The 144,179-nt window shown below is 49.2% G+C and overlaps 4 protein-coding genes, 1 long non-coding RNA gene and 1 pseudogene across 5 annotated transcripts; 5 read left to right on the plus strand and 1 right to left on the minus strand.

The window, feature by feature from the left end:
* Positions 1 to 8,812: 8,812 nt before the first annotated feature.
* LOC144952724 (E3 ubiquitin/ISG15 ligase TRIM25-like) lies at positions 8,813 to 29,082 on the plus strand. The gene is made up of 7 exons (XM_078883213.1): positions 8,813 to 8,885; positions 11,809 to 12,446; positions 16,916 to 17,011; positions 18,961 to 19,194; positions 19,510 to 19,532; positions 23,430 to 23,524; positions 24,650 to 29,082. The coding sequence occupies exons 2-7, from the start codon at positions 11,886 to 11,888 to the stop codon at positions 25,198 to 25,200; spliced, it is 1,560 nt and encodes a 519-aa protein (XP_078739339.1). The 5' UTR covers positions 8,813 to 8,885; positions 11,809 to 11,885; the 3' UTR covers positions 25,201 to 29,082.
* Positions 29,083 to 36,395: 7,313 nt separating this feature from the next.
* LOC144952671 (E3 ubiquitin/ISG15 ligase TRIM25-like) lies at positions 36,396 to 52,950 on the plus strand. The gene is made up of 7 exons (XM_078883146.1): positions 36,396 to 36,400; positions 36,618 to 37,275; positions 44,789 to 44,884; positions 45,709 to 45,942; positions 47,088 to 47,110; positions 47,473 to 47,567; positions 48,463 to 52,950. The coding sequence occupies exons 1-7, from the start codon at positions 36,396 to 36,398 to the stop codon at positions 49,011 to 49,013; spliced, it is 1,662 nt and encodes a 553-aa protein (XP_078739272.1). The 3' UTR covers positions 49,014 to 52,950.
* Positions 52,951 to 65,305: 12,355 nt separating this feature from the next.
* On the plus strand, positions 65,306 to 96,541 carry LOC144952630 (E3 ubiquitin-protein ligase TRIM62-like). Its single transcript, XM_078883112.1, has 6 exons — positions 65,306 to 65,866; positions 66,890 to 66,985; positions 68,277 to 68,510; positions 68,809 to 68,831; positions 69,140 to 69,234; positions 95,991 to 96,541. Exons 1-6 carry the CDS (start codon positions 65,306 to 65,308, stop codon positions 96,539 to 96,541), a joined length of 1,560 nt encoding a protein of 519 aa, XP_078739238.1.
* Positions 77,781 to 94,416, plus strand: LOC144952631 (uncharacterized). The gene is made up of 3 exons (XR_013640657.1): positions 77,781 to 77,892; positions 93,803 to 93,825; positions 94,354 to 94,416. It is a non-coding gene; the product is annotated as an uncharacterized LOC144952631 (long non-coding RNA).
* Positions 96,542 to 105,870: 9,329 nt separating the features above from the next.
* LOC144952655 (E3 ubiquitin/ISG15 ligase TRIM25-like) lies at positions 105,871 to 118,657 on the minus strand (annotated as a pseudogene).
* Positions 118,658 to 127,559: 8,902 nt separating this feature from the next.
* On the plus strand, positions 127,560 to 136,169 carry LOC144952637 (E3 ubiquitin/ISG15 ligase TRIM25-like). Its single transcript, XM_078883115.1, has 6 exons — positions 127,560 to 128,120; positions 130,955 to 131,050; positions 132,534 to 132,767; positions 133,901 to 133,923; positions 134,337 to 134,431; positions 135,619 to 136,169. Exons 1-6 carry the CDS (start codon positions 127,560 to 127,562, stop codon positions 136,167 to 136,169), a joined length of 1,560 nt encoding a protein of 519 aa, XP_078739241.1.
* The last annotated feature ends 8,010 nt before the right edge of the window (positions 136,170 to 144,179 follow it).

Here is a 144,179-nt window from a genome sequence, read left to right on the forward strand (position 1 = left end):
ACCTCGTGAGAGAGCTGTGTGGACCCGACATCACATAGCATGGAGTCGAGAATGCGTCGAGCAATCCCGATCATGCGTTCCCAGGCTCCACCCATATGCGAAGAGTGGGGAGGATTGAAGATCCATGTGCAGCTTTGGTCACTAAGGTATTTCCTGACAGAATCATCTTCGACATTCTCCGTATTGATCTTAAGCTCTTTACATGCTCCTATGAAATTGGTTCCACAATCAGAACGGAGTTGCTTGGCTGGCCCTCTGATGGCGAAGAATCTCCGGAGTGCATTTATAAAGCTCGAAGAGTCCATTGACTCGATGACTTCGATGTGCACTGCTCGTGTACTCATACAGGTGAACAGCACTGCCCAACGTTTGCTGTTCGTGAGCCCTCCTCTGGTGCGGCGTGAGATGACTGTCCATGGTCCGAACACGTCGATCCCTACAGAGGTGAAGGGAGGTTCCACACTGAGTCGATCGGCTGGGAGGTCTGCCATTTTCTGTTCTTCCTGTTTTCCACGTAGCTTACGACACCGAATACACTTGTGGATTGTGCTGGCGATGTACCTCTTTGCTCCAACGATCCACAGCCCTGCAGATCGGATTGCTCCTTCTGTGAAGTGCCGACCTTGGTGCCTGACCTTCTCGTGGTAGTGGCGCACGAGTAAGATTGCGATGTGGCTCTTACTTGGGATTATGAGGGGGTTTCGTTCATTCTCATCTAATTTTGCATTCCCTAGCAGACCACCGATCCTGAGCAAGTCGTCTTTGTCCATCCTGGGGTTTAGCTTCCTGAGGGTGCTGACCCTAGGAAGGTTTTCTCCCTTGTTGATGGCCTTGATATCACTTGCATAAGCTGCCTGTTGCACATAGCGGAAGATTGATTTCCTTGCTCTGGAAAGCTCATCTTCAGTGCGTGGCACTGTGCAGTGATGCCATCCATTGCAGCTACCAGTGGTGCCTCTCATCGGGCGATGAAAGCAGTCTGCGATATGCGTTAAATGTGCTATCGCTCGCACGAGTGTCGTCCATTTCGAGAAATGTTCAAAATGGTGTGGACTCAGTGGACTTCTTGGTCGCACATTTGTTACGAAAGTTGTCACTTGAGGACGAATCTCCTTGTTTGACTCGGGCTCTATGAGTCCAAAGGTCTCTTTGGTAGTACATGGGCCACCGTCACGTCGGAAAAGGAACGCTGGACCCGTCAGCCAGATAGTTTGCTTCAGCAGAGATGCAGGGACGGACCTAGTTGCGAGATCTGCTGGATTCTGGTCAGTTGGAACGTAAATCCATTGCTCTGGCTGCGTCGATCTCCTGATGCGCTCCACCCGGTTGCTGATGTAGGTGTAGAACCTTCTCGTTTGGTTGTTTATGTAGCCTAGTACGACCTTACTGTCCGTGTAGAACTTGACCACGTCCAGTTTGACGTCAAATTCGTCTAAGATCAGTTCCGCCACCTCTGTAGCAAGAACCGCTCCACACAGCTCAAGCCTTGGGATGGTATGGTCCGGTTGTGGGGCCTTGCCGTGGAACTCCTTCCAGGATTCCCACTCGGATGACAGCTCCGGGTCTAGGAACGAAGAGGCCACGGCCGCAGCAACCACCGCCATGACCACCAGCAGAGCGACGAGCAGCGGCTTCGTCTTTGGCTTCCTCTTGTCAGTGAGGACTGGATTGGAGAAATGTGGAGGAACAAAATCCAGCGAAGATGGTGGATGTACGTGCGAAGTTGTGGTCAGCATGGTGGTTTCTTTGTAAGTCTGCACGGCACAGCCTTCACTTCTGTCTCCGAGCTTTTCTTTCAGCGTGAAGTGGTTGGGGCACGGTTTGAAGAGCGACGTGTGTCCATTCACGAGCACACTCGTTCTGAATGTGCTAATGTGGTCTGGTTTGTGTGTTCCATCGAGACAAACGTCACCTACGATGACCCATCCTAGGTCGAGTCTCTGGGCGTAGGGAGCGTCGTGAGGTCCATTGCGTTGATTGCGAACCTTATGGACTCTCAGCATGTCCTTGCCGAGCAGAAGTAAAATCTGTGCCGCGTGATCCAATGGCGCGATGAACTCTGCTATGGGTTTCAGGTGTGGGTGGTGGCGTGCAACTTCGGGCGTGGGAATCTCACTCCTGTCGTCCGGTATCTCATTGCACTCTGTCACCGTAGGAAGGGCTAGCTTTATGGTGCTATCTATGGTTCCCACCATGAGGCCGCTCGCTCTTTTTCCCGCTGTCTCCATCAGTCCTGAGCATGTTCTGAGCGTGTATGGAAAGGAATTCCCACCTACGCTTAGCTGATCAAAGAACTCTGACCTTGCCAAAGACCTGTTGCTCTGGTCGTCCATTATGGCGTACATCCTTACTGCCCTTTCAGGATGTCCTTTGGGATAGACTCGGATGAGGCATATCTTTGAGCAAGATCTTCCTTTGAAGCCTTCTCCACAGACTTCTGTGCATTTGGTTGTGATTGGCGAAGTGAGTGCGGCGGTCTCGACTTGCTCCCCGCCGCGCTCTGCTTCGGGATCGGAAGCCTTAGTGCCACTGGGTTTCGAGTAAAATGTGTGCAGAGCAGTTGCGTGTTTGTCGCTGCCACATTCCTCGCACTTGATATCTGCCTTGCAATTCCTTGCAAGGTGGTTTGTAGAAGCACAGCATTTGAAGCACACTCCAAATTATTTCAGCATGTTCTTCCGCTCTTCCAATGGCTTCCTCCTGAACACGGCATTTCTGGAGGGAGTGAGGTTTATCATGCAATGGGCATTGCTTCTCTGGATCCTCTATCTTTTTCTTTGTGGTGGTTGCCTGGACGGAGTTTGCGAATGTCGCAGGAGAGACCTCAGTCTTGTGTACGGAAATTGGCACTCTCGCTGTTCCTCGTTTCGCCATTGCTCTTTCCATTTTTGGGAGATCTGGACTGGTAATCCCCGTGGTGCCAAACATGAAACTCGGGTCATTTCTAGTCTCAGCCAGGTTGCGGATAAACATTGAGAAAAAAGAGAATGGGGGGAATGCAACCTGATGCTCTGACTTGTATCTTGAACCCGCTGTTCTCCATTTTTTCTGCACGTCAAATGGCAATTTCTCTACGATGGGGTTCACGCCATGGTAGGTATTAAAGAAAATGAGACCTGGTAAGTAGGGGTCAGCCTGGGCTGATTCGAGCTCCATAAAAAGATCTCCAAGCTCCCGTAACCTTTTATTGTCTCGACCAGAGATTTTTGGAAAGTTCTGCAACTTCTTGAAGAGAGCCTTCTCAATGGTTTCTGGGCTACCATAGCACTCCTCGAGCCTCTCCCACACCACATGCAGGCTTGAGGTGGGGTCGTCAATGTTTACTGACCGGATCCTCTTTGCGTACTCTGCAGATTCATTTCCTAACCATTTCACCAACAGGTCCAGTTCTTCACTTGCAGAGATGTCTGCATTTCGGATTGCATTCTTGAAGGTAGATCTCCAGGCTCGATAGTTCGCAGAGTGGTCATCAAACTTAACGAGTCCTGTGTTGATTAGTTCGCGGTGAGCCAGGTACCTAGCAAAGTCCCCTAGTCCTGCTGATCCAGGGTGTGTCCATACTGACGCTTGTGAGGTGGCATTATTGTCTGTATTGCCTTGCATGCCGTCATTTGCGATGGCGTTGGACTGTGGGCCCAAAGGGTTTCGATCACGTTGGCTGGATCCCCTTATGTGACTGTCTGGAATGTGGGTCTGACTTGGTGCATCCACGTCTGACCCCACGTGCGCAACGCTGAGTTGGCGACTAACTGCCAGGGCAGGATATACATTTCCCCCCTTCCTGTAGACAGCATTCATGTTCATTCGGTGTGGAAATGGCGATGCCTGAACGTCCACCCTTTGTTCAGTATCGTTTGGTGGAGGAGCATTGATGCATTGTTCAGACCAGTCCAAAATATTTTTTCTGGTGAGTTGATCACGGTCCTTGACAGGTAACTGAGTGCCAAACTCACTCCAATTCTCTTCCTTATCCAGGTTGGCTGCTGCCTCGAGCACCTCTGCCTGGGCCCTTGCAGCAGCTGCTTCCTTTTTGAGTTGTAGGGTACTTAACTGAGCATCCAGCTCAATTTTCTTCCGCGTAGCGGTAGCCACTAATATACTCTCTTGCTCTTCAAGCTCTGCTTTCTTCCATGCGGCAGCAGCCGCTAATGTACTCTCTTGCTCTTCAAGCTCTGCTTTCCTCCGTGCGGCAGCAATTGCTATGCTTGTTTCTTCCTGCTCTGCTTTCCTCCGTGCGGCAGCAGTTGCTATGGTTGCTTCTTCTTGTATGCGAGCCTTTTCAATTAGCATGGCTTGCTCTTCAGCCATGTAGGCAATACGGGCGCTTGCTGCTTCTGCTGCTGCGTGTGCCTGAGCTGCTGCCATACCAGTAGATGATGTCTGTGAGTGCGCTGAGCCTTTAGATCTTGTGGTGGACCTGAATGAGACAGAGTGCTGAGATCGTGTCTCTCTTAAGCCCTCCACAACGTCCATTGCCTCTTGTATCACTGCCTGCACATTATCATCGAGCAGTTCAAGGAAGTGCTCTTGCATACGCACTCCCTCAATGCCCTCATCTGTTTTCACCTTCATCAGGAGGGAGATGTATTTATTTGCCAGGAGCTTGTAGCTTAAGCTGCTCACCTTCACTCGCTGGATGGCCCGCTGAATTGAAGCCACTGTGTCTGAGGCATTTGAAGCTTCAGATAAATCTGCTTCAACCCGGTTCCATGCCCGTTGTATCCTGGCATCAAGGTCCTGTTTCTCAGCCTCATAGCTTTCCAAGGCCCGTTGTGTCAACCTGACCTCTCTTTGGGGCCTTGAACTCCCTTGGTCCTCTTGAGGCAGGATGGGAGGTCTTGAATTGCTTAAATCACCTTCTTCAGTATCTCTCCCTGCTGAACTGTGGCTTTCCATGCTGCGATGCTTGCAGCACGATTTTAATGTAGACTCGTTGCAGAGTTCCTTGCTTGCTGCAGGCTGACTGCTTGAGAGCTGGTTGCTTGCTGCAGGCTGACTACTTGAGAGCTCCTTGCTTGCTGCAGGCTGACTGCTTGAGAGCGGGTTGCTTGCTGCAGGCTGACTGCTTGAGAGCTATTTTCTTGCTGCAGGCTGACTGCTTGAGAGCTCCAAGAAGAGTATATTTTTACTTGGCTGCAGAGAGCTGGCTGCAGCACTGGTTGGGAGCTTCAAGAAGACTGTCTTTTAACTGCTGTAGGGCTGGCTGCAGCACTTCTTGTGAGCTTCAAGAAGACTGTATTTTTACTATCTCGGCCTCGCTGTGCCCTGCGTTGCACCGCTAGTCGAGTAGACAACCTTGCGTTCAATAAACCCTCGGAGCCAGGATGAACGTCCGACTCCAATCGTCATTTATTGATTGTAACAAGGTAAAACTGGTGAGAAAACACAGATACAGCATCTGTTATAATCCGGAAACACCAACACAATGAACACCACAGCATCAGAACATTGTCTTAGATAACAATAGATTTTGGAAGGACCAGGCCCCCACATTACCACTGAACAGCTAGACAAGAGCACAAGCCAGTGCGTTGCATACAGGCACATCGTGTATTCATCCCACTGCACCCCAAATGTACAGCATTACACATACCACTAAACTGTGGATGAGATACTTCGTCATCTTTACTCTCAGGATCGCAACATAGGCACAAGTCTGACTCGACTTACTAAATCACAAGTAACATCCACAATAAGGAAAGTCGCAGGCTTCGTTATTAACTAGGCCTCGTATTTACTACAACATCTTAATGGCACCATAAAGGCATTTACATCACTATAACGGTCATTCCAACATTACAACAGCATTTCCAATATTATAGGAATATAAACAAACTTACAGATAATGCTTTTTAAGCTCCCACAATGGACAAGTGCGGCTGTGGTCTCACTGAGATGCGATGCATGCCGCCATCTTGACTTATCTGTGTAATGGCCGATGCCCGCGTGGTACAGTGGAAACCTAACATCGTCACTTCCTGGTCACGTGACCAAAATTAGCATTAAAAAACAGGAACTTTCTGTGAACGCACGCTCCACATCTGCCGTGAGGCAAGACAAAAACAAAGCAATTTACAGTACCGTACCGTATAAACTATATACTGTATGTATTTATTAATTACAATACTGTATTGCACAGTAAAATGTAAAGGAAAAAAAACAAGGTAATTTCTTAGCCTACCTATATGAACTGCAATTTAATGGAAAGTTTTTTTCTGGAAACAATCCTATAAACACGCTAACACCGAGACAACTTAACTCCGTCGACCGCTGGTGAGAGTGAGGCATCACACAAGGTGGGAGATGCGTACATCCCGGTAGCGTCCCAACGTACAGTATCGTACCTCGTACGCTGCTGCGTTTGCCTGCCGCGCGAAATTTAAAATAATTTACAATTTTGTCGTATCGCTATCGCCATCGTAAGATCGAAATATCGTTAGTCGGACCATTGTAACTCGGGGACTATCTGTATAAGAGGGGCCCAGGGAGGGGACCTCGGGGCTGTCGTTTGGAGTGGGATCTCGTCAGCTGCTGGAGTCTTCACCATCGTCTCCGTCTTCACCATCTCGGCATCGCCAGTCAGGCAGTCTACCAGCTGTCCTGACTGGGAACCGTAGTTACCAAGTGTGAACTGTTATGTCCGTGTTAATAAAGTGCCTCCTACTCTTAGTGTTTCTGAGTCAGTCACTGCACATAAACCCACAGATGACGATTCCTCTGTATAGTCCACAACAGACTATGAGTACCTAACTTCACACACACTCATTTTCACACGTACTCCCCACCACCTCACACAGCACCACCACCACCACACACACTACAATATAACACACTACTACACTATACACTACACCACTATACACTACAGTGTGATACTTTGGTTCTTGCCTACTTCTCCAGGCTCACCTGTATCGCGGCCACTATATTTTTGGTAAGCCAAGTGACGCCCGTGTATAGTGTGGGTCGAGTCTAGCGAGAGATCAATTGATACCAAAACTTTGAGGCGATTCGAGAGGGTTGATTTGTCTTTAATTATAACACTGGTCAACACACTTTTTCTGGCATAAGGTATTCCAACGATTTTGATGTAATTTTGGGGTGCTGATTCCAAATCTGGCATCAGTTTTTGTCTATGGCATCAGGTTTTTGAGATATCAAATATTGCATTTTCAATAAAAACTGCAGAAGAAAAATATTAAATAAATGCGGATATCTACATAAAATGATATTATAAACACAGTATCCAAAAAATACAGCACCATATTTTAACACTAAAGCAGTCAATAACTCGCAACAACTTCCTATCATAAGTGACAGAGTTAATTTCGGGTAAAATCAATGAAAATGGAGTATGCCGATAGCATAACAATGAGATGTGATAGAGCAAATCTGAGATCAGATTTGGAATCAGCACCCTGAAATTAGTCTAACACAGGTGCAAAAGTCCAGGCCAGAAAAAGAAATGTGTTCTTTTTTGTTGACCAGTGTTAGTAGCCCAGCCACCCTGCCGACTTTCACGCCATAGAAGATCTCTGGGCAAACGCGGTGCGCTCACGATACACAGGATGACCCCTTCATCCCGACACTCACATCTGAGCCTACGCTCACACACCCTTAAGGCACTTTGAGGCTCAGATGGCGTTTACCATCTGATTTGGGCTACATTCACAAGCAACCCGACGTCAGGGTGAAGCTCGACGCCATGCGTCGTGCACCACCGCCAGCCTGACACCATCGTCATCAGAGGAGAGGAAACGAGCCGGCCCCTGCTGGCTCCTTTCTGCCATAGGGAGGTGTCAGAGGCAGCCTCCTTGTGCTCCTCTGCCCCTTCCCTGCTCCCCACCGGGTGTCCAAGCTGGAAGCGTGACCGATTTCTGGGTACCGCTCTCGTCCCCTGCTAGCTGGAGCTCAAGAGACGGAATGGCCTGGGGTCGTCCTCCATTCACCCTCTAGTCTCTGGTGGTGACTGACACTTTGTTTGCTGCAGGTGTTTCTAATTTTCGATCACCCGCTTTCCCTATGCAGGTGGACCCCACCCTCCATTGTATTTTCGTTTGCCACTTATTTGTACCATGTGACACAATGACACTCCACTACTATACACTACTCGACACTACACTACTCTAGACTACTATACTGCACTATTATACACTACTATACTGTACACTACTATAGACTCCTATACACTATAGTATTATACACTCCAATATACACTGGTATACACTATGCAATACACTTCACTGAATACTACACAATACTCTACAATACACGACACTACTATACACTACACAGCACACTACTATACACTACACAATACACTACAATAGACTACACTATGCATTACTATAAACGACACTATACACTACACAATACTATACACTACTATACACTACACTACACCATACACTATAGGAAACACTACTATACACGACACTATACATTACACTATACATAACTATACACTACAATATACACTACTGTACACTACCCTATACACTATATTATACACTACACTACTATACACTACACTATACACTGCACACTACACCATACACTACAGTGACACAGTAACTTGCTGACCCCGTGACCCCGACTGGACTCCTGCAATCGCAATAAATATTCTGAATGTAATTGGTGGATCGATCCACTAATATTTGAACCACGACTCGGATCGTGTTTGCAGTGTATTCAACTTAACTGGAAATCGAATCGCGATGTAAAATGATGTCGGAATTCTAGAACGACCCCCCTCCCAACTCAACGATGTCGCTAGAGGAATTGGAATCGATGCCTCAACTGCGTTATAACTACTAATCGATTCGGATCGAGTTCTCCGTTCCCCGTTGTTGACCGAGTCGCCTGGAGTCCTGCAACGCCTCATCACCGTGAGTCCCCCCCCTCACCCCCCCTCCCAGCCGTCTTTGTTTCCCCCCCCTCCCGAGAGAGAGCGACAGACAAAGAAGCCCCCCCCCCCCGTAAAAAGGCCGAGGCGTTTAAACCACCCCTCTGAGGCGATGCCGCGAGAGACACCGTCCCTCGGATAGAATCCGTACCGGCCGAGACGCGAGGTGCTCGGTAGGCCGGCCTAGGCCGATGCTGGTCACGCTCGGTCGGCGGCGGTGGGGAGGGAAATTAAAAAACAACTTTAATAACGTTTCAATTAATATCTACTCCTATTTATATTTGTGTCTTTAAGTCGCGACGTTGAGTTGGTGGTGGTAGGGTGGAGGTGTTTAAGCGACTGGCGACTGACGGTGTGGTGAGAGTGACGCGCTGTGTGCGAGTGATCCACACGCGTGCACTGCTGCTCTCTATACACACACAGCTTGCTGCTGTTTGTAGACAATCTGTTGAGTGATTTGTTTACTTCTCCTGTACGCTGCCCCTCCCGTCGTGTCTTGTGCGCGCGTTGTGTGTTTGTTATTGTAACGTTCTGACCCCAGTGGCCCCCGACTGGACACCTGTGTGGAAAGAGTTTCAGAGCTTTTCGGATTCCTCCTGCAGTATAAATGCAGATTCTGGTGCTTAGAGACCCATACATAGACACATACAGAGACCCATACTCGGTCCCATAGATACCCACATATCCATACATAGACCCGCAGAGTCCCATAGAGACCCCTATTCAGAGACCCATACATATGTAGTGCTCGAACCGACACGACAGTTTCTTGTCTTTCCTCGTTACTTTATTCCGCGTACATTGTTCCACATCTCTCCCGTCAACGCCGCTCAATGTTCCTCCGCTCACACCGACCCACAACTCTTCTCCCCACTCGCTCGCCGCGTTCCGTTGGCCTCGCTCGCTCCCCTCTACTCCTCCGTCGACTCTCCTCTCTCTCTCTCTCCAACTCGGCTGCTCTTTATCAGCTCCGCCGTCCCACTCAGTCGTAACTACACCAGTTCTTCCATGCTCCAGCCGCTTCCTACTCTCCGTCGTCTCTCTGTTGCTCTACGCTTCTCCACTGCTACCCTACACTTCTCCACTGCTACCCAACACTTCTCCACTGCTACCCTACACTTCTCCACTGCTACCCTACGCTATACTCACTCTGCCGCTCCGTCTCTCCATCTGTCTCTCCTCCCAGGCACGAACTCCCGTCTCACTCCACAACCCCTCACTTTATCACTAAACCAATTAACTCCTAATTAATCAGGCGACGCCACTCGCCCCCAGCCCCCACTCGCCCCCAGCCCCCGCTGCCACGTGGCGTTGTTTTTCCAGACACACCGGCGCCTCTCTCCGACAACAGCGCACTGCACCCTTAATTACCACCTGCTAGCACCCTTAACCATCACGCCACCTTAATTTGGACAACAACAACGACCAGCCAATCAGCGCCCTGTGTCCTCACTGTCCGCCGCGTGCGCGCACACCGACCCAGCGCGTGACGCGTATCTCAAGCACTACGCATATGTAGTGTGGTATTTATTCACACGGGCAATTTCGTCTTTTTCTCCTGTGTCACTTTATTTGCAGCATCCCACACGGATGCTCCTCACGTTCACACCACGTACTCCTGTCGCAATCTCTTCCTCTCTTCCTCTCTTCCTCCGCTAGCCTGCTACTTCGAGCTTATTCTCTCTCGCTCCGCTAGCCTGTTACTCCCCACTTTTCTAAGCTGTCATGGACTCTCGCTCGCGCTGTATCTCCACTAGCTTCTTACCCCACTAGCCTATCACACTCAGACTAAAGATTACGCTCGCCTCTCCACTAGCCTGTCTACACCCGCACCTCCAACACAGGGGAGCTTTGTCTCTGCACGACACAGAGCAGTGAGCCGCAGCCACATGACTGAGTTGAAGGCGAGCAACTTCACAGGCGTCTCACAGCTCGAGAACTAGACACCCGACACATTGTTTAATTGTCTATGGTTCTTTCAATAAAGTCACGTAGATCAAAGAAAAAATAATAACAATAAAATAATGAAAATAAAGTGAATAAATCTTGATTTAAAGCTTTCGTGACAGCAGGAATCCCATACTCTTTGGTTCTTTAGGTAAAGTCACTACTAGAAAAAAAACAATAAAATTATAATATTTTTTTTTCACTTTACTCTTTGGTTATTTCGGTATTGTCACTAAAGTCACTATGTGACTTCACCGAAAGAACCATATAATTTGAATTCATTCAGTCACGAAAGTTTTAAGTCAAATCTTAATTGTTTAATTAAGTAGTTTAACGATTTAAATAAGCAAGAAAAGTGAAGCTGAAATATAAAATATCGTGGAGCAGAGAGGGTAGAGGCAACCGAATGAGAACAAGTATTCATACTGGTGGAATCCGATGAGCTATAAAGCTCTTTTTTACATGTCCAGTCGGGGCAGGTCAGAACGTTATAACAACAAGCAATACAACAACACGACAGGAGTGCAAAGTGTAGGAAACGTAGACAAATCAGTTAGAGACATTTATAAAAACAAACTACAAATATTTTGTTGTATCATACGAGATAAGACCCCACTGAACTATTAGATATTTTTTCAGACGCAACCTGGCCACAAATGATTGCTCAACGAGTTTACGAGCAGCGCTCCCCTCCAAGTTCAGTTTAGGTGAGTTGAGGAGATATTGAGGTGAGTTCAGATGAGGTGAGATGAGGTGAGGTGTGTGAGGATGAGGATTTGAGACGAGGCGACGTCACCGGAGTCTTTATTCAGCCACCCCTGGAGCAGAGGACTCTTACTGGTTTGTCTGTCAGCACAATCCAGGGCGTATCACGTGATATGGAAATAAAACCAGAAGTGTTTGTACTTCCCTCCTTCACAGTCAGAAGGCTTGTTCCTGTGTTTTCGTCTCATACACAGCTAGCCACTGCCTGAGCTACAGTCAGAGACTGCCTGAGCTCCAACCAGCGTCCATCTCTGAGTGAAGCCACGGGGCCATGGCGAGTGCAGCTTCCAGCGGTATCGATGCCCCAGGGGAGTTGACCTGCACCATCTGCCTGGACGCCTTCCGCTGCCCCTGCACGCTCAGCTGCGGCCACTCGTTCTGCCTCAAGTGCGTAGAGGGCGCCTGGGATGCGGCAGAGTCCTTCTCCTGCCCGCAGTGCCGAGTGACCTTCCCTCAGAGGCCCAAGCTGAACAAGAGCGTGACGCTCGCCAACCTGGTGGAGCAGCGCAGTGCCGCAGATGAATTGGCCACCGTGGTCTTGTGTGACTTTTGCAACGATGGCACGACTGCTGCCTCCAACACCTGCCTCAAGTGTGATATATCCTACTGTGCGACTCATGTAAAGCCTCATCAGGAGAACGCAAAGTTAAGTAGCCACATTCTGGTGGATCCAGGTACGAATCCTGAAGAACGCAAATGCAAGAAACACAGAAAGAAGATCAAGTTTTACTGCCGACAGGACAAGAGCTTGGTCTGCACAACCTGCACCATTGCAGGAGACCACAAGGGTCACGATGTGGCTACGCTAGAGGATGAGCACAAGACACGGGAGGTGAGACGGTCTGCGTGTGTGAGCTGGAACCTCTCTTGTGTGAAGTCATTATTTTCAAGTACTAACTGAACAATAATATCCAACTAAATATTATATTATTCCTCTCTCAGCCTCCCATTGTTTCTTCAAATTTTAACAACCTTGATTTAATATAAAGTATGCTGAGGTTGTTATAGTGCAGAAATAATACGAAAACATGTTCTTTCTAGATTTGAAGCTTTCGTGACTGCAAGGATTCATACTCTTAGGTTTTTTCGGTAAAGTCACGTAGGTAAAAAATGAAATAACAATTAATAAAAGTACAATTTAAATCACGACGCTTGCAAGCGTGCTGTGACGCTTGCAAGCGTGCTGTGACGGTTCCACCTGAAGACGGAAGCTTGTGTTGCCTCCGAAACGTCGTGATTTTTATTTTACTTTTATAAATTTTTAGTTAATTTTTTACCTACGTGACTTTACCGAAAAAACCTAAGAGTACGAAAACATGTTATTATCAATCCTGTTATCTGACAAATTTATAAATGTGCTCTTAGTATATTTTATAAAACTGAAGGACTTTAATGGATACAATATTTTCTCAAAATGACGTGAGTGCATAGACCGTGGTTTGTATACAAAAAAGTGGTTTGTGGAATAGAGGAGCATTCCCCAAAATGTGAACGAAATGTAAAACGACTGGGACTGCGTGAGTCGCAGTGCTCACCGCTTGGAAGCCTCGTGCCGGTCTGTCCCAGTTTAGCGCCGCACTCTACAGCAGCTACCGGGTCACTGGACTTGACAGACCAAGTATTTCGTGACCGTATTTATATTTTCATCAAGATTCTCTTCACCGAATTTCTCCAACACTCAACTGAGACATGGCAGTCCCTCCTTGTACCATGTAAAACGTAACTAAAACTATTTTTTTTTTATTTTACCAGGTGAAGCTCACAGTGCTATGTAGCTCTTTTTCAGACGCAAACCTGGCCACAAATGACAGCTCCAAGAAGTGGCTTATGACGTCGAAATTCATAGCAGCCAAATACTCTAAACCAGGGGTCCTCAAACTTTTTAAACAGGGGGCCAGTTCACTGTCCCTCAGACCATTGGAGGGCCGGACTATAGTTAAAAAAAACTATGAACAAATTCCTATGCACACTGCATATATCTTATTTTGAAGTGAAGAAACAAAACGAGAACAAATACAATATTTAAAATGAAGAACAAGTAAAGTTAAATCAACAAACTTGCCAGTATTTCAATGGGAAATATGGGCCTGCTTTTGGCTAATGAGATGGTCAATGTCCGGTTCCATATTTGTCACTGCTAGTCGTAACAAGTGATGCAAGTGTGCATCCGTTAGTCTAGATCTGGTTGGAGATTTCAAATGTTTCATTCTGGAAAAAGTCTGTTCACAGATATCAGTGCTGCCAAAGGTGGTTGCCATTTTGAGTGCATGGTTCCTGAGATGAGGATATGTCTCAGAGGGGAGAGATTCATAGAAATTATGAAGGCTGCTTGACTTGAATGCGTCTTTCAGAGAGTCACAATTCTGCAGTTCAGCCAGTTCCATTTGGTAAATTGTATCCACATTTTCAATGTCAATAGAAAATGGGTTACAGAAAAGCTGTATGTCCTGTTCATGGAGATGAAGCTCTTTAAATCTAAATTGTAACTCCTTTTGCAATTTTTCCAGTGAATCCACATGTTTTGTTTGGGAATGCAACCAATGGTTTTTCCGCTAACAGATTTTGAGTTGTGGGGAGATGGCAGAAGTTTTCCTCCTTCACTTGTTTGATGAGAATGCCTATTTTTACTTCAAATGCTTTGACATGTGATTGCATATCACAGATGAGCTTCCCCTTTCCTTGAAGTTGCACATTGAAACTGTTGAGTAGCTCTGTTACATCTGTCAGAAAGGCAAGGTGCCATTTCCATTCTGCATCATTGAGCTCTGGTACTTCTTTGTTTTTTGAAAGCAGAAAAGCTGTAATCTGTGGAAGTAAGTCATAGAAACGTTTTAAAACTCTCCCTCGACTCAGCCAACGGACTTCTGTGTAGTACAGAACATCTTCATAGTCAACATTTAGCTCAGACAGAAATTCCTGAAATTGTCTGTGGTTTAGGGCTTGAGCTCTAATGAAGTTAACACAAGATACCACAATTTTCATAACAGAGTCCCACTTCAGTGATTTACTACACAGCGCTTGTTGGTGGATGAGGCAGTGTATGGCTATTGGATGAGAATGGTTATGTTTGTCCATCTCTTGGTTAATGCGAGCAATTACTTCTTTCTTAGACCCCACCATGCTAGGAGCACCATCAGTTGTCACACTGGCTAGTTGAGCCCAGTTCAGCTCCAAACCATGCACAGTTTTGCAAACCTTTTCATAGATATCCTCTCCTGTAGTTGTTCCTTTGATGCTTTGCAGTGCAGCAAGCTCTTCTGTGACTTCGAAATCGTCATTCGTCCCACGAATAAAAATTAGAAGTTGTGCAGAATCACGAACATCATTGCTTTCGTCGAGTGCCAAGGAAAAATAGGAAAGTTTTTTTGTGGAGTTTTGCAAATGCTGATGCAAATTGTCTTCCATTTCTTCAATCCTCCGTGTAATTGTAGGTCCTGAAAGACTCACTGTACTAAATAAATCGGCCTTCTCTGGACACATCTCTTTGGCAACAGAAAGAAGGCATTCTTTAACAAATTCTCCCTCCACGAATGGTCTGCCAGTGCACGCTATTAGCTTGGCAACTTGAAAACTTGCTCGCAGTGATGAAATATTTAGCTGCTTCTGCTTCACAAAAGTATTTTGCCGAGTTGTTAATGTATTTTTCAGTTTTAATATTTTATCTTTTCTCACTTCTCCGACCAAACAATCATATTTATCTTTATGTTGAGTTTCATAGTGTCGGCGTAAATTGTATTCTTTGAACACAGACACTATATTCTGGCATATCAGACACACAGCTCTTTCCTTGTACTGCATGAAAAAGTAATCATAAGTCCACTGTTCTTTGAATATCCTACACTCCGAGTCAATTTTTCTCTTTCTTGACATCATTGTTTCCTAGGGAGTCAAAATTGTTATTAGTAAAATACCTATATATATACAGCGCTACAAAAACAATATACCAGCAATAACTTTGCCCACACAGAGACATACAGACTGCACTGCCCATCAATGCAGTCTGATTGGGGGAACTCCGCTTTTACCCCAGGCTCACACTGGTGCGGGTGCCATTAAAAAGTTAATTACACCTGCAGTTTTGTTCACAGATCGCAGTGCGGTGGGCACAATGAGTGCCCACCACCGCAGCTCAATCAGTGCTCGCCACCGCAGCCCAATGAGTGCTCACCAGCGCAGCCCAATGAGTGCTCACCAGCGCAGCCCAATTAGTGCTCACAAGCGCAGCCCAATTAGTGACCATGGGCCGGATAAATGTCCTCGGCGGGCCGCATGTGGCCCGCGGGCCGTAGTTTGAGGACCCCTGCTCTAAACGCACGTTTCTAAATGTAAAGGAAAAACTGGAGGACCTGGACAAAAATCCATGCGACCATGGGAAGAACAAATTCCAAATATACAGGTGTCAGGGTCAGGATCGAAACCACGACCTCCTGTATACGTGGCAACGCAGATTAACATTTCGCGGTGCCTTTTCCACCAATTACTCAGAGCCCTACTCACTACTCAGAGCCCCACCCACTGCTCAGGTAGCCCCGCCCACGACTCAGGTACCAGTGGAGAGTGATTGGGTCCACAGGCTTAGGCTCCTGCGCGTGTTATGTGAGCCCAGCAATAATCAGAATCAGAAAGGGTTTTATTCGCCATGAAAGTTTGCACAGACAAGGAATTTACTATGGCAGGAAGGCGCATACATTCAACATGTAGGAATCTTAAAACTTAAATAAGTGGTATACAGTCTAACTATACTAAAATGACAAAGTCTAACTAATACTAAGGGGCTAAAGTATGTAAAAAATGTAATAAGTATACAATATAAAATGTAAACTAGCCGTAATATACAATCTTAAAATACAAATAGGGTAACATGTTGTAAATATGGCAAGGTGTAATTTTGTAGATAAAATGTTAAAGTAAGTGTAAAAGTCATTTTAAACCCTTGGCCTTGCTGAAGAGGCCAACAGCGGATGGGAAGAAACTGTTTTTATGACGTAAGGTTTTGGTCCTGATGGACCGCAGCCTTCTGCCGGAGGGAAGTAGCTGGAACAGAGAGTGCACCAAACATAGCCAACCGTGCTTATCGGAGGTGCGGGGGAATGACAACTAAACACAAAATGCTCCAGCAGTCGTGTGAGCTCCTCGTGAAATCGGTTTCCTGCAGTGCTCGCTCCCCCAGCCTCCATTGCTGCACAGGGGTCGCTGCAGCCTGGAGATGGAACCGTCACTGTGGAGGGGTCCGTGTGGAGCGGGGGTGAGAGGGGGCGCTCAGAGAGTGAGTGTAATCTTCCCTGGTGACGTCTCTCACAGAAACAAGTGGGAGAGGAGACGCGGGCGGTGGAGGAGAAGAGGAGGGAGGCGGAGGAGTCCATAAAGCAGATGGAGGCCGCTCACAGGGACGTGCAGGTACCGCATCTGGAACGGACCCTGTGACCCTCGTAACTCCACCCTGAGTAGGGTTTGTGATGGAGGACAACTCCATTCATTCACGTGGACTTCCATTGGCTCTGAAAAACATCGTGGGACTAAAGACACAACGGTCAATGCGCCTCAATACCCAGGACAAGCAAATAAGTGGTTCTCATCTGCAATGAGGAACTGAATCAGTCGTGGAAATTCCACATTCTTAGGATGGGAGCCTGATATCACCATGTGAACTGCCACTTCATCTTCTGTTATATATCTATTCTGGCCAGATGAGGTGGCACATACCTGTTATCCAGTACATTGGTGGCAGGGTTCACATTATATATATGTTTACAATATGTATCGCATTGTGCTATGAACTCAAGTCACCTGAGATCAACTCCCAGCGATGACAAACATCAGTAATGAGTAATATCTGTAAAGCCACAACCGCGCAATACACTGAATGCACGCAGTGTGCTTTATACGATGTGCATATTCACGTAACCTATTCACGTAGTACACTCCCATTCAGTATATTGAAATTGGCTATGTGATTGTAATAAATGGACTCGACCACAGTATCTGGTCTGGTGTCCTTTATTCGGGTTCGTTCTTCTCTTCCCACACGGCTGTCTCACTCTCAGACCCTCCGCTCGGCGCCGACGCTGCTGCCGCACCCGTCGCCGCCAATAGCCTCTTTGCTGGTCTCCTCGTGTCGCTCCTGTAGCCTCTAGCAGCCTTGCTGCTGTTCCCCCACACGCAGCCCCTCCGGCTGCTGTCGCTCCCGTAGCCCTCTTGCTCTGCAGCTCCAGGCTGGCTGCTGTAGCCCCTAGCAGCCTCGCTGCTGTCTCTCACACGCAGCCTCTCCGGCTGCCCTCGCTGCTCCCAGCTTTCGCCCTCCTTGGCCTCACCCTCGTCCAGTCTCCATTCTTTCCTTGCCCGACTGCCCCGATCTCTTCCTGTCTCACCGCTATACCATCTCCCTCTCACGTGACCCTGACTCCTCCCCCACATGACGTCACATCCGCCAAGCCCTTTACGCCCGCATTACATGAGCATTAAAGTTCATTTTAATTTAAAAGGCGTATTCGACAGCACAGAGACACTTCGAGGTACGGTTACCAAATTGCATGTCCAGTTCTCACCGGTGCACCGATCTTATCACTGCCCAGTCACGAAACCCAGCTCTCGTGTCTAGTCCCAGCTGGGCTTGTTTTGTGGTAGGAATACAGCTTGGAGGCGTTGCTGATCAGGCAGCTTTAATTATGACCTTTTGCTTTGCAACTCTGCTCGCATTACACACACCTTGCGCAACTCTCCGAAAAGGTGGGGTTCATATTTAATTATTATTTAAATTCCTTATTTTTCTCAGAATTGTGATGTAATTTTTGCGATTGAGTCCTGTGTAATTTGCAGGGTTATGATAGGTGACAATTGAATTGTTAATTGGCTACTGAGGTCGTGATGCACAGGTCACCGGGGTTACAGGTCAAAACGTCTCCCATAGTGTGGGTTGCATACCCACAGTGGCACGAGTGTGGATTGACGTTAATGCATCTCAATGGGTCTCGGTGTATCTCTGAGTGTCGCCATGGGTTTAGTATACATCCATAGTTTGGGTTGTATGACCACAGTCACACTGCCCTATATTGACTCAAATATTTGAGCCTATATGCATCTCTATTTGTCTTCATGTGTCTCTGTGTTTCTCTACGGGTCTCTATATCTGAGTCTTTATGTATCTCTATGGATCGCGAGGTATATCTATGGGTCTCTATAAGTTTACTTTATTGCCAATAGTTTGCATTGTGTGGCCACAGTTGTTTTTCCATTTATGATTCAGGAAAGAGTGGTGTCAACGCCACCTCCATAAGACATAGATCAACCATTGCGAGATGAACTCCTTCGTGAATTAGTTAATAAAAACATATCACACGCCCTGGCAGGGATCGATGACCGGGGTGAGACAGCGAATCAAAGTCGAGTTCGCCCGCATGAGAGCAGCTCTGGACGAGGACGAGAAGGCGGCTCTGGCTCGTGCGTCCAAGAAGCAGCGCGAGCTGCTGACCCAGATCGAGAAGAACATCGCTCACTACAAGCGCGAGATCGGCGAGCTCCAGGCAGCAGCCGCTCGTCTGGAGGGCCTAGCGCAGGAGAGAGACTCGCTCGCCTTCCTGCAGGTGAGCGATGAGTCTCTGGTGTCGCTATTTGCACAGAGCCCTCGGCAGCGTCAGAGTTGAGGATCGTGAATGAGGTTTTCACATCGACTGTGCTTTGTCACGCACGGCCGGAAATTTTGCTCGGTCCTTGCGTGCTGTCATCCCCACTCACGACGATGTTTGCAATGTAAGTCAGTGTTGATGCTCATGAGGTCATAAGCCAAGACTTTGTGGTGTAAATTCCACCCGCGGTGTTGGAGTGGGAAATCCGCTGATCCCATGGGAATCGAGGCAGAGTCACAGTCATGCACCTCTCCCTCTCTCTCTCTCCCATAGGGGCACCTGGAGGAGACGTGCAGGTAAAAGACCACTATCACTCGCAACACGACAACATGGGACTGATTGCGAGGCACGGGCAGTGAGACACTGGCTGTGTGTGGGGATGCTGTGTGATGATGCTGTCAGTGGTGAAACTGTGAGTGGTTGTGTTGATTGTGATGATGCTGCGAGTGATCATGCTGTATGTGTACTCTTAGGTTTTTTCCGTAAAGTCACGTAGGAAAAAATAATAAAATAAAATAATAATAATAATAATAAATGAAAATAAATCAATTAAATCACGACGTTTCGGAGGCAACACAAGCTTCCGTCTTCAGGTGGAACCGTCCCAGCACGATTGCTGTATCAAGTAAAGAAAATTCCAAGAGACCCGACCTTGTATATATACTGGTTGAGGGGGGAGGAGCCAGGATGGGCCGCGGGAGAGACTGCGGCTGCTGCTGCTGGGACTAAGCCTTTGTTATGTAAACTGGTTGAGCGGGGAGGAGCCAGGGTGGGCAGCGGGAGAGGCTGCGGCGACTGCTGCTGGGACTGTGCCTTTGTTATGTAGATGGCAGAAGCAGAAAAGCATTTCAGGACAAAGCAACCCCCTGCTATGTTGCTGGGTGGGTAAAACTTAAAGCAGGAAACCAGCGTGTAAAAAATAAGGTAAAACATGATACAAAACCAAACTGGCTGTCTATCAGTAAACTGTACGTTAACTAAAGAATAGTGCCTGTTAAATAATATGGTTTAAATGTGTAGTTAAATCTTTTTTTGTATGGTTAATTACATCTTTCCAATGATTACTCAGTTTGTACCCATTATCACGGTTGAAGTTATGTCTGTGTTTGTATATCTGGATGGCTTCGTGTACAAACCTTTGATAGTAGCCAGGAGGTTTGCAGAGCTCCTTGGTCTCGGAAAAGACAATCTCATGAGAGCCCACAGCGTTGTAGTAATGATCGGCAATGACGGATGACTCAATTTAGCCGTATTTCAGATCTGACTTGTGCTCGCGGACACGATCAGAGATATGACATTTAGTTTCTCCATTGTAACAATCACCACAGCTGCAACTCAGTTTGTAGACTCCAGGGTATTGTAATTCAGGAATGACATCTTTCACAGATGGAATTAGATCACGGATTTTATGTACTGTACTGAATCGGACTTGGATCTTATGTTTGTTTAGAATTTTAGACATCTTTTTGGTCACGCCTGCTATGTATGGCAACGTGATAGTTTTGATCGGAGTTTCAAGTGGCTGTTTCTGTATGGTGGGAGAAACAGCCTGGCGGATGGTGCGGTCAGAGTCTCCGTTCATCCTGAGGGCCCGATGTACATGTCTTAATTCACTGGCCAGGTGGTGTTGGTCAGAAATGCCATGAGCTCTGTGGTATAGTGTTTTGATGAGAGAATTATTCTGAGACGGGTGGTGGTGGGAATCAGGTTTCAAGCAGGCATCTGTGTGGGTGACTTTCTTGTAGAAAGAATGTCCCAAGGATCCGTCAGGTCTCCTCTCAAACAGAATATCTAAGAATGGTAGTTTGCCATCTTTCTCCACTTCCATGGTAAATCTAATGGATGGGTGTCGGAATTTATGTGGTCCAAAAAGTGGTTCAATGCTGGGAGGCCATGTGGCCAAATGACGAAAGTATCATCCACATACCTCTTCCACAGGGAAGGACGCAAGGTGGACGTCTGGATGGCGTCTGATTCAAACTTTTCCATGAACACATTGGCTATTACTGGTGACAAGGGGGAGCCCATAGGGGTACCCTCATTCTGTTTGTAGAAGGAGCCATACCAGGTAAAATAAGTGTTGGTGAGGCAATGCCTAACCAACGCAGGTACATCCGAATTCAATCCATGTTGACCAAGTCTTCAATAATTGTTAAGGTGTCAGGCACTGGAACTTTGGTAAACAGAGATACAACATTAAAACTGACGAGGATATCGTCAGGAGACAGTACCATGTCCTTGACCATAGAGACCAATTGGGTTGAGTTAAGTACTGCTGAAGCGGTCTTGCCAGTGAAGGGGAGTAGAGTATCTGATAGAAAACGGTCTAGTTTGTAGGTAGGAGAGTTGATAGTGGACACTATGGGACGTAGTGGGGTGCCTTATTTATGGATCTTGGGAAGACCATATAATCTGGGAGGTCTAGCAGCCGAGGGTTTTAAGGAGGGACGTTTGGTTGGTTCGATTAGGGAAGTCGACCAAACGTCGGATGTACCTGCGTTGGTTAGGCATTGCCTCACCAACACTTATTTTACCTGGAATGGCTCCTTCTACAAACATAATGAGGGTACCCCTATGGGCTCCCCCTTGTCACCAGTAATAGCCAATGTGTTCATGGAAAAGTTTGAATCAGACGCCATCCAGACGTCCACCTTGCGTCCTTCCCTGTGGAAGAGGTATGTGGATGATACTTTCGTCATTTGGCCACATGGCCTCCCAGCATTGAACCACTTTTTGGACCACATCAATTCCGACACCCATCCATTAGATTTTACCATGGAAGTGGAGAAAGAATGCAAACTACCATTCTTAGATATTCTGTTTGAGAGGAGACCTGACGGATCCTTGGGACATTCTGTCTACAGGAAAGTCACCCACACAGATTCCTACTTGAAACCTGATTCCCACCACCACCCGTCTCAAAATAATTCTCTCATCAAAACACTATACCACAGAGCTCATGGCATTTCTGACCAACACCACCTGGCCAGTGAATTAAGACATGTACATCGGGCCCTCAGGATGAACGGAGACTCTGACCGCACCATACGCCAGGCTGTTTCTCCGACCATACAGAAACAGCCACTTGAAACTCCGATCAAAACTATCACGTTGCCATACATAGCAGGTGTGACCAAAAAGATCTCTAAAATTCTAAACAAACATAAGATCCAAGTCCGATTCAGTACAGTACATAAAATCCGTGATCTAATTCCATCTGTGAAAGATGTCATTCCTGAATTACAATACCCTGGAGTCTACAAACTGAGTTGCAGCTGTGGTGATTGTTACATTGGAGAAACGAAACGTCATATCTCTGATCGTGTCCGCGAGCACAAGTCAGATCTGAAACACGGCAAAATTGAGTCATCCGCCGTTGCCGATCATTGCTACAACGCTGTGGGCTCTCATGAGATTGTCTTTTCCGAGACCAAGGTGCTCTGCAAACCTCCTGGCTACCATCAAAGGTTTGTACACGAAGCCATCCAGATATACAAACACCGTGATGATGGGTACAAACTGAGTAATCATTGGAAAGATGTCATTCCCCATACAAAAAAAGATTTAATTACACATATTTGAACCATCTTATTTAACAGGCACTATTCTTTAGTTAACGTACAGTTTACTGATAGACAGCCAGTTTTGTTTTTTTATCATGTTTTACCTTATTTTTTCACACACTGGTTTCCTACTTTAAGTTTTACCCACCCAGCAACATAGCAGGGGGTTGCTTTGTCCTGAAATGCTTTCCTGCTTCTGCCATCTACATAACAAAGGCACAGTCCCAGCAGCAGTCGCCGCAGCCTCTCCCGCTGCCCACCCTGGCTCCTCCCCCCTCAACAAGTATATATACAAGGTCGGGTCTCTTGGAATTTTCTTTACTTGATACAGCAATCGTGCTGTGACGGTTCCACCTGAAGACGGAAGCTTGTGTTGCCTCCGAAACGTCGTGATTTAATTGATTTATTTTCATTTATTATTTTATTATTTTTACCTACGTGACTTTACCGACAAAACCTAAGAGTATGAATCCTTGCAGTCACGAAAGCTTCAAATCTAGAATTAATGCTGTATGTGGTGATGCTGTGAATGATTGTGATGTGAGTCGTGATGCTTTGTGTGATGTGTGTCTATGTGATGGAACTGTGATGATCCTGTGAGTGATGGCCGTGTCTGATCTGCTTTCACAGGATAGGGCGGCCTAGAGAAGCTCCACCCTCAGCTCCCAACCAAGAGGACATTGCTTCGCTTAAAGGCACCGAGGGAACTGTGGCCAAACTCCTGTGTGAGTTCTTCAGTGTGAAACATGGGTGATGGGGCCATCTTCCCAATAAATTATCACCGTGTGTGTGTGCACGAGGTCGATTCAGCCTCAAATAATTACCTAGTTTTGTGTAAACATCACCACTAGGGAGACAAAGGTGGTCGGGTGTGGTTCTGGCCACCCACCTCCTCGTGTGCCTTGCCGGTCTTCATAGACACTCGCTAGCAGCACTTGCCCCAATGGTCTGTTGAGGCTACACAGAGGATCTTTGTTTTTGTTCACAGCCCATTCCAGGACCCTACTGAACACAGCCATGAGACTAAGTGTGGTGTTCTTGGGTAAATAATCAGCATTACGAGTCAGGGGTAATTGTGATGTTGAGATGCAGTTTGTGCCTGTGAATGTATATGCATGTGTGTGTGGGGGGGAGCGGTGGTTTAGTGGTTAGCACACTGCACTACGAACCCAGTTACCTGGGTTTGATTACCCGCCATGGCTAACATCAGTGGCAGGTGATATCTTATCAAGTCCTGGGTCTCTACTAGGCAGTTTCAACCTCAAATGAGTTCCTGATGCTGATAATGGTCATAATGATGGTGATAGTCGTCATGATGATGGTGGTGGTAATGATGCTGTTAGTGATAATGTGAGTTATGGGAATGGTGATGGCAGTGATGGTCGTGGTGATTATAAAGAAGGTGACATTGGTGATGGTTGTGATGGTTTTGCTGATGGTATTGGTTATGGTGATCATGGTAGTGATGGTGATGATGATTTTGATGGTCGTTGTGATGGTCATGATGCTGGTCGTGTTGGTGATATTGGTGATAGTGATGAAGATGGTGATGGGGATAGTGGTGATGGTCGTGGTGATGGTAGTGATGGTGCTAGTGGTGGTGATAATGATGGTGGTACTGTTGCTTAATGCGATAATGATGTTGATGTTCATAGTGTTGATGATGGTGGTAATGGTGATGTTTATGTTGTTGTCATTGATATTCATGGCGAGGATGGCTGGTGATGTTTTTGATGTTTGTGATGTTTTTGTTGATGGTGAAAATGATGGTTGGTGATGTTGATGGTGGTGATGGGGGATGATGGTGATGATGCTGTTCTGTAGTGATGTTGTCATCGCTGTTGTCACAGACCGACGCTCACCGACTCTGGACACAAACTCGGCTAATAACCAACTCCAGATCTCCTCGGATCTCAGGACGATGATGTGGACCGGTGACTCCCAGGGTCGCCCCGATCACCCACACCGGTTTGATTGCTGTGCACAAGCCCTGTGCTGTGAGAGCTTCTCGTCGGGCCTCCACTACTGGGAGGTGGACGTGGGGGACGCGCGGTGGTGGCGAGTTGGAGTCGCGTACGGGACGATCCCGCGGAAAGGGAGTGGTGAGGCACAGCAGCTGGGAGGGAGCGACGCGTCTTGGTGTTTAGAGAAATGTAACAACAACTTATCAGTGGTTCATGGTGGAGTGAAGACTGCACTGTCGGTGAAGGGGGCCCCCTCCCCCCGCAGAATCGGCCTTCACCTGCACTTGGAGGGTGAACTCCTGGCGTTTTACCGCGCCGACTCCATGGAGGTGATCCACGAGGTTCGGCGGAGATTCTTGCAGCCTCTCTACCCTGTGATGTGGATGGGGTGTTTGAAAGAACCATTGAAGATCGTGGATCTGAGTCGTGCATCCTGAGGATGAGGAGAGATAGAAACTCAAGAAACCAAGACAGAACCCAAGAAACAGAGGAGAGGGTGGATGGTGAGTAGAGGGTGAAGTGACGGTTAGGGGAAGGTGGAACAGAGGGTGAGGTACGGTGATGGTGAGGGCAGAATGGAGGGTAAGGTGACGGAGAGGATGAGGAGTGGGTGAGGAGAGGATGTGAAGGAGGGGGTAGAGAGAGGGTGAGGTGATGGGAGGGTGAGGTGAAATTGAGGAAAGGGTGAGGTGAGGTGAGCATGGAGGGGTAGCATGAGGGGAGAGGGTGAGGTTCAGGTTGGCGTGCGTGAGCGATGTCGCCGGTGCAGCACAAATCGGAGGTTCGTGTGGTCGCTCCTTCGCCTGCAGTGTGCACTCGCGTCACCACGCCTCCTCATCCCTACGATTCACCATCATTACCATCATCATCACCCCATCATCATCACTGTAATCATCACCATCATCTCCTCATCATCACTACCATCACCACCATCACCACCATCATCACACCATCATCATCATCATCACCACTGTCATTATCACCATCATCATCATCATCACCACCAACATCATCACCACCATCATCATCAGCATCACTATCAACCACAATCACCACCATTATTACTATTATCACTATCACCCCATCATCATCATAATCATTACTTAACATCACCACTATCATCACCATCATTATGACCATCATCACCACCATCAACATAATCACCACCGTCAAAACTACCATCAGCGTCATCACCACCAACATCAAGCTCATCACCATCAATACCACGACTAACACCACTACTATCATCACTACCGTCATCATTATCACCACCATGATCACCACCATCATTATCATCATCACTATCAGCACCCACATCACCATGCTTACCATCACAATCATCACCATCATGAACATCAAACACCACAAAAACTGCCATAATCATCACCATTATCACATCCACCATCACGACCATCATCACCACCATCATCATCACTATCCTCACCGTGAAAACCACCATCACCATCATTCCCACCATTACCCTCATCACGACCATTACCACCATCTCCCTCATCACCATCATTACCACCACCACTGTCATCATCACCACCACCACCATGATCACCATCATCATCAGCAGCAGCAGCAGCATCATCATTACCGCCTACATAACCACCACGATTATCACCATTCTTACTATCATCACAACCATCACCACCATCATCATCACCATCACTACCATCATTACTACCATGATCAACAACACCACCATCATCATCACCACCATTACCAACACTACCACCATCACCATGGTAATGTCTTTGTAACGTCTTTGTAGTTCGGGCTGTTATTTTTGTTCATTGTGTTTAACCGGGGCGAGAACTCAAGACACCAGTATAGAAGACTCATTTGTAAGAGTGAGTGGCATGGGGAGTGAGTGCTTAGGTGAGTGAGTAGATGAGTAAGGAGATAAGTGACAGAGATGGTGGGTGATTGAATGATTGAGTGAGTGCATGGTTGATTGGGTGAGATGGTGGGCGAGTGAGTGCATGGGTGAGTGAGATGGTGTGTGAGTGAATGGCTGAGTGCATCAGTGGTTAAGTTAGTGAGCTAGAGGGTAGGTGAGTGGGTAAATGATTGAGTGAGTGAGTTCAAGTGTATAGTCTGTAACCGGGTGTAGAACTCGAGAGACCGGGACAGGAGTCTCATTTGCAAGAGTGACCTGGTGCTGGGGGATCTCCAAAATAATAAAAACGACAACGTGAGCACAGGGAACAATAACGAAGCGAAGATAAATTACCAAAATAAAACAACAACGTACTTTGGACACACGGAGAGGGCGAGCTCTGCTAATCAGTGGAGGATCGATGTGGCCTTGCCATGCTCGCAGACGCTGCTCTGAGCCAACTATCATGTACTCTGTCTTGCCCAGGTTTAGCTGCAGTCAGATTTGCTTTGTTCAAACAGCGACTTCAGACAAGCATTCTGAAATAATTCTGATATAGCGGCATCTGGATCTGACGGAGATTGAAAACTAATTTCTTTAGAACTGATTGTTGTGTATAAGTTGTTGTCCTCACCCCGCACCTCTGAATAGCACGGTTGATATCTACGGTGCGAAATAAGTTCAACATACATACAGTGAGGGAAAAAAGTATTTGATCCCCTGCTGATTTTGTATGTTTGCCCACTGACAAAGAAATGATCAGTCTATAATTTTAATGGTAGGTTTATTTGAACAGTAAGAGACAGAATAACAACATCAAAATCCAGAAAAACGCATGTAAAAAAGGCTATACATTGATTTGCATTTTAATGAGGGAATAAGTATTTGACCCCTCTGCAAAACATGACTTAGTGCTTGGTGGCAAAACCCTTGTTGGAAATCACAGAGGTCAGACGTTTCTTGTAGTTGGTCACCAGGTTTGCACACTTCTCAGGAGGGATTTTGTCCCACTCCTCTTTGCAGATCTTCTCCAAGTCATTAAGGTTTCGAGGCTGACGTTTGGCAACTCGAACCTTCATCTCCCTCCACAGATTTTCTATGGGATTAAGGTCTGGAGACTGGCTAGGCCACTCCAGGACCTTAATGTGGTTCTTCTTGAGCCACTCCTTTGTTGCCTTGGCCGTGTGTTTTGGGTCATTGTCATGCTGGAAAACCCATCCACGACCCATTTTCAATGCCCTGGCTGAGGGAAGGACGGTCTCACCCAAGATTTGATGGTACATGGCCCCGTCCATCGTCCCTTTGATGCGGTAAAGTTGTCCTGTCCCCTTAGCAGAAAAACACACCCAAAGCATAATGTTTCCACCTCCATGTTTGACGGTGAAGATGGTGTTCTTGCGGTCATAGGCAGCATTCCTCCTCCTCCAAACACGGCGAGTTGAGTTGATGCCAAAGAGCTCCATTTTGGTCTCATCTGACTACAACACTTTCACCCAGTTGTCCTCTGAATCATTCAGATGTTCATTGGCAAACTTCAAACGGGCATGTATTTGTGCTTTCTTGAGCAGGGGGACCTTGCGGGTGCTGCAGGATTTCAGTCCTTCACGGCGTAGTGTGTTACCAACTGTTTTCTTGGTGACTATGGTCCCAGCTGCCTTGAGATCATTGACAAGATCCTCCCGTGTAGTTCTGGGCTGATTCCTCACCGTTCTCATGATCATTGCAACTCCACGAGGTGAGATCTTGCATGGAGCCCCAGGCCGTGGGAGATTGACAGTTCTTTTGTGTTCTTCCATTTGCGAATAATCGCACCAACTGTTGTCACCTTCTCACCAAGCTGCTTGGCAATGGTCTTGTGGTCCATTCCAGCCTTGTGTAGGTCTACAATCTTGTCCCTGACATCCTGGGAGAGCTCTTTGGTCTTGGCCATGCTGGAGAGTTTGGAATCTGATTGATTGATTGCTTATGTGAACAGGTGTCTTTTATGCAGGTAACACGCTGAGATTAGGAGCACTCCCTTTAAGAGTGTGCTCCTAATCTCAGCTCGTTACCTGTGTAGAGGAGTAAAATGGGGAGGTGACGTCAGGTGTGCCGTTCAGTGCGATGACATCACGTCTCCTAGGGTACTTAAGGGAGACCCCGTGACGTAAGCGGGGTCACTGTGGGAACGGATAGAGTAAGAAGGGTGAAGAGGGAACCAGGGTTAGAGAGGGATTGAACAGTGAGTCTGGGGAGAAGCCGGTGGTAGCCGTAGAGGTGCTTCTCTCTCCGTTCGGTGGAGTCGGCAGAGTCCACGATCCGAAACGAGAGAGAGAGACCGGAGCTAGCCGGCAGGGATCCGGACTCAGAGTAGGATCCTTAGCCCCTGGGAGTTGTGTACCCTTGTGTGTTATTGTTAAGCTTTAATAAACCCTCGGCGAAAGCCCTTAACTTACCTCCGTCTCCGAGTGCTTCCGTGGGAACGTCTCTACAACTGGTGTCAGAGTGTCTGCACTGCCGCCATCATGTTTACATCGGGAGCGGAGCGCAAGAACACCTGGGAGCCAGAACACTTTCTGATTGAGAGGGGGTCAAATACTTATTTCAATCATTAAAATGCAAATCAATTTATAACATTTTTTACATGCGTTTTTCTGGATGTTGTTGTTATTCTATCTCTCACTGTTCAAATAACCCTACCATTAAAATGATAGACTGATAATTTCTTTGTCAGTGGGCAAACGTACAAAATCAGCAGGGAATCAAATACTGTTTTCCCTCACTGTACATATAATCTGAATCAGCATCTTCATTTAATGAGTTATGAAGCTCTTTCTCGAGATGTCCAGAAAGTTACAATAACAAAAAGTACAAACAACCGATCAGAGGGTAAAATATAGGAAAGGTATGCAAATCACTGAAACTTGATAATGACTAATTAAAAAAGTATATAACTACAAATTGCAATTGTTTTTTTATTACCGATTTTTTCAACACTAAATGCAAACGTGGGCAAGGCAGTAACACAACAACAGTCCCAGATCACACCAAGACAACACGGCAGTCCCTGGACACAACTGCACATGAATATTGAACTATCAATACATGGGTATGGATCAACGTTCCAATCACATTTGCAAATGAGGCTGTGTACAGCATGAATCTTCTGCTTCAGACATTTATTGAAGGAAGATTTATGATGTTAAGGGAGGAAACAAGGTTGTTCCAAAACGTCGGTGCTGCGATGGCTAAGGCTTTGTTACCCATTCCAATTCTCATTATTGGGATAGTTCACAGGCAATTATATGTACGTCTTAGGTTTGTTTGGTTTAACTGTGGGGTTTATGATTTAGCTAATTAAAGCACAGATTTGCCTATAATGGTTTTATGGATGAACAGGGACAAATGTAGATTTCGTTTTGCATCAAGTTATGTGAGATTGGACTTGAAGTCGAGGTCACATTAGTGGGTGCTGTATCGTACATCCAATATAAATCGAAGATCAGAATGATAAATGGGATTTAGTATTTTTCGATTTAAAGCTTTCGTGACTGCAGGGATTCATCTTCTTGGTTCTTTCGGTAAAGTCACATAGAAGGGAAATAATAAAATAATAAAAATAAAACATAATAAAATACAATTCTCACGACGTTTCGGCCACAACGCAAGCAGCCGTCCTCAAGTGAAGAACAGGTCTGTCAGAAAGACAGCGTCTGAAGACGCGTTGTGGCCGAAACGTCGTGAGAATTGTATTTTATTATGTTTTATTTTTATTATTTTATTATTTCCCTTCTACGTGACTTTACCGAAAGAACCAAGAAGGGGTTTAGTATGTTAAGTGTTAGATTAGTAGCTGATTTATATGCAGCATCACAGTAGCCACCGCACCTTGTGGAACGCCATTTGTTATTTGAAAATTTGTGGACGAGATGGTATCACGATGGACCTTTTTGATAATGGTCTAAGATGTATCTCTGAAACCGTTTTATCGTACTGTGACAATTCTAGTTGACTGCGTCTTGTGAGTAAAATATCATGGCCAAGAGTTTCAAAATGCTTTAGACGAGGCAAGGAATAGTCCACAGCAGTAGTGGCCTTCATGCAGGTTACTGAAAAACATTTAAATACATCCATAATAGCTGTGGTGGCGCAGTAATCCTCATGGAAACCAGACTGTTTACTGTGCGGGAGATTGTGAGTTTTAGGTCGACGTCTATTCGTGATTAAAGTTTTTTTTTCAAATGTTTTAGTAACTGTTTACAGAATAACGATTGGTCTATACTCATTCTTACAACGTCCACCCTAACAAAACTGCCCACATCCAGTGAAGCAGTAGCTGTGCAGGGTGCAACGGTCACATTCTAAAGGTGTTCATAAATGTTACCTTATGGCATGCAGTCCCGTATTCTTAGTCTAGCAAACAGCCTATTATCTCCGAAGTATAATAAAGCATTTCCCCACTTTTAAAAAATTGCACTTTATTGGTGCCGAGTAACCTATTTTTGCGTAAAAAATGCAACTGGCTGTTACTAAAAAGTTAACATAACATCCGACTTTTCACATATCCACCAATGATTCAGTCCCTAGTTAGTCAGACACGTGACGGTGTACCATAAACATTTCAATAAAAATCCTCATTCTGTCCCAACTTTGTGTTGCCTTACCAATCCTTAAGCGGAGAGGTAATTCTTCAAATCCTTACCCACGCCACACGACCGTCCTATTTCGATACCCTGAAACGTAGTCAAATAATCCCCACAACCCCCACAGCGTGTGGCGGTCTTCATCCCGAAATGGATTAACAAAAGGGCTGTACACGGACAGCGTATTGCATTGTGGTTAGGATACAGGATCAATAATTCACGAACGTGTGTTCAACTTGTTTCGCACCGAACATAGCCAACTGTCCAAATCGATACGAATTGTGCTCTGTGGAAAAAAAAATACTTGACGTAAGTTAAGTTGCGTCGACACCCGAGCAATCAGTTGCGTGTAACTTGGCAACTCGGGTGTATGCAACTGAATCGCTTCTACATGGACGTCTGCAACATGTTGCTCGCATTGTAACGAGACTACTTTCAAGCATCTCCTTAGCGAATCATAGCAACGTATCGCATCATCACACGCTGCACAGTTCTGAATTGTGATAAACAATTACAATCCAAATGCAGGTGAGGAGTCGTGTAACCAGAACAGGGGGCAGCCATTTTAGTCACTGAGACTTGTCTTATGTTGTGCAACTACTTGCACAGATTTTGGCAAAATAAACTGCAGGTTACTAGATCGCACAATTTCTAGTGATTTGGTTGCGCAACTCATCTCTAATTTTGATTAAGTAAATGTGAGACAATCAGTTTGGTCATTTTCCAAATTGTATCATTCAATCCGTGTCCATAATCATCAGCATCGTCCTTACCACTGAAACATGTAGGACCAGTAACACGTTACCTTGATGATACAATACCACGGTAGACGCAGTAAATGCTTATACAGTATGTGGTTAATTTAAGAGACAGCTGATTGTGGTGTACCTCGAGACATCTTTCACTTATACCTTACAGTACATCCCCTGCTCAAAGCAGACAAACTTAACTCACGATTGATGAATGCACTTAACAATAACGCTGGCATGCGCTCACATACAGCAGGATTGATACGATATGGAGGTGTCAAGAGGGAAATACTCCACATATTCAAGGGCCTCTCAATCAAAATTGATAGTTGGGGGATGTTTGGCTGTTCCAATCATGGTTCTTATCTTAATGACATTTATATAGCACCTTTACGAAAGCACTTTACATCATCTTCTTGGTTCTTTCGGTAAAGTCACGTAGAAGGGAAGTAATAAAATAATAAAAATAAAACATGATAAAATAATCCTCACGACGTTTCGGCCACAACGCAAGCAGCCGTCCTCAGGTGAAGAATGAAACACCACCAAGCTTGGAGCGTATATTTAAGCTGGGTTGGCGGGGGGGAGGTGGGAAGAAGAGCGCCTTGACAAAAAATTTGCATATCAAGAGGAATTTAGCATATGGAAAATGCGTAGGAGGTGGGCGGGGGGGTTTCAAATTAATATTATGCCCGTGCATTATGCAGGATTAGCAGCATCAAAGGGAGGGGGAAGGGGGGTAGCATTAACAAAGGAAAGGAATGTTAATAGTATGTAGCTGCAGTTACTAAACAACCACGTAGAAAACTAAAGTATAAACTACATAGCATCATCAGTATACTTACTATACTCTACAATAAGCTGAGTTACTAACAGTAAGTAATACATTACAATTCTACGTCGTAACAATTATATAATATGCTTCCATCTAAAATTTATTCTCTTACATCACACGAGTCTACACCGTACTATATAATGCCATAGACAAACCCAACATTAAATTATATACTGTATTGCTATAAACCACCCTATACCTTATACATTTTAATATAACACTGTATTATTCTACCCACCCTAATGTGTATCACACTGCTATATGTTTACTATACAATTACGATACTATATATTACTTTGTACATTGTATTAAGCATATAAATGTTATACTATTTGTTATTATACACTGTACCATTGACCGTCGTGTCAATGGGTGAGTCGTGGCGGGAAAACTTGCAGCGGAGCAAAGAATCCATTCCCTGCGGAGAATACAGTGCCAGTGAGTGGAACGCGGTCTGAAAGTCACCGTAAACGTGAACACAATCAGTTAAGATCTGAAATTGTTTATTACGTCCTTCCAATGATTGCTAAGCCAGAATCCATCTTCTCGGTAGAAATTATCTCTGTGTTTGTATATGTGGATCGCCTCATGAACGAATCTCTCATGATAGCCAGATGGCTTGCAGAGAACCTCTGTCTTGGAGAAGTCAATGTCATGTGAACCCACTGAGTTGTAACAGTGATCTGCCACGGCTGAGGTGTTTGTCCTACCGTGATTCAGGTCTGCTTTAAGTTCACGGAAGCGGTCCGAGACATGTCGTTTGGTTTCTCCAATGTAACTGCTACCACAGAGGCAACTTAATTTGTAGACGCCAGGGTACTGTATGTCTGGAACCACATCTTTTACAGACGGGACCAGATCACGGATTTGATGTACTGTGTTTAATCAGGATTTTGGAGATCTTTTTTGTGACCCCAGCAATGTGGGGTAAGGTGATGGTCTTGAAAGGCTCCTTAACAGGATCCTTCTTGATGGTTGGAGTGATGGCTTTGCGGATTGTGTAGTCGGAGTAACCATTAGCCTTAAGAGCTTGGCGTACGTGTTTGAGTTCACTGGCAATGTGTTCCTGGTCGGAGATGCATTGGGCTCTATGGTATAGAGTCTTGATGAGGGAATTTTTCTGGGATGGATGGTGGTGGGAATCCGGTTTTAGGTAAGCATCCGTATGGGTGGCTTTCCTGTAGACAGAGTGGCTCATTGAACCATCAGGTCTCCTTTTAATTAGGACATCCAAAAAGGGTAGCTTGCCATCTTTTTCGACTTCCATGGTGAATCTGATGGCTGGGTATATGGAATTGATGTGGTCGAGAAATTGGTCTAGAGCAGGCCGGCCATGTGGCCAGATGACAAAAGTGTCGTCTACGTACCTCTTCCATAAGGTCGGGCGTAGAGTGGCAGTCTGGATGGCGTCAGTCTCAAATTTCTCCATGAAGATGTTGGCTACAACCGGAGATAGGGGGGAGCCCATTGGGGTGCCCTCAATTTGCTTGTAGAAAGTTCCATTCCAGGTGAAGTATGTATTGGTTAAGCAGTGTCTCACCAGGGGGGGGGTACCCCAGCATTCAGTCCTTGATGAACCAAGTCTTCAATGATTGCGATGGTGTCAGGTACAGGAACTTTGGTGAATAAGGAAACCACATCAAAACTGACAAGCAGGTCGTCTGGGGACAGGGCAATCCCCTTGATTGTCGATACCAGGTCAGTAGAGTTTAGTACCGCTGAGGTGGTTTTTCCAGTGAAAGGCCGTAGGATTTCAGACAAAAAACGAGCCAATATATAGGTGGGGGAGTTGATAGTAGAGACAATGGGACGAAGAGGTGTATCTTCTTTATGTATCTTTGGCAAACCGTATAATCTTGGTGGCCTGGCTGCAGAAGGTTTCAACGAGAACTGTTTGGTCTGATCAATTAATGCGGTTGAATCAGAAATTATTTGCTTTGTTTTAGAGACGAGGCTGTTGGTGGGGTCTCTTTTTATTTTTGTATAGCTGCCATCGTTGAGTAGTTCTTGGATTTTGTTGTTGTATTCTGTTTTGTCCATGATGACAGTGGCATTGCCTTTGTCGGCTGAGAGGATGACAATGTCATCCCTCTTTTTTAATTGAGCTAATTCAAAACGCTCATCTTTGCTGATGTTGCTAGCTGGCATCTTATCGTTTTTGAGGGTTGCAGAGATTTGAGATCTTGCTACGTCTGCAGCGATGTGACTCAGGTCCTTGAGAGCTACATCTACTCTAGCAATTATATCATTAACTGGTATGTGTCTAGGTGTGACTGAAAAGTTTAGTCCTTTAGCTAAAACGGATTTCAGACCTTCAGAAATAGACCTGTTACTGCGATTAATTACGACTTTGTTAACATCTAGCTTTTCAATGTGTGGGTCCGGTTTCTTGTTTGAGAGGCGGTTGAATTTGGAAATCAAGTTGTCCTTACATTTGGTCGACATAGCGGCAGCTGAAGAGGCAGTCATTTTATCTACATGTTCCCAATCCGATGTGGATATTGTTGCACTCAAAGATAAGTGTGATTCGTAGAGTGTATTTTCTAACTGATCTAGTTCGGTGTGCGTAAGTCTGATTTTCTCTGCGATAAGAGCTAAGCTAGTTCTAGACAGAATTCTTTCGCATTATAAGAAATTACAGCAGCAGATGTTAGTGTAAATGCGTTTGGTATTACCTTAGAGTCGCGGCATCTCTTCAGAAAGGTGAGAGACTCGATTAGCTGAGCCTTCTTATACAATTGTATACAGCATAATAAATGAAATGAAGAATTGGGTTATTTTAAGGGCCCATTGTGATTTATAAAATGCGGGCTATCCCATGCTTGTGGGACGACTTTTCAAATAGAATGCCCTCAGAAATTGACGGAGTAGAAGTGTAAGGGATTCCGTCAGGGCAGCGGTTATTTTTTATGGATCCTTTTGGAGGGGAGGCGGGTGCAATGTCGAGATTCAGGCATTGGTGAGGGAATCGGTAGAGATCCCGCAGGGCATACAGATGTCGGTTCCCTTACGGTACCTTAAGCAGTTGCATTCGATCGACCCAGATGTGGCGATTCTCCTGAAACCATCCAACAGTGTGACACACAAGCTTACGCTGACTCATTAACCCCCCCCCCCCGCCCACTTTGTGCAAGAGCGCAGAAGTGTGGTCACCACATCTACGCCTCTAAATAAGGAGCGAAACAGACTTCTCTACAAATCTGGCTGTCGCCTAATGAAGCTAGTTGTAATTACTGGCGGGTAACGGTGCCGGGTTCAGCAAAGGGCCTCGCCCGGTGGTTTGTGGCTCAACAAACTGGACCCTGAGCCACAGCCACGTGACCGAGTTAAACACGGCAACTCCCACCGGTGTCTCACAGCTCGACTACTGGAACGCGACTTTGAGACAGTAACAAATTATTTTCATGCAGTAGTTTAAAGTGTTAAACTTAAAATAAAAAAGGTGAAGCTGAAAGACGAAGATAACAACAACAATCCCGTGGTGTAGAACGGCATGGAGCAACGAGTTTACTAGCAGAGTTCCCCTGCCAGTTCAGTTGAGATGAGGTGAGTTGAAGTGAGTTGTGATGAGGTGAGTAGATGTGAGGATGAGGATTTGAGACGAGGTGATCCGAGTCTTCGTTTTTAAGCCACCCATGGAGTGGAGACGTCTGTACTCTCTTACACGTCAACACATTCCAGTGCAGATCTATTGATATGCAAATCAAACTGAAAGACTTCCTACTTCCTTGTCACCTATTTACGTGGCTTGTTCCTCGTTTAGCGTCTCAGACGCAGCCAGCGACTGCCTGAGCTACAGCCAGAGATTGCCTGAGCAGCAGCCAGCGCCCGTCTTTGAGTGGAGCCACAGGGCCATGGCGAGTGTGGCTCCCAGTGGTAGCGAGGCTCCAGGAGAGTTGACCTGTCCCATCTGCCTGGACACCTTCTGCTGCCCCTGCACGCTCAGCTGCGGCCACTCGTTCTGCCTCAAGTGCCTGGAGGACAACTGGGATCCAGCGGAGTCCTTCTCCTGCCCGCAGTGCCGGGTGACTTTCCTTCGGAGGCCCAAGCTGAACAAAAGCGTGACGCTCACCAACCTCATCAAGCAGCTGCGAGTGGCTGAGCCCATGGCTGCCGATGCTGCTGCTTCTACTGTTTACTGCGATCATTGCAGGAAGCCCGCAGTGAAGACTTGCCCCAATTGTGAGATGTCGTTCTGTATGACCCACGTCGCACCCTACCCACAGTTGGAAACGGTTAGTGACCACGTCCTGGTGTCGCCCGGTGTGAACCTGGAGACTCGACGGTGCGCGGAGCACGGAGACGAGTACCGCTTCTACTGCGTTAACGACGGAAGCCTCGTCTGCAGGGACTGCACCGTCACTGTGGATCATCGAGGGCACAAGCTTGTCACTCTGAAGGTGGAGCACGACAAACGAAAGGTGAGGAGGAGGTTCTCATGGTCACTGAGTAGTACCCACGATATCGCAGCATCAGCTGATGAACTCTGTCATTGGCTCTCAACAGCAACATCTAATAATAATGAAACCACAGTCAGTGGCTCAGACAAATTTTAAAGTCATACTCTATTATTTAATTTATTTTATTTCTACGTGACTTTACCGAAAAAACCAAAGAGTAATTCTTGCAGTCACAAAAGCTTCAAATCAAGTTTGGATTTTATATTTTACATGCCCGTCAATTTATTTTTCAAACGAGTGTTTGAAGGGTAGATTCATAGTACATGGACAACATTCCACATAAATGCAGTGTCCCCACGTGTCTCCCTGAGTCTCAGTGTCTCCATGTGTGCCCATGTGTCCTTCTGAGTTTCAGTGTCTCAATCTGTGCCGATGTGTCCCTCTGAGTCTCAGTGTCTCCATGTGTCCCCACGTGTCCCTCTGAGACTCAGTGTCTCCATGTATCCCCACGTGTCTCCCTGAGTCTCAGTGTCTCCATGTGTCCCCACGTGCCTCCCTGAGTCTCAGTGTCTCCATGTGTGTCCATGCGTCACTCTGAGTCTCAGTGTCCCCCTGTTCATGAGTTATCCCCATGTCCTATGATGTGTCAAGAGCAGGTGCGCTTTACAGTACCTCCATGAGCTTAATCCAATAATTTTTATGTTCGAGTTGAAGTCGCGTTACTTGTATATATTATTTAAAAAAAAACGTTGTTTATATCTTACTAGAAGGAAGTACCCAGCTTTGCCCGGGGGAAAATATATATTTCAAAACTTGTCTTATCTTAAAAAACACAACATTTACATAGGCAAATACTAAGCTATTGTGAAATCCCGGCGTTCCGTTTGTCTGTCCATTTGTCCATCAACAAAATTATAAGAAGCTTGCAGGTGTGCTGAATCAAGAAGAAATAGTATGTGGGGGATGAATAGTTGATCTAAAAGGTTTCCGAAAATTGTCGCCTCCCCCTACAAAAATATTTTAACCCCCCCCCCCAGCCAATTTTTAATATAGTAGGCATATAAACCTACACACCCTCATACAATAGAGTCAGCAGTATCTAGTGCCTCTATAGCAGTACCAACTGACTCGAAAGTAGCATCTAGTGATTCTATAGTAGTGTAGTGACTTAACTTGGAGACGCTAAGACGTGGAGGCACTTATTTTAGTACACGCTTTTACAGTATTTAACTCAAGTTGCGCGAAAATTATTGCTTGGGTTTCAACGTACTTAACTTACGTGAAGTTTTATTTTACACGCTTTTATTTAACTCACTCTGTCTGTCGTTGTTGTATCCTCAAATCTTGTAACTCAATTTTAACCCACTTCCCAATGTGGTATCGACTAATAACTTGGTATATTTATGTCATACTGATAACAATACTATATTCTGTCATAAAAAAATATATATACTTTTTTAAACATTCTTTTTTATAAGAGATGTTTCGGCTTGGGACTTATTGTCCATGGTCAACTATCGTTGGCTGTAATTGCCCATGGTCCCTTACATTATGGCAAGCTTCGGGGCCACTTCCTGGAGTCGTGGAGTTCTTCCATTACTACAGTACATTCATGTTTATGATCATTTCATAAAAGCGTGTTTAAAAAAAAGTAGTTTTAAACATATATTTTTAACCGAGCATCCTTTGCACAATAAACACCCAACGCTGGTGTTGCTAGCCTATACACAACAATTGCCGTCTTACACTGACGGCGCTGAACAGAGACAGCCAACTGCCATCTAGCAGCGCAATATCGAGTGAAGACGACAGCGACAAGACGACAGCGACGATGGCGACGATCTTCAACAGCACGACGGGGATCCCACTCCATATGACAGCCCCGAGCTCTCCCTCATGGCCCCCTTTTATGCTCCCAGCGTGGCCTCACACTGCCCCAGCCACGACCTCTCTCTAGAACCTACCAGCAGTTTCTCGGGGCATCCTCCGTGCCCCTTCTTTAAACTTTCCCCCAGATGTTCCCTATGGTGTATCACCTGGCCTGCAGATGTCAGGGCTGCTATAAGCTGCAGATCCCCTTCCCTGCCAGCAGCCAGCGCTATGCTGCTACACTGCTTATTCTATGTCAGTACAGTAGTATCTAGTGACTCGACAGTAGTATGAACTGACTCTACAGTAATATATATATTGGCGCTACAGTAGTATATAGCTCTACAGTTGTATCTACTGACTCTATAGTAGTATCTGCTGACTCTACAGTAGTATTTACTGACATTAGTAGTATCTACTGACTGTATAGCAGTATCCACTGACTATAATAGTGTAGTGTGGTGTTTATTCACGCGGACAACTTTGTCTTTTTCTACTGTGTCACTTTATTTGCAGCATCCCACACGGATGCTACTCAAGTTCATCACCATGTACTTCTGTCGCAAACTCTTCCTCTCTTCCTCCGCTAGCCTGCTACTTAGAACTTACTCTTTCTTGCTGTGCTAGCCTGTTACTCGCCTTTCTACTAGCCTGTCACGGACTCTCTCTCCGTATATTCCGTTAGCTTCTCACTCCGCTAGTCTATCACACTCAGACTCAAGATTCTGCTAGCCTCTCCTCCGCTAGCCTGTCTACTCCCGCACCTCCAACCTCGCCCGTGCCCCCAGCAGGGGATCAGCCATCACCGCTGGGGAGGACGTGGTGTGGAGGGCGAGGTCCCGGACTTGTCTTGAATACTGCTCACTGCTTCATCACCAACTAACTCGCTCCTATGCTTCACATGTTCCCCTTACATCCCCCTTCTCATTAAGTGCCCTCAGATGACCCTCATTAAGCCAGCGTCCTTCCAGCATCTCTTGCACGTCTTCTCCCCCTTATCACCTCTATCTCTTGCCTCTGTGGTGCCTACGCCATGTTTTAATTTGCAGCCAACCAATCACTGCCTCTTTTCCTGATTGCTGGCGTCTCTCTGTCTGCTGTCTCCGAGGCCAAACGCTCGCACCTGCTTGTCCTGACATGATCTCACTGTTTGCAACCCCATACATGAATGCAACTGCTGTTTGCAAACCCTGCACGCATTATGCCACTACACTAGTAACTACTCACTCTATAGTAGTACCTTCTGACTCTATAGCACTATCTGCTGACTCTATAGAAGTACTGACTCTAGAGTCGTATCTACCGACTGTATGGTATTATTTACTGACTCCATAGTAGTAACTACTAACTATAGTAGTATCTGCTGACGTTATAGCAGTGTCTGCTAACTCTAAATCAGTATCTCCTGACTCTATAGTCGCAGCATTGTAATGCGAGCATAAACAGGGTGGTTACAGGCCCCTGCGCCAATCACACGGAGCGTGTGGGAGGAGCCACTGCTCACCTCGGCTCCAATGGGAGACGAGGTGAACGGGGGGCGGAGACGGGGGCAGTACGGGAAGGAGGAGTCAGGGTCACGTGATGGGAAGGATATAGGGAGAGAGCCGGAAGAAATCGGGAGTGGGAACGGAGCGAGAATAGGGGAAGCCATGCCGGGCAGTGGGGGAGATGGCGCCATCTGCCACGTGGTGGAGCGGCGCCATCTGCCACGTGGGGTGCGTGGGGTAGACGGGGCTAGCAGAGTGTGAGGGCTAGCAGGGTGTGCGGGGCACACGTGGCTAGTGAGTGACTAGCCGAGTGTGCGGGGCACACGTGGCTAGTGAGTGACTAGCAGAGTGTGCGGGGCACACGTGGCTAGTGAGTGACTAGCGGACTGTGTGGGGCACACGGAGCGAGCGGTGTGGCTGGCGGCGTGTGCGGGGCACACGGAGAGAGCGGAGCGGCCACACGGAGCGTGCGCGGGGCGCACGTGGAGTCTGTGCAGGTCCGGCCGAGGACCAGCGGGGTGCGATACAAAGAACCTAAATAAACGACACAGCAGAGACCAAAAAAGCCTGACTGAGTCGTTTATTACAGTATATACTGGCTTTAGTGGTATCTACTGACTGTAGTAGTATGTACCGATCCTTTAGTAGCATCGCCGACTCTACTGACACTACAGTCGAATCTACTGAATGTATAGTAGTATCTACTGACTAATCTTGATTTGAAGCTTTCGTAACTGCAGGAATCCATACTCTTTGGTTCTTTCAGTAAAGTCACGTAGGTAGAAAAATAAAAAAAAGAATGATATATTACCACCTTTCGATAGCAGTGAAACTGCTGAACCAGCGAGAGAGCTGTTCCAACAAGGGGTTAAATGTAGTGAAGCGCAAGTAGGCGGGATCTGAGCTGGAAAGGAATTCCAACCCCGGACGAAATGAGATACCCTCGCCGCATAAGTGTATCGCCTCTGCATATGCGCATTACAGCAGTGTTAATGGGAGATTAGCACTATGTTTATGGGAGAGAATAAGCAGAGAAATTAGGGGGATTAGCAAGTTAATATCATGTCTATGTGTAACTCAAGCTGCGGTGCTGCCAACTGTGCTGTGAGAGGCAAGTGCATCCATGCAAGAGAACCACCGCAATGGTGTTCGCGCCAGTTAGTATTAGTTAGTATTAGCCATCCCAGCTAATACTAACTCCGTGGTCCATCCTTGGAAAGGCAGCCTTTGCCAGCGCCAAAATTGCGCTAAGGAAGGCAAGGGGCGTCTCGGTTTTCCCTATCTTGTAAGTAGTGAACTTGTGGTGCACGTTGGATGGCGGCTCGTAAATGGCTGGCATCTGGTCGAAGGCTTGCGTCAACATGGCTCTCTCCGACGGCGGGATGATGAGGAACGCTGCCAGGGCGTCGTCATCAAGGGCAGCGCTCTCAGAGCCTCCGCCTCTATCCAGCCCGCCAAGTCGGCGTTCGTCAGGAACCGCCGCTTGAAGACCACCCAGTCACTCCCGGTGGCTGTAAATTATTTTATGAAGGGAAGTCGACATTAGAGAAATATGAACGTCCACCGGCGATTTCGACGCAACTTCGGATTTGGCGGGTCCCGCGCTCCACTCCTCTGAGGAGATGATGGCTGCTAGCGCGAGCTGCGCCGTGGAGCTCTGTGAGGATGGACACCGCGGCATGGAGGAGCTCTGTGAGGCGACCATGTGCAGCTTGGAGCATCTTTTTCATCGGCATGGAGCAGTCGCATAGACGGTTGGTGCTCTGCTCCATGGGCAACATTTCACCTCGCTCCTCCGGGGCTGTTTACGGGGATGAGATCTTCGTCTTCAATCGTCCAACGTCCTAATATGTAGTCTGCTGCACGTAGACATAGTCTACAGCTAGCTAAGTAAAGCAAATTTAGAGTACAGCCACTTCCGACACCAGTTGAAGTGGATTCAACTGAGTCGCAGACGTATTTCTTGGAGGAAAAACATATTTATTAATACCAAAACATAACACAAAGGGATTACTGCCCCTTCACCAGATAAGCTATGGTGGTGGACCACCAGGCTAACTATGCTACTATGCTAGTTACTCAGAGTAGCTATAACGGACAGCACCCGAGCTGGAGTCCTCATCCACGTGTTGCCGACTTCATTGAATGTAGATCGTAGATCTTCAGATGACAGCAGCAACGCTGAACCCCGGTTCCCTGTGTGGACCCGGTTTATATGCTGCTGGGTCGTGGCTGGCCCGCCCTTGGCCACGACCACCTTCGAGAAGCCTTGGGTCATGTCTCGACCCTTCCCATAGAATTTCACCCTGACACGTGACCACCCCGAAGCCCCCTCCTGGCGCCCTTGTGTAGATCTTACTGGTCACGTGCCTTCCAGGGCCAACCAGAGTGCCATGGCCTAGGGTAACCTTATCCCATGGCTGACACTCCCACACTCCCTCCTGTAGGAGTCAGCACTGCACGCCACGCGTGGTGCCACTGCGCTATCCCAGCGCTCACCGAGCTCACACGAGGGCTGGTACTACACCCACCTACAATGCATCCGCGATGACAATGCATCACCCACCGTGCCTCGATAGAGCTGGTATTACACAGTTACATACACGATGTCGCTAAATATGTGATGTCCGCGATGTGAGTACTAACTGTATAACGGTAGCCAATGACTATAGTAGTAACTACTAACTCTATAGTAGTATCTGCTGACTGTGTAGCAGTAACTGCTGACTCTATAGCAGTATCTATTGACTCTATAGTCGTATCTACTGACTCTGCAGTAGCATATACTGACTGCAGTGGTATCTACTGACTGTAGTAGTATTTAATTACTTAATAGTAGTACTTTTAGTTTTTCGGTAAAGTCACGTAGGTAAAAAAATAATAAAATAAAAAATTTCATTTTTTACCTACGTGACTTTACCGAAAAAACTAAGAGTATGAATCCTTGCAGTCACGAAAGCTTCAAATCTAGAATTAATAGTAGTAACTACCAACTCTATAGTAGTATCAACCGACTCTATAGTAGTAACTACTGACTACAGTAGTATTTAATGACTATAGTTGTATCTACTGAATATATAGTAGTATCTTTTGACTCTATAGTAGTATCCACTGACTATAGTAGTAACTGCTAACTCAATGGCAGTATCTGTTGACTCTATAGCAGTATCTACTGACTCGATAGTCGTATCTACTGACTCTACGGTAGTATCCACCGACTCTATAGTATAACTATTGAATCTACAGTGATATATAATGACTATAGTAGTACCTGCTGAATCTATAGTGGTATCTATTGACTCTATAGTAGTAACTACTGACTGGACAGTAGAAACTACCGACTCTACAGCAGTCACTCTTGACTCTACAATAGTATCTATTGACTCTATGGTAGTATCTACTGAGTCTACAGTGGTATCTACAGACTCTACATTATTATTTGCTGACTAAAAGTAGTATCTATTGACTCTGCAGTAGTAGCTACTGAAATTACAGTAATAACTACTGACTGCAGTAGTTATTACTACTGACTGCAGTAGTTATTACTGAGGTCCTTGTATATCCAACCTCCTGACGTTTTGACAAACGAGCATTCAGGGCTACGTTGTAGGGAATGCTGCAGGAGATATTTAGTGCTTGGACCCTGAGTGAATCTTAATCCATTGGGAACTTGCAGAAGGAGTTGCTGTAAAACGATGACGTGGGTGTAAGTTTATGGTAAAACAATATCCATGATGGATACAGAGTGGATATACTCTATCCAGCAGTGGATTGACATAAAGGCTGGATTTTCATTTATTTCAACAAGAAATATATTTAAATCACATACGATCTTAAAATGTAATCTTCACTAAGAATATGCACATTGTATCAGCAAGTCTACCATGTCAAATTATGGGGGGAACAATACCAGTACCATGACAGTGAATCTCCAATGGTAGTGAATGTACGTGAAGTGAACCTCTGGAGAGTGAGTGGGTCCTGGACTCAAGCTCCATGATCTCTGAGCCCAGTTCCAGGAGGCATTTGAGCTCTTCGTGATATCAGTTCCGTACAGCGCTCGCTCCCCCGGCCTCCATGACTGCACGGGGCCGCTTCTGCCTGGAGCTGGGACCGGCACTGTGGAGGGGTCCAAGTGGAGTGAGGGTGAGAGTCTCCCCTGGTGACGTCTCTCACAGAAACAAGTGGGAGAAGAGACGCGGGCGGTCGTGGAGAAGAGGAGGAAGGCGGAGGAGTTCGTGAGGCAGATGGAGGTCGCTCGTAGGGACGTGCAGGTACCGCGTCAGGGCTGGACCCTGTCACTCCACCCTGAGTAGGGTTTGTAATGGAGGACAACTCCATTCATTAACGTGGACTTCCATTGGCTTTGAACACACCGTGGGACTAATAACACAACGGTCAATGCGCCTCAATGCTCACATCTCCAATAAGGAACTGATTCAGGGGTTCGTTAGCAATATTGGTCAGATGAGGTAGTAAATACCTCTTATCCAGTACTCTGGTGGCCGATTTGATGGATCACACATAGACTGTTGTACACCATACTAGTGAACCAGTTTGGAATTGGGTTGGCCAGGTGAAAGTTTAGCAAGTGGGTTCATGATCCCCTCTTTTAATTTATACATCTGTGGTGGGTTTGTTCTCACATTCAAAACACAAATTTAATGAGGAATTTGCCTATCGCCCCAATTCAATATTTTATTGAAAAGAGACTCATTGAGGATTTATTTGATGAAGGGAAATTACAGATTTCCCTTCATCAAATAAATTAAATATTTCCCTTTGCTTAATGCGAAGGTAAACAAAGCGTAATCATCATTGCCTTGCGCAATGAGAATGGCACAGATGCTAAATGTACTCACGATGGTCTTTGATTTCAATGCCTCACAGCCCCCACCCGTTATGGCGAATTGTGTTGTAGTGAAAATGCACAGCGGCATTATCGGAGGCAGAGGAAGAAGGAGGCTTCAGTGCTGCAGACTCGTATCACTGTCTGCACACCTTCACAGTTGCACTTGGGTCACACCGACCTGAATGTCATTTCACTAAGAACCAGACATATTTAATGAACAGAGGTGGCATTTCTTTCTTTTTGCAGGGGTTCATGACAGATGAAAAGGCCTTAATCTCGGTCAGATTCGCCCGCACGAGAGCAGCGTTAGATGCGGAGGAGAAGGCGGCTTTAGAGCAAGCGGAGCAAAAAGGGCGCGACCTGCTGTCCCAGATCGAGAAGAAGATCGCTCACTACCAGAGCGAGATCAGCGAGCTCCAGGCAGCAGCCACTCGCCTGCAGGCTCTAGAGCAGGAGAGGGACTCGCTCGCATTCCTGCAGGTGAGCGATGAGTCTCCAGTGTCGCTATTGGCACAGAGCCCTCTCACCAGCAGCAGCAGAGGGAGGCTCCTGAATAAGAGCTTGCATCCACTGGGCTTGAGAACTCAGCTCCACTCATGGATTTGTATCACACCTCCAGTGGCTTCCATTTGGAAGGCCAGCTCGAATTTTCTCAGTTAAATTAATTCTCTCTCCCGTCCTTTAACAGATTCTCATTAAGTGTGTTTCATTGTGAATATAAACTAAATGTTATTGGAATTGCACTTTTTAAATAAACCATACAACAATGTACACGGTAGTCATGATTATCATCAGCCATAATCTATCCACTTATTGATGAAGGCTTCCCCAAGCCGTTGCCACATCTCATGATGACGCGATGCAACAATCTACCTGCTCACGAGCTGATTTCATCTCAGCTTCTTACTTCGTGTACCTCCACTTGGATGCGCTACCTTCATTGTTCATATTAGGGATGCTAAAATAAATACGGTCTCACACTCATTAATGATATCATTGTGTCTTGAACATCACTTCTACAAGACCTGCACCATGTGTATTGGTAACACCAGAAATTGCCAGTCCTTAGTTAATCTCAACACAGATCAATATCAACCGGTCTCACTCTGAAATAGTTGCCCTGCAAATCAGTGTTGGTCCTCATGGGGGCGGTGAGATGTTAACTACTTCGCCTGTTATACCGGAGGTCGTAGATTTAATCCCAACCCTGACTTCCTTATATATTTGGAGTTTTAATGTCTCCCTCCATGTTCACGTGGATTTTTTATCCAGATCCTCCAGTTTTTCACTCCACATTTGAAAACGTGCGTTTAGAGTATTGGGCTGCTATACATTTCCACGTGATTAACCACTTCGTTGAGCTATCATGTGTGGCCAGGTCGCTTCTGAAAAAAGGGCTACAAAGCTCCCGAGGCCTTACCTTGAAAAATATAAATAGTAGTTTTTAGTTGACTATCAAGTGGTCTCACTCTGAAAGCTTTGCCCCGTTTTGTTGGTGGTGATCATAGGGTCATAAGCAAAGACTTTGGGGTTTATATTCCACACACGGTGTTGCAGTGGGAACTCCACTGATCACAAAGGATTGGAGGTAGAGCCACAGTAACGCATCTATCTCTCTCCGACAGGGGCATCTGGCGGAGAAGCGCAGGTAAAAGACGACGATCACTCACGACTCAACACACGACAACATGGGACTGAGTGCGAGGCGCGGGCAGAGACACTGGCTGTGTGGTGATGCTGTGTGATGATGCTGGGTGTGGTAATAGTAATGCTGTGTGGTGATGCTGTGTGGTGATGATGCTGTGTGTGGTGATGCTGTGTGTGGTAATAGTAATTCTGTGTGATGCTGTAATTCTGAGATGAGTGATGATGCTTTGTTTGATGAGTGCCTGTGAGATGGAGCTGTGACGATCCCACGTGTGATGATGATGTGATGAGTGTCTATGTGATGGAGCTGTGAGTGACGATGCTCTATGTGAAACAGCAGCCATGTCTGTTCTGCTTTCACAGGACAAGGAGGGCTCCAGATGCTCCACCCTCAGCTCCCAGCCAAGAGGACATTGCCTCGCTTCAAGTCATGGTGACACCTGTAGTCAAAATCCTGTGTGAGTTCTTCAGTGTGAATCATGGGTGATGGGGCCATCTTGACAATAAATGATCCCCGTGTGTGTGCACGAGGTCGACTTAGCCTCAAATTATTACCTGGAGTTTTATAAACATTACCACTAGGGAGACAAAGGCGGCCAGGCGTCGTGCTGGCCACCCACCTCGTGTGCCATGCTAGCCTTCATCGACACTCATGAACAGCACTTGTCCCAATAGTCTGTGAAGGCCTCATAGGGGATCTTAATCTTTGTTCACATCCCATTCCTGGACCCTACTGAACAGAGACTCAATGTGGTGTTATTGGGTAAATAATCAGCATTACGAGTCAGAGGTAATTGTGATGTTGAGATGCAGTTTTTGCCTGTGAATGTGTCTGCATTTGTGCGTGGGGGGAGCGGTGGCATAGTGGTTAGCACACTGCACTACGAACCCAGTTACCTGGGTTTGATTACCAGCCATGGCTAACATCAGTGGCAGGTGATATCCGATCCAGTCCTGGGCATCTGCTAGGCAGTTTCCTCCTCAAATGAGTTCCTGATGCTGGTAATGGTCAAATTATGATAGTGGTCGTGATAAGAATCGTGCTAATGATGCTGATGTTAGTTATAATGTGATGGTGGTGGTGATTGTTTGTGATGGTGCTAGTTGTGGTGATGATGGTTTTGATGTTGCTTATTGCGAAAGTGATGTTGATGTTCGTAGTGTTGATGATGGTGGTGATGGTGATGTTTATGTTGTCATTGATGATATTGATGGTGAGGATGTTTGGTGATGGTGATGGTGGTGATGTTAATGTTGATGGTAAAGATGATGGTTGGTGATGGTGATGTTGATGATGGTGGATGATGGTGATGATGGTGTTCTGTAGTGGTGTTGTCATCGCTGTTGTCACAGACGGACGCTCACCGACTCTCGACACAAACTCAGCTCATAACCAACTCCAGATCTCTGCGGATCTCAGGATGATGACGCGGAACCGTGACTCCCAGGGTCGCCCCGATCACCCACACCGGTTTGATGGCTGTGCACAAGCACTGTGCTGTGAGAGCTTCTCGTCGGGCCACCACTACTGGGAGGTGGACGTGGGGGACGCGCAGCTGTGTCGGGTTGGAGTCGCGCATGGGACGATCCCACGGAAAGGGAGTGGTGATGCACAGCAGCTGGGAGGGAGCGACGCGTCCTGGTGTTTAGAGAAATGTAACAACAACTTATCAGTGGTTCATGGTGGAGTTAAGACTGCACTGTGGGTGAGGGGGACCTCCTCCCCCCGCAGAATCGGCCTTCACCTGCACTGGGAGGGGGGGCTCCTGGCGTTTTACTGCGCCGACTCTATGGAGGTGATCCACGAGGTTCGGCAGAGATTCTTGCAGCCTCTCTACCCTGGGATGTGGATGGGGTGTTTGAAAGAACCATTGAAGATTGTGGATCTGAGTCGTGCATCCTGAGGATGAGGAGATATAGAAACCCAAGAAACCAAGACAGAACCCAAGAAACAGAGGAGAGGGTGGATGGTGAGGAGAGGGTGAAGTGACGGTGAGGGGAAGGTGGAACAGAGGGTGAGGTACGGTGATGGTGAGGGCAGAATGGAGGGTAAGGTGACGGAGAGGGTGGGGAGTGGGTAAGGAGAGGATGTGAAGGAGGGGGTAGAGAGAGGGTGAGGTGATGGGAGGGTGAGGTGAAAATTGAGGAAAGGGTGAGGTGAGGTGAGCATGGAGGGGTAGGGTGAGGGGAGAGGGTGAGGTTCAGGTTGGCGTGCGTGAGCGATGTCGCCGGTGCAGCACAAATCGGAGGTTCGTGTGGCCGCTCCTTCGCCTGCAGTGTGCACTCGCGTCACCACGCCTCCTCATCCCTACGATTCACCATCATTACCATCATCATCACCCCATCATCATCACTGTAATCATCACCATCATCTCCTCATCATCACTACCATCACCACCATCACCACCATCATCACACCATCATCATCATCACCACTGTCATTATCACCACCATCATCATAATCACCATAATCATCACTACCACCATCATCGCCATCATCATGATTACCAACAGCACCACCAACATCATCACCACCATCATCATCAGCATCACTATCAACCACAATCACCACCATTATTAATATTATCACTATCACCCCATCATCATCATAATCATTACTTAACATCACCACTATCATCACCATCATTATGACCATCATCACCACCATCAACATAATCACCACCGTCAAAACTACCATCTGCGTCATCAGCACCAACATCAAGCTTATCACCATCAATACCACGACTAACACCACTACTATCATCACTACCGTCATCATTATCACCACCATGATCACCACCATCATTATCATCATCACTATCAGCACCCACATCACCATGCTTACCATCACAATCATCACCATCATGAACATCAAACACCACAAAAACTGCCATAATCATCACCATTATCACATCCACCATCACGACCATCATCACCACCATCATCATCACTATCCTCACCGTGAAAACCACCATCACCATCATTCCCACCATTACCCTCATCACGACCATTACCACCATCTCCCTCATCACCATCATTACCACCACCACTGTCATCATCACCACCACCACCATGATCACCATCATCATCAGCAGCAGCAGCATCATCATTACCGCCTACATAACCACCACGATTATCACCATCACCATTCTTACTATCATCACAACCATCACCACAATCATCATCACCACCATCACTACCATCATTACTACCATGATCAAAAACACCACCATCATCATCACCACCATTACCAACACTACCACCATCACCATGGTAATGTCTTTGTAACGTCTTTGTAGTTCGGGCTGTTATTTTTGTTCATTGTGTTTAACCGGGGCGAGAACTCAAGACACCAGTATAGAAGACGCATTTGTAAGAGTGAGTGGCATGGGGAGTGAGTGCTTAGGTGAGTGAGTAGATGAGTAAGGAGATAAGTGACAGAGATGGTGGGTGATTAAATGATTGAGTGAGTGCATGGTTGATTGGGTGAGATGGTGGGCGAGTGAGTGCATGGGTGAGTGAGATGGTGTGTGAGTGAATGGCTGAGTGCATCAGTGGTTAAGTTAGTGAGCTAGAGGGTAGGTGAGTGGGTAAATGATTGAGTGAGTGAGTTCAAGTGTATCGTCTGTAACCGGGTGTAGAACTCGAGAGACCGGGACAGGAGTCTCATTTGCAAGAGTGACCTGGTGCTGGGGGATCTCCAAAATAATAAAAACGACAACGTGAGCACAGGGAACAATAACGAAGCGAAGATAAATTACCAAAATAAAACAACAACGTACTTTGGACACACGGAGAGGGCGAGCTCTGCTAATCAGTGGAGGATCGATGTGGCCTTGCCATGCTCGCAGACGCTGCTCTGAGCCAACTATCATGTACTCTGTCTTGCCCAGGTTTAGCTGCAGTCAGATTTGCTTTGTTCAAACAGCGACTTCAGACAAGCATTCTGAAATAATTCTGATATAGCGGCATCTGGATCTGACGGAGATTGAAAACTAATTTCTTTAGAACTGATTGTTGTGTATAAGTTGTTGTCCTCACCCCGCACCTCCGAATAGCACGGTTGATATCTACGGTGCGAAATAAGTTCAACATACATACAGTGAGGGAAAAAAGTATTTGATCCCCTGCTGATTTTGTATGTTTGCCCACTGACAAAGAAATGATCAGTCTATAATTTTAATGGTAGGTTTATTGAACAGTAAGAGACAGAATAACAACATCAAAATCCAGAAAAACGCATGTAAAAAAGTCTATACATTGATTTGCATTTTAATGAGGGAATAAGTATTTGACCCCTCTGCAAAACATGACTTAGTGCTTGGTGGCAAAACCCTTGTTGGAAATCACAGAGGTCAGACGTTTCTTGTAGTTGGTCACCAGGTTTGCACACATCTCAGGAGGGATTTTGTCCCACTCCTCTTTGCAGATCTTCTCCAAGTCATTAAGGTTTCGAGGCTGACGTTTTGCAACTCGAACCTTCAGCTCCCTCCACAGATTTTCTATGGGATTAAGGTCTGGAGACTGGCTAGGCCACTCCAGGACCTTAATGTGGTTCTTCTTGAGCCACTCCTTTGTTGCCTTGGCCGTGTGTTTTGGGTAATTGTCATGCTGGAAAACCCATCCACGACCCATTTTCAATGCCCTGGCTGAGGGAAGGACGGTCTCACCCAATATTTGACGGTACATGGCCCCGTCCATCGTCCCTTTGATGCGGTAAAGTTGTCCTGTCCCCTTAGCAGAAAAACACCCCCAAAGCATAATGTTTCCACCTCCATGTTTGACGGTGAAGATGGTGTTCTTGGAGTCATAGGAAGCATTCCTCCTCCTCCAAACACGGCGAGTTGAGTTGATGCCAAAGAGCTCCATTTTGGTCTCATCTGACTACAACACTTTCACCCAGTTGTCCTCTGAATCATTCAGATGTTCATTGGCAAACTTCAGACGGGCATGTATTTGTGCTTTCTTGAGCAGGGGGACCTTGCGGGTACTGCAGGATTTCAGTCCTTCACGGCGTAGTGTGTTACCAACTGTTTTCTTGGTGACTATGGTCCCAGCTGCCTTGAGACCATTGACAAGATCCTCCCGTGTAGTTCTGGGCAGATTCCTCACCGTTCTCATGATCATTGCAACCCCACGAGGTGAGATCTTGCATGGAGCCCCAGGCCGTGGGAGATTGACAGTTCTTTTGTGTTTCTTCCATTTGCGAATAATCGCACCAACTGTTGTCACCTTCTCACCAAGCTGCTTGGCGATGGTCTTGTGGCCCATTCCAGCCTTGTGCAGGTCTACAATCTTGTCCCTGACATCCTTGGAGAGCTCTTTGGTCTTGGCCATGGTGGAGAGTTTGGAATCTGATTGATTGATTGCTTATGTGAACAGGTGTCTTTTATGCAGGTAACACGCTGAGATTAGGAGCACTCCCTTTAAGAGTGTGCTCCTAATCTCAGCTCGTTACCTGTGTAGAGGAGTAAAATGGGGAGGTGACGTCAGGTGTGCCGTTCAGTGCGATGACATCACGTCTCCTAGGGTACTTAAGGGAGACTCCGTGACGTAAGCGGGGTCACTGTGTGAACAGATAGAGTAAGAAGGGTGAAGAGGGAACCAGGGTTAGAGAGGGATTGAATAGTGAGTCTGGGGAGAAGCCGGTGGTAGCCGTAGAGGTGCTTCTCTCTCCGTTCGGTGGAGTCGGCAGAGTCCACGATCCGACACGAGAGAGAGAGACCGGAGCTAGCCGGCAGGGATCCGGACTCAGAGTAGGATCCTTAGCCCCTGGGAGTTGTGTACCCTTGTGTGTTATTGTTAAGCTTTAATAAACCCTCGGCGAAAGCCCTTAACTTACCTCCGTCTCCGAGTGCGTCCGTGGGAACGTCTCTACAACTGGTGTCAGAGTGTCTGTGTAGTGGTGGTATTGACGTGCGCCGACTGTGACAGTGATGGATCACGGGGCGGCGCGGGGTGCGGGGTTGGGCACGCGTTGTGGGCGTGGTGTGGACGCGCGCGCCGTGAGTGAGAGATGACGGGGCGGCGCGGCGTGGGTGGTGAGGCACGATGAGATGTGGGAAAAGAGGATCGTAGCCAGCGCCCGGCGATTGGTCGAATAAGTGGGTGCTCGCAGCGACGTCCGCAGGTGGGGTATAAAGGGGGACGCGCGAGAGCACTCGGGGAGAGTTACCCAGTTGAAGACCCGAAGACGGAGCTGAAGACCTAGTGCCACGAGACCCCTAGTCCCGCCGTCCTTGTGGGGACCGGGGCCCTGTGTGGCTCGGAGGCGAGGCTGTGGGACCCGGGGTCCGACGCCCCCGTGGGTCGGGCTGGGGACCCACAGTCGAGACGGATACCCCGGGCAGGGAGTGTCCCGAGTAGCTCAGTGGCGTTAGTCGCCGAGTAGCTAAGTGGATGTTGGTCATCCGAGTAGCTCAGTGGCGTTAGTCGCCGAGTAGCTAAGTGGATGTTGGTCATCCGAGTAGCTCAGTGGGCGTTAGTCGCCAAGTAGCTAAGTGGGTGTTTGTCACCCGAGATACTAAGTGGGTGTTTGTCACCCGAGGTACTAAGTGGGTGTTGTCACCCGAGATACAAAGTAGGTGTTAGTCACCTGTGAACGAGTTTGATAAAATAAAGAGTGTGTTACCCGTGAAGTCGTCTCCCGCCGAGTTACTACATTACAACTGGCGTCAGAAGTAAACCTGTCTTCAAGAAGTATGGACACAAGGAAGACTACCCGTACCCACGAGCGAGGTCGGGATGACGACGGCGTACCGGGGACACCGACCTCGGGAGTAGAGGACGAGGAGTTGCCGCCGATGCAGCACTTCGCGGTGATGGCCGACGCTCCGCTTGCCTCCGACACCAGCCTCCAGGACGCGCACTCCCGGTTGGCGGAGTTGCTACTCGCCGCCGCCGCTGTCTTGGCCGACATCTCCGTTCCGGCGAGCGGAAAAACGGCTGCGGGGGTCGTGGAGGAAGCGACGTTGGAGGATTCCCGCCAAAAGGCGCTTCGCGCCAAAAGTCTGGAAGTTGCCGCCGTTTTTGGGGGGCCGCCACCGATTGGCGGGAAAGACGGACGCCACGTGGCCGGACACCTCCGCGCAGCGCAGCCCACGTCATCAGCGCGCGCCGGAGCCCTCCATTTTGCGCCTGACAACCGAGCCGACATTTTACACAACTCCAGCGGAGCGCGGGAAAATCTCTCCGACGTCGACGACGATCGGGTCCTCCAGCAAAGATTGCCCGCGCTGTCGGCGTTCAAGGCGGATGGGGGCGACTGGGGAGCCTTCCAACGAAGGTTCCTCGCTCATCAGGAGATGTCGGGGTGGTCCGACACCACTGCCCTGCGTGCGTTGCCAGCGATGCTTGACGACGACGCGCTTGCAGCCTTCACATCTGCTGCAAGGTCGTCCCGCTCTACGCTCCAGGCCGCACTACACCTGATGGCGAAGGTGTTCGGCCCGCCCTCCACGTGTCGCCACCAGTTCTACGATCGGCGGAAGGTGGCTGGAGAAACGACGCTAGCCTACCGCACGGCACTACTCGCCTTGGCGGACGCAGCTTTTCCCCGCATGGATAAGGAGGGGAAGGACGCCATGGTGACGGAGCAGCTGCTGGTGTTGGCCCACGAGTTGGGGGTCCCCATCAACGTGGCGGACGAGATGGATATCTGCTCCCTGGCGATCGCCACGAGCATTCACGCGTACGAGGTCCTCAAACGCAAGCCGGGGGTCGTCTGCAAATGGGCGGGGAACGCGGCACTGGCCGCCACGATCGCCGAACCTCAGCCAGCTGCGGTGCAGGAGCAGGCCTTCGCTGCATCGCGTCCGGGGGAGTGGAGAACGGGAGGTCGTTCGCCCACACGTTCGCCCCGCAAGCTGGAGCAACCGAAACCTACGACGTCCGTCGTCTGCTACAACTGCGGCCTTCGGGGTCACGTCGCAGCCGGGTGCCGGGCCCCGCGTCAGCGCGCCACAGGACCACGTCGGGACGACGACCAGGGCCACAAGTCATCCCAACAAAACCCGGCAAGTCGCGGCACCTCACACGTTCGGTCCACAAACACGGCACATTCGGGTCGCCGCTTCGCGGTGGGGGGTTCGCGGCTGGGTGCCGGGGGTTCAATTCGGCGAGGGGGGTCCGTACGCGGCCCGCAAGCAGTCGAGTGGTCCGAATTGGCCCACAGGATCGTGGCTGCGTCGGCCGGGTCGTCCGTGGTAACGGGGTTCATTGACGGGGTTGAGGTCCGGCTGCTTGTTGACATGGGTGCGTCGGCCACCATCATCTCGGACCTTATTTATAACATTCTTCCCGTCCAAAGTAGACCCCTTCTGCCAGTAGACGTGCCATTTTATGCGGCGAATGGGGGATCCCTGGGGATCATCGGCCAGATTCGGGCGACTATTTGCATTGGTGACATTAAATTAGCGGGCCCTATTTTTGTATCATCATCGCTGGCCGTTCCCTGTTTGCTAGGTACGGACTTTTTGTCCAAAATGCCCATCAAAATTCTTATAGATCAGGCCTGCATAGAGCTTCCGTCAGGTCGGCGGGTTGCGTTCTTGTCGAGCCCTACCAAAGTGCGCACGGTTTGTGCGACGGTGCAGGCGCTGGCGACTCACACTGTACGGGTGCCCCCGGGATCGCAAATGTTAGTACCCCTTCGGTTCAGGAAGCCACTCGAGGTGGGTGCGGAGGCACAGGGGGTGCTGTTGGGGCCGTCAAACAGAGCCAGTAAGGGCCTCGACTTAGCGGTTGCTCAAACCATGGTGAGAGGGGACAGTGAGCCGTTCGTAATGGTCCTGAATACGGGGTCTCGGCCGGCCGTAATTGCGCAGGGAACGGTGCTGGCTCACGCCGCGCCGCTACCCGTTGAGGAACGGCTCGTGGCTCAAGCAGATTTCACTGTCAAGTCGCATCCTCAAAGTGATGAGGGGACTGAGTGGTTGGACTCGCTGTGTGCCGGTTCTGCTAACTTGTCCGGGGTGCAATTGGGAGCATTGAGGGGTTTGCTAATCGAGTTTGCTGACGTGTTCAGCAAACATAAGTACGATATCGGCTGCACTGACCTGTTGCGCCACCACATAGCTACAGGGGACGCGGCCCCTATTCGTCAGAATCCCTTCCGGCTCAGCCCAGCCGAGAAGGAACATGTGCAATCGGCGGTTAATGATATGTTGGCGGCCGATATCATTTCGCCCTCTTCTAGTCCGTGGGGTGCTCCTATTGTCCTAGTAAAGAAACAGGACGGGTCCTTGCGGTTTTGTGTCGATTTCCGCCGCTTAAACAAAATCTCGATGGCGGATGCGTATCCGCTCCCCAGGATGGATGAGTCGCTGGATGCCTTGGCGGGAGCGCAGTTTTTTTCCACACTCGATCTGCTTTCTGGATTTTGGCAATTGCCACTCGATAACGAGTCTAAACCTAAAACTGCTTTCCGGACACCTGGGGGCCTATTTGAATTCAACCGTTTGCCCATGGGCTTACATTCCGCTCCCGCCACGTTCCAGAGACTCATGGAATTGGTTTTGTCGGGCCTCCAATGGGATACCTGTTTGATTTATCTTGACGATATCATCGTCTTTAGTCGGACTTTCGAGGAGCACCTCCAGCGACTGAGAGCGGTGTTCCTCAGGATGCGTTCCGCTAAGCTTAAATTTAAACCGGCTAAATGTTTTCTGCTTCGGGAATCGGTCAGGTATTTGGGCCATATCGTGAGTCGTTCAGGGATCTCGACGGACCCTGCTAAGACGCATTGCGTCAGCTCATGGCCAACGCCAACCTCGGTCACGGAGGTTCGTAGTTTCATTGGTTTTGCCTCCTATTACCGTCGTTTTGTCAAGCAATTTGCCACCATAGCCAAGCCCCTGCACGCTTTGACGGCTAAGGGTGTGAGGTTTCACTGGGGGGCGGAAGAGGAGGCTGTGTTCTGCTCCCTCCGTGACGCCTTGGTGCGGGCTCCCCCCTTGTGTTACCCCGATTTCACACAACCGTTTTTGCTTGACACGGACGCCAGCAATACGGGTATCGGGGGGGTGCTCTCACAGGTGGTCGGGGGGGTTGAACGGGTGGTCGCCTACGGTAGTAGGGTTCTTTCCCCCGCAGAACAACGCTATTGCGTAACTCGTCGTGAATTGTTAGCCATTGTGTTTTTTACACAGCAATTCAGGCCGTATCTTTACGGCCGTCATTTTACGGTCCGGACGGACCATGCGGCTCTACAATACGCTATGCGCGTGGCACAGCCATCGGGCCAATTGTCCCGATGGTTGGAGGTCCTTCAAGACTACCAATTCACGACGATTTACCGCAAGGGGTTGCGACACTCAAACGCGGACGCCTTGTCGCGGTTGCCGCCGTGCACGGACTGCACATGTTTGTTGGGATCGGCGCGGTGCAAACCCCCGGTCGCCGGCACCCCGGGAGTTGCGCTCGCCGCCACTGACACCCCGGGAGAGGACGCCCCCACGGGGAGGGATTCGCTGTTGTCGTTGCCCCTCATTGAGTGGGGCCGCCTCCAGATGTCCGACAGCTCCCTACTTACGCTACGTCGGAAAGTTGGCGCTCCCGAAGAAGGGGAGGCGCGGGTCGGTTCCTGGGTGTGCAGACAGGGCCTTTTGATGAGGTAGGACAACATGTCCCGGCGTCACGTGCTCGTTGTGCCTGTTGCTATGCGGGGTAGGGTTGTTCTGGCAGCTCATGAACGGCTCATGCATCTGGGTTTTCACAAAACGCTCGCCCTAATCCAGCGAGACTATTATTGGCCGGGGATGGGTAACGACGTGGCGAATATTCTTAAGGGATGCGTAGGGTGCGCCAAAAGGAAACCGCCACCATTGGCAGCTAATCCACCGCTGCAATCCATTCAGGTTTCGCGTATAAACGAATTGGTAGCGTTGGACATCTTGGGGCCCTTTCCGGCTACACCAAGGGGAAATAGGTTCCTGCTGGTTGGCGTGGAATACTTCACCCGATGGCCTATGGCATGGCCGCTCGCCAACCAGTCGGCTGCGGCGGTGGCGGACGCCTTTGTCCAGGGTTATGTGTTGGACAAGGGCGCCCCCGAACGCTTGCTGACGGATCAAGGAAAGAATTTTTCGAGCGTTTTGTTGCGCGAGGTGTGCGACCTGTTGGGCACGAAGAAAGTGCGTACTTCCCCCTACCACCCGCAGACTGACGGGATGGTTGAGCGTCTGAACAGGACGATTACGTCTATGTTGTGCCAACAGGTCTGCGACGATCAGGTTGATTGGGACTTACAGGTGCCGGGGGTACTCGCGGCCTATCGAATGGCCCCTCATGCGGCGACGGGGTTTTCCCCATTTTTTCTTATGTATGGGCGGGAGGCCGATCCGGCCATGGACGTCCAACTGGGGATTTCCCAGCCACGTGCAAAATCTAAATTGGCAGACCACATCAAATTTAATATCGCCAAATTGACTGAAGCGCAGGAGGCGGCAAGGTTGAATTCGCGGTCGCGGCAAATTGCAAACGAGAAATTGCATGAGCGGAGGGTGCATACGCATGATTGGAAACCAGGCGATAAGGCCTGGCTGCATTGTCCACATGCACCGTTGGCTACGTCCCCCAAGTTGTTGAGACCTTGGAGGGGACCGGTGGAAATTGTGCGGGTTGCACGACCCCAGAGTATACAGATTAAATGGGGGAAACGCCGTTGGTACGTGCACCCCTCCCGACTGAAACCCTATGCGGCACCGTGTGACCCCGTTCTGTGCCGTGACGACCGGGCGTGTGATGTGACCGTCGACTCGGGGAGGGAGGTGTCGCAGGCTGATCCTCACGTGTCTCCACCTGACCCACCCCCAGGTGCCTCGGGCTTGACGGCTGCTGACCGTCGAGAGCCTGAACCCCGGGGCACGCACGGGTCCTCGATGCCTGGCCGATGTCTTCCTGAACCGCCGGCACCACCGGACGTTCAGCCGCGTCTGGTGCCGTACGACGGACCGGCAAGGCGGACTCGGGCTAGGTCTCAACAATTTTCATGAAGACGTTTTTTTTCTCTACACCGAGCTCGCCCGGTGTTCCCCTCTGCCGGGGTAATGTCCCGTTGTAGGGACGCTCGGAAGAAGAAGGGGACACTGCACGAGTCGAAAGAAAAAAAAAAAATTTCCATTTATTTTCCTTTTTGCATACACATTGCTATTGTCACTCGCCGGTTTGTATATATTGTTCTATTGTCGCGGTGGCATTGGTTGAGGGTTGCGGATGGTAGTGTTCGCGTCGTGTTGTGTTGTTAGGTTAGTTGTTGTTCTTGTTGTTGTGTTGTGTTATGGGGCACACAGGGGGGTTTGTATATTTTTATAGCAGCCGGGTCGGCTGCGAGCTATGTGGTAGGGGGTTATGTAGTGGTGGTATTGACGTGCGCCGACTGTGACAGTGATGGATCACGGGGCGGCGCGGGGTGCGGGGTTGGGCACGCGTTGTGGGCGTGGTGTGGACGCGCGCGCCGGGAGTGAGAGATGACGGGGCGGCGCGGCGTGGGTGGTGTGGCACGATGAGATGTGGGAAAAGAGGATCGTAGCCAGCGCCCGGCGATTGGTCGAATAAGTGGGTGCTCGCAGCGACGTCCGCAGGTGGGGTATAAAGGGGGACGCGCGAGAGCACTCGGGGAGAGTTACCCAGTTGAAGACCCGAAGACGGAGCTGAAGACCTAGTGCCACGAGACCCCTAGTCCCGCCGTCCTTGTGGGGACCGGGGCCCTGTGTGGCTCGGAGGCGAGGCTGTGGGACCCGGGGTCCGACGCCCCCGTGGGTCGGGCTGGGGACCCACAGTCGAGACGGATACCCCGGGCAGGGAGTGTCCCGAGTAGCTCAGTGGCGTTAGTCGCCGAGTAGCTAAGTGGATGTTGGTCATCCGAGTAGCTCAGTGGCGTTAGTCGCCGAGTAGCTAAGTGGATGTTGGTCATCCGAGTAGCTCAGTGGGCGTTAGTCGCCAAGTAGCTAAGTGGGTGTTTGTCACCCGAGATACTAAGTGGGTGTTTGTCACCCGAGGTACTAAGTGGGTGTTGTCACCCGAGATACAAAGTAGGTGTTAGTCACCTGTGAACGAGTTTGATAAAATAAAGAGTGTGTTACCCGTGAAGTCGTCTCCCGCCGAGTTACTACATTACATCTGCACTGCCGCCATCATGTTTACATCGGGAGCGGAGCGCAAGAACACCTGGGAGCCAGAACACTTTCTGATTGAGAGGGGGTCAAATACTTATTTCAATCATTAAAATGCAAATCAATTTATAACATTTTTTACATGCGTTTTTCTGGATGTTGTTGTTATTCTATCTCTCACTGTTCAAATAAACCTACCATTATAATAAAAGACTGATAATTTCTTTGTCAGTGGGCAAACGTACAAAATCAGTAGGGGATCAAATACTTTTTTCCCTCACTGTACATATAATCTGAATCAGCATCTTCATTTAATGAGTTATGAAGCTCTTTCTCGAGATGTCCAGAAAGTTACAATAACAAAAAGTACAAACAACCGATCAGAGGGTAAAATATAGGAAAGGTGTGCAAATCACTGAAACTTGATAATGACTAATTAAAAAAAGTATATAACTACAAATTGCAATTGTTTTTTTATTACCGATTTTTTCAACACTAAATGCAAACGTGGGCAAGGCAGTAACACAACAACAGTCCCAGATCACACCAAGACAACACGGCAGTCCCTGGACACAACTGCACATGAATATTTAACTATCAATACATGGGTATGGATCAACGTTCCAATCACATTTACAAATGAGGCTGTGTACAGCATGAATCTTCTGCTTCAGACATTTATTGAAGGAAGATTTATGATGTTAAGGGAGGAAACAAGGTTGTTCCAAAACGTTGGTGCTGCGATGGCTAAGGCTTTGTTACCCATTCCAATTCTCATTATTGGGATAGTTCACAGGCAATTATATGTACGTCTTAGGTTTCTTTGGTTTAACTGTGGGGTTTATGATTTAGCAAATTAAAGCACAGATTTGCCAATAATGGTTTTATGGATGAACAGGGACAAATGTAGATTTCGTTTTGCATCAAGTTATGTGAGATTGGATTTGAAGTCGAGGTCACATTAGTGGGTGCTGTATCGTACATCCAATACAAATCGAAGATCAGAATGATAAATGGGGTTTAGTATTTTTCGATTTAAAGCTTTCGTGACTGCAGGGATTCATCTTCTTGGTTCTTTCGGTAAAGTCACATGGAAGGGAAATAATAAAATTATAAAAATAAAACATAATAAAATACAATTCTCACGACGTTTCGGCCACAACGCAAGCAGCAGTCCTCAGGTGAAGAACAGGTCTGTCAGAAAGACAGCGTCTGAAGACGCGTTGTGGCCGAAACGTCGTGAGAATTGTATTTTATTATGTTTTATTTTTATTATTTTATTATTTCCCTTCTACGTGACTTCACCGAAAGAACCAAGAAGGGGTTTAGTATGTTAAGTGTTAGATTAGTAGCTGATTTATATGCAGCATCACAGTAGCCACCGCACCTTGTGGAACGCCATTTGTTATTTGAAAATTTGTGGACGAGATGTTATCACGATGGACATTTTTGATAATGGTCTAAGATGTATCTCTGAAACCGTTTTATCGTACTGTGACAATTCTAGTTGACTGCGTCTTGTGAGTAGAATATCATGGCCAAGAGTTTCAAAATGCTTTAGACGAGGCAAGGAATAGTCCACAGCAGTAGTGGCCTTCATGCAGGTTACTGAAAAACATTCAAATACATCCATAATGGCTGTGGTGGCGCAGTAATCCTCATGGAAACCAGACTGTTTACTGTGCGGGAGATTGTGAGTTTTAAGTCGACGTCTATTCGTGATTAAAGTTTTTTTTTCAAATGTTTTAGTAACTGTTTAAAGAATAACGATTGGTCTATACTCATTCTTACAACGTCCACCCTAACAAAACTGCCCACATCCAGTGAAGCAGTAGCTGTGCAGGGTGCAACGGTCACATTCTAAAGGTGTTCATAAATGTTACCTTATTGCATGCAGTCCCGTATTCTTAGTCTAGCAAACAGCCTATTATCTCCAAAGTATAATAAAGCATTTCCCCACTTTTAAAAAATTGCACTTTATTGGTGCCGAGTAACCTATTTTTGCGTAAAAAATGCAACTGGCTGTTACTAAAAAGTTAACATAACATCCGACTTTTCACATATCCACCAATGATTCAGTCCCTAGTTAGTCAGACACGTGACGGTATACCATAAACATTTCAATAAAAATCCTCATTTTGTCCCAACTTTGTGTTGCCTTACCAATCCTTAAGCGGAGAGGTAATTCTTCAAATCCTTACCCACGCCACACGACCGTCCTATTTCGATACCCTGAAACGTAGTCAAATAATCCCCACAACCCGCACAGCGTGTGGCGGTCTTCATCCCGAAATGAATTAACAAAAGGGCTGTACACGGACAGCGTATTGCATTGTGGTTAGGGTACAGGATCAATAATTCACGAACGTGTGTTCAACTTGTTTCGCACCGAAAATAGCCAATTGTCCAAATCGGTACGAATTGTGCTCTGTGGAAAAAAAAATACTTGACGTAAGTTAAGTTGCGTCGACACCCGAGCTATCAATTGCGTGTAACTTGTCAACTCGGGTGTATGCAACTGAATCGCTTCTACATGGACGTCTCTGCAACATGTTGCTCGCATTGTAACGAGACTACTTTCAAGCATCTCCTTAGCGAATCATAGCAACGTATCGCATCATCACACGCTGCACAGTTCTGAATTGTGATAAACAGTTACAATCCAAATGCAGGTGAGGAGTCGTGTAACCAGAACAGGGGGCAGCCATTTTAGTCACTGAGACTTGTCTTATGTTGTGCAACTACTCGCACAGATTTTGGCAAAAGAAACTGCAGGTTACTAGATCGCACAATTTCTAGTGCTTTGGTTGCGCAACTCATCTCTAATTTTGATTAAGTAAATGTGAGACAATCAGTTTTGTCATTTTCCATACTGTATCATTCAATCCGTGTCCATAATCATCAGCATCGTCCTTACCATTGAAACATGTAGGATCAGTAACACGTTACCTTGATGATACAATACCACGGTAGAAGCAGGAAATGCCTATATGTGGCTAATTTAAGCGACAGCTGATTGTGGTGTACCTCGAGACATCTGTCACTTCTACCTTACAGTACATCCCCTGCTCAAAGCAGACAAACTTAACTCACGATTTATGAATGCACGAAACAATAACGCTGGCATGCGCTCACATACAGCAGGATGGATAAGATAAGGAGGTGTCAAGAGGGAAATACTCCACATATTCAAGGGCCTCTCAATCAAAATTGATAGTTGGGGGATGTTTGGCTGTTCCAATCACGGTTCTTATCTTAATGACATTTATATAGCACCTTTACGAAAGCGCTTTACAGCCATTATAAAATTGTATACAGCATGATAAATGAAATGAAGAATTGGGTTATTTTAAGGGCCCGTTGTGATTTCTAGAACGCGGGCTATCCCATGCTTGTGGGACAACGACTTTTCGAATAGAATGCCCTCAGAAATTGACGGAGTAGAAGTGTAAGGGATGCCGTCAGGGCAGCGGATAGTTTTTTATGGATCCTGTTGGAAGGGAGGCGGGTGCAATGTCGCCATTCAGGCATTGGTGAGGGAGTCAGTAGAGAAGACCGCTAGGCATAGAGATGTCGGTTCCCTTGCGGTACCGGAAGCAATTGCATTCGGCTGACCCAGATGCGGCGATTCTCCTGAAACCATCTAACAGTGTGACACACGAGCTTACGCTGACTCATTAATCCTCCCCTCACTTTGTGCAAGAGCGCAGAAGTGTGGTCACCACATCTACGCCTCTAAATAAGGAGCGAAACAGTTAGACTTCTCTACAAATCTGGCTGTCGCCTGATGAAGCTAGTTGTAATTACTGGCGAAACGTCGTACTCAGATTGTAGATGTTGTGGCTTGGCTCTCCAACACACAGGTGTGCTGGACTAGTGACGAATTGGCATGTTCTGTTGACGTGACAACACTTACTAGTTGGCTGTGTCGGGTGGTGGCAGGTTTTAACTACACATTTATATATCTACGCGATCTTCAACATAAGTACTGTGTGGTTAATGAAGACATTATTCCTTCCAAAAGTATTTGTTTGGTGATTGAACATCTTAAAAAAACTGTTTTATTGCCAGAAAGAGTAACACTTATTCTTATATTTTAATACTGGCAAGGGAGGTCCCATGAGGTGTTAATATGTTCATACACAAAATGGATGCCTTTTGCAACGAATAAAGTCTGCATTAACTACACAAACTTATTTGGTGTTTGAACATCTGAAAACAACTCCTGTTTTATTGCCAGAAAGGGTAAAACCTATCGTTATTATTTTCTCACACTTTGATACCGACAAAAAAGGTCCTATTTTTTTTTAAAGCGCTGATGTTGATGTGTTACGGCCAGACTACCCCTGGGACGCCTGGCCCCCGCCCACGTGAGCGTTTAACGGTGCCGGGTTCAGCAAAGGGCCTCGCCCGGTGGTTTGTGACTCCACAAACTGGACCCTGAGCCGCAGCCCCGTGACCGAGTTAAACATGGCAACTCCCACCGGTGTCTCACAGCTCGACAACTGCATCGCGACTTTGAGACAGGTACACATTATTTTCATGTTAATCTTAAAAGAAATAAAGTGAAGCCGGAAGACGAAGATAACAACAACAACAACAATGGCGTGGAGTAGAGCGGCAGGGAGCAACGAGTTTACTAGCAGCGTTCTCCTGACAGTTCAGCTGAGACGAGTTGAGGTGAGGTGAGGTGAGTTGGTGAGGTGAGTTGAGGTGAGGTGAGTTTAGGTGAGGTGAGTAGAGGTGAGTTGAGTTGTGATGAGGTGAATGAGGATGAGTATTTAAGACGAGGTGATCCGAGTCTTCTTTTTTAAGCCACCCCTCGAGTGGAGACGTCTGTACTCGCTCACACGTCAACACATTCCAGGGCAGGCCTCGTGATATGCCAATAAAATTGAAAGGCTTCCTGCTTCCTTGTCACCTATTTACGTGGCTTGTTCCTCGTTTAGCATCTCAGACGCAGCCAGCGACTGCCTGAGCTACAGACAGAGGCTGCCTGAGCTCCAACCAGAGACTGCCTGAGCTAAAGCCAAAGACTGTCTGAGCTACAGCCAGCGTCCATCTCTGAGTGGAGCCACAAGGCCATGGCGAGTGCAGCTCCCAGTGGTAGCGAGGCTCCAGGGGAGTTGACCTGCCCCATCTGCTTGGACGCCTTCCGCTGCCCCTGCACGCTCAGCTGCGGCCACTCGTTCTGCCTCAAGTGCGTGGAGGGCGCCTGGGATGCGGCAGAGTCCTTCTCCTGCCCGCAGTGCCGAGTGACCTTCCCTCGGAAGCCCAAGCTGAAAAAGAAAGTGACGCTCGCCAACCTGGTGGAGCAGCGCAGTGCCGCAGAGAAAATGGCCACCGTAGTCTTGTGTGACTTCTGCAACGATGGCACGACCGCTGCCTCGAAGACCTGCCTCAGGTGTGATATGTCCTACTGTGTGACTCATGTAAAGCCTCATCAGGAGAACCCAAAGTTCAGGGGCCACATTCTGGTGGCTCCAGCCACGAATCCTGAAGAACGCAAGTGCAAGAAACACAGAAAGAGGATCAAATTTTACTGCCGACAGGACAGGAGCTTGGTCTGCACAACCTGCATCATTGCAGGAGACCACAAGGGTCACGATGTGTCTACGCTGGAGGATGAGCACAAGACACGGGAGGTGAGACGGTCTGTGTGTGTGAGCTGAAGCCCCTCCTGCGTGAAGCCATCATTTGCTAGTACGAACTGAAGAATACTCTACAGCTAAATTTCATTGCTCTCTAAGCTGCCCATTGTCTCTTCACATTTTAGAAGGCTTGTTTTAATATAAAATATGCTGAGGTTATCATAGTAGCCTCCACGTTGCTCTTTTTTCCTCCCTGCGCATCTCTAGCTCACTCGGCCTCTTGCTTCTGGCCCCACCTACCGCCCAGTTTCGCGTTCCCAGTCCCTCGCGTCCACGAGGCGCCCTCCCTCCCCCCTCCGTTTCCCCCCCCCCAACCCCCCCTCTTTGACTTATATAGCCTCCCGGCATCTCTCCCACTTTAGTATAAATACATTTTCTTGCCGTGTTGTTCGCACCTGATAATGATTGCTCGTGTTGCAAAACGTCGTGATTTAATTTTATATTTTATTTAATTTGTATTTATTATTTTCTTTACCTACGTGACTTTACCGAAAGAACCAAGAGTATGAGTACAGAGGGAAAAACCGGAGGACCCGGACTATGGGGAGAACAAACTCCACATATACAGGCGTCAGGGTCGGGATCGAAACCACGACCTCCTGTATACCAGGCAAGGCAGATTAACATCTCGCGGTGCTTTTACACTCACTACTCAGAACCCCGCCCACGACTCAGAACCCCGCCCACGGCTCAGGTAGCAGTGGAGAGTGATTGGGTCCACAGGCTTAGGCTCCTGCGCGTGCTATTTGAGCCCAGCTCCATGTATGCTGAACTTCTTTTGCACCAAACGTAGGAGGTGTGGGGGAATGACAACTAAACACAAAATGCTCCAGGAGGCGTTTGAGCTCCTCGTGAAATCGGTTTCCTGCAGCGCTCGCTCCCCCAGCCTCCATTGCTGCACAGGGGCCGCTGCAGCCTGGAGATGGAACCGTCACTGTGGAGGGGTCCGTGTGGAGCGGTGGTGAGAGGGGGCGCTCAGAGAGTGAGTGGAGTCTCCCCTGGTGATGTCTCTCACAGAAACAAGTGGGAGAGGAGACGCGGGCGGTGGAGAAGAAGAAGAGGGAGGCGGAAGAGTCCGTGAGGCGGATGGAGGCCGCTCGCAGGGACGTGCAGGTACCGCGTCTGGGCCAGATTCTGTGACCCCGTGACTCCACCCTGAGTAGGGGTTGTGATGGAGGACAACTCCATTCATTCACGTGGACTTCCATTGGCTCTGAACACATCGTGGGAGTAAAGACACAACGGTCAATGCTCCTCAATACCCAGGACAAGCAAATAAGTGGTTCTCATCTCCAATAAGGAACTGAATCAGTGGTGGAAATTCCACATTTTTCGGATGGGGGACCAATATCCCCATGTGAGCTGCCAATTAATCTTCTGTTATATATGTCTATTCTGGCCAGATGAGGTGGTACATACCTGTTATCCAGTACATTGGTGGCAGGGTTCACATTATATATATGTTTACAATATGTATCGCATTGTGCTATGAACTCAAGTCACCTGAGATCAACTCCCATCAATGAATTACATCAGTAGCGCGTAATATCTGTAAAGCCACAACAACGCAATATACTCAATGCACGCAGTGTAATTTAAATAATGTGCATATTCACGTAACCTATTCATATAGTACACTCCCATTCTGTAATTTGCAATGTGTTATGTGAGCATAAAAGTTAATTTGAATTTAAAAAGAGTATCCGACAAAGCACAGAGACACTTCGAGGTAAGGTCACCAAGTTGCATGTCCAGTTCTCATCGGTGCACCGATCTTATCACTGCCAAGTCAGGAAACCCAGCGTCGTGTCTAGTCCCAGAGAGGCTTGTTTTGTGATAGGAATACAGCTTGGAAGCGTTGCTGACCAGGCAGCTTCAATGATGTCACTCTGCTCGCATTACACACATCTTGCGCAACTCTACAAAAAGTAGGTGTTCATATTTAATTAGAATTAAAATTCCTTATTTTTCTCAGATTTGTGATTTACTATTTGCGATTGAGTCCTGTGTAATTTTCAGGGTTATGATAGGTGACAATTGTATTGTTTATTGGCTACCGAGGCAGTGATACACAGGAGGGGTTCATCCTCCATCAGGTCACCTGCCCTATATTGACTCAAATGGGTCTCTATGCATCTCTATTTGTCTTCATGTGTCTCTGTGTTTCTCTATGGGTCTCTATATCTTAGTCTCTATGTATCTCTATGGATCGCGAGGTATATCTATGGGTCTCTATAGGTTTACTTTATTGCCCATAGTTTGCGTTGTATGGCCACAGTGGCTTTTCAATTAATGATTGAGGAAAGAGAGGTGTAAACGCCACCTCCCTAAGACATAGATCAACCGTTGCCAGATTAACTCCTCCGTTAATTATTTAATACAAACAAATCACACACCCTGGCAGGGATCGATGACAGAGGTGAGGCAGAGAATCTACGGCGAGTTCGCCCGCATGAGAGCAGCTCTGGACGAGGACGACAAGGCAGCTCTGGCTCGTGTGGCCAAAAAGGGGCGCGAGCTGCTGACCCAGATCGAGAAGAACATCGCTCACTACCAGCGCGAGATTGGGGAGCTCCAGGCAGCAGCCACTCGTCTGGAGGCCCTAGCGCAGGAGAGGGACTCGCTCACCTTCCTGCAGGTGAGCGATGAGTGTTGCTATTGGCACAGAGCCATTAGCAGCGTCAGAGTTGAGGCTGCTGAATGAGGTTTTCACATCGACTGCGCTTTGTCAGGCACGGCCTGAGCTTCCGCCCGGTCATTGCGTGCCGTCGTCCCCAGTCACGTTTGCAATGTTAGTCAGTGTTGATACTCATGAGGTCATAAGCCAAGACTTTGTGGTTTATATTCTACCCGCGGTGTTGCAGTGGGAAATCCACTGATCCAATGGGAATGGAGGCAGAGTCACAGTAACGCATCTCTCTCTCTCTCTCCCACAGGGGCACCTGGAGGAGACGTGCAGGTACAGACGACTATCACTCATGACTCGATACACGACAACATGGGACTGAGTGTGAGGCACGGGCAGTGAGACACTGGCTGTGTGGGGGGATGCTGTGTATGAGATGATGCTGTGTGTGGTGAAGCTGTGAGTGGTGGTGCTGATTGTGATGATCCTGCGAGTGATCATGCTGTATGTGGTGATGCTGTGAATGATTGTGATGTGAGTCGTGATGCTTTGTGTGATGCGTCTCTATGTGATGGAGCTGTGATCCTGTGAGTGATGATAATCTGTGTGTGAAAGTGGCCGTGTCTGCTCCGCTTTCACAGGACAGGGCATGCTACAGCGGCTCCACCCTCATCTCCCAGCCAAGAGGACATTGCCTCGCTTCAAGGCACCGATGGTACTGTGGCCAAACTCCTGTGTGAGTTCTTCAGTTTTAATCACGATAAATTATCACCGTGTGTGTGTGCACGAGGGCGACTCAGCCTCAAATGATTACCTGGTGTTGCGTGTAAACATCACCACTAGGGAGACAAAGGTGGCCAGGCGTAGTACTGGCCACCCAGCCCCTCATGTGTGGTGCCAGCTTTCAAAGGTGCTGATTTGCCCCGACAGTCTGTTAAGGCAACATGGGGAATATTTTTCTTTGTTTACATTCTGAAACCTGATCCTGTATTTAAACAATATCGCCACTCGGGAGAAAAAGGTGGTCGGGCGTGGTGCTGGCCACCCACCTCCTCGTGTGCCCTGCTGGCCATCATAGATGCACGCTAACAGCACTTGCCCCAATGGTTTGTTTAGGCTACACAGGGGAACTAAGTCTTTGTTCACATCCCACTACTGAACAGAGCAATGAGACTCAGTGTGGTGTTCTTGTGTAAGTAATCAGCATTAAGAGGCAGGGGTAATTGTGATGTTGAGATGCACTGTGTGCCTGTGAATGTATGTGCATTTGTGCGTGGAGGAGTGTTGGCATAGTGGTTAGCACACTGCACTACGAACCCAGTTACCTAGGTTTGATTACCAGCCATGGCTAACGTCAGTGGCAGGTGATATCTGATCCAGTCCTGAGCATCTACGAGGCAGTTTCAACCTCAAATGAGTTATTGATGCTGGTAATGGTCATAATGATGGTGATAGGGTGTCGTGATGAGCATGGTGGTAATGATAGTGGTGCATCGGCCAGTCATCTCAGTCGACCCATGACACCTGGATCTGCCCCATGACTTCCTGCCAGTGGGCATTCTACACTTCCCGTGGCCTCAACGTGCACATAGCGTGGCACAAGTGCTGTGGTGACGTCACCACCACTTAGTAGTGAATGGCCGGTTGTTGTTGCTGTTGGTAATTATCCTGATGTTGGTGACGTGAGTGATGGGAATGGTGATGACATTGGTGAGTGATGGTGTTGGTCGTGGTGATGGCAGTGATGGTCGTGGTGATGGTAATGATGGTGATGGTTGTGATGGTTTTGCTGACGGCACAGTAGTGATGATATTGGTTATGGTGGTATAATGATGTTTTTCGGGTTGGTGATGGTGATGAAGATGTTAGAGACGGTGGTGATGGGGATAGTGGTGATGGTCCAGGTGATGGTCGTGAATGTGATTATTTGTGATGGTGCTATTGGTGGTGATGATGATGGTTGTGATGTTTCTGATGGTGATAGTGATGTTGATGTTCATAGTGTTGATGATAGTGGTGATGGTGATGTATATGTTGTTGTCATCGATGATATTGATGGCGAGAATGGTTGGTGATGTTATTGTTGATGGTGCAGATGATGGTTGGTGATGTTGATGGTGGTGATGATGGATGATGATGACAGTATTCTGTAGTGATGTTGTCATTGCTGTTGTCACAGACAGACGCTCACCGACTCTGGACATAAACTCAGCTCATAACCAACTCCAAATCTCCTCGAATCTCAGGACGATGACGTGGACCAGTGCCTCCCAGGGTCGCCCTGATCACCCACACCGGTTTGATTGGTCACAAGCCCTGTGCTGTGAGAGCTTCTCGTCGGGCCACCACTACTGGGAGGTGGACGTGGGGGATGCGCAGTGGTGTCGGGTTGGAGTCGCGTACGGGACGATCCCACGGAAAGGGGATCGTGCTGCACAGCAGCTGGGAGGGAGCAACTCATCCTGGTGTTTAGAGAAATGTGGCAACAACTTCTCAGTGGTTCATGGTGGAGTGGAGACTGCACTGTCGGTGAGGGGGGCCACCTCCCACCGCAGAATCGGTCTTCACCTGCACTGGGATGGGGGGCTCCTGGTGTTTTACCGTGCCGACTCCATGGAGGTGATCCACGAGGTTCGGCAGATATTCTTGCAGCCTCTCCACCCTGCGATGTGGGTGGTGTATTGTAATGATCGATTGATGATTGTGGATCTGAGTCGTTCATCCTGAAGATAGGGAGAGATAGAAACCCAAGAAACGGAGAGGGGGGATGTTGAGAAAGAGGGCAAAGCGAGAGTGAGGGGAAGTTGGAACGGAGGAAGAGGTAAGGTGAGGGTGAGGATAGAACCGAAGCCGAAACCGCAAGTTTAACGACACTTTCAACCGAGACCGAAACAGAAAGGTATATAACCGAAGTTACCGAACACAAGATTCATGAAATAATGTATGTCATGATGAAACGCTACTTTAATGAAAAAAATAAATCTAGAACTAATCATTCAGAGCTTGCAGTAAGAGTCGCTTAACATCAAATCTTTAGTAATAATATCCAAACAAACGAATGTTGTAGTTAATAAATACCAGTTTTTTTGCATTCTCGCCCAGCAGGTTGCTTCGCCTTGCTTGTGTAGTGTTGTACAGACGGACTCTTCAACGTCTTTTGTAGCACACACTTTTATTAACACGGTCCCTATGCACTGAGGGATATACGGTCCCCTCACCCGTTACACTCAGAACGTACAAGCCCCCGTACCCTACAGGCTACTCAATATCCCGCTCTTTCAGTGTCCTCTGACTGGACCTAGGGAGATGTCTCCCGACCACTGGTTACACTGAACCCTAGCCCTGATAAGGGCTGGAGGGCTTGGTCCAGGGTCCTAAGCTTCTTCCGCTGTCTTGGGTCTTCGTGTGGTTCAACTCCTCGAGAGCTCTGAGCGCTCTGGCTTTATACTTGCTTGTGGCCGGGTTGTCCAATCCCCGGCCACCTTGTGGAACCCTGTGATTGGTCGTTCCCAATATGCTTTTCGATCCCAATTCACCCTATCTGACCCTGACCGTTTGGTCGCGCGGGAAAACCTTGTTCACGGTCAGCTCTCACAGCTTGTGAGACCCTGACCGTTAGTTTGAGCGGGAAAACCTTGTTAACGATTTGCTCTCCGAGTTTGTGAATATCGAGTGGGTAACTCTACTACATCACCCTCCCCTTCGGAAGCCTCAGCCGTCCCGGCTGTTACAAGCAGAAAATCCCCACCAATGAATCAAAGTGTGTGTGTGCCACAACCAACAAGAACAGGAACATCCAACAAGAACAGGAACACCCACTATAAATACCCCCCCCCATCAACAACGCAACATATGTACATGGTCAGAACCAATCACAAATAACGACATTCGCGACGCACAACGTATGCACATTCAGCTGCCGCAAAAAAACTGATGGGCAATCAAGAAAAGCGACGCGATCTAGCCCGTGTGTATTTCGCGGGCCCATCGTAGGGGATGGGTGCCCCTTTCCGGGCTGCAGGCTGACCAGGCATCCTGGCAAAAATGTCAGCAGGGGCAGGAGGCCTCTCTGCGTGGACCCTTGGAGCAGACGGGTCGGGCAGCCTGGCAAACATGTTGGGCGGGTCAGGCATCCTGGTAAACATGTTGGGCGCGTCAGGCATTTTGGCAAACATGTTGGGCGGGTCAGGCATCCTGGCAAACATGTTGGGTGGGTCAGAAGGTCTCTTTGCAGAGACTCTTGTTGTAGACGGGTCAGGCATCCTGGCAAACATGTTGGGCGGCTCACGGGGCCTTCGTGCAGAGACTCGTGGCTCGCACGGCTCCCTCAGTCCCGCATCATCTGCGGGAGGAATGAGACGTCTGCGCTGTGGATTAGGTACCAACGGGGCGACATCCAGCTCGTCGGGCATATCACACGCTCGGCCCTCGTGTTTTGAGTGTGACGCAGAGCCGCGCGGAGCAACAAATGGCTTCAGACGAGAGGGGTGCACGGACCAGCGCCGTCGTCCCCAACGTATCTTAACACACTGTGGGCGCATTACCTGGACCACCTCAACCGGACCTCGCCATGGTTTTAGGAGTTTAGCCGATGTGGACACCGGCACCTGGGGGCAATGAAGCCACGCCATATCACCTGGAACCCACTGATGCACGGACGTGCGAGGGGCCTGCAACCTCGAATTTGCCCGCTGGCGGGAAGCAGAATTTTCAATCGCCGCATCACGAGCCTCAGACAGCTTTTGCAGGTTGAACCGCAAATGGTCAGTGAGCTTCGATGACTGTGGGAGCTGCTCTATCCCAAGCCGCACATCAGCGGGGGGAATGGCCTCCCTGCCATACATTAGGAAAAATGGGGAGAACCCTGTCGCTGCATGTGGCGCCATGCGGTAAGCAGCGAGGACCCCTGGGATCTGCAGGTACCAGTCTACGTGGGATTCGTCAACCTGATGGCATAGCATAGAGGTGAGGGTTCTATGCAACCGCTCCACCATGCCATCTGTTTGGGGGTGATAGGGCGAAGTGCGCACCTTCTTAGTGCCCAACAGGCGGCATACCTCACTCAGCAGGGTACTTGAAAAATGTCTTCCCTGGTCGGTCAGCAACCGTTCTGGAGCGCCCTTGTCCAGCACATAGCCTTGAACAAAGGCGTCCACCACGGCTGCTGCCGACTGGTTGGGGAGGGCCCAGGCCATAGGCCACCGTGTAAAATACTCCACCCCAACCAGAAGGTACTTGTTACCACGAGGCGTCGTAGGGAAAGGCCCCAAAATGTCGAGAGCAACCAGCTCGTTCACACGGGATACCGTGATGGGCTGCAGCGGTGGGCATGCCGGCTTCGCTGGAGGTTTACGTTGCGCACATTGGGTGCAGCCCATTAAAATATCAGTTACGTCGCGGAGCATGCCCGGCCAGTAAAATTGTAGTTTTAGCAAGCCAATGGTTTTGTGCACACCCAGGTGCGACAATCGCTCGTGTGCTGCGCACACAGCCGAACACCGCTAAGCCGATGGCACTACAATTTTGTACTGGCAAGAATCAGCATCCCAATGCATGAGCAGACCGCGGCGCATGGCAAAAGAGTTCGATTTACTTGAATGTGAGGACGAATCACATGCGCGACGACGCAAAGGCAACAATGACGCGTCGTTCATTTGGTGCCGACCCCATTCATCCAACGTTATCCCCAGCAAGTCGTCACTTGCTGGCGGATTTTGGTGGTCCACACCCGGCGCAGGATCGGAAGGAAGGGCAGCAGAAACCGTTTCAGGAGGTGCAACCGGGCGTACTATTTGCGGTTTGCACCGGCCAGAACCCGTGAAACAGGCGCATTGTTCTGACGGGAGGCGAGATAGCGCGTCCTCATTACTGTGCTGTGTACCCTTACGGTAAATCACCATAAAATTGTAGTCCTGGAGGACTTCAAGCCATCGGGAGAGCTGGCCAGACGGTTGGTCAATGCGCAAAGCGTATTGTAACGCAGAGTGATCGGAGCGCACGGTAAACCGTTGACCGTACAGGTATGGCCTGTATTGTTGTATAAAGTAAACAATGGCCAGCAGCTCGCGTCGGGTTACGCAATAACGTTGCTCTGCAGGGGACAAAACCCTGCTTCCATAGGCAACCACCCTCTCAACGCCATCAACGATTTGGGACAGCACCCCGCCGATCCCGGTGTTACTGGCATCGGTGTCCAGAATAAATGGCTTTGCGAAATCGGGGTAAGCCAGGGGCGGTGCTGCTACAAGAGCATTCCGTAAGGAGTCAAATGCGGCCTGTTCCGCGTCTCCCCAATGAAATTTCAGCCCTTTCGCTGTAAGAGCATGTAGTGGCTTGGAGATTGTAGCGAAACCAGCCACAAAACGTCGGTAGTACGACGCAAACCCGATAAAACTGCGAACATCCCCAGCAGAGGTGGGGGTAGGCCATTGGCTGACACATTTAGTCTTTTCAGGGTCTGTGGAAATACCCGAGCGGCTGACTATGTGGCCTAGATAGCGCACATTCTCACGCAGAAGGTGGCACTTCTGCGGTTTGAATTTAAGGTCCGCAGCTCGCATCTTTTCGAAAACAGCGCGCAACCGTTCAATGTGTTCGTTGAACGTGCGGCCAAAGACGATAACGTCATCAAGATAGATAAGGCATGAGTCCCACTGGAGCCCAGCGAGGACCAGCTCCATGAGCCTCTGAAACGTCGCTGGAGCCGAGTGGAGCCCCATGGGCAATCTATTAAACTCGAAAAGGCCCTGTGGTGTCCGAAAAGCAGTCTTTGGCTTTGATGCTTCGTCGAGGGGGAGTTGCCAAAACCCTGACAGAAGGTCCAAAGTGGAAAAATAACGCGCCCCTGCCATGGCATCCAATGACTCATCCATACGTGGAAGAGGATATGCGTCAGCCACAGAAATTTGATTTAGGCGCCGAAAATCTACACAGAATCGAAGACTGCCATCGTGCTTTTTGACCAGCACTATCGGGGCACTCCAGGGGCTGTTGGAAGGAGAAATGATATCAGCCGCCAGCATGTCGTCAACTGCCCATTTAACATGCTGTTTCTCCGCAGGGCTGAGCCGAAACGGGTTTTGGCGGATAGGGGCAGCGTCACCAGTGTCAATGTGGTGACGCAGCAGCTTGGTGCAGCCAATATCAAATTGTGATTTGCTGAACACATCCGAAAATTCCCGCAAAAGAGCCCGCAATTTACTCTGCTGTGACCCGGATAAATCGCCGGCATCCGCGCAGAGAGCGTCAATCCATCCCTCGTCAACGTTATGAGGGAGAGGCTGCTGACTGTTCGCTACGTGTCCGACAACCCCGGTCCCCAGGGGCGCCACTGTCGCATGAGCGAGCACTGTCCCCTGTGGAATGACGGTGTCTGACAGACCGACATTCAAAACTTGTATAAATGGCTCCCTGTCGCCCGCTACAAGAGTCTGTGCGGCCACCAACGAAAGGCTGTTAACTGCTGTGTTGGAAGGTCCCAATAAAATGCCATTTACCGAGGCGGTGGGAGCGAGCGGTTTCTTTAACCGTAAGGGTACGAGCATTTGTGCCCCTGGCGGAATGCGTACAGCGCAAGCCGCAAAAGCCTGTACGGAAGCATTTTCCGTCCGTGAATGCGTGGCCGCGGGTAAAAATGCCATCCGGCGGCCCGAGGGAAGTTCAATACATCCCTGATCGATAAGGATTTTAATGGGCATTTTGGCAAGAAAATCAGTTCCCAGAAGGCACGGCACCGCAAGGGAAGAAGACACAAAAACAGGTCCGGCCAATTTAATATCGCCAATGGCAATTTGAGCCCGAATTTGCCCGAGAATCCCTAGGGAACTTCCATTAGCGGTGAAAAACGGAATGGAAACCTTTTCCAATGAACGACATCGGCCGGGCAGTATGTTGTAAATTAACTCGGAGATGATAGTGGCCCATGCACCAGTATCGACAAGCACGCGCACTTCCACCCCCTCGATCGAACCAACAACCACCGAGGAACCCGCCGTTGCTGCAACCACTCTATGGGCCAGCTCTGACCACTGCCCGGGTCGCAGTGGTCGCGAAGAGTCGGCCAAACGCCGCGTGTCATACGCCGTGTTCCGAGCGGAGTCAATGGTGTGTTGTGGTGTGTATGAGGGCCGAGCGTGTGGGGTGCCGCGACTTGCCTGGTTATGCTGCGCTGCTCTGGAAGCTCTGTAGTCCCGGTCTTGGGATCCGGCGGAGCGGCGGCGAGGTGCACGGCAGTCGGAAGAAAAGTGGCCTCGGCGGCCACAGTTGAAACACGTCGCGTCGCCGCGGGGTAAGGGCCGTCCCCGCTCCCAGTCGTTGCGGCGACTGGTGCGATCCGGTGATCGCTGGGGCGTCGCGCTGAACGTCGAGAAGACTCGATCAGGAGAGCGAGCGTTGTCCCTGCTGGCAGGCACCGATGTCGTAGCCGATGCGGTGATGGTCTCGTCCTGGTCCAGCATTAAGTGAGCATGAATGCTCCGGGCAGCTCGCAGTGAGCACATGTCCTCGTCATCCACGGCCTGGATGACAAGGCGCAGCCCCCTCGCCATCTCCAGCAGCTTCTGAAGGACGAGTGCGTCAATAGCCTCATCGTCCATGCGGGGGTAAGCCGCTCTTGCCATGGCGAGTAGCGCGGTGCGGAACGCCAATGGCGACTCTCTTGGCTTGCACCGTCTCTCGTAGAACTGGTGGCGTGTGGCGGAAGGAGGTCCGTAGACATCAGACAGCCGCTGAAGTGCTGCTTGTAGTGTCGCCCTTTGTCGCTTGGGAATGGAGATGAGTGCAGCGAGAGAGTCATCGTCCAAGGTGGCTGGCAGTGCACGAAGTGCTTGTGCATCCGACCAGCCCACCATCTCCTGATGGCTGAGGAAGCGACGTTGAAATGCCGCCCAGTCGCCCCCTGTGGACGAGAATTCGCGAAAGACAGGCAGTCGCTGCTGTAGAGCAGCTGTGTCATCGTCTTCGTCAAACTCGGACTCGTTCCCGAACGCAGCGATGGCTTGGTCAACAACATGTACTGTACGGCGTCGCGGCCGTGATGACGCGGTGTTGCTGGAGGGTCCTGCAGAGGCAGCGTCACTCAGCGATGACGCGGTGTGTTGTGATTGGCCCCTGGAGGTCCCAGCATGCGCTTGGCTTCCGCCCCAACGTGACCCGTCGGCGGGAAGGACATTCTCTTCCGGGTTTTCGATGGCGGGGACACCCGCCGTCGGCCGCTCCTCCCCGCCCGCAGCCCCCAGGGTAAGTTGCTCCAGGATGGCTGCTACAGCATGCAGCAGCTGGGCGAGGCGGGCGTGAGCAGCCTGGGTGCCGTCGCTCGCGGCGATCGGCTGCACAGCTGGTGGTGGGGCGGCTGGCAACACGCCAACATCTTCAGCGCCGCCCGCAGCACCCACAGGTGAGTCGGAGCTTGCATCATCGGGACTTCGCGTGCGGTTCGTTCGTCTTGTCTCCATCTTCTGACGCCACTGTAGTGTTGTACAGACGGACTCTTCAACGTCTTTTGTAGCACACACTTTTATTAACACGGTCCCTATGCACTGAGGGATATACGGTCCCCTCACCCGTTACACTCAGAACGTACAAGCCCCCGTACCCTACAGGCTACTCAATATCCCGCTCTTTCAGTGTCCTCTGACTGGACCTAGGGAGATGTCTCCCGACCACTGGTTACACTGAACCCTAGCCCTGATAAGGGCTGGAGGGCTTGGTCCAGGGTCCTAAGCTTCTTCCGCTGTCTTGGGTCTTCGTGTGGTTCAACTCCTCGAGAGCTCTGAGCGCTCTGGCTTTATACTTGCTCGTGGCCGGGTTGTCCAATCCCCGGCCACCTTGTGGAACCCTGTGATTGGTCGTTCCCAATATGCTTTTCGATCCCAATTCACCCTATCTGACCCTGACCGTTTGGTCGCGCGGGAAAACCTTGTTTACGGTCAGCTCTCACAGCTTGTGAGACCCTGACCGTTAGTTTGAGCGGGAAAACCTTGTTAACGATTTGCTCTCCGAGTTTGTGAATATCGAGTGGGTAACTCTACTACACTTGCATCAGAATCGACTTTAGTGAAGTAATCCCACACCGCATGTTTCGACATTTTCACGGTGATTAACTGCTCTGTTTATTAACTTTAATTTTCTACTTCACTCAGATTCATAATTTCATTATCACTAATTCTCTACAGAACTATTAACTAACTGAATATCAATATTGTCAGACTTCCAATCTCGGTATTAACACGCGCGTAGACTGAAGCGAACGCAACACATAAGCCAAGGTGGGCAGGCGGCTGGGAACAGACAACAGAGGCATATTGTTGTCGTCCCGCCAAAGAGACTCCACCCACGGATGCAAATGCAGGCTGCCGTCTGTTGACATTAGCAGACCATCGTTGCGGCTGTAACCTAGCTCCCAAGCTGCTGCTGCTGACGTGTGTGTTTGCAGCCTATTGCATAGGATTGCCTAGCGCCGACTGACCGGCCGATAGGCAGAGAGATAGACATAGCACTAGCGTTATATTCTAAAAATAGATCTTCGGTTGACGACCGAAAGTCAATATCAGTTTCGGCCAAAACCGAAACCATACCGAAAGTTAAAAATTGACTTTCGGCCGAAACCAAAAGTATGCTAAAAGAGGCCATTTGCCAACTTTCGGCGCCGAAACCGAATTTCGGTCGGCCTCTAATCATCAATATCACCAACATAATCAACATCATTATGCCCATCATCACCACGACCACCACCATCACCACCATAAACTACCAAAAAACCACCATAGTCACATCCATCACCATCATCATCACCATAACAATCATCACCACCGTCACCATCATCACCACCACTGCCACAATCATCACCATCATCATCATTACCACCATCATGATCACCATCATCTTCACAATAATCACAATCATTACAATCATCAATACCACAAAAACCACCATAGTCATCGAAATAAACACAATCATCACCATGATCACCATCATCATCATCAATACCACAAAAAACACCATAATCATCACAATAATCACAATCATCACCATCATCACCATAATGGTCATCAATACCACAACAAACACCATAATAATCACCATTATCACATCCATCACAATCATCACCGTGAAAACCACAATCACCCTCATCACCATTTCACCATTATTTCCACCACTAACACCTTCATAACCATCACCATTACTATCATCATCACCATCATCATCACCCCCCTCCTTCAGAAATCCCTTATCTCCACATGAAACATTTAAGACATAATAAACACCACGTAACGTTTAACTCATCCCATCAGTCGCAGGCACGGCATTCTGGGAGTGCCTAATAGAAGCGGCATTTGGTTCAACGCAAGCAACACTCTGGACCGGTTTCAACAATCAGTGTCTCATCAGCAGCAGTCAGGCTTTACTTACCAAGGCTCACGAACAGCCCAGATGTTGCCATGTGATTATAACCATTACTGTACGTATATGGTAATACGTTTTGCTGACTGGATTCCTGGCTGCCTGCCTGGCGAGCGGGCGGGCGAGCAAGTGGTGACGTCACGACGTGCATCTGTGGGATGACGTCACCACCGCACCCCATAGCGTTGAGTCGGGTTCCTGCGTAGTGCTGACGTCACAACCCCCCCTCTCCGTCCTAATCCACCATTCACCCCAGGGTGGGCATTCCACACAAATGAGTGGGATGCATAATCACGCTATCGTGTTGTACTCAGATCATCATACTAGCAAACTACATTAGGAAAATACATGTTGCTGGCTGGATGGCTGGAGGGAGAGAGGGAGGGACGGACAGTAAGGTACAAAGGCCGTGCGAGCTGCTCGTGTTTGATTAGAAAATAGAAATGTTAAATAAAAATTTTAAGGAAATAAAGAATCACGCATCACGTGTTATTGTCTTGAGTATTACTGTTTATACAAACTGTTCAACAGATCGGCGACATCGCGCGCCATTCCCGGCCAAAAAAAATCCAATTGCAGTATGGCGAGCGTTTTGTGAATACCCAAATGCAAGAGCCGCTCGTGCGCGGCCCACACGGCCCTGCCGAGCAGAGCGGTGGGAACGACGATTTTATAACGGCGAGAGCTGGCGTCCCAGGACATGAGGAGACCATCACTCAAAACGACAGCTCCAATACCCTCCCGGCAATCGCCAGCACCTTCAGCACGACGGTGTAACCTAAGGAGGGAGGCGTCCTCCATCTGAAACCGTCCCCATTATCCAGAGGCAGGTCAAGCAGCGAGTCACGAGCAACCAAATCATGCGAGTCGGCAATAGAGTCAGGTTCTGCGTCGACAACCCCTGCCGCCGCCGCAATGGAAGAAGCAGGTGTAGCCACAGTGGCCGACTTGCACCTCCCAGAGCCCATAAAGCACGCACAGCCCTCCCCCGGAGGAAGGCGCGATAGGCCATCAAGGTTTGAATGGCGCGTGTCTTTCCGGTAGATTGCAGTGAACGCGTAGTCCTGTAGGACCTCGAGCCATCGTGACAACTGGCCGGATGGCTGGTCTATTTTTAGCGCATATTGCAGTGCCGCATGATCAGAGCGAACCGTAAAATGCCTGCCGTACAGGTATGGACAATACTGTATAAAAACCACAATAGCAAGCAGTTCATGGCAGGTCACGCAATAGCGCTGTTCTGCTGGGGACAGCACCCTACTGCCGTAAGCGATGATGAGTTCGACGCCGTCCACAACTTGCGAGAGCACTGCGCCATTGCCTGTATTGCTGGCGTCAGTGTTTAGGATGAAGAGTAAGGTGAAGTCAGGGTACCACAAGGGAGGGGCACCGACAAGGGCATCGGGAAGCGCCTTGAACACCCCGTCCTCTGCATCCCCCCAGTGGAACTTGGCCCCCTTAGCCGTTAAAGCATGAAGAGATTTCGCTATGGACGCAAAACCCTCAACGAACCGGCGGTAATAGGACGCGAACCCTATGAAGCTGCGGACCTCACTCACAGACATAGGTGTCAGCCACATCCTTACACAATCAGTTTTTGCGGGGTCGGTGGCTATGCCCGTACGGCTGACAATGTGCCCGAGGTACCGCACCGAATCCTGCAATAGAAAATACTTCTGGGGCTTGAATTTAAGGTTAGCGGTCCGCATCCTGACAAACACAGCCCTCAATCTTTCCAAGTGTTCCTCGAACGTATGACTGAAAATAATCACATCATCCAGATAGATGAGGCACGAGTCCCACTGCAGCCCAGCGAGGACCAGCTCCATTAGCTGCTGGAATGTCGCCGGGGCTGAGTGCAAACCCATGGGCAACCGATTAAATTGAAAAGGCCCTATGGCGTGCGGAACGCGGTCCTTGGTTTAGATGCCTCGTCCAAGGGCAGTTGCCAAAATCCAGATAAAAGGTCCAAGGTGGAAAAGTACTGCGCCCCCGCCAAGGCATTCAGTGACTCGTTCATGCGAGGAAGCGGATACGCATCCGGCAGCGAAATTTGATTGAGTTTTCGAAAATCCACACAAAATCGCAAACTGCCATCATGTTTCTTTATGAGCACAATCGGTGCACCACCATGGGCTGGTGGAAGGAGCCACCATGTCCGCGGCCAGCATGTCATTCACAGCCAACCGGACATGTTCTTTCTCTGCCGGGCTCAACCGAAATGGATTCTGCCGAATGGGAGCGGAATCGCCCGTATCAATGTGGTGGTTCAATAGATTAGTGCACCCGATATCAAATTTGTGCTTGCTAAAAACATCGGCGAATTCACGGAGTAGCATACGCAATCACGATCGCTGGGACAGAGAGAATCCATCCAACCATCGTCGGCGTCAGAACGCACCTCGGACCGAGGCGTACCATCAACATGAGCCACGATAGAGTCAGTGTGGAGTGGCAGTGATGCATGAGCAATCACAGCCCCCTAGTGCACTACCTTTGTCCCCAACCCTGCATTCAGCACCTGAATGAAGGGTTGGCCCTCAGCAGGCACAAGTGTCTGTGCTCCCACCAGCTCCAATCCCTGTACGGCCGTGTTGGAAGGAGCCAGCAAAATACCCGACATTGTCCCCGACACGAGCGGTTTCCGCAACCGAAGCAGAATTAACATTTGCGCACCCGGCGGAATCCGAACGGTCTGGGATGCCATCGCCTGAACAGTTGCGCAAGCCGTGTGTAGCCGGGTGGGTGAGGGCAGGAACGACGTCCGGCGGCCCGAAGGGAGCTCAATGCAGCCTTTGTCGATCAAAATTTTAATGGGCATTTTGCCGAGGAAATCTGTGCCCAGCAAACAGGGAACGGCAAGGGTCTCTGAAACCAAAATGGGACCCGTTAATGTAATATCGCAAATACAAATTTGTGCCTTTATTTGGCCAATTATTCCCAAGGAACCTCCATTTGCTGCAAAGCAAGGGATGGAAACCAGGGTGAGCTCCTGACACCTCTGGGGCAGCACATTGTAAATGAGGTCAGAAATTATGGTTGCCGAAGCGCCCGTATCAACCAGTAACCAAAATTCAACTCCCTCGATGGTGCCGATGATGTAGTCGCGGCGACAACCCTGTAGGCCAACTCCGACCACTAAACCGGTTGGAGTGGCTGCCGAACATCAACGCTATCTTGGCCCTGACCACTCGACTCAATGCGACAGAGCGGCACATGGAAATGAGGAGTGTGAGATGAGGGCAGGGGCCGAATGCGTGAGGTGTCGCTACTTGCCTGCGGCTCCCGTGAAGTGGCAGGCGTGCAGAGGGACGATTGGCGGCCGACCCGGAGCGCGGCGTCGAGGAGCTGGGCAGCCCGATGACAGATGACCTTGCTGCCCGCAGTTGTAGCATGTGACGCGGGCCCATGCCCGCGGGGAACCGTGTCTCCATCGAGGCTCACCTTGGCAAGGCCCGTCGGTCGCCCTCCAGCTCGCGGCGTGCTGTGATGCGAAGGCCTGGTTGTACAGGGGCGCGTTCTCTGGCATGGCAACGTGTGTGGCACACGCCGCCACCTGCCCGTCCCGCTGGAGGAGCAGCTCCGTGTGTAGGTAGTGGGCAGCGAGCAGTGAGGAGAGGATCGCCTCGTCCTTGACATGAATGGCGATGCGCAACTCACGAGCCAGCAGCAAAATTTTCTCAAGCACGATGGTGTCAAGGCCCACGTAGTCCATACGAGGGTAGGCCGCTTGAGCCAACACCATCAGCGCGCTTTGGTAGGCGAGCGGGGTCTCGTCAGGCTTGCAAAGCGATGCCTGGTTTCCGACCAAAGCCATCCGGTCGAGGGCTTTCTGTAGCGTGGAGCGATCCTTCCGCGGTATGATGAGGAACGTAGCCAGGGCGGAGTCGTCCAGCGTCGAAGGCAAAGCCCGAAGAGCAACGTCCGCAGTCCACCCCGCCATCTCAACGTTTGCCACAAATCGACGGTCAAAAGCGAAGACTTGAAGAGACGGCAAGCGCTGTTGCAGGGCAGGAATGTAGTTCCCCGCCGAGTCAAGATGTGCACCAGGTGTGGCATTTGTAGGGCCGCCGGACGCCAGAATGTCCGCCAGAATGTCCGCCAGAAGCGGCGGTCGCATATCCGATGACGCGGCAGCCTCGGGTTGGAGGGTGGCGAGGGTGGAAGTGACGCTCGCTCCCTGGGGCACGTGACTTCCGGGGCAGACAATGCCATTTCCGGAGGAAGTGACGAAACCCCCAGCGGAAGTGACGTCGCTTCCGGTTGTGGCGTTCCTGGCGGCAGTGACGTATCCCCAAGCGGAAATGACGTCATACCCGGTAGCGTTTTCAAAATTTGTGGGAATCCCTCGCGCACCAGCGGGAACGGCACCCGACCTCCAGCCTGGCCCCCCACCCTCAGCAGCTGGCCCACCTAGTGTGAGCTCGTCGAGGATGGCGGCAGCGGCATGCAGGAGATCGGCCAGACGAGCGTGCGCCGACTGGATCGCCCATCCCGACGGTGGCGAGCTCCCTGACGGGCCCGGAGATCGCGGGCCCGCCGCTGCAGACCCGTTCTCCAGGAATGTCACCCCCGCCTCCAGAGCAGCATCGGCATCGACCTCCCTGTCTGGAGCCCTGGTGAGTGCCTTCTGTCTAGTCTCCATGTAGGCGAAGTTCTTGGCCACTTCTGTCACCAATTGCTATGTTCTTGTAGGGAGATGTAGTCGTCGTAAAGGCAACACGGTTTATTATACTATAAACAGATTACACTTAAACCTTAACACAAAGGGGTAATGGCCCCTTCCACCCACAACCTGGGGAGGTACAGCCTCCGGGCTATCGTACCTAGTCACTCTGACTCCTCTAGCCCTCCAGCTAGCTAAACCTAGGGGAGGCTGACCCACCGCTGGCCCGGTGGGTCCCTGACCACTGGCCCATCCGGATCTGGCCCTTAGAAGGACATCAGGCCGAGGGAACCTCAGGGTCCTACCCTCTAGACCACTGGCACTGCACTGAGCCCCGGCCCTTAGAAGGACGTCGGTGGCTTGGGGTCCAGGGTCTTCTTCTCCAGGTGGCTTCTGACTTCGGCTTGAGGCAAACTGCCTCGTGCTCTCAGGGACCCGCTTTATATGCTCCCTGAGGGGCGGGGCTATGGGGGATCGTACCTTCCCCCAGCCCCCTCCCCTCAGAGGGGTTCCAACCGCCGTTGGCCCGACCGGTCCGGACCGGTTTCTACCGCTCCCCACTGAGGGGCGGGGGGTACTGTGGGATCGTAGACACTGCCCACAGCCCCCTCCCCCCGGCGGGTCCCGGCCAGGAGTACACAACCATCCCATACCGGTAAGCTCCCTGGTTCTGGCGCGCATGTGTGTCAACATGACCACCACACTGGTAATCATACGCAAACTTACATGTGTAGAGGTGTTACGGAGGGGGTGTTGTAGAGTTGTTACGGATGGGAAACAAACACACTGGGCGTGGCTATGTCTGTACGCGAGGAGGTGCTTACATCGACGTCCGCACCGTTTAACCTGGGGGGCTAATACGGCGCTGGTATCCCCCATGGCCCCACCCCTCAGGGGGGAATTGCTATATAAGGCGGTGAGCCAGAGGGCTCGGGGTTCAGTGTTCAGCTTTAACCAGTGAAGTAAGAAGACCAGCTAGATAGGCCCTAGGACTCCCGTGGATCGCTGTCCTTCTCAGGACCGACCAAGGCAAGCCAGCGGCGTGGCCCCGAGAGCCCAGAGCCGATGCTCTTGTAAGAGCCGGTCTGGGGACTCAGGGTGCCGTAATCCCAGCTTAACCAGGGCTGGGTTAGCTAGCCTCCCTTAGCCCAGTAGTGGAGGACGTTGATCTATCTCCCTGTTAGACAGGTGAAGGGGCCGATACCCCTTCGAGTGTTGTATATCTCGGCCTGTAAATACAACTGTGTTTAATAAAAAAGTGTGCCTCCGACTACGTCGTCCAGGCCTCCTTGAACCACACTACATCTGGCGTCAGAAGTGGTCTTCTAAAAGGATGGACACGAGATGAACGGCTCGTACCAGGGAACCGGGGGCGGAGGAAACCACGGCCGACTTTGAGCCCGAGATGGCTGAAGGCGACTCCGAGCAGCCAGGGCCAAGTCCACCCACACCGCAACGTCAGGACGGATGGGGACCGTCGGCTGACGGACTGCGGCTGGCTCATACACGACTGGCGGAACTACTTTACGCAGCAGCCGCCACATTGGAAGAAATTACTCGACTGGGGGCTGGAGGAGCTGCACGGGGCGATGACAGCTGACATGTGACGCCGGTTCCCGCCATTTCCACGGGGCCCAAATTCGAATTTGCCGTCATGGGTACAGTGAATCCTGAGGGCGGAGCTGGGCTACGTCAGGTGACCGACGTTCGGCAAACAGAAGCCGCCACGTCGTCAGGAGTGGCCAGCGCGTCACCCACAGAGCGACCGCCGATGCCACACGCCCTTCCCGCCAAAACCGTATGGAGTGACGGGAACGACGGAGAGCGATCCTCGACTGCGGACACCGCGTTACAGCAGCGATAATCACCTCTCAAGGAGTTCGTGGGCAAAGACGGTGACTGGGGTGGCTTCTGAAGACGCTTTCTCGCTCACCAAGAGATGGCACAATGGACGGATGACGAAGCACTCCGCGCGCTGCCGGCGATGCTCGACAGTGATGCCCTCGCTACCCTCACCTCGGCGCCGAGAGCGAAGCGCGCCACGCTGCAGATGGCACTTCAACTCCTGGCTGCAGTCTATGGACCACCTTCGGACTGCAGGCAGCTGTTCTACGATCGCCAGCGGGGCGCCAAGGAGTCGCCCCTGGCGTACCGTACAGCTCTCCTTGCCCTGGCGAAAACGGCTTTCCCGCGGATGGACGAAGAAGGGGTGGACGCCATGGTGACGGAGAAAATACTGCTGTTGGCGGACGAGTTGGACATTGTCGTCTTGGCGCAAGATGACACGGAGATGTGTTCCCTGCGGGCCGCACGACACATCCACGCAAACTTGCTGTCTCAGCGTTGCAAGGCCAGCAAGGCGGCGGCCAGCCATACCGTGGCTGCAACCACCCTCCCATCGGAAGAGATCTGCGCCGTGGATCGCCCGACGGAGTGGAGATCTGGAGTACGACAAGCTCAGGACGGACCGAGCCGCCAGGATCAGCCCAAGTCATCTGGAGCACTCACGCGCTGCTACAACTGTGGCCTCCGGGGCCATGTGGCTTCAGGATGCCGGGCTCCTCCACAGCGCGGGGCGACGCCTCAGCAGGATCTCGCGCCTCTACCCAAGCCTCACCAGCAAACTCCGGCGAGTCGTGGCACCCCACATGTTTGGCCTACGCACACACCTGTCATTCACTCGCTCACTGCACCGGACGGGGGTCGTAAATTGCCTGTCGTCGCGCCGAAACGTGCCACTGTGGGGAGTGCGTTCCAACCGGGCCAGTGGTCCGAGTTGGCCCATCGCGTTGTTGCCGCGTCGTCGGCGTCGTCAGTCGTTGTGGGGCATATTGATGGGGTTGAGGTGTGGATCTTAGTTGATACGGGAGCATCGGCAACTATTGTGTCCGATTTGATTTATAACATTCTCCCCGTTCAAAGCCGTCCCTTGCTCCCCATTGATGTTCCATGCTACGCTGCTAATGGGGGCTCGCTGGGCATTATCGGACAGATCCGCGCGCAAATTTGTATTGGGGACATCAAATTATCCGGCCCGATATTGGTCTCCTCCTCGGTGGCGGTTCCTTGCCTGTTGGGGACGGATTTCTTGGCCAAAATGCCGATTCGTATCCTAGTCGACCAGGGTTGCATTGAACTCCCGTTGGGCCGACGTGTTACGTTCCTGTCCTCCACCGCTACGGTTTGGACGGCATTTGCGACGGTGCCGGCGCTGGTTGCAAGGACGGTACGCGTACCGACGGGAGCTCAGATGCTCGTGCCTCTTAGGCTGCGTCGACCATTTGCTAAGGGGATTGGGGACCAGGGGGTTCTGTTGGGACCATCTAGAGCCGGGGTCAACGGACCTGACTTGATAACGGCCCAGACCATTGTGAAAGGGGACGGGGACCCCTTCATCGCGGTCCTCAATGTGGGATCGCGAACGACTGTGGTTCCTCAAGGGACCGTGCTTGCGCACGCGACGCCGGTACCCTGTGAGGAACCCGTCATTAGTCAGGTGAGTACTGCTCCTCGGTCGCAACCACATGCGGACCGTGATGAGGGGTGGCTCAATGCGCTTTGTGCGGGATCATCGGACCTGTCCGACTCACAGCGTGATAGGCTTCGAATCCTCCTGCGTGAGTTTTCCGACGTTTTTAGTCAACACAAATACGATCTTGGTTGTACTAAACTGCTGCGACACCATATTGACATGGGTGACAGCGCGCCAATACGCCAAAATCCTTTTCGGTTGAGTCCCGCTGAAAAGGACCATGTAAAATCGGCCGTAGATGACATGTTAGCCGCGGATATTATATCCCCTTCTACCAGCCCTTGGGGTGCGCCGATCGTCTTAGTTAAAAAACATGACGGCTCATTGCGCTTTTGTGTCGATTTTCGTCGGCTGAACAAAATTTCTGTAGCCGACGCATATCCGCTTCCTCGGATGGATGAATCGCTTGATGCCTTGGCAGGGGCGCGGTTCTTCTCCACATTGGATTTGCTTTCAGGATTCTGGCAGCTCCCTCTGGATGATGAATCTAAACCTAAAACTGCTTTCCGTACGCTGCACGGCCTTTTCCAATTTAACCGCTTGCCGATGGGGCTCCACTCAGCGCCGGCAACTTTTCAGCGATTAATGGAATTGGTCTTGGCTGGATTGCAATGGGATTCATGTTTGATTTATTTAGACGATCTCATCGTCTTCAGTAAAACATTCGATGAACACCTCCAAAGGTTGCGTGCGGTATTTGGGCCACATTTTCGGACGCTCAGGTATTGCCACTGATCCCGCCAAAACGCAATGTGTCAGCTCCTGGCCGACTCCCACCTCCGTGGGGGAGGTCAGGAGTTTCGTTGGATTCGCGTCATACTACCGACGCTTTGTCGCTGATTTCGCGACAATTGCAAAGCCCTTACATACCTTAACATCGAAGGGGGTCAAGTTTCACTGGGGACAGGAGGATAATAAAATAATTTTATTATGTTTTATTTTTTATTATTTTATTACTTCCCTTCTACGTAACTTTACCGAAAGAACCAAGAAGATGAATCCCTGCAGTCACGAAAGCTTTAAATCGAAATTTATTGGCAATCGTTTACTTCATTCAACAGTATCGCCCATATCTGTACGGTCGTCATTTCACCGTCCGCACAGATCATGTGGTGCTGCAGTACGCCTTGCTGGTTCAACAGCCATCGGGACAATTGTCTCAATGGTTGGAGATTCTCCAGGATTTTGATTTTGACACTACGTATCGTAAGGGCGTTCGCCACACGAATGCAGACACTCTGTCATGGTTACCGACCACCTCCGAGTGCGCATGCCTCCTGGGTTCGTGGCGTTGCAGACCTCCGAATGTGATATCTGATCCAGTCCTTGCGGCCGCCGCTGACGCGCCTTCGATTGCGGGTCCTATTGAACAACAAGGGAGGGATTCCTTGCTGGGGTTGTCTGTTGCAGAGTGGGGACGCCTCCAAATGGAGGACACCTCTCTCCTCGCTTTGCGCCGTCGTATCGGGGGAGTTGTGCGGGGGTGGGAAAATGTCGACTCGTGGGGGTTGGTCCAGGGTCTTTTGATGCACTGGGACGGGAAATCCCGTCGACACCGGCTGGTGGTGCCTTCCGCATTGAGGGGTAGAGTGGTGTGGGCTGCGCACGAACGACTCCTTCACCTGGGGACTCACAAAACCCTTGCCATGCTCCAGCTGGATTTTTCGTGGCCGGGCATGGCAAGGGATGTGGATGATCTTTTAGGTTCATGTACTCAGTGCGCGCAAAGGAAGCCACCAGCGAGGGGATCTAACCCACCGTTACAGTCTATCAAAGTTTCCCGGGTTAATGAGCTCGTCGCACTGGATATTCTGGGCCCATTCCCCGCTACACCTAGGGGAAATAGATACCTGTTAACCGGGGTAGAATATTTTACGCGATGGCCTATGGCCTGGCCCCTCGCCAACCAGTCGGCAGCAGCCATCGCGGAGGCCTTTGTCCAGGGTTATGTCCTCGACAAAGGTGCTCCAGAGCGGCTGCTGACCGACCAGGGTAAACATTTTTCGGGTAAACTTCTCCACGAAGTATGCGAGCTCCTGGGAACGAAAAAGATTCGTACCTCCCCATATCATCCGCAAACTGACGGGATGGTGGAGCGTCTGCATCGGACTATCATGTCCATGCTGTCCCAACAGGTCTCTGAATCCCAGACCGATTGGGACCTTCATATTCCGGGGATTTTGGCGGCATACAGAATGGCTCCCCATGCGGCGACCGGATTTTCGCCCTTCTTCCTAATGTACGGCCGCGAGCCTAACCCACCTGTTCCGACTCAGCTGCAGATCTCCACGCTGCATGGTAAATCAAAATTGACCGAACATGTTAAATTCAACATCGCTAAATTGACAGAGGCGCGGGAGGCGGCCATGCAGAATTCGGAACTCCGCCAGAAGGCTAATGAGAGGCTCAGGCTGGGTCGGGCGCATGTGCTTCAGTGGAAACCGGGTGACAAGGCGTGGTTGCACTGTCCCCAAGTACCGCTGGCGACCTCGTCTAAGCTGGTGCGGCCGTGGCGGGGGCCCGTGGAAGTGGTGCAGGTTTTGCGGCCACAATGTGTGCGTGTCCGATGCGGGAAGCGTCGGTGGTTCGTGCACCCCTCCAGGTTGAAACCGTTCGTTGCGGCCCATGTTCCTACTTCACACACGCGTGGCCAAACATGTGAGAGGTCCACCGACTCCCGGAGTCCGACGTCGCTGCTTTCGCCTGACTTGACACCGACTGTTCCACCTCCAGGTGCACCAGGAGTGACGTGCTCACGACCGCCAAACCCTCCCGGGGGGGTCGGGGGTCGCTCAGCAGCGAAGCCAGACACTCTCACACCCGGACTGTTGATACCCGCCACTGGGCAAACCGGGGTGACGGGCCCACCGCAAGAACGCGCGCCAAAACGCGCAGACTTTTGTGAGGTCGGCCGCTGGCACGGCCCTTGCCGAGGGGGCATCCTGGGTACTTGTATATATGTTGGTTTTACGGGATGGGGTATTTATTCGGGGGGGGGGGGTGCATCGGGTTGTTTTTTGTTGTTGTTGTTGTTGTTGAAAGTTTCGTGAGGCACACATGGATTTGGGGGGGATGCATCTTTATTGTGATTTTGTTGCAGTCGGGACGGCTGCGGGCTGTACAGGGGGGGTGATGTAGAGGTGTTACGGAGGGGGTGTTGTAGAGTTGTTACGGATGGGAAACAAACACACTGGGCGTGGCTATGTCTGTACGCGAGGAGGTGCTTACATCGACGTCCGCACCGTTTAGCCTGGGGGGCTAATACGGCGCTGGGATCCCCCACGGCCCCACCCCTCAGGGGGGAATTGCTATATAAGGCGGTGAGCCAGAGGGCTCGGGGTTCAGTGTTCAGCTTTAACCAGTGAAGTAAGAAGACCAGCTAGATAGGCCCTGGGACTCCCTTGGATCGCTGTCCTCAGGACCGACCAAGGCAAGCCAGCGGCGTGGCCCCAAGAGCCCAGAGCCGATGTTCTTGTAAGAGCCGGTCTGGGGACTCAGGGTGCCGTAATCCCAGCTTAACCAGGGCCGGGTTAGCTAGCCTCCCCTAGCCCAGTAGTGGAGGACCTAGGAGTAGGCTAGCTGTGACATAGATTGTTGATCTCCCTGTTAGACAGGTGAAGGGGCCGATACCCCTTCGAGTGTTGTATATCTCGGCCTGTAAATACAACTGTGTTTAATAAATAAGTGTGCCTCCGACTACGTCGTCAAAGCCTCCTTGAACCACACTACATATGTAAGCTACATATCTATGTTATACTGGTAGGAACGAAGTGGACCAGACCACCAATAGATTAATGTGTCCGTCCGTCCGTCCGTCCGTCCGACTGTCCGTCCGTCCGTGTATCAACATCGCCCCCTACTGCAAACACTTGGCATGACCCTACAAAAACCTTTAGACTCAGTGACGCTATCCTGGTAGCAACATCGCCCCCTACTGCAAACACTTGGCATGACACGTGTAACATTCCCTTATTCCCTGAGATAGCTTTTAATTAAAACTTTGAAATTAAATAAAAAAAACTCACAGCGCCCTAAAGCCTACAGCTAGGCCTAAAGCCTAGAACTAGGCCTGAAACTCTCCCTTCGTATCGTACCCCCGCGTGTGTGAAAGGGAGTTATGTTTAACAATGTTACATTCCCTCATGTTTTTAAATAGAAACATTTAAATTTAACGCTTTTACATAAATCATTAAAACATTTAAATTAAAAATTAACTCACAGCGCCCTAAAGCCTACAGCTAGGCCTAAAGCCTAGAACTAGGCCTCAATCTCTCCCTTTGTATCGTCCGATTTGGTGTAGCAACATCGCCCCCTACTGCAAACACTTGGCAGGACCCTATAAAAACCTTTTGACTCAGTGGGGCTTTCCTGGCTTAACAAGTGTAATAATAAACTTCGCTTCAAATTTACTTTACTGAAACGCAGCACGTTTTTTTTAACACAGAGACAAGATACATTTATTAACACAGAGACAAGATACATTTAATCGCCTTATTTGTGCACGAAAACCACGGCGCGAGGCCTAGTGCGGCAGGCTTCACGAGGCCTAGTGCACCAGGCTTTGCGAGGCCTACTGCGGAAAAGGCTTCGCGAGGCCTACTGCAGAGAAGGCATCACAAGGCCTATTGCAGAGAAGGCTTCGCGAGGCCTACTGCAGAGAAGGCTTCGCGAGGCCTACTGCAGGGAAGGCTTCGCGAGGCCTAGTGCAGAAGGCTTCGCTAAGCGTTTCTTGTCAAAACAAACACTTTTAATTAACGTTACACTAGAATACAGTAATTTTTTCTTTAACTCCTCTATACCCGGTCGATATCCTTGTACCGGTACTAAGTATTATTCCTACCAGCCCACCCCACAGGGTCCTGTTAAAAAAACGCGATCTGACCCAAAAACCTATATTATGAATATTCTATTCACTTATTGAGGGAGGCCTCCCCAAGCCGTTGCCACATCTCATGGTGCCGCGATGCAACAATCCACCAGCGCCTGCTCACGACCAGATTTCATCTCTACTTGTTACTTTGTGTACCTCCACTTGGATGCGCTAACTTCATTGTTCGCATTAGTGATGCTCAAATAAATACAGTCTCATACACTTATTAATGATATTGAGTCTGGAACATCACTTCTACAAGATCTGCACCATGTGCATTGGTAACTCCAGAAACTTCTAGTCCTACGTTTCTCTCTACATAGATCAATATCAACCAGTCTCACTGAAATATTTGCCCTGCAAATGAATGCTGGTCCTCAGGGGGGTGGCGAGATGTTAACTAGCTCGCCTGGGATACCCAACCCTGACGTCCCTATATATTTGGAGTTATATTTCTCCCTCCATGGTCGCATGGATTTTTCTCCGGGTCCTCCAGTTTTTCCTTCCACATTTGAAACGTGCATTTAGAGTATTGGGCTGCGTTAAATTTCCACGAGATGAACCACTTCGTTGAGCTATCATTTGTGGCCAGGTCGCTTCTGAAAAAGAGCTAAGTAGCTCCGTGGGCCTTACCTGGAAAATAAATTGTAGTTAATGGTTGACTATCAACCTGTCTAACTCTGAAATATTGCCCCGTAAGTCATTTTTGGTGATCATAGGGTCATAAGCCAAGACTTTGGGGTTTATTTTCTACCCACGGTGTTGCGGTGGGAACTCCACTGATCACAAGGGATTGGAGGTAGAGTCACAGTAACGCATCTCTCTCTCTCCCATAGGGGCACCTGGAGGAGACTTGCAGGTAAAGACGACTATCACTCACGACTCGACACACGACAACATGGGACTGAGTGTGGGGTGCGGGCAGTGAGACATTAGCTGTGTGTGGGGATGGTGTTCGTGATGATGCTGTGTGTGTTGATAATGTGTGATGATGGTGTCTCTGATGATGCTGTGTGTGGTGATGCTGTGTGATGGTGCTGTATGTGATGCTATGTGTGGTGATAGTAATGCTGCGTGTGATAATGCTCTGTGTAATGATGATGTGTGTGGTGGTGCTGTCTGATGGTGCTGTGTAATGATGATGGTGTGTGTTGAAGCTGTGTGATGATGATGGTGGTGTGTGGTGGTGTGTGAAGCTGTGTGATGCTGTCTGATGGTGATGTGTGTGATGATGCTATGTGTGGTGATAGTAATGCCATGTGGTGATGATGTAATTGTGATGTGAGTAATGCTTGTGTGATGCGTGTCTATGTGATGGAGCTGTGATGATCCTGTGAGTGACGATGCTCTGCGTGAGACAGTAGCCATGTCTGTTCTGCTTTCACAGGGTAGGGAGGGTTACAGCAGCTCCACACTCAGGTCCCAGCCAAGAGGACTTTGCCTCGCTTAACGGCACCGAAGGAACTGTGGCCAAATTTCTGTGTGAGTTCTTCAGTGTGAAACATGGGTGATCAGGCCATCTTCACAATAAATTATCACCATGTGTGTGCACGTTGTCGACTCAGCTTCAAATGCTTACCTAGTTTTGTGTATAACCATCACCACTAGAGATACAAAGGTGGTCAAGCGTAGTCCTAGCCACCAAGCCCCTCATTTGCTGTGACAGCTTTCAAAGGTGCTGATTTGCCCCGACAGTCTGTTAAGGCAACACGGGGAATATTTATCTTTGTTCACATTCTGGAACCTGACCCTGTATTTAAACAAAATCGCCACTAGGGAGAAAAAAGGTGGTCGGGCGTGGTGCTGGCTACCCACCTTCTCGTGTGCCGTCCCGGTCTTCATAGATGCTCGCTAACAGCACTTGCCCCAATGGTCTGTTTAGGCTACACAGGGGATCTTACAAATCCCAATGCAGGACCCTACTTAACAACACCATGAGACTCAGTGTAGCGTTCTTGTGTAAATATTCAGCATTACGAGTCTGGGGTAATTGTGATGTTGAGATGGAGTGTGTGCCTGTGAATGTGTCTGTGCATTTGTGTGTGGGGGGAGTGGTGGCATAGTGGTTAGCACACTGCACTGCGAACCCAGTTTCCTAGCTTTGATTCCCAGCCATGGCTAACATCAGTGACAAGTGATATCTTATCCAGTCCTGGGCCTCTATGAGGCAGTTTCAGCCTCAAATGAGTTCCTGATGCTGCTAATGGTCATAATGATGGTGATAGTGGTCGTGATGAGGATGGTGGTAATGATAGTGGTGCATGGGCCAGACATCTCAGTCGATCCATGGCACCTGGGTCTGCCCCATGACCTGTCAGTGGGCGTTCTACACTTCACGTGGCCTCAACATGCACATAGCCTGGCACAAGCGCCGTGGTGACGTTACCGCCACTAAGTGGCGAATGGTGGTTGTTGTTGTTGGTAATTATCCTGATGTGAGTGAATGGAATGGTGATGGCATTGGTGAGTGATGGTGTGAGTCGTGGTGATGGCAGTGATGGTCGTGGTGATGGTAATGATGGTGACATTCGTGATAATATAGGTGGTGATGGTTGTGATAGTTTTGCTGGTGGCGCTGAAGGAAGTAGTGATGATATTGGTTATGGTGGTAATGGTAGTGATGGTGAGGATGGTTTTGATGGTCGTTATGATGGTTATAATGATGCTGGTCGCGTTGGTGATGGTGATGAAGATGTTAGAGATGGTGGTGATGGGGATAATGGTGATAGTCCAGGTTATGGTAGTGATGGTGGTGGTGATTATTTGTGATGGTGCTAGTGGTGGTGATGATGATGGTTGTGATGTTGCTGATGGCGATAGTGATGTTGTTGATGTTCACAGTGTTGATGATGGTAGTGATGGTGATGTCTATGTTGTTGTCATCGATATTGATGGTGAGGATGCTTGGTGATGGTGATGTTTGTGATGCAATTGGTGATGTTGAACATTATGGTTGGTGATGTTGATGGTGGATAATGGTGATGATGCTGTTCGGTAGTGATGTTGTCATCGCTGTTGTCACAGACGGACGCTCACCAACTCTGGACACAAACTCTGCTCATCACCAGCTCCAGATCTCCTCGGATCTCAGGACAATGACAGCGGTCCGTGCCTCCCAGCGTCGCCCCGATCACCCACATCGGTTTGATGGCCATGCACAAGCCCTGTGCCGTGAGAGCTTCTCGTCGGGCCACCATTACTGGGAGGTGGACGTGGGGGACGTGCGATGGTGGCGGGTTGGATTCGCGTACGGGACAATCCCTCGGAAAGGGAATCTTGTTGCACAGCAGCTGGGAGGGAACAACGCGTCCTGGTGTTTAGAGAAACGTGACGACAGCTTCTCAGTGGTTCATGGTGGAGTGAAGACTGCACTGTCGGTGAGGGGGGCCCCCTCCCCCCGCAGAATCGGGCTTCACCTGCACTGGGAGGAGGGCCTCCTGGCGTTTTACCGCGCCGACTCCATGGAGGTGATCCACGAGGTTCGGCACAGATTCTTGCAGCCTCTCTACCCTGGGATGTGTGTGCATATTTATAATAAACCATTGAAGATCGTGGATCTGAGTCGTGCATCCTGAGGATGAAGAGAGATAGAAACCCAATAAACGGTGGAGAGGGTGGATGGTGAGGAGAGGGCGAAGTGAGGGTGATGGGAAGGTGGAACGGAGGGTGAGGTTAGGTTCAACTTAATTTATTAGGTATAGCCCTGTGAGCCATTCGGCTCTTGAATCGGATGCAACCGCAACAAAAAAAATGAACAAAAACATCTTAAAGTGAATATGTGACTGAGTGCAAACAGAAATCCAAGAAAAGACAGCAAAACATTGCAGAAAGCTGTGTGCAAAAATCCCAGTGGGATGCAAGTCAAACAACAACAACCACAAGACAACTTAGATTAAGGCCATCAGTTTTACTCTGTACTACAACAAACAAACATGGTGAGGGTGAGGGGAGGGTGAGGTTAAAATTGAGGGACGGGAGAGGTGAGCATGGAGGGGTAGGGTGAGGGGGGAGAGTGAGGTTCAGGTTGGCGGACATGAGAGATGTCGCCGGTGCAGCACAAGTCGCAGGTTCGTGTGGCCGCTCCTTTGCCTGCAGTACGTGCTCACCTCACCACGCCTCCTCATCCCTGCGATTCACCATCAGCACCATCGTCACCATCACCAACATCATCATCACCCCATCATCATCACTATCAACAACAACAACCGCCATTCGCCACTAAGTGGCGGTGACGTCAACACGACGCTTGTGCCAGGCCATGTGCACCTTGAGGCTACCACGTGAACGCCCGCTGGCAGGAGGTCACGGCGCAGACCCAGATGCCACGGGTCGACTGACTGAGACGACTGGCTGATGCACCACCTGTGCCCCCTACTGTGCCAACTTGCTGTGCTTTAGCCACCCGGCTCTCCGCTTGCTGTTATGAGCGTCACTCCGCCCTCCGTTGTTGTTGGAGGGCGACTGCCTCCAACTGCCCAGTAGCGTCCTTCACGAGCCTCCTCCACAGAGGCCGATCTTGACACCGCTGGTTCCAGTCATCAGCAAGTCCACTCAGTTCCACATCCTCCTGTACCACATCACTCCATCTCTTTTCTAGCCCGTACCGCACCCGTTTATCCCCCTCGATCCGGCCGAACAAAAGCTGTTTAGGCCTGTGGTGGCTGGGCAGGCGGTCTACATGGCCCAGCCAACTTAGCCTTGCCTGCCGTAGGAGCTCAACGATGGGGCCTTGTCCAGATCTTTTAAGGATTTGTGAGCTCCTAACACAATCCAGCCTGGTTAAACCCAGGATGGATCGTAGGCAGGCCAGCCTAAATGTTTCCAACCGGAGAAGATGCTCCATCAGGGGGGTCCACGTTTCGCAAGCATAGAGAAGGAAGGGAATGACTGTGGCCGAGAAGACCTGAAGCTTCGTGCGGAGCGAGAGACGCCACCTTCGTTGGTCATAATTTGCATCATGAGGGAAATGTGAGCATGAGGAAGACGACGTTTTTGCCACCAAATGGTGTGCAATGTACTGCTTGTCTATGAAAAGACGCCGCCTTCGTTAGTCATCATACGCATCTCATGATGATTATGACGACAAAAAATCTGCAGATTACCTGCTGGATCTCCTCTCTGTTTCAAAGAACAAATTTGACCTAAGGCCTCGCTCATTTGCCGTACAAATACTGGAGCAAGGGCCTTTGCTATTGATGCCGCCAGGGTCTGGAATGCTATTTCCAATAAACTGCAACTTGAATCACTACCTTTGAGATCTTAACTAAAAACTGCTCTAGAGGAGTTGTGTACACTCCTAGCTGCCACTGCTATTCAGTGGCCTGAAATCAAATGTATCGCTCCGGATGACCGCTGCAAAGTAACATCTTGTGTTTTGATTATAGTGTGCTAATCTTTGAAGATACATTAAAAAATATTTGATATTCCTACTGATACTCCTGCTGTTATGCAGTGACTCATGCAGCCATCTATGGTTGCAAAGTTTGCTCGTACATGTTATGTGTATCGTTTATTGTTAAATTGGAATCACAGTTCCTATGATCACTGTTAAATTGTTTTTGTAGCTTTCTTTTGGTGATTTCGAAAAGGTTCTGGTTTTAGCCATATTTGTTTGTTGTAGTACAGAGTTAGACTGATAATCTAAATTGTCTTAAGGTTGTTATTGTTTGACTTGCATCCCACTGGGATTCTTGCACACAGCATTGATATACGGTGCTTTATCTGGAAGACTTTGCTGTTTTTGCTTGGATTTTTCTGTTGCACGTAGTCACTTTAAGATGTTTCTTGTTCCTGTTTTTGTTTGTTGCGGTTGCACCCGATTCAAGAGCCGAATGGCTCACAGGGCTATACCTAATCAATGAACTGAACTGAAGTTAGCTCCCACACAGCGATACGCAACCAATGAAAAGATAATGCCGCTTGACTGATTCGGAGTGAGACCTCTGCTGTTAAACCGGAGCCGGTCATGAGCACACTGCCCATGTGTAGGAAACTCTGCACTCTCTCCACAACTGCCCCATCACCAATTGGGAGTTGTGGGGGTGGAGTGTCCTATGGTACAAAATACCCAGGCAGGTGCTTAGTTTTGGTGGGGCTGATGGTAAGGCCCCAACTCTCGGTGGCAAGTTCCAGGTTCAGCATCAGCGCCTCCAACTCCTCCTCTGATTGAGCAGCATTCACCAGATCATTGGCATACGTAACATGGTTGAGTAATAGGGAGTCATCCCTTGACCGCACCCAGGCATCGATCAGCCTCCCATTATATCTTGACCAGATGGAAATTCTTCCGGTACAGCTATTGAAGGCTTCACGAACTACGTGGTCAAAATAGATGTTAAATAATGTGGGAGCAAGAGGACATCCCTGTCGTATCCCAAGGTGTACAGGAAAAGGCTCTGACTCCCGGCCACGTTGTTTTCCCGGGCCCGCTCACCATCATGAAGGTCCTTAATGATCGTGAGCAGATGGTCAGGGACTTCGAAAGCACGAAGAACAACCGAGAACCTACTGATGGTATCATAGGCCTTGATCAGGTCAATAAAGCAGAGTTGTAGGTCTTGTTGGAATTCCCTACACCTCTGCTGTAGCAGACGGACAGAAAATATGGCATGTGCAGGACCGCCCTTTCCTGAAACGGCATTGGGGCTCCACAAGCCTATCCTGCCTAGAAAGCCGCGTGCCTAGCAAGGCGATTTTGAATAATCCTTGCCAGGACCTTTCCCGGCACACTAAGTAGTGAGATGCCCCTGTAGTTGTTACAGTCTGTGCGGTCCCCCTTCTTAAAGAGGGGGCCACCAGGGTATCCTTCCAATCCTGCAGAACCCGTCCAGTGTTCCAGACTATTGTTACGTCATGTAGGGCAGTCTGTGCACAAACGCCACCCTCCCTCAGACTCTGGATCGCTTTCAGTACTTCCTCAACAGATGTCACCTCAGCAGGCCACTCGAGCTCCACCGCCAGCCTGACACCGTCGTCGGAGGAGGAGAGGAAGCGAGCCGGCGCCTCCTGGCTCCTTTCTACCATAGGGAGGTGTCAGAGGCGGCCTCCTTGTGCTCCTCTGCCCCTTCCCTGCTCCCCACCGGGTGTCCAAGCTGGAAACGTGGCCAGTTTCTGGGTACCACTCTCGTTCCCTGCTGGTTGGAGTTCAAGAGTGAAGAGGCCTGGGGTCTTCCTCCATTCACCCTCTAGTCTCTGGTGGTGATTGACACCTTGTTTGCTGCAGGTGTTTCTAAATTTAAATCACCCACTTTCCCTATGCAGGTGTATTTTCTTTTGCCACTTATTTGTACCATGTGACACAATACACTACACTACTATATACTCTGCACTACACTATACAATACACAATACACTACTATATACTTCTATACACTACACTATTATACACTACACAATACACTGCTATACACTACGCAATACACTACTGTAGTGACTTGTTACGTCACTACACACACACGCGTGACGTCACTACCAGGGGGAGCGTCACTACCTCGCGTGGGTCCACACGCACACACACATGACGTCACTATGTCTAGATGCGGGAATGACATCACAGCCGGATCGGGGGGTTCTGGAGGCCGTGGATCAGTACCGCGGGGGTTGTGTGAGGCCGTGGCAATCTGCATGAACCCGACTGGACACGTGACCGGATCAAGGTGGGGGCTGGGGGCACCCTGGGGGCCACGTGGTCAGAAGAAGAACTTTCTCGAGAGTTATTGAAGGTGGGCGTGCCCGGGGTGTGGCCCGGACACGCCGAGGCACATATAAGCGGCTCCGCACCTGGTGCGGGGCTGCTCGGGTCCTGGATGAAGATGCCTCGTGAAGACGCCTCGTGAAGAAGAAGAGTCAAGCCTCAAGTCAGCGTGGCCAACCAGTAGCCCTCCTGGCTTGGCCACGCGAGTCGTATCAGAGCATCAGTGTTAGTGAGTGTTAGCGAGTGATGATGTGTGTTAGCGAGGATAGGTCGGTGTTAAGAGTTACCCGTTGTGTTAAGAATAAATAGTGTTGCCTCCCAAGTTCAGTGTGTGCGCCTCTATCGAACCATTTCACTACTATACACTACACTATGATACACTACTATACGCTCTATTATACACTACACTATACACTGCTATACACTACGCAATACACTACTATAAACTTTGCTATGCACTACTAAACACTACACAATACACAACTATACCCGACTATAAACTATTATACACTGCACACTGCACCAGGTACTCATTTGAGGCCGAGTCGACCTAGGTGAGCCTCAGGACTGGTTCAGATAATCGTCATCAGTGTTGGCCTTGAGCTAGAATCAAACTCAGGTCGCCAGGTTCTTAGTACAGCGCGCTAACCATTACATTACCGCTCCCCATTCCGTGCACACACACATGGACACACACAGGCACGTGTACAATGATCCCCCGTATAGCCTTAGACTGTCGGAGTAAGTTTTGTTAGTGAGCACCTATGAAGGCCGGCACGGCACACGAAGGGGGTGGGTAGACAACACCACGTCCGGCCGCATTTGTCTCCCTAGTGGTGATGTTTACACATCGCACCAGGTACTCATTTGAGGGTGAGTCGACCTAGGGGAGGCCCAGGATCGGTTCAGATAATCGTCACTGGTGTTGGCCGTGAGTGGGAATCGAACCCCGGTCGCCGGGTTTATGGCGCAGCGCGCTAACCGCTACCCTACCGCTCCCCGCAGAGACACACACAGACACATGCACGCACACACAAACATGTCTACACACACAGACACGTGTATACACACAGACATGTCTACACACACAAGACACGTGTACACCACCACCACCAATGACACTTCCTCTGGCCTTGCTCCCGTGCCTCCGCTGTGCTCCACAGCACCAGCAATGCGTGCAGGGAAGCCGTCTAGAGCCCTGACCCACGATGGTCCGAGGCCTCAACATCTCCGTGGAACGACATCAACAACAACCACATCAACAACTACAGCAACAACATCAACAACAACTACAGCAGCAGTGGCGGCTGAACCGACTGTCGGTCTCTGTGTGAGTGTATAGGTATATTTGTGAGTCTATAGGTTTCTGTATGAGTCTATAGGTCTCTGTGTAAATCTATGGGTCTCTGTGTAAGGCTATGGGTCTTCGTGTCATGAGTCTATGGACCTCTGTGTGAGGGAGTCTATGGGTATCTGTGTAGTGAGTCTATTGGTCTCTGTGACGGAGTCTATGGGTGCCTCTGAGTGAGTCTGTGTCTCTGTGTGAGTGAGTCTTTGGGTCTCTGTGTGAGGTCTATGGTCCTGTGTGTGTGTCTATGGGTCTATGACATAGACCCATAGACACACACACAGCCCCATAGACTCATCACAGACTCTATGTGATGAGTCTATGGGGCGTTGTGAGTGAGTATGTGTCTCTGTGTGGTGAGTCTTTCGGTCTGAGTGAATCTACCAAAGTGCTAATGCATTAACTCTTCAGTTCACCGTGCAGCAGACTTGGCACATTTTTGTTGATAGACAGAACGAGCATTACAATAGGATTTGAATTGAATCAGATACAGCGAGGTCTGGTCACACAAACTCACGTCAAATTCGATCCAGTCGCTGTACGTGTATTGCTTTCTATAGACTGTAGGTTAAAGTCACTTTGTATAAACAAAAATACTCAAGACAATAACACGTGCTGTGTGGATTTTTTTTACCTTCGATTTTATATTGAACATTTTTATTTTCTCACCAAACACGACCAGCCCGCACGGCCTTTGTACCTGACTGTCCATCCCTCCGTCTCTCCCTCCAGCCATCCAGCCAGCAAAATTAATTTTTAGTTTGCAGAGTATATGATAGTGTGAGGACTCATCCCACCAGTGGCGGCTCCTGCAAAATCTCTCAGGGGGGGCAAATGTCTGGATGATTGATAAGGATAAGGTCCACCCATGCAATGGATAAATTAAGAGCTTAAGCATGTAAAGGCAACTTCACTTCTTTAATATTAATGAAAAATAAAGTGACTCTTACAATACATCTTGTTTGTTTCTATACTCACTATTATTACAATCCACTCCGTTTCTTTTATTAAAGATTCCACTAGGTGGCGACAAATAATATTGTTGACTGAAACGTGCTTACGTATGATGACGTAAGCACGTTAGTGCGAGCCCTCCCGGAAGCCATAGAGAATGCATTGGAGCGCCCGCCGTTCGAAAAAAACATCTTTGAATGTAAGTCTATGGGAACACTCTGGGCGATTCTCAGCCAGAGTGAAATCGCCCAAAAAGAGGCGGTACTCCACAGAACGTGACATGATGCTGATTGGACTATATCCAGAGGCACAGTAACGGCTAGCGTAACTCTGTGGTTGAATGACATTGGTGGTGCGTCGCCCAATCGCCCTAATGAAGAAACCGCCCCTGCATCCCACTAATTTGCGTGGGATGCACACACTGGAGTGAATGGTGGTTAGGGAGGGAGAGAGGGTTGTGATATCAGCACTATGCAGGAACCTGGCTCAAGGATGTGGGGTGCAGTGGTGACGTCATCCCGCAGATGCGTGCCGTGACGTCACCACTTGCTCGCCCGCTCGCCAAGAAGCCAGGTAGGCAGCCAGGAATTCAGTAATCAAAACTTATTAACATTTCCGTACAGTAATGGTTATAGTCCTATTGCAGGATTGAACAAAGACGGTCACCGTATTGTGTGGTGCTGTTAGAGGTGCTGCTTCTGCAGCCGTCTGGAACGCCTTTCCTTACATTATTATGAAGCCACTGGATCTCTGCACTTTTAAATAATCTAAATTCACAAACTATTTACTTAGAACTTATTTTTGTGTTTAATTTGTTGTCCTTCCCCCGCACCTCCGATTAGCCCAGTTGGTTACATACATTGCAATATAATTTCAACATACATACAATACATACAGACAGGCGGCCAGGAATCCAGTCAGCAAAACTGTGTGAGCCTTGGTTTAAGCAACGCCTGACTCTACTGCTGATGAGACACTGAACGTCTGAATCGATCCTTGCCTATGAACATCTGGGCTGTTCGCCAGAATTGCACCTCCGATTTGCACGGTTGGCTACGTACGTTGGCTACGTACGTTGTGAAGTAAGTTGCTTTTCGCGAGCCTGACTCTGCTGCTGATGAGACACTGAATGTCAAAACCTGCCCAGAGTGTTGTTTGCGTTGAACCAAATGCCACTTCAATTAGGAACTCCCAGAAGGCCGTGCCTGCGACTGATGGGATGAGTAAAACAATACGTGGTGTCAATCTTGATTTGAAGCTTTCGTGACTGCAGGAATCCATACTCTCTGGTTCTTTCGCTGAAGTCACGTAGGTAGAAAAATAAGAGATCACGACGTTTCGATCGCAACACAAGCAATCGTCATCAGGTGGGACAACCACGGCAAGAAAAGAACTGCTGAAGTAGGCGAGACCTGCCGTGGCACGAGGTTGTATAGGCCTCGGCAGTAGGGGGGAGAGAGGGGGCGGGGCAGAAAGTGGACCCCGCGGCAGCACTTGGAGAGATCTGAGAGATCGGCTGCAGGGGGGGAGAGAGAAGGGGGGGAAGTGCAGAAAGTACGTGGTGTGTATTATGTCTTTAATGTTTCTTGTGGAGAGAAGGGTTTTGCGAAGGAGGAATGATGATGATGTTGGTGACAATGATAGTAATGCTGATGGTAATGATGATGGTGATGATTGTAATGAAGGTGGTAGTGGTGGTAAAAATGGTGAAATGGTGATGATGGTATTGGTGGTTATTGTAATAATGATTGTAGTGATGGTGATGGTAAGAAGTGTGATGGTGATAATGGTGGTGGTGTCGGTGGTGATGATGACGATGGTGTTGATCATGGTCGTGGTGATGATAATTGTGGTGGTCGTGATGGTGATGAGGGAGATGGTGATAATGATGACGGTTATGGTGGGTTTTACGGTGATGATAGTGATGATGATGGTCGTGATGGGGGATGTGATATTGGTGATTATTATGGTGTTTTTTGTGGTGTTGATGATGATGGTAATGATGGTGATTGTCATGATGATGGTGGTGATCATGGTGGTGGTAACGATGATGGTAGTGATGATCGTGGCAGTGTTGGTAGTGATGATGATGGTGGTATAGATAGTGATGATGGTGATGGACGTTATAATGGTGATGATTATGGTGTTTATTGTGTTGGTGGTGATGGTGGTTCATGATGGTTATGGTCGTGGTCGTAGTGATGATGGGGATAATGATGTTGATGATGTTGGTGATGATATTGATGATGATAGAGTGGTGGTGATGATAGTGATTAAAATGGAGTAATGGCAATGATGCTGATGATCATGATGGTGGCAATGATGATGGTGATGATGGAGGTAGTGATGACTGGTGATTACAATGATGGTGGTGTTGATGGGGATGATGGTGGTGATAATAGTGATGATGGGGTGATGATGGTGAATCGCAGGGATGATGGGGCGTGGTAACGCGAGCGCGCACTGCAGGTGAAGGAGCGGCCACATGGACTCTGGGGCTGCGCTGATTCCCCACTCAGATTTCATTAAAATCCCTCAAACTTCTACACCGGCGATTTGTACTTCACAGGTGACATCGCTCACCTACACTAACCTGAACCTGTCCTTCCCCCCTCACCCTCCCCTTCCATGCTCACCTCACCCTTCATTCAATTTTCACCTCACCCTCCCATCACCCCACCCTCCCCAAACCCTCACCTTGCCTCACCATCGCCTCTACCCCCTCCTTCCCATCTTTTCCTCTCCTCAACCCCTCCTGACCCTTCACCCTCCACGCTTACCTGTCCCCTTCCCTCACCTTCCCCTCTAATCTCCCCTCACCCTCACTTCACCCTCTCCTCACCATCCCCCCTTTCATCAGTTTCTTGGGTTTTCGCCTCAGTTTCTTGGGGTTCTAATATTCCTCATCCTCAGGATGCACGACTCAAATCCACAATCTTCAATGGTTCATTACAATACCCCACCCACATCCCAGGGTAGAGAGGCTGCAAGAATCTCTGCCGGACCTCGTGGATCACCTCCATGGAGTCGGCGCGATAAAACTCCAGGAACCCCCCCTCCCAATGCAGGTGAAGCCCGATTCTGCGGGGGGAGGGGGCCCCCCTCACCGACAGTCCAGTCTCCACTCCACCATGAACCACTGAGAAGCTGTTGTCACGTTTCTCTAAACACCAGGATGCATCGTTCCGTCCCAGCTGCAATGCAGCACCACCCCCTTTCCGTGGGATCGTCCCGTACGCGACTCCAACCCGACACCACCGCGCGTCCCCCACGTCCACCTCCCAGTAGTGGTGGCCCGACGAGAAGCTCTCACAGCACAGGGCTTGTGACCAGCCATCAAACCGGTGTGGGTGATCGAGGCGGCCCTGGGAAACACCGGTCCACTTTATCGTCCTGAGTTCCGAGGAGATCTGGAGTTGGTTATGAGCTGAGTTTGTGTCCATAGTCGGTGAGCATCCGTCTGTGACAACAGCGATCACAACATAACTACAGGACACCATCATTACCATTACCATCTATATTCACCACATCAACATCATCAACCATCATCTTCACCATCAACCATCACAGCACAAAAAACACCTAAATCACCACCAACATCATCAATATGATGAACATCACCAACATCACTATCGCCATCAGCAACATCACAAACATAATCATCACCACTATCACTACTATTACTTCAACCATCACCAGTTCCCATCACCACCATATAAAATACCCTTTGGTTCTTGCGGTAAAATCACGTAGGTAGAACATTTAAATAAAACAAAAAATAATATATCATGACGTTTCGATAGCAACACAAGTGGAAAAAAATATCCAGCAGTGGAACTGCTGAACCAGCGAGAGAGCTGTTACAGCAAGAGGTTATATATGTGGCGGTGGGCAAGCAAGCGGGGTCTGAGCTGGAAAGGAATTCCATCCCCGGACGCAAGCACGTCAGTTGTGTTAACGGGGGAAATTATGGAGAGAGAGATTAGGGAGAGAGAATAGCATGAAATGTGCTTCCGTCGCCGCATAAGAGTATCATCCCCGCATGCGCGCACAACAGCAGTGTTAATGGGAGATTAGCACTATGTTGATGGTAGTGATTAGGCAGGGAAATTAGGGGAATTAGTAAGTTAATGTCATTTCTATGTGTAAAACAAGCTGCGGTGCTGCCAACTACGCTGTGAGGCAAGCGCTTGCTTGCACATCGCCACATATATAACATTGGTATAAGAGCTCTCTCGCTGGTTCAGCAGTTCCACTGCTGGATATTTTTTTCTGCCTGCGGACGATCGCTTGTGTTGCTATCGAAACGTCGTGATATATTTTTATTTTTTTATTTTTCTACCTACGTGACTTTACCAAAAGAACCAAAGAGTATGGATTCCTGCAGTCACGAAAGCTTCAAATCACCATCTAACATCTTCATCACTATCACCAACAACACGACCAGCATCATTATAATCATCACAACGACCATCGAAACCCTCAATACCACCATCACTACCATTATCACCATCAGCAAAATCATCACAACCATCACCAACTATATTATCATCAATGTCACCATCATTATCACCACGACCATCACTGCCATCACCACGACCAAAACCATCACCAATGCTATCACCATTCACATCACTCACATTATCAGTAATATCAGCTTCATTACCACCATCCTCATCACAACCACTATCACCATCATTATGACCATTACCAACATCAGGAACTCATTTGAGGTTGAAACTGCCTAGCAGAGGCGGAGGAATGGATCCGATATCACCTGCCACTGATGTTAGCAATGGCAGGTAATCAAGCCCAGTAAACTGGGTTTATAGTGCAGTGTGCTAACCACTTTGCCATCGCTAACCCCACCTACAGATGCATAGAGACATTCACAGGCACACACCGCATCTCAATATCGCAATTACCCATGACTGGTAATGCTTATTATTTACCAAAAAACACCACACTGAGTATCATGGCTCTGATCAGTCGGGTCCTAGATTAGGATATAAACATAGACTAAAATCCCTTGTGTAGCCTTAACACACTGTCAGAAAAGTCATCACCTTTAAAAGCTGGCACGGCCAACAAGGGGGTGGGTGGCCAGCACTACACCTGGCCACCTTTGTCTCCCTAGTGGTGATGTTTTCACAAAACACCAGGTACTCATTTGAGGTTGAGTCGACCTCGTGCACACACACGGAGATAATTTATTGTCAAGACCACCCAATCACCCATGATTCACACTGAAGAACTCACACAGGAGTTTGACTGCATTTGTCTCCAGGACTTGAAGTGAGGCAATGTCCTGTTGGCTGCGAGCTGAGGGTGGAGCTGAAGTAACCCTCCCTGCCCTATGAAAGCAGAGCAGACACGGCCACTGTCTCACATTGAGCATCGTCACTCACAGGATCATCAAAGCTCCATTACATAGATACTCATCACAGCTTCATCACACGTGGAATCATCACAGCTCCATCACATCTAGACTCATCATAGAAAGCATAATAACTCATCACAACTTCTTACAACATCACCACACAGCATTAATTCTAGATTTGAAGCTTTCGTGACTGCAAGGAATCATCTTCTTAGGTTTTTTTCGGTAAAGTCACGTAGAAAGTAAAATAAAATAACTTTCTACGTGACTTTACCGAAAAAACCTAAGAAGATCACACAGCATTACTATCACCACACTTAGAATCATCACACACAGCACCATCACACAGCATTACCACGCAGTATCAGACAAAGCATCACTACACACAGCATCATCACACAGCATCATCACACACAACTTCACCACACAGCATCACTACATACAGCATCATCACACAGCATTATCACACAGCATCATCACGCAAAATATCTTCACACACAGCATCTTCACACGCAACATCACCACACACAATTTCACCACACGGCATCATCACATACAGCCAATGTCTCACTGCCCACGCCTCACACTCAATCCCATCTTTTCGTGTGTCGAGCCGTGAGTGAAAGTCGTCTTTTACCTGCGTGTCTCCTCCAGGTGCCCCTGTGGGAGAGAGATGCATTACTATGACTCTACTTCGATTCCCTTGCATTCAATGGAGTTCCCACTGCAAAACTGTCTGTGGAATATGAACCCCAAAGTCTTGGCTTATGACCCAATGATCACCAACACTAACTTACGGGGAAATTATGTCAGTGAGACTTGTTGATAGTCAACTATAAACTACAAATTTTTTTCCCAGGAAAGGTCCACGGAGCTATATGATTCTTTTTCAGAAGCGACGTGGCCCCAACTGATAGTTCAACAAAGTGGTTCATCACGTAGAAATGTATAACAGCCCAATCCTCTAAACGCACGTTTCCAGATGTGGAGGGAAAAACTGGAGGACCCGATTAAAAGCCATGCGACCATGGAGAGAGACATGCAAATTACAAATATATAGTGATGTCCTCGACCTCCGGTATACTAGGCGACGTAGTTACCATCTCGCCACCCCTATGAGGACCAACACTGAATTGTAGGGCAAATATTTCAGAGTGAGACCGGTTGATATTGATCTGTGTTGAGTAAATTGGGACTTGAAATGTTTGACGTTACCAATGCACATGGCGCAGGTCTTGTAGAAGTGATGTTCAGGACACAATGATATAATTAATAAGTGTATGAGACCTCGTATTTATTTTAGCTTCCATAATACGAACAAGAGGAGGCTCACAAAGTAAGAAGCAGCGATGACATCGGCTCGTGAGCAGGCGCTGGTGGATTGTTGCATCGCGGCATCATGAGATGTGGCAATGGCTTGGGGAGGCCTTCATCCATCAGTGGATAGATCATGGCTGATGATAATCATGAATACCGTGTACATTGTTGTAGGGTTGATTTAAAAAGTGCAATTCCAATACCATTTAGTTTATATTCACAATGAAACCAACTTATATTACTGGTTATCTCGGTAAAGTCACGTAGAAGGGAAATAATAAAATAAAAAATGTATAAAACAAAACGATTTATTGTTTTTATTTTATTTCCCTTCTACGTGACTTTACCGAAAGAGCCAAGAATATGAATCCCTGCAGTCACGACAGCTTTAAATCAAAATGAAACCAACTTAATGAGAAAATACGAGCTGGCCTTCCAAATGACAGCAACTGGAGCTGCAATGGGAATCCATGAGTGGAGCTGTGTTCTCAAGCCCATGAGATGCGAGCTCTCATTCAGGAGCCTCCTTCTTCTGCTGCTGGTGAGAGGGCTCTGAGCCAATTGCGACACTGGTAACTCATTCATCACCTGCAGGAACGCGAACGAGTCACTCTCCTGCGCTCGGGTCTGCAGGCGAGTGGCTACTGCCTGCAGCTCGCTGATCTCGCGCTGGTAGTGAGCGATCTTCTTCTCGATCTCCGACAGCAGCTCGCACCCTTTTTGCTCCGCTTGCTCTAAAGCCGCCTTCTCCTCCGCATCCAACGCTGCTCTCGCGCGGGTGAATCTGACCGAGATTGAGGCCTTTTGATCTGTCATGGATGCCTGCAAAGAGAAACAAATGCCACTTCTGTTCATTAAATGTCTGGTCCTTTGTGAAATGACATTCAGGTCGGTGTGACCCGAGTGCAACTCTGAAGGTGTCCAGACAATGATACGAGTCTGCAGCACTGAGGCCTCCTTCTTTCTCTGCCTCTGATAACGCCACTGTGCATTTTCACTACAGCACGACTCGCCATAACAGGCGGGGGCTGTGAGGCAATGAAATAATCAAATACCATCATGAGTACATTTAGCGTTTGTGCCATTCTTATTGCGCAAGGCTATCAGGACGATGCTTTGTTTATCTTCATATGAAGCGAATAAAAATCTGTAATTTGCCGTCAACAAGCAGAGTCTTAATGATATGGGAAATTAGGCCAATTCCTCTTTAAATGCAGTTTTTGAATGTGAGAAAAAAACACATGTATGGATGAAGAGAGGGGATCATGAAACCACTTGCAATACTGGCACCTGGCCACTCTAACGCTTGATTGGTTTCACTAAAAGAGTGTACAACAATCTGTGTGTGATCAACCAACTCTGCCACCAGAGTATTGGATAAGAGGTACGTACCACCTCATCTGACCCATATAGATAACAGACCTTGAAGAATATGCTTGGTTATGTCGGTAAAGTCACGTAGAAGTGAAATAATAAAAACATATTAATATAAAACAATACAAAGTCTCTGGATGTTTCGACTGCAACACAAGCAATCATCACCTGATGACGACTGCAACACAAGCAATCATCACCTGATGATGATTGCTTGTGTTGCAGTCGAAACGTCGTGATAATTTTATTGCTTTATATTTATATTATTTTATTATTTCCCTTCTACGTGACTTTACCGAAATGACCAAGAATATGAATCCCTGCAGCCAGGAAAGCTTTAAATCAAGACCTTGAAGTGGTAAGTTGCATGGAGATATGGGAATGTGGAATTTCTACCACTGATTGAGTTTTTCAGTGGAGATGAGAACCACCTCTTTACTCGTCCTGATTATTGAGGCGGATTGACTGTTGTGTCTTTAGACCCACAACGTGTTCAGAGCCAATGGTAGTCCACCTGAATGAATGGAGTTGTTCTTCATCACAAATACTACTCAGAGTTAAGTCACGGGGTCACAGTCCGGCCCAGACGCTGTACCTGCACGTCCCTGAGAGCAGCCTCCATCCGCCTCACGGACTCCTCCACCTCCCTCCTCTTCTCCTGCACCACCCGCAACTCCTCTTCCACTTGTTTCTGTGAGAGACGTCACCAGGGGAGACTCCACCCACTCTCTGAGCGTCCCCTCTCATCCCGCCCCACGCGAACCCTCCACAGTGACGGGGGCAGTAGCCCTGGTGCAGCGATGGAGGCTGGGGGAGCAAGGGCTGAAGGGAACTGATTTCACGAGGAGCTCAAACTTGCGCAGGGCTTCCTAAGTAGTGGGTCGGGCTACCTGTGCAGTGGGTGGAGCTACCTAGAGGGTGGGGGTACCTGAGTAGTGGGTGGAGCTGCCCGAGTAGTGGGTGGAGCTACCTGAGTAGTGGGTGGAGCTGCCTCAGCAGTGGGAAAAGCTACCTGCGTAGTGGGTGGGGATACAGGTGTGGGTGGGGCTACCTGCGTAGTGGGTTGGGGTACCTACGTAGTGGTTGGGGGTACATATGTAGTGGGTGGGGCTACCTGCATCGTGCGTTGGGCTTCCTGCTTAGTGGGTGGGGCTGCCTGAGTAGTGGGTGGAGCTACCTGAGTAGTGGGTGGAGCTACCTGAGTAGTGGGTGGGGCTACCTGCGTAGTGGGTTGGGGTACCTACGTAGTGGTTGGGGTTACATATGTAGTGGGTGGGGCTACCTGCATCGTGCGTTGGGCTACCTGCTTAGTGGGTGGGGCTACCTGAGCGGTGCGCGTGGCTACTGGAGTAGAGGGTGGGACTACCCGAGTAATGAGCGGGGCTACCCAAGTCGTGGGCGGGGCTAACCCAGTAGTGGGTGGGGCTAACCGAGTAGTGGGTGGGGCTACCTGCATAGTGGTTGGGGCAACATGTAGTGGGTGGGGCTACCTGCGTAGTGGGTTTGGCTTCCTGCTTTGTGGGTGTGGCTGCCTGAGTAGTGGACGGTGCTGAGTAGTCCATGTTGTGAGAGGTGGTAACAGGTAAAGTACAGGATGGCCATACATGGCGAAATATGGTGGGTGGTTCGACCACCTGCGCCACTTCGGTAACCAAGAAGGCCTGTCTGGACTCAACTGGAAACACGCTGGCTAACGGAGCTCTGGTTAGCCACTTAGGCTAAGGGAGTAAACCCTGATAAAATCCTGGGTGGATACCAAGTGGCCAACGGCCCACCTCGGTGAGGTAGATGAGCTACGGTTAAGTTGGCCAACGGCATATGACGGAGAATACACTGGCTGTCTGGTGCTTCAGGACAAGCCTTTTAATCGTCTTGGTTTTCTGTCTCGTCACTGGATCCAGGCTTGATTCCTGGGTAAGCCCGTGCGGTAGCTGGTGTGCAACAGACACTGCACGTAAATTAATTCACGCACTGGCACCCTCCAGAGGAGATGTGCCATCGCACCACCACACTACACACCCAAAGCCCTTGGGCGATTGGCAAGTGGCGAGCGGGGCAGGCCTATGCGGCTCGAAGCTCCTAGTCATAACCCAGCACCAAGGCGGCAGCTATTAGAAGGTCGTCATGCACTCGGATTAGGCAGGAGTGCATCCCGGCAGCTGTAGCTGTGACTGAGAAGCCCACAAGGATCCACTCTGCTCACCCCAAATTGGGAGGAGGCTAGAAAATGTGCCCTAAACATAGACTGCCGAGCAACATCCTATCTCGCTTACCGCGACCAGAGGGAACATCAATAATTGCGGTCGAAACAAAAATAAATACAGTTAAACCTTGGATTGCGAGTAACTTGGTCTGCGAGTGTTTTGCAAGACAAGCATTTTTTTAATTTAAATATTAATTTGATAAACGAGCGAGGTATTGCAATACGAGTACTGTAGTACATACAGTATACGCTTTGTCTGCCGAGCGTCACGTGATCACAACTGATATACGAATGCTTTGATATACGAGTGCTTTGGATTACAAACACGTTTCTGGAACGAATTATGCTCGCAATCCAAGGTTTTACTGTATAACCTAAACATTGGATCCTGGAATGTCAGCACCCTCACAAAAACCCAAACTCGCAAAGTCCAGAGCGCCAAACAGCTCTTGTGGCATGTGAGCTGAGACGATTTGATATCCATATTGCCGCCCTCAGCGAAATCCATCTGGTAGATGAAGGCCAACTGACTGAGCTAAGTGGAGGCTACATCTTTTGGAAGGGTAAACCAGTGCATGGACGCCTGCATGGTGTAGGGTTTGCAATCGACAACATGTTCATCAACAGCTTAAGTGAGCTCCCAATTGGTATCAATGAGCGTTTGATGACCCTACGCCTGAAATTCGCAATAGACCAACATGCAACCATCACCAGCACCTATGCACCAACACTGGACTCTAAAGAAGAGACTAAGGAGACCTACTACAGCCAACTCAACTAAATCCTTCAGAGTACACCAAAAACTGAAAAGCTGATTCTCCTCGGCGACTTCAGTGCTCGAGTTTGGAGAGACCATCAAATGTGGAATGGTGTAATTGGTAAAGAGGGAGTTGGAAAGCCCAACTCCAATGGTCACCTTCTTCTTACAACCTGTTCTGAGCACGACCTGACAATCACCAACACCCTATACCGGCAGAAGAATAGCCGTAAGACCTCCTGGTGCCACCCTCGATCACACAAATGGCATTCACTGGACTACGTGATTGTCAGGAAGTTTGACAGCACAGACGTCCGCATCACTCGTGCCATGATCAATGCAGACGATTCCTGGACTGACCACAGACTAATTCGATCAGTAGTGACTCTCAAACTAAACCACAAACACATGAACCGACCAAAATTACGGAGGAAAAGACTCAATGTAACCAGACTAAAAGACCCAGCAGTACAGGCCCGAGTGAAAAAACTTGCTCAAAGACTCAGCACCAACCAGGCTTCAGGAATTTTTAATGAGTACTGGACACAACTCAAGACGGCAGTTATAACCAGCTGTGAGCACACCATTGGCTACACAAGAAGGAAAAACTGATTAGTTTGATGACAACGACCAGGAAATTACATGCCTCATTGACAAGAAGCAGAAAGCATTCATCGTCTGGCAACACAAACAGTCTAGACAGAAAAAAAAAATCATATAGGAGGCCAAATCGGAAGTACAAACTAAAATCCGGGAACTGAAGAACAACTGGTTCAGAAACAAAGCAGAAGAATTACAACATCTTTCAGATTCCAATAACCCACGATTTTTTTAAAGCAACCAGTCTTATATGGACCATCAAAACAGGGCTTTGCACCACTTCAGTCTAAGGATGGGACAGAAATCTTTAAAGACAAAAATGCAATAATCTCCCGCTGGCAGGAACACTTCAGCTGCAACGCTGTTGTAGATGCTTCTATATTAAGTGAGATCCGCAACACTCTCCCACTGAGGATTTAGCTGGAGAACCAACGATGCTTGAAGTGGCTAATGCTGTCAAACAGATGAAAGAGAACAAAACTAGTGGGCTAGAACAGATTCCTGCTGAGATTTACAAACATGGAAGACAATGCCTACTAGAACACCTGCACTCCCTCATGGCCAGGATCTGGAATGATGAAGACCTTCCCAACGAAGGGAAAGATTCCATCATTGTGACCATCTTCAAAAAAGGTGACAAGTCAGACTGTGACAACTACAGAGGAATCTCTCTTCTTACCACCACTGGAAAAATACTGGCAAGAATCCTACTAAACAGACTTCTACCACTTACTGAAAAACTCCTTCCTGAATCGCAGAGTGGCTTTCGACCTGGTAGGGGAACCTCAGACTTGATCTTCTCAGCCCGTCAACTCCAAGAGAAGTGCCAGGAACAGAGACTACCATTGTACATCGCCTTCTTTGATTTGACTAAAGCTATTGATTCTGTTAATCGTGATGCACTATGGAGAATCCTTCTGAGATATGGCTGCCCAACAAAATGTGTTAACGTCCTCCATCTGTTGCATGATGGAATGAAGGCTGTCATCCTCTCTGATGGTGAAACCTCAGAGCCAATAGAAGTAAGGACCAGTGTGAAGCAAGGTTGCGTTATTGCACCAACTCTTTTCTCCATCTTCTTGGTGGGAATGCTTCATCTGACAGAGAACAGACTTCCCAGAGGCATAAATATCACATATAGGACAGACAGGAACATATTCAACATTAACCGTTTAAGAGCCAAGTCGAAAACATCCGTTATTATATTCCAATATGCTGATGATGCCCAAGTCAGTGCCTGCTCAGATGCTGACCTTCAGGTCATCATTGTCAACATATGTACAGATGCTTACAACAGGATGGGTCTAAAACTGAATACCAGAAAAACTAATATATTTTTCAACAAGCTCCGGGAGGACACCGACCACCCCCTACAATCATTACCAACAATGCAATACTATAGAAAGCGTTCCCAGTTTCCCATACTTAGGCAGCCATCTCTCTAGCAATGTCTTAATTGATTATAAAATCCAACATCGGATTTCCCGAGCTAGTGCTGCCATTGGCAAACTTAAGAACAGGGTCTTTGAAGACCACCACATTACCGCCATGACCAAAGTGGCCGTGTATAATGTTGTAATAATTCCAACCCTCTTATATGTTGCAGAAACCTGGACCACTTATAGTAAACACATAAAATCCCTCGAAATGTTTGATCAACGCTGTCTCAGGAAAATAGTAAACATCACATAGGAAGAAAGACAAACTAATATCATTGTCCTGGAGCGATCAAACTCATCTAGCATAAAGGCCATCATGATGAAGTATCAACTCAGATGGGCCAGTCACCTTGTGAGGATGAATGACTTGAGGCTTCCTAATCAAATCTTCTATTCCCAGCTCAGTGATGGATCACGTGCCCCCGGAGGTCAAAGGGAGCGTTTCCGTGACAACCTTAAAATGCATCTCAAGCGATGCCACGTAGATCCAAGAAACTGGAAAATCTATGCTCTTGATAGACCATCATGGAGAGCCAAAATAAACAATCGAACTCAGCATTTTGAGGCCGAGCGAAGAGAGTTGATGGCCAGGAAAAGAGCACGCTGAAAAGCACACACACCAGAGACAGAGACGACAAGTGGGAGCTCCAGGATGGACCATCCATGCCCCCACTGTGCCAAGATCTGCAGGTCACGGATTGGCCGATTCATCCATCTCCGGACCCATGGCCAGCCAGGTCCACCTCACAACACAGACAAGTGACACCTGGAGGGAAATCAAACTCGACTTCGAGGGATCCCAAAAAAAGAAGGTTTGGGCTACCTGAGCAGTGGGCAGGGCTACCTGAGCAGTGGGCAGGGCTACTGGAGCAGTGGGTGGGGCTACCCGAGTAATGAATGGGGTTTCCAAAGTGGATGGGGCTAAACGAGTAATGGGTGGGGCTACCAGAGCAGTGGGTGGGGCTACCTTAGTTGGTGGGGCTGAGTAGTGGGCGGTGTTGAGTAGTGGGTGGAGCTACTTGAGCAGTGGGTGGGGCTACCTGAGCAGTGGGTGGGGCTACTAGAGTAGTGGGTGGGGCTACTGTAGTAGGCGGGGCTACCATAATAGTGGGCGGGGCTGAGTAGTGGATGAACAGAGCACCGGAGTGGTGAGATGTTATCTGCCTTGCCTGCAATACAGGAGGTCGTGGGTTCAAACCCGCGCCTGATGCCTGTATAAATGGAGTTTTCATGTCTCTCTCCATGGTCGCATGCATTTTTCTCTGGGTCCTTCGGTTTTTCCGTCCACATTTATAAAGGTGTGTTTAGAGTGTTTGGTTGCCATACATTTAGACATGATAAGCCACTTCGTTGAGCTGTCATTTGTGGCCAGGTTGCCTCTGAAAAAGACCTACATAGGTCATTGAGCTTCATTTGGTAGAATAAAAAATAGTTTTAGTTTACTTTTACATGGTACAATGAGGCGCTGCCATGTCACTGTTGAGTGTCCGAGAAATTCGGTAGAGAGCATCGTGATGAAAATATAAATATGGTCACGAAATACTTGGTCTGTGAAAATCACGTGACATTTCTGGAACACCACGTCCAGTGACCCGGTAGCTGCTGTAGAGTGTGGCGCTAAACTGGCACGGACCGGCACGAGGCGACCAAGCGGTGAGCACTGCAGCTCACGCAGTCCCAGTCGTTTTACATTTCATTAAAATTTTAGGGAATGCTCCCCTCTACCACAAACCACTTTTTGTATACGAACCACAGTCTATGCACTCACGTCATTTTGAGAACACAGTGTACGCATTAAATATATTCGTTTTTATTAAATATACTAAGAGCACATTTATCAATTTGTCATATAACAGGATTGATAATAACACATGTTGTTGTATTATTTCTGCACTATGACAACCTCAGCATACTTTATATTAAATCAAGGTTATTAAAATTTGAAGAAACAATGGGAAGCTGAGAGAGGAATATTACAATATTTAGTTGGATATTATTGTTCCGTTAGTACTTGAAAATTATGACTTCACGCAGGAGAGGCTCCCGCTCACACAAACCGTCTCACCTCCCGTGTCTTGCGCTCATCCTCCAGCGTAGCCACATCGTGACCCTTGTGGTCTCCTGCGATGGTGCAGGTTGTGCAGACCAAGCTCTTGTCCTGTCGGCAGTAAAACTTGATCCTCTTTCTGTGCGTCTTGCACTTGCGTTCTTCAGGATTCGTGGCTGGATCCACCAGAACGTGGTCACTGAACTTCGGGTTCTCCTGATGAGGCTTTACATGAGTCACACAGTAGGACGTATCACACTTGAGGCAGGTCTTCAAGGCAGCGGTCGTGCCATCGTTGCAGAAGTCACACAAGACCACAGTGGCCATTTTCTCTGCAGCACTGCGCTTCTCCACCAGGTTGGCGAGTGTGAAGTTCTTGCTCAGCTTGGGCCTCTGAGGGAAGGTCACTCGGCACTGCGGGCAGGAGAAGGACTCTGCCGCATCCCAGGTGCCCTACATGCACTTGAGGCAGAACGAGTGGCCGCAGCTGAGCGTGCAGGGGCAACGGAAGGCGTCCAGGCAGATGGGGCAGGTCAACTCCCCTGGAGTCTCGCTATCACTGGAAGCCCCACTCGCCATGGCCCTGTGGCTTCACTCAGAGAGGGGCGTTGGCTGGAGCTCAGGCAGTAGCTGGCCGTGCATGAGGCACAAAAACAGAAACAAGCCTCGTGAATGTGAGAAAGGGAAGTACGGTACAAACACTTTCGGTTTAATTTGCATATCAGATGAAACGCCCTGGAATGTGATGACACGTCGCCTCGTCTAAAATCCTATCCTCACACACCTCACCTCATCTGAACTCACCTCAATATCTCAACTCACCTCGTCGTCTCAACTGAACTCGTAGGGGAAGGCTGCTTGTAAACTCGTTGCGTCTAAATTATTTTGATTATTTTGCTGCTGTACATTTCCATGTGGTGATGATGATGATGAGTAACTAAGTTGAGCCATCATTTGTCGCCAGGTCGCGTATGAAAAAATATCTAATAGTTCATTGGGGACTTATCTGGTATGAAAAAAATTATTTGTAGTTTTATCTCTATAAATATGTCTCGAAGTGATTTGTCTACCTTTCCTACACTTTGTACTCCTGTCGTGTTGTTGTATTGCTTGTTGTTGTTGTCACGTTCTGACCTGCCCCGACTGGACATCGGTGAAAAAGAGCTTTATAGCTCATCGGATTCCACCAGTATGAATACTTGTTCTCATTCGGTTGCCTCTACCCTCTCTGTTCCACGATATTTTATTATTTCAGCTCCACTTTTTCTTGCTTATTTAAATCGTTAAAATATTTAATTAAACTATTAAATTTTGACTTAAAACTTTCGTGACTGCAGGGATTCATATTATATGGTTCTTTCGGTAAAGTCACATAGATATAATTTTTTTACAAATAATTATTTTTTTGTCACTTTATTTTCATATGAATTTGTATTCTTTTATTGTCATTATTTATTTCTATCTACGTGACTTTATCGAAAGAACCATAGAAAATTAAACAATGTGTCGGGTGTCTAGTTCTCGAGCTGTGAGACACCTGTGGAGTTGCTCGCCTTCAACTCAGTCACGTGGCTCACTGCTCTGTGTCGTGCAGAGAAAAAGCTCCCCCGTGTAGCCCACACAGACTCTAGGCGGTGAGTGGCCAGCACCACACCCACCCGGCCGCCTTTGTCTCCCTAGTCTACTACACACCGCACCAGGTTATCATTTGAGGCTGAGTCGACCTAGGGGAGGCCCAGAGCCGGTTCAGATAATCAGATAATGTCCCCACAAGACCCAACCTAAAAAATCCGGAACAGTCATCTCTGCTTGACGTCCTATTGTCAAATGCCCCTCACAATTTCACACTGACTGGTGTTCTGGGTAATAACCTTAGTGATCACTCCTTCATCTTTGGGGTGAGATCATCAGCCAGACCCAAAGCCCCCCCTAAATTGATTGAGAAGCACTCCATGAGACACTTCAGCACTCAGGCATTTACTAATGATGTGCTTCACTCGGATATTGACAAGGTCTGTGATATCCCCAACCTGACTACGGCTTGGGAGACCTTCAGGTACACGTTTCTCAAAATTCTTAACAAACATGCTCCGTTGGTTCGATTTAAAACTAAAGGCAACCGTTCACCATGGTTTGATCCCTTGATTACTAAGCTCATGAAAACTAGGGACAAGGCTTGGGCATGTGCTCAGAAAAGTAAATTGGTCAATGACTGGCTAGAATACAGGATCTTAAGGAATAGATGCGTCAAAATATACGGCATGCAAAATATGCCTACTTTTCCTCCACTCTCCTGGAATCACATGGAAATGCCAGGATTTTCTGGAAAACAATCAAATGTATCGAAAAAGTATCCAAAACAATAATCTGCCTGTGGAGCTTAACCGAAATGGGGAATATTTTTCAGATTCCCAAAAATAGTTGACAATTTTAACCTTCATTTTTCTGAAGCTGGTACCCTATTTGATAATGTATTGGGAGTCACCCCTGCTCATGCAAATTCCTACACCTCTATCCAAACATTAAGCGAATTTAGTTTTCAGCCAATCCACGAAAGTAATGTTCTGAAACAACTGTCCCACCTCAAAAGGTCCTTCTCTACCGGAACAGATAGTATTCCCGTCTTTGCTCTACTAACTGTTGGTCACCTAATATACAAACCTATAGCCCATATTTTCAACCTGTCTATCAAAGAAGCATCAGTTCCTCTAGAATGGAAACATTTCTATGTTCTTCCACTTCACATAGGGGGCCCTAAAGATGATCCAAATAACTACCGACCTATCTCAACTTTGTCCCCGTTGATGAAAAATTTTGAAAAATTATTGAACTACCAAATTAGCAGTTTCCTGTCCGCCAACAATTACCCCTCTTATACTGCCAGTGTGGCCTAACTCCGCCCCTGTCCACGCCCCCTTCTGGAACCTACTCGCGGGTTCTCGATGTGCCCCTTCCGTAACCTTTCCCCTAAATCCCGCTCTGGTCTATCACGTGACCTGCTGTCAGTCAGGTCTGCTGTGAGCTGCAGATCCCTTTCCCTGTCAGCAGCCAGCGCTATGCTGCTATGTGACCGATTCTATGTCACTACACTAGTGTCGTGTATAGTAGTGTAGAACCCCTCCCCAATGCTCACCTCTGTTAACGACTAATCGCTTAACGACGGGTCTCCGTTGACCATTCCCCTGTTGACGAAGGGCTGTTATCGGTATTTGTTTACAATATTATTAGTATATTCATGTATTCATACCCATTGTTTAAATGCTATAAAGCACGTTTAGGGTGAAAAGGGTAACTTTCGAAGCTATCAGAACAAAGTAAGCCTTTAACGGGTATTTCATATACACACTTAACGACCAAATCACTTAACGACCGGTTTCGTGGGACAAATTAACATCGCTAAGAGGAGGGGTTCTACTGCACGAGGGGCTGGAGTGGTCCTCGTTCACCAGGGCCGGGTGGCGGGGGGGCGGGGGGCTCCTGCAGGGGAGCGGCTGCTGCCGTGTGGGCGAGTCGGTGCCTGGTGCTGCTGGTGCGTGGAGCAGCTGTGTGCGGTGCTGCCGTGCGGGCGTGACTTTACCGAAAAAACCTAAGAATATGAATCCTTGCAGTCACGAAAGCTTCAAATATAGAATGAGTAGAGGCGCTCAGAGCGCTGTTGAAAGCAACCAACCAAGTCCTGAGACTGTGGCTGCATGGATCCATTAAAGGGCGCCGTTGTGAGTGCGAGCCAAGGTTGAGGTTGATGCTGGTTTGAATCCTTGGAGTGCTGCACTACCGTTGGGTCCTGGGGGGGATCCCTGAGGCTGCACGCGACCTCGAGAGTGAATGTTGCGCACCAAGCTGGTGGGCTTCTTTGTGTAATGTAGTAACTCGGCGGGAGACGACTTCACGGGTAACACACTCTTTATTTGATCAAACTCGGTTACAGGTGACTAACACCTACTTTGTATCTCGGGTGACAAACACCCACTTAGTATCTCGGGTGACAAACACCCACTTAGTATCTCGGGTGACAAACACCCACTTAGCTACTTGGCGACTAACGCCCACTGAGCTACTCGGATGACCAACATCCACTTAGTATCTCGGGTGACAACCACCCACTTAGCTACTCGGCGACTAACGCCACTGAGCTACTCGGATGACCAACATCCACTTAGCTATTCGGCGACTAACGCCACTGAGCTACTCGGGACACTCCCTGCCCGGGGTATCCGTCTCGACTGTGGGTCCCCAGCCCGACCCACGGGGGCGTCGGACCCCGGGTCCCACAGCCTCGCCTCCGAGCCACACAGGGCCCCGGTCCCCACAAGGACGGCGGGACTAGGGGTCTCGGGGCACTAGGTCTTCAGCTCCGTCTTCGGGTCTTCAACTGGGTAACTCTCCTCGAGTGCTCTCGCGCGTCCCCCTTTATACCCCACCTGCGGACGTCGCTGCGAGCACCCACTTATTCGACCAATCGCTGGGCGCTGGCTACGATCCTCTTTTCCCACATCTCATCGTGCCTCACCACCCACGCCGCGCCGCCCCGTCATCTGTCACTCCCGGCGCGCGCGTCCACACCACGCCCACAACGCGTGCCCAACCCCGCACCCCGCGCCGCCCCGTGATCCATCACTGTCACAGTCGGCGCACGTCAATACCACCACTACATCACCCCCTACCACATAGCTCGCAGCCGACCCGGCTGCTATAAAAATATACAAACCCCCTGTGTGCCCCGTAACACAACAGAACAACAAGAACAACAACTAACGTAACAACACAACACGACGCGAACACTACCATCCGCAACCATCAACCAATGCCACCGCGACAATAGAACAATATATACAAACCGGCGAGTGACAATAGCAATGTGTATGCAAAAAGGAAAATAAATGGAAATTTTTTTTTTTTCTTTCGACTCGTGCAGTGTCCCCTTCTTTTTCCGAGCGTCCCTACAACGGGACATTACCCCGGCAGAGGGGAACACCGGGCGAGCTCGGTGTAGAGAAAAAAACGTCTTCATGAAAATTGTTGAGCCCTAGCCCGAGTCCGCCTTGCCGGTCCGTCGTACGGCACCAGACGCGGTTGAACGTCCGGTGGTGCCGGCGGTTCAGGAAGACATCGGCCAGGCATCGAGGACCCGTGCGTGCCCCGGGGTTCAGGCTCTCGACGGTCAGCAGCCGTCAAGCCCGAGGCACCTGGGGGTGGGTCAGGTGGAGACACGTGAGGATCAGCCTGCGACACCTCCCTCCCCGAGTCAACGGTCACATCACACGCCCGGTCGTCACGGCACAGAACGGGGTCACACGGTGCCGCATAGGGCTTCAGTCGGGAGGGGTGCACGTACCAACGGCGTTTCCCCCATTTAATCTGTATACTCTGGGGTCGTGCAACCCGCACAATTTCCACCGGTCCCCTCCAAGGTCTCAACAACTTGGGGGACGTAGCCAACGGTGCATGTGGACAATGCAGCCAGGCCTTATCGCCTGGTTTCCAATCATGTGTATGCACCCTCCGCCCATGCAATTTCTCGTTCGCAATTTGCCGCGACCGCGAATTCAACCTTGCCGCCTCCCGTGCTTCAGTCAATTTGGCGATATTAAATTTGATGTGGTCTGCCAATTTAGATTTTGCACGTGGCTGGGAAATCCCCAGTTGGACGTCCATGGCCGGATCGGCCTCCCGCCCATACATAAGAAAAAATGGGGAAAACCCCGTCGCCGCATGAGGGGCCATTCGATAGGCCGCGAGTACCCCCGGCACCTGTAAGTCCCAATCAACCTGATCGTCGCAGACCTGTTGGCACAACATAGACGTAATCATCCTGTTCAGACGCTCAACCATCCCGTCAGTCTGCGGGTGGTAGGGGGAAGTACGCACTTTCTTTGTACCCAACAGGTCGCACACCTCGCGCAACAAAACGCTCGAAAAATTCTTTCCTTGATCCGTCAGCAAGCGTTCGGGGGCGCCCTTGTCGAAAACATAACCCTGGACAAAGGCGTCCGCCACCGCCGCAGCCGACTGGTTGGCGAGCGGCCATGCCATAGGCCATCGGGTGAAGTATTCCACGCCAACCAGCAGGAACCTATTTCCCCTTGGTGTAGCCGGAAAGGGCCCCAAGATGTCCAACGCTACCAATTCGTTTATACGCGAAACCTGAATGGATTGCAGCGGTGGATTAGCTGCCAATGGTGGCGGTTTCCTTTTGGCGCACCCTACGCATCCCTTAAGAATATTCGCCACGTCGTTACCCATCCCCGGCCAATAATAGTCTCGCTGGATTAGGGCGAGCGTTTTGTGAAAACCCAGATGCATGAGCCGTTCATGAGCTGCCAGAACAACCCTACCCCGCATAGCAACAGGCACAACGAGCACGTGACGCCGGGACATGTTGTCCCACTTCATCAAAAGGCCCTGTCTGCACACCCAGGAACCGACCCGCGCCTCCCCTACCTCGGGAGCGCCAACTTTCCGACGTAGCGTAAGTAGGGAGCTGTCGGACATCTGGAGGTGGCCCCACTCAATGAGGGGCAACGACAACAGCGAATCCCTCCCCGTGGGGGCGTCCTCTCCCGGGGTGTCAGTGGCGGCGAGCGCAACTCCCGGGGTGCCGGCGACCGGGGGTTTGCACCGCGCCGATCCCAACAAACATGTGCAGTCCGTGCACGGAGGCAACCGCGACAAGGCGTCCGCATTTGAGTGTCGCAACCCCTTGCGGTAAATCGTCGTCGACGTCGGAGAGATTTTCCCGCGCTCCGCTGTAGTTGTGTAAAATGTCGGCTCAGTTGTCAGGCGCAAAATGGAGGGCTCCGGCGCGCGCTGATGACGTGGGCTGCGCTGCGCGGAGGTGTCCGGCCACGTGGCGTCCGTCTTTCCCGCCAATCGGTGGCGGCCCCCCAAAAACGGCGGCAACTTCCAGACTTTTGGCGCGAAGCGCCTTTTGGCGGGAATCCTCCAACGTCGCTTCCTCCACGACCCCCGCAGCCGTTTTTCCGCTCGCCGGAACGGAGATGTCGGCCAAGACAGCGGCGGCGGCGAGTAGCAACTCCGCCAACCGGGAGTGCGCGTCCTGGAGGCTGGTGTCGGAGGCAAGCGGAGCGTCGGCCATCACCGCGAAGTGCTGCATCGGCGGCAACTCCTCGTCCTCTACTCCCGAGGTCGGTGTATCCGGTACGCCGTCGTCGTCCCGACCTCGCTCGTGGGTACGGGTAGTCTTCCTTGTGTCCATACTTCTTGAAGACAGGTTTACTTCTGACGCCAGTTGTAATGTAGTAACTCGGCGGGAGACGACTTCACGGGTAACACACTCTTTATTTTATCAAACTCGGTTACAGGTGACTAACACCTACTTTGTATCTCGGGTGACAAACACCCACTTAGTATCTCGGGTGACAAACACCCACTTAGTATCTCGGGTGACAAACACCCACTTAGCTACTTGGCGACTAACGCCCACTGAGCTACTCGGATGACCAACATCCACTTAGTATCTCGGGTGACAACCACCCACTTAGCTACTCGGCGACTAACGCCACTGAGCTACTCGGATGACCAACATCCACTTAGCTACTCGGCGACTAACGCCACTGAGCTACTCGGGACACTCCCTGCCCGGGGTATCCGTCTCGACTGTGGGTCCCCAGCCCGACCCACGGGGGCGTCGGACCCCGGGTCCCACAGCCTCGCCTCCGAGCCACACAGGGCCCCGGTCCCCACAAGGACGGCGGGACTAGGGGTCTCGGGGCACTAGGTCTTCAGCTCCGTCTTCGGGTCTTCAACTGGGTAACTCTCCTCGAGTGCTCTCGCGCGTCCCCCTTTATACCCCACCTGCGGACGTCGCTGCGAGCACCCACTTATTCGACCAATCGCTGGGCGCTGGCTACGATCCTCTTTTCCCACATCTCATCGTGCCTCACCACCCACGCCGCGCCGCCCCGTCATCTGTCACTCCCGGCGCGCGCGTCCACACCACGCCCACAACGCGTGCCCAACCCCGCACCCCGCGCCGCCCCGTGATCCATCACTGTCACAGTCGGCGCACGTCAATACCACCACTACATTTGCATTGGCTCGTCACCCGGGAGCGGAGCACGCGTCAGGGTTGTGGTGCGAACGGTCGCCGCGGAGTTCTGCGATCGTCGAGGCGCTGTGGGGTCGCCTTGTTAAGCCGGTGGACTTACGGGGTTATGTAAACGTGCGCTGTTACTGTTACCGAGAGTTTTGAAAAATTGGTTGCACTTGGTTGTCAAGAAATAATTATCCTCCACAGTTGGTTCGCGTCCTTGAGCAAAGTGTTTCAATAGTGCATGACGAATCGAGGTCTAGTTATTCAATACCAAATTTTGTTAAGTTTCTCTGTATTCCTGATCGAGTTATTGTCCTTTTCGTCGCCGTTAAAGCAATGTTGAAAAATCCGCGCTGGTGCCCGATAACAAAATAAAGGTAATTTCACGGCAGATAAAATGGATCCTAACTCATTTCTCTCTCCCAAGTAAAAAAAGAGCAACCCTCACAATTAGCATGGCTGCAATAGCGATTCGGGTCTCATTTTGTAGCTGCTCACTCACAGCTATAAATGCCCTGATAGAGCATTGTCTTTGCACATTTCACCTTTTGGCGTTCTCCGGTCTGAGACTGGTGAGACTAGGCCCTAAAGAAAACTCTCTGGTGTAGGCCAATCCGTTTCAAAGACAATGCATTATATATTAACAGAGCCATGTTTGTTTGCATGTTCGCTGCAAGTATTGTGTGTGGTTAATGCAGCAATTTATTCCTTGCAAAAGGTATCTATTGGTATTTGAAAATCTGAACATAACTCCAGTTTAATTGCCAGAAAGGGTAAAACCTATTATGATTTTCTCAAACTTTGATACCGGCAAAAAAAGGTCCTATTTATTTTTTATGCGCTGATGTTGATGTGATACAGTCGCACTACCCTTGGGGCGCCTGCCCCCTGCCCACATGAGCGGGTCACGGTGCCGGGTTCAGCAAAGGGCCTCGCCCGGTGGTTAGTGGCTCCACAAACTGGACCTTGAGCCCCAGGCACGTGACCGTGTTAAACACGGCAACTCCTACCAGTGTCTCACAGCTCGACAACTGGAACACGACTTTGAGACAGGAACACATTATTTTCACGAAGTAGTTTAAAGCATTAAACTTATAAAAAAAAAAGTGAAGCTGAAAGATGAAGATAACAACAACAATCTCGTGGAGTAGAGCGGCAGGGAGCAACGAGTTTACAAGCAGCGTTCCCCTGCCAGTTCAGTTGAGACGAGTTGAGGTGAGTTGAGTTGTGATGAGGCGAGTAGAGGTGAGGTGAGATGAGGTGAGGTGGGTTGTAATGAGGTGAGTAGAGGTGATACGCAAATCAAACTGAAAGACTTACTGCTTCCTTGTTGCCCATTTACGTGGTTTGTTCCTCGTTTAGCCTGAGCTACAGACAGAGACTGCCTGAGCTACAGACAGTGCCTTCTCTGAGTGGAGCCACAGGGCCATGGCGAGTGCGGCTCCCAGTGGTAGCGAGGCTCCAGGGGAGTTGACCTGCCCCATCTGCCTGGACGCCTACCGCTGTCCCTGCACGCTGAGCTGCGGCCACTCGTTCTGCCTCGAGTGCGTGGAGGGCGCCTGGGACGTGGCAGAGTCCTTCTCCTGCCCCCAGTGCCGAGTGACTTTCCCTCAGAGGCCCAAGCTGAGCAAGAACTTCACACTCGCCAACCTGGTGGAGCAGCGCAGTGCCGCAGCGAAAATGGCCACCATGGTCTTGTGTGACTTCTGCAACGATGGCACGACCGCTGCCTCGAAGACCTGCCTCAGGTGTGATATGTCCTACTGTGTGACTCATGTAAAGCCTCATCAGGAGAACCCGAAGTTAAGGAGGCACATTCTGGTGGATCCAGCCACGAATCCTGAGGACCGCAAATGCAAGCCGCACAGAAAGAAGATCAAGTTTTACTGCCGACAGGACGAGAGCTTGATCTGCACAACCTGCATCATCGCAGGAGACCACAAGGGCCACAATGTGGCTACGCTGGAGGATGAGCACAAGACACGGGAGGTGAGACGGTCTGCGTGTGTGAGCGGGAGCATGAAGTCATCATGTCCCAGTACAAACTGAACAATAATATCTAAATAAATATTATATCTTTCCTCTCTCAGCTTCCCATTGTTTCTTCAAATTTTAACCTTGATCTAATATAAAGTATGCTGAGGTTGTCATAGTGCAGAAATAATATGAAAACATGTTTCGATTTAAAGCTTTCGTGATTGCAGGGATTCATCTTCTCGGTTCTTTCGGTAAAGTCACGTAGAAGGGAAGTAATAAAATAATAAAAATAAAACAATTCTCACGACGTTTCGGCCACAACGCAAGCAGCCGTCCTCAGGCGAAGAATGAGACACCATCAAGCTAGGAGCTTATATAGGTGTAGCGAGGAGGAGCGCCTTAACAAAAGAATGTGCATATGAAGAGGAATTTAGCATACCAATGGGCACCACCGTAGGAGGTGGGCGGAGGGGTTTCAAAGTCCCATTATGCCCATGCATTATGCAGGATCAACAGCACCACGGGGGGGGGGGGGCGCAAGGAACAACGTTAATAAAGGAAAGGAATGTTAATGATATGTAGCTGCATTTACCAAACAACCACGTAGAAAACCAAAGTAAAAACTACATAAAAAAACTAAAATATAAACTGATACTTACTATACTCTACAATAAGCTGAGTTACTAACAACAAATAATAAATTACAATTCTACGTCGTAAGAAGTATATAATATACTTCCATCTAAACTTTATTCTCTTAGCATATACAGTACTATATACTGCCATAGATAAACCCAACATTAAATTATATACTGTATTGATGTAAACCACCCTATACTTTATACATTTTAATATAACACTATGTATCATTCAACTCACCCTAATGTGTATCGAAATGGTTTATTACGTCCTTCCAATGATTGCTAAGCCTGAATCCATCTTCTCGGTTAAAATTGTCTCTGTGTTTGTATATGTGGATCGCCTCATGAACGAATCTCTCATGATAGCCAGATGGCTTGCAGAGAACCTCCGGACAAACACCTCAGCCGTGGCAGACCACTGTTACAACTCAGTGGGCTCACATGACATTGACTTCTCCAAGACGGAGGTTCTCTGCAAGCCATCTGGCTATCATGAGAGATTCGTTCATGAGGCGATCCACATATACAAACACAGAGACAATTTTAACCGAGAAGATGGATTCAGGCTTAGCAATCATTGGAAGGACGAAATAAACCATTTCGATACACATTAGGGTGAGTTGAATGATACATAGTGTTATATTAAAATGTATAAAGTATAGGGTGGTTTACAGCAATACAGTATATAATTTAATGTTGGGTTTATCTATGGCAGTATATAGTACTGTATATGCTAAGAGAATAAAGTTTAGATGGAAGTATATTATATACTTCTTACGACGTAGAATTGTAATTTATTATTTGTTGTTAGTAACTCAGCTTATTGTAGAGTATAGTAAGTATCAGTTTATATTTTAGTTTTTTATGTAGTTTTTACTTTGGTTTTCTACGTGGTTGTTTGGTAAATGCAGCTACATATCATTAACATTCCTTTCCTTTATTAACGTTGTTCCTTGCGCCCCCCCCCGTGGTGCTGTTGATCCTGCATAATGCATGGGCATAATGGGACTTTGAAACCCCTCCGCCCACCTCCTACGGTGGTGCCCATTGGTATGCTAAATTCCTCTTCATATGCACATTCTTTTGTTAAGGCGCTCCTCCTCGCTACACCTATATAAGCTCCTAGCTTGATGGTGTCTCATTCTTCGCCTGAGGACGACTGCTTGCGTTGTGGCCGAAACGTCGTGAGAATTGTTTTATTATGTTTTATTTTTATTATTTTATTACTTCCCTTCTACGTGACTTTACCGAAAGAACCGAGAAGATGAAAACATGTTATTATCAATCCTGATATCTGACAAATTTATAAATGTGGTCTTAGTATATTTTATAAAACTGAGGGACTAAGGCATACAATGTTTTCTCTAAATGACGTGGGTACATAGACTGTGGTTTGTATACAAAAAAGTGGTTTGTGGAATAGAGAAGCATTCCCCAAAATGTAAAACGACTGGGACTGGTGAGCTGCAGTGCTCACCGCTTGGTAGCCTCGTGCCATTCTGTCCCAGTTTAGCACCGCACCCTACAGCAGCTACCAGGTCACTGGACTTGGCATTCCAGAAATGTTGCTTGATTTTGACGGACCAAGTAACTGCATTTATATTTTCATTAATACTCTCTCTACCGAATTTCTCTGACGCTCAACAGTCACATAGCAGCGGTTCCTTGTGCCATGTAAAACTTAACTAAAACTCTTTTTTATTTCACCAAGTGAAGCTCACTGAGCTATGTAGCTCTTTTTCACAGACAAACCTGGCCACAAATGACAGCTCAACAAAGTGGCTTATCAGGTCTAAATGTATAGCAGCCAAATGCTCTAAACGCACTTTCCAAAACGTGGACAGAAAACTGGATGGCCCAGAGAAAGATCCATGCGACCATGGAGAGAGACATGCAAAGTGCAAAAACAGGCATCAGGCACGGGGTCGAACCCACGTCCTTCTGTATTGCAGGCAAGGCAGATAACATCTCGCCGATGCGGTGTCCTGTCCACCAACTACTCGGCTAGCCACGCCCACCACTCGGGTAGCCCTGCGCACGTTTGAGCTCCTCGTGAAATTAGTTCGCTGCAGCGCTTGCTCCCCCAGCTTCCATCGCTGCACTGGGGCTACTGCCCCCGTCACTGCGGAGGGGTCTGTGTGGAGTGGGGTTGAGAGGGGACGCTCAGAAAGTGAGTGGAGTCTCCCCTGGTGACGTCTCTCACAGAAACAAGTGGGAGAGGAGACGCGGGCGGTGGAGGAGAAGAGGAGGGAGGTGGAGGAGTCCTTGAGGCGGATGGAAGCCGCTGGCAGGGACGTGCAGGTACCGCGTCTGGGCCAGATTCTATGACCCCGTGACTCCACCCTGAGTAGGGTTTGTGATGGAGGACAACTCCATTCATTCACGTGGACTTCCATTGGCTCCAAACACATTGTGGGACGAAACCCACAACGGTCAGGACGAGTAAAGAGGTGGTTCTCCTCTCCACTGAGAAACTAAATCAGTGGTGTAAATTCCACATTCCCATATCTCCATACAACTTGCCACTTCAACGTCTGTCTATATTGGTCAGATTAGGTGGTACGTACCTCTTATCCAATACTCTAGTGAAGAGTTTGTGAATCGCACAGACTGTTGTACACCATTTTACTGAAACTAATCAGGCTTTAGGGTGCCAAGGTGCCAGTATAGCAAGTGGTTTCATGATCCCCTCTCTTAATCCATACATGCATGTGGTTTTCTCTCACATGCAAAACATTCATTTAAAGATGAATTATCCTAACTTCCCAATGATACTCGTGGGTTCTTTCGGTAAAGTCACGTAGGTAGAAATAAAATAAAAATAAAACAAATCACGACGTTTCGACTGCAACACAAGCAGCCGTCATGAGGTGAGAATCACGCAGAGAGAGGGAACACACAGAGGGACACCACGCAAAGAGACATACACACATGGAGATACAGGGATAAACAGAGGCATGCGAGAGAGCGAAACACGTAAACTGAGGGGGGGAACTTATATAGGCTGTAGAGAAGGGGGAGAGGGGGCAGGGAAAAGTAATAGACATGTACATCGAGGAAGAGGGCGGTGGTAAAGCACACAGAGAACGGCAAACTGCAAGGAGGTAAAGACAGCAAGAAGATGGGAGACGCGAACCTAGCTGAACTTAGAAATATAATGCGATGCAACCCAGAGTCGGCCAACAACACAGTTAAACACTAAAACTGGTTGATGATGTATTTTAATATATTGCTAAATTGTTTTTGCATCCATCTTCTAGGTTGTGTATGGCTCTTTGTTTCTCTTTGTGTGGTGATGACGGATGCTTGTGTTGCAGTCGAAACGTCGTGATTTGTTTTATTTTATTTCTACCTACGTGACTTTACAGAAACAACCAAAGAGTATGATATTCCTGCAGTCACAAAGCTTCAATTCTAGATTAACTTCCCAATTCATTAAGGCTCAAATTGTGGAAGGCGAATTACAGATTTCCCTTCGCTTCATGCGAAGGTAAACAAAGCATTGTCCTGATAGCCTTGAGCAATGAGAATGGCACGGATGCTAAATGTACTCTTGATGGTATTTGATAATTTCATTGCCTCACAGGCCCCGCCAGTTATGGGGAGTCGTGTGGTAGTGAAAATACACAGTGGCGTTATCAGAGGCAGAGGAAGGAGGCCTCGGTGTTGCAGACTCGTATTACTGTCTGGGCACCTTCACAGTTGCACTCGGGTCGCACGGACCTGCATTTCACAAATGACTAGACATTTAATGAACAGAGGTGGCATTTCTTTCTCTTTGCAGGGAGCCGTGACAGATGAAAAGGCCTCAATTTCGGTCAGATTCGCCCGCTCGAGAGCAGCGTTGGATGTGGAGGAGAAGGCGGCTTTAGAGCAAATGGAGCAGAAAGGGCGCGAGCTGCTGTCCCAGGTCGAGAAGAAGATCGCTCACTACCAGCATGAGATCAGCGAGCTTCAGGCAGCAGCCACTCGCCTGCAGGCCCTAGTGCAGGAGAGGAACTCGCTCGCGTTCCTGCAGGTGAGCGATGAGTCTCCAGTGTCGCTATTGGCACAGAGCCCTCTCACCAGCAGCAGCAGAGGGAGGCTACTGAATGAGAGCTCGCATCCACTGGGCTTGAGAACACCGCTCCACTCATGGATTCGCATCACAGCTCCAGTGGCTGCCACGTAGAAGGCCAGCTCATATTTTCTCAGTTAAATGAATTCTCTCTTCCGTCCTTTAACAGATTCCCATTCAGTTTGTTTCATTGTGAATTTAATGGAATTTAACTTTTTTAAATCAACTATACAACAACAATGTACACGGAAGTCATGATTATCATCAGCCATGATCTATCCACGGATGGATGAAGACCTCCTCAAGCCATTGCCACATCTCATGATGTCGCGATGCAACAATCCACCAGCGAACTGCTCACAAGCCGATGTCATCTCTGCTTCCTACTATGTGTACCTCCACTTGGATGCGCTACCTTCATTGTTCATATTAGGGATGATAAAATAAATATGGTCTCATACGCTTATTAATGATATCATTGTCTTGAACATCACTTCTACAAGACCTGCACCATGTGCATTGGTAACTCCAGATATTACCAGTCCTAAGTTACTCTCAACACAGATCAATATCAACCGGTCTCACTCTGAAATATTTGCCCAGCAAATCAGTGTTGGTCCTCATTAAGGTGGCGAGATGTTAACTACCTCGCCTGGTATACCGCAGGTCGTGGATTTTATCCCAAACCTGATTTCCTTATATATTTGGAGTTTTCATGTCTCTCTCCATGGTCACATGGATTTTTCTCCTGGTCCTCCAGTTTTTCACTCCACATTTGTAAACGTGCGTTTCGAGTATGGGGCTGCTATAAATTTGCACGTGAAGAACCATTTCGTTGAGCTATTATTTGTGGCCAGGTCGCTTCTGAAAAAGAGCTAAATAGCTCCGTGGACCTTACCTGGAAAAATAAAAATAGTTTATGGTTGACTATCAACCGGTCTCACTGAAATATTTGCCCCGTAAGTCAGTGTTGATGATCATAGGGTGATAAGCCAAGACTTTGGGGTTTATATTCCACGGTGTTGTAGTGGGAACTCCACTGATCACAAGGGATTGGAGGTAGAGTCACAGTAACGCATCTTTCTCTCCCACAGGGGCACCTGGAGGAGACGCGCAGGTAAAATACGACTTTCACTCACGACTCGACACACGACAACATGGGACTGAGTGTGGGGTGCGGGCAGTGAGACATTGGCTGTGTGTGGGGATGCTGTGTGTGATGATGCCGTGTGATGGTGATGCTGTGTGATGGTGCTGTCTGTGATGATGCTATGTGTGGTAATAGTAATGCTGTGTGGTGATGCTGTGTGGTGATGATGCTGTGTGCTGTGTGATTATGCTGTATGTTGATACTGTGTGGTAATAGTAATTCTGTGTGGTGATGCTGTGTTTGAGTGCCTGTGAGATGGAGCTGTGACGATCCCACGCATGAAGATGCTGTGATGAGTGTCCATGTGATGGAGCTGTGATGATCCTGTGAGTGACGATGCTCTATGTGAGACAGTAGCCATGTCTGCTCTGCTTTCACAGGACAGGGAGGGTTACAGCAGCTCCACCCTCAGCTCGCAGCCAAGAGGACATTGCCTCGCTTCAAGTCCTGGAGACACCTGCAGTCAAACTCTTGTGTGAGTTCTTCAGTGTGAATCATGGGTGATGGGGCCATCTTGACAGTAAAATGTGTGTGCACGAGGTCGACTCACCCTCAAATAATTACCTCGAATTTTATAAACATGACCACTAGGGAGACAAAGGCGGCCAGGCGTAGTGCTGGCCATCCACCCCCTCGTGTGTCATCCCAGCCTTCAACGTTGCTGATTTTCCCCAACAGTCTGTAAAGGCTACATGGGGGATGTCTTTGTTTACATCCTGAAACCTGATGCGGTGTGTAAACAAACTCGCCACTAGGGAGACAAAGGTGGTCGGACGTGGTGCTGGTCACCCACCTTGTGTGCCATGCCAGCCTTCATAGACGCTCACGGACAACACTTGTCCCAATAGTCTGTGAAGTCTACACAAGGGATCTCTGTTTTGTTCACATCCCATTCCAGGACCCTTTTTAAGAGAGCCATGAGACTCAGTGTGGAGTTCTTGGGTAAATAATCAGTGAGTCAGGGGTAATTGTGATGTTGAGATGCAGTGAGTGCCTGTGTATGCGTGGGGGGAGCGATAGCACACCTCACTATGAACCCAGTTACCTGGGTTTGATTATCCGCCATGGCTACCATCAGTGGCAGGTGATATCTGATCCAGTCCTGGGTCTCTGCTAGGCAGTTTCAACCTAAAATGAGTTCCTGATGCTGGTAATGGTCATAATGATGGTGACAGTGGTCGTGATGAGGATAGTGGTAATGATGCTGATATTACTGATAATGTGAGTGATGGGTTTGGTCATGGTGTTGGTAGTGGTGATGGCAGTGGTAATGATGGTGAGATTAGTGATAATGTAGGTGGTGATGGTTGTGATGGTGGTGATATTGACGAAGATGGTGGTGATGGGGATAGTGGTGATGATCGTGGTGATAGTAGTGATGGTAGTGGTGAATGTTTGTGATGGTGCTAGTGGTGGTGATGATGATGGTTGTAATGTTGCTGATGGCGATAGTGATGTTGTTGATGTTCATTGTGTTGATGATGGTGAGGTATATGTTGTTGTCATTGATAATATTGATGGGGAGGATGCTTAGTGATGTTTGTGATGTTATTGTTGTTGATGGTGATGATGATGGTAGGATATGGTAATGTTGATGGTGGTGATGCTGGATAATGGTGACGATGGTGTTCTGTTGTGATGTTGTCATCGCTGTTGTCACAGACGGATGTTCACCAACTCTGGACACAAACTCAGCTCATAACGAACTCCAGATCTCCTCGGATCTCAGGACGATGACAGCAGTCCGTGCCTCCCAGGGTCGCCCCGATCACCCACACCGGTTTGATGCCTGTACACAAGCCCTGTGCTGTGAAAGCTTCTCGTCGGGCTACCACTACTGGGAGGTGGACGTGGGGGACGCGCGGCTGTGTCGGGTTGGAGTCGCGTACGGGATGATCCCACGGAGAGGGAGTGGTGCTGCACAGCTGCTGGGAGGGAGCGACGCGTCCTGGTGTTTAGAGAAATGGTATAACAGGTTCTCAGTGTTTCATGGTGGAGTGAAGACTGCACTGTCGGTGAGGGGGGCCCCCTCCCCCAGCAGAATCGGGCTTCACCTGCACTGGGAGGGGGGGCTCCTGGCGTTTTACCGCGCCGACTCCATGGAGGTGATCCATGAGGTTCGGCAGAGATTCTTGCAGCCTCTCTACCCTGCGATGTGGATGCGGATTTTTAATGATCAATTGGAGATCGTGGATCTGAGTCGTGCATCCTGAGGATGAGGAGAGATAGAAGCCCAAGAAACCGAGACAGAAACTCTAGAAACGGAGGAGAGGGGGGTGGTGAGGAGAGGGTAAAGTGAGCGTCAGGGGAAGGTGGAACGGAGGGGGTGAGGTTAAGGTTGGTGTGCGTGAGCGATGTCGCCGGTGCAGAAGTTTGAGGGATTTGATTGAAATCTGAGTGGGGAATCAGCACAGCCCCAGAGTCCGTGTGGCCGCTCCTTCACCTGCAGTGCGCACTCACGCCACCATGCCTCATCATCCCTGCGATTCACCATCATCACTACCATCATCACTACCATCACCATCATCACCGCCATCAACACGGCCCCCATCATAATCACCATAGTCCTCACCAACACCATCGCCATCAACACCAACAGCATTATCAAGACCACCATCATGATTACTATCAACACCACCAAAACCAACATTCACCATCACCAACATCATCATCACTATCACTGTCAAAACCACAATCACCATCAGCACCACCACCAACACCACCAACACCACCACTGTCATAATTACCACCATCATGATCATCTTCATCATTACCATCACTCCATTATCATCACAATCATCAACACCATTAACATAATTACCATCACCATGATCACCACTATCATCACAATCATCAATACCACAAAAACCACAAATCATCACAATAATCACAATCATCATCAATACCACAAAAACCACCATAATCATCACCAGTATCACATCCACCATCACGACCATCATCATCACTACCACCACCACCGCTATCATCATAACCACCACTATGATCACCATCATTATCATCACCATCAGCAGCATCATCACGACCCACATCACCACCATCATTATCACCATACTTACCATCATCATCACAACCATCACTACCATCATTACTACCATGATAACCACCACTACCGTCATCACCATTTCACCATTATTACCACCACTACCACCATCATCACAATCATCACCATCATCATTACCATCACCATTTATATCGTCACCACCACCATCATCCCCCTCCTCCTTGGCAAATATCTTCTCTCCACAAGAAACATTAAAGACATAATACACACCACGTATCGTTTTACTCATCCCATCAGTCAGTCACGGCTTTCTGGGAGTGCCTAATTGAAGCAGCATTTGGTTCAACGCAAGCAACACTCTGGGCAGGTTTCGACATTCAGTGTCTCATCAGCAGCAGTCAGGCTCGCGTAAAGCAACTTACTTCGCAACGTACGTAGCCAACCGTGCAAATCGGAGGTGCAATGCTGGCGAACAACCCAGATGTTCATAGGCAAGGACCAGTTCAGACGTTCAGTGTCTCATTAGCAGTAGAGCCAGGCGTTGCTTAAACCAAGGCTCACAAAGTTTTGCCGACTGGATTCCTGGCCGCCTGCCTGTATGTACTGTATGTATGTTGAAATTATATTGCAATGTATGTAACCAACTGGGTTAATTTGAGGTGCGGGGGAAGGACAACAACCTAAACACAAAAATAAGTTCTAAATAAATAGTTTGTAAATTTAGATGATTTAAAAGTGAAGAGCTCCAGTGGCTTCATAATAATGTAAGGAAAGGCGTTCCAGACGGCTGCAGAAGCAGCACCACTAACAGCGCCACACAATACGGTGACCGTCTTTGTTCAATCCTGCAATAGGATTAAAACCATTACTGTACGGAAATGTTCATAAGTTTTGATGACTCGATTCCTGGCTGCCTGCCTGGCTTCTTGGCGAGCGGGCGTGCAAGTGGTGACGTCACGGCGCGCATCTGCGGGATGACGTCACCACCGCACCCCACAGCGTTGAGCCGGGTTCATGCGTGGTGCTGCCGTCACAACCTCCCTCCCTCCAAATCCACCATTCACCCCAGAGCGTGCATCTCACGCAAATGAGTGGGATGCGTCATCAAGCTATCATATCATATTCAGATCATCATACTAGCAAACTACATTAGGAAAATAATTTTTTTTGGTTGGAGGGAGGAGACGGAGGGACGGACAGTCAGGTACAAAGGCCATGCGGGCTGGTCGTGTTCAATTAAAAATCGAAGGTAAAAAAAAAACACAGCACGTATTATCGTCTTGATTATTACTATTTATACAAAGCGACTTTAACCTGCAGTCTATAGAAAGCAATACACGTGCAGCGACTCGGACGAATTTAAAGTGAGTGTGTGTGTGACCAGACCAGTACTCGCTGTATCTGATTCAATACAAATCCTCTTGTAGTGCTCGTTCTGTCTGTCAACAAAATGTGCCAAGTCTGCAGCACGGTGAACGTGAAAGAGTTCATGCATTACCACTTTGATATATTCACTCAGACCCATAGACTCACCGCACAGAGACACAGACTCACTCAAAGGGACACAGACTCCGTCACACAGAGACCCATAGACTCCCTTACACAGAGACTCATAGACTTACCACAAAGATACCCAGACTCCCTCACACGGAGACCCATAGACTCACAAAGAGATATATACACTCACACAGAGAAAAACAGTCGGTTATGTCGCCACTGCTGCTGTAGTTGTGGTTGCTGTAGTTGTTATTGTGGTTGTTGTTGATGTCGTTCCACGGGGATGTTGAGGCCTCCGTCCATCGTGGGTCAGGGCTGGAGACGGCTTCCCTGCACACGTTGCTGGTGGTGTGGAACGAGAGCGGTACCCAGAAACCGGCCACGTTTCTAGCTTGGACACCCGGTGGGGAGCAGGGAAGGGGCAGAGGAGCACAAGGAGGCTGCCTCTGGCACCTCCCTATGGCGGAAAGGAGCCAGCAGACGCCGGCTCGCTTCCTCTCTGACGACGACGATGTCAGGCCGGTGGTGGTGCACGACACGCGGCATCGAGCTTCACCCTGACGTCGGGTTGCTCGTGAATGTAGCCCACAGCAGACGGTAAACGCCATCTGAGGCTCGAAGTGCCTTCAGGATGAGTGAGTGTTGGGGAACGCGTAGGCACGGGTGTGAGTGTCGGGATGAAGGGGTCATCCTGTGGTGTGTCGTGAGCGCATCACGTTTGCCAAGAGATCCACTACGGCATGAAAGCTGGGTCTACAAATTAAAGACTAACTAACCCTCTAGAATTGCCTCAAAGTTTTGGTATCAATGTTTCTCTCGCTAGACTCAACCCACACTATACACGGGAGTGACTTGGCTTACCAAAATATTATAGTGGCAGCGATGAAGGTGAGCGTGGAGAAGTAGGCAAGAACCAAAGTAACACGTAATTTATATTGATGTGTTGTGCAGTCAGGCAAAAACAACCCCCTACCTTCTTGTGGTTCCGGACGGCAACGCTGTGGTGGGCAGTGCCATGGGGGGAGGGCCAATTTAGATTGGCCATTCCCCTCATGGCATTTGTAACCACCACAGCGGCCAAATGGCAGCTCTGGACGAGTGCAAGGGGCTAGTAACCCCTCCACCTTCAATTAATTACCACAAACCCACGTCTAAATACCTAATTAAGCTTGTGCCGGAGGCCCCAGATTGACAGGCGTCTCTGACGTCTCCTGGCCAAACCCCATTTGGCGGAGCCAGGAGATTGAATCTTTACACAGTCCTTTATTCGGGGCAGGAGACTACCAAATAACAGGGAGTGGCTCTTCTTCTGAACAAAAGAATGAAGGGGGCGTGGGCGTGTGGCGGTGAGGTGTGGGAAGCGGTAAGCCCAAGACTACTTTAGGCTCACCTTCCCATCAACTGGAGGCGAGGAGTGGTGGTCATGGTCACTTATGCCCCACCAAAGACGAACATCCGTGGAGGGATGCTGGCAAGGCCGATGAGTCAGATGGCTTCTATGACCTCATGTCACAGGTGCTAGCTAAAGTGGCCCCTCGGGAGAGAGGCAACTTGTTGGGTGATTCAATGCCCGAGTTGGTCATGATGCTGTCACCTGGTCTGGAGTGATTGGAAGGCATGGGCCAAATCAGCTTAATAACAAAGGTGCTAGATTTTTGTGCAGCCCATGGGCTTTCTAATTACCAACACGCTTTTCTGGCATTGGCGCATAAACACAACATCATGGATGCATGCCGAGTCTAAGCAAGAACATCTGCTGGACTTCGTAGTGATGGAACAGCGGGTGTGGGCCCATGTCCTTGACACCAGCACGTACGGTGGAGCTGATCTGACCACTGACCATCAACTTGTCATCTGTAAGAAGCGCCTGCCATTCTTCCACTCCAGTGGTGGGTGTACACCCAGGACCCCATTCAAAACCAAGGTGGCCTGGTCTCAGCTAGCTGATGAAAGTTGCAAGCGAGAATTTAATCATCACGTGCGGCTGGGATTGGCATTGTCCCCCACTCCTCCAGATGTCGAGGGGAAATGGGCGAGGTTTAGGACTGTGGCTCATGCAGCTGCAATGGCTGCTTTGGGTACATGGTCCAGACCTCTGCAGAGACCGTGGCTGACAGAGTATGTGATCAGGCTGGCTGAGAAAAAGCGATAGGCTCACTCTCATCGTAAAAAGCATCCCACGTCAGAGAATGAGGAGGCTTACCGCAGCCTTCGAGGTTCGGAGAGCTGTGAGGCGCTGCAAGGATGGGTGGTGGTCGCGGGTTACCGAGGAGATGGAGTCTGCCTCAATGCCCCTCGATCACAAGTTGCTATTAATTCCATCAATAAAGTTACCTGCAGCGCCACACCTATTACCATAACTCGGGTAAAAAAAACGGTGATCCAATCTCTGACCCCCAGGAACAGGTTTGCAGATTTGCTGAGCATTTCTGTGATGCCCTGGGGGAGGGGAAATCCCTCGGCATGGAAAACATCGTGGGAACAAAGTGACAAAGTGGGGATGACCCTGCTGAGGCTGTGGTGTCTCAAATATTGGAAGAAGCCACCCCCTGTGAGTAGCTGGCTGAGGTGCCATCTATTGAGGAGGTACTAAAGGTGATCCAGCCTGAGACCAGGAAAGGCACCGGGCAGAGATGATCTGCCAAGCAAAATGCTGAGGGAGGGTGGCGTTTGTGCGCTGACTGCCCTACAGGGGGACCGCACAGACTGTAACAACTACAGGGGCATCTCACTCCTCAGTGTGCCGGGAAAAGTCCTCGCAATAATTATTTAACATCGCCTTGCCAGGCACGCTGAGGAGAGGCTTGCTGAGCCCCAATGTGGTTTCAGGAAAGGGTGGTCCTGCACAGATGCCATATTTTCTGTCCGTCTGCTACAGCAGAGCTGTAGGGAATTCCAACAAAACATACATATCTGCTTTATTGACCTGCTCAAGGCCTATGATACTGTATAATACTCTTGGAGACGACTTGTGGAATCGGTCCTTTTATTTATTCCAGTTCATAAGTACTCCCCGCTGCTGGCAGGTAACGGGAAGTGGACAGACAGACCACAAGAGACGCACCGCCACGTGGCATTCGGAGCACGGCTCGCACGTGGCCCCTCTCTTCCTTCGTTCTTTGTCTGACCCCTTATTTAATGCCTGGGTCACGTGGTACGCTCCAGCCAATCCTTGGTAGCCTACGCCGAATCTTCTAGATTCCCCAGCAACTCAAGGGACCACGCCCCTGACTTGTCTTCCCATTGGCTGAGGCCAAAACCAGCAGAACCAATCACCCTAGATGGCACCCCTTGATCACGCCAGGGCCATGCTCCCAGGCTCTCCCCCCATTGGCTGTAAAGCAGGACCGGCAGAGCCGATCACCACGTGAGCCGGACATAGGCTCTTATTACAATACCATAAGTATGCCTTGGCTCTGGGTTATTCTTCCTGCTTTTGGAGTCCCTGACCCTCTGCTCACGATCATTAAGGACCTTCATGATGGTGAGCAGGCCCGGGTAAAACTACGTGGCCGGAAGTCGGAGCCATTCCCTGTTCACCTTGGGGTGCGACAGGGATGTCCTCTAGCTCCCACAATATTTAACAATTTTTTCGACCACGTAGTTCGTGAAGCCTTCGATGGCTGTACCTGAATAATTTCCATCTGGTACAGATATAATGGGAGGCTGATCGATGCCCTGGTGCGGTCAAGGGATGGCTCCCTATTGGTCAACCACATTATGTATGCCGATGATTTGGTAATAGCTGCTCATTTAGAGGAGGAGTTGGAGACGCTGCTGCTGAGACTGGAGCGTGCCACTAAGAGGTGGGGCCTTACCATCAGCCCCACCAAAACTAAGCACCTGACTGGGTATTTTGTACCATCTGACACTCCACCGCGACAACTCCCAATTGGTGTTGGGGCAGTTGTGGAGAGAGTGGAGAATTTCTCATACCTGGGCAGTGTGCTCATGACTGGCTCCGGTTTGACAGCAGAGGTCTCACTCCGAATCAGTCGAGTGGCATTTTCTTTTCATCAGCTGTGGAACGAAGTGTGGAAGCTACCTGGTCTGTCGCTCCGCACGAAGCTTCAGGTCTTCTCTGCCACGGTCATTCCTTCTCTACGCTTGTGAAACGTGGACCACCCCCCTAATGGAAGATCTTCGCCGGATAGGTCATGTAGCCCGCATGCCTGGTCACTGCATGCCTTAACAGCTTTTGTTCGGCCGGATAAAGGGGGCTAAACGGGCGCGGCTCGTGCTAGAGAAGAGATGGAATGATGTGGTACAGGAGGATGTGGAGCTGAGTGGACTTGCCGATGATTGGTACCAGCGGTGTCAAGATCGGTCTCTGTGGAGGAGACTCGTGAAGAACGCTACTGGGCAGTTGATAGCAGTCGACCTCCAACAACAACAACAGAGGGCGGTGGAGCGACGCTCACAAGAATGAGCGGAGCGCCGGGTGGCTAAAGCACAGCAAGTTGGCACAGTAGGGGGCACAGGTGGTGCATCATCCAGTCATCCCAATAAATCGACCCGTGGCAACTGGGTCTGCCCCGTGACCTCCTGCCAGCGTGCGTTTGACACTTCACGTGGCCTCAAGGCGCACATGGCCTCGCACAAGCGTTGTGGTGACGTCACCGCCACTTAATGGCGAATGGCGGTTGTGTGTCCCTGTGTTTGTGTATATGTGTGTTTGTGTATCTATGTGTTTGTGTATCTGTGTGTTTGCGTGTGCATGATTTCCTTTTTAACGTGGTGTACTTTATACATTAGTGTGCGATACACCTTCGTGTGGATTACTGTACAGTGTTCGAGATGCGTGGCGTACTGTAGTGGTTGACTGTGGTCTCTGGTGCATTGTAGCTTGTATAGCACAGCATGTAGTGCACTACAGTGTTTACAGTGCGGGTAATGTGTTGTGAGTGTGCTGCAGGCTGTGTGTGTGTATGAGCCATAGTGGTATGAGTGCGGGGTTGTGTATGTAGCTAGATTATTGCGTGCGAGGGGCTGGTAACCCCTCCTCCTGACACTTTCTATCATGCACCACGACGGAAACACCGAAAAGCATGTGCAAGAGACCAGGGGGACACTCCAATCTGGTAGAGCCAGACTGAACCCCTCCCCCCCCTCCCATTAGGGTTTCTCCAGGAGCAGGAGAACACTGCGATTGGCCACGTGGAATGTTCGGACTCTCGTTGAGGGAGAAAGGCTGCCACTGCACTGCTGGGAGATGGACCGGTAATGCCTGGACCTCTGTGGTATACAGGAGGTCCGGTGGACCGGTTCTGGCTCCAGTCATCATGACGGGTGGACAGTTCTCCACTCGGGGCAGGAAACAACAGGGAGTGGCACTTATTTTTAGCAAAATAGTGAAGGTGGTTTGGGAGTGTGGCGGTGAGGTGTGGGAAGCTGTAAGGCCAAGGCTACTGTGGGCTTGCCTCCCCATCAACAAGAGGCGAGGAATGGTGGTGTTGCTTATGCCCCCACCAAAGATGAACATCATTGGAGGGATGCAGAGAAGGCCGATGAGTCAGACGCCTTTTATAACTTGCTGTCCAAGGTGAGAGCTAAAGTGGCCCCCCAGGATAGAGTCATCCTGTTGGGTGACTTTAATACCTGAGCGGGTCATGAAGCAGACACGTGGGTTAGAGCGACCGGAAGGCATGGGCCAAACTAGCTCAATAATATGGTAGGAGCCTCCTAGACTTCTGTGCAACCCATG

The sequence above is a fragment of the Lampetra fluviatilis genome, chromosome 69 (assembly GCF_964198595.1).
Source record: "Lampetra fluviatilis chromosome 69, kcLamFluv1.1, whole genome shotgun sequence".
Lineage (NCBI taxonomy): Eukaryota > Metazoa > Chordata > Hyperoartia > Petromyzontiformes > Petromyzontidae > Lampetra > Lampetra fluviatilis.

Excerpts from the sequence above, each read along its gene's own strand:
- LOC144952630 (XM_078883112.1), top strand. The coding sequence starts at position 65,306 with ATGGCGAGTGCAGCTCCCAGTGGTAGCGAGGCTCCAGGGGAGTTGACC. Across the intron at positions 68,832-69,139 it reads CACCTGGAGGAGACGTGCAG|GACAGGGCATGCTACAGCGG; the intron begins GTACAGACGACT and ends CCGCTTTCACAG. Across the intron at positions 69,235-95,990 it reads TACTGTGGCCAAACTCCTGT|ACGGACGCTCACCAACTCTG; the intron begins GTGAGTTCTTCA and ends CTGTTGTCACAG.
- LOC144952637 (XM_078883115.1), top strand. The coding sequence starts at position 127,560 with ATGGCGAGTGCGGCTCCCAGTGGTAGCGAGGCTCCAGGGGAGTTGACC. Across the intron at positions 132,768-133,900 it reads ACTCGCTCGCGTTCCTGCAG|GGGCACCTGGAGGAGACGCG; the intron begins GTGAGCGATGAG and ends TCTCTCCCACAG. Across the intron at positions 133,924-134,336 it reads CACCTGGAGGAGACGCGCAG|GACAGGGAGGGTTACAGCAG; the intron begins GTAAAATACGAC and ends CTGCTTTCACAG.
- LOC144952671 (XM_078883146.1), top strand. Across the intron at positions 44,885-45,708 it reads TCGCTCGTAGGGACGTGCAG|GGGTTCATGACAGATGAAAA; the intron begins GTACCGCGTCAG and ends TTCTTTTTGCAG. Across the intron at positions 47,568-48,462 it reads ACCTGTAGTCAAAATCCTGT|ACGGACGCTCACCGACTCTC; the intron begins GTGAGTTCTTCA and ends CTGTTGTCACAG.
- LOC144952724 (XM_078883213.1), top strand. The coding sequence starts at position 11,886 with ATGGCGAGTGCAGCTTCCAGCGGTATCGATGCCCCAGGGGAGTTGACC. Across the intron at positions 19,195-19,509 it reads ACTCGCTCGCCTTCCTGCAG|GGGCACCTGGAGGAGACGTG; the intron begins GTGAGCGATGAG and ends TCTCTCCCATAG. Across the intron at positions 23,525-24,649 it reads AACTGTGGCCAAACTCCTGT|ACCGACGCTCACCGACTCTG; the intron begins GTGAGTTCTTCA and ends CTGTTGTCACAG.